General features: G+C 50.4%; 1 protein-coding gene across 5 annotated transcripts; it reads right to left on the reverse strand.

Annotated features, from left to right (window-relative positions):
• Positions 1-8,450: 8,450 nt before the first annotated feature.
• DLGAP4 (DLG associated protein 4) lies at positions 8,451-93,094 on the reverse strand. Of its 5 annotated transcripts, XM_068565452.1 has the most exons (12): positions 92,096-93,094; positions 88,969-89,210; positions 86,119-86,233; positions 83,429-83,479; positions 81,195-81,260; positions 80,125-80,365; positions 38,121-38,482; positions 35,557-35,645; positions 34,618-35,030; positions 12,227-12,318; positions 11,122-11,277; positions 8,451-10,274 (listed from the first exon to the last, which is right to left on the reverse strand). In XM_068565452.1, exons 1-12 carry the CDS (start codon positions 93,092-93,094, stop codon positions 10,056-10,058), a joined length of 3,045 nt encoding a protein of 1,014 aa, XP_068421553.1. In that variant the 3' UTR covers positions 8,451-10,055. The 5 variants fall into 5 exon arrangements, with proteins under 5 accessions (XP_068421553.1, XP_068421554.1, XP_068421556.1 ...); XM_068565453.1 differs by lacking the exon at positions 81,195-81,260; XM_068565455.1 differs by lacking the exons at positions 35,557-35,645; positions 81,195-81,260 and adding an exon at positions 35,900-35,979.
• Between the last annotated feature and the right edge of the window lie 50,634 nt (positions 93,095-143,728).

Here is a 143,728-nt window from a genome sequence, read left to right on the forward strand (position 1 = left end):
TTTGTGACCGGCTTATTTCACTTAGCATAATTTCTTCAAGGTTCATCCATTTTTTAGCATATGTCAGAATTGTTTTCCTTTTTAAGGCTAAATAATATTCCATTGTGTGGAGAGACCACATTTTGCTTATCCATTCATGTGGTTCTTTCCACCTTTTGGCTGTTGTGAATAATGCTGCTATTAACATGGGTGTAGTACAAATATCTTTTCATGTCCCTGCTTTTGATTCTTTGGGGTTATATATCCAGAAGCAAAATTGCAGGATTATATGGTAATTCTGTTTTTAATTTTTTTGAGGAACCACCATACCGTTTTCCACAGAAGCTGTACCATTTTACATTCCCACCAACAGTGCACAAGGGTTATAATTTCTCTACATCCTCGCCAACACTTGTTATTTTCTGTTCTTCTTTCTTCCTTCCTCCCTTCCTTCCTTCCATCCTTCTTTCCTTCCTTCCTTTCTTTCTTTCTTTTTAATAATAGTCATCCTAATGGGTGTGAAGTGATATCTCATTGTGGTTTTGATTTGTATTTCCATAATAACTAATGTTAAGTGTCTTTTCATGTGTTTATTGACCATTTGTGTATCTTCTTTGGAGAAATGTCTATTCAAATTCTTTGCCCATTTAAAAAATCAGGTTGTTGGACTTCCCTGATCCCTGGTCAGGGAACTAGGATCCCACATGCCACATGACATGACCACCCACCCTCCCCCAAAAAAATCAGGTTGTTTTTTTGTTGTTGAGTTGTAAGAGTTTTTTTATATATTCTGGATATTAATCCCTTATCAGATAATATGATTTGCAAAAATTTTCTTCCATTCTGTGGACTTCTCTGTTTAAAATATTTTTTTAAATTTATATAATTTTTATATACCATAAAATTCACCCTTTTCAAGTGTACAATTCAGTGGTTTTAGAATACTCACAGAGTTATACAACCATCACCACCATGTAATTCCAGAACATTTTATCATCCCCCAAGAATCAACATACTCATTAGCAGTCACTCCCCACTTCCCCTTCCCCTCATCCCCTGGCAAACACTAATCTACCTTCTGTCTCCGGATTTGTTTACTCTCGAAATTTAATGTAAATGGAATCATATAATATGTGGCCTTTTGTGACTGCCTTCTTTCACTTAGCATAATGTTTTCAAGGTCCATCTATGTTATAACATGTATCAGTACTTCATTCTTTTTATTGCTGAATAGTATTCCATTCTATTGCTATACCACATTTTGTTTACATATATATCAGTTGATTGATATTTGGGTTATTTCCACTTTTTGGCTATTATAAATAATGCTACTATGAATATTGGTGTATAAGTTTATGTGTGAATGTATATATTCACTTTTTTGGATATATATCTAAGAGTGGAATTGCTGGGTCATCTGTTAACTCTACGTTTAAACTTTTGAGGGACTTCCAAACTGTTTTCCTCAGTGCTGCATTCTTTTACATTACCACCAAAAATGTGTGAGGGTTCCAGTTTCTCCACATGCTCACCAACACTAGTCTTCTAGTCATCCTATTGGGTGTGAAGTGGTATCTCATTGTGGTTTTGATTAGCATTGCCCTGAAGACTTGTTATCTTGAACATCTCTTTACGTGCTGATTGGACATTTGTATATCTTCTTTGAAGAAATGATGATTCAGATGTTTTGCCCATTTTAAAATTTGATTCTTTTTTTGTTGTTGGGTTGCAAAGGTGCTGTGTATAGTCTAGCTATTACACCCTTACCAGGTATATGATTTTCAAATCTTCTCTCCCATTCTGTGGGTTATCTTTTCATTTTTTGGTTTGTTTAAAGATGCATAAATGTTTTTAACTTTGATGAAGTTTATTTTTTCTTTGGTTTCTTGTGCCTTTTTTTATCATATCCATGAAACCATTGCCTAATCCAAGGTTGTAAATATTTATACCTATGTTTTATCCTAAGAGTTTTGTAGTTTTAGCTCTTCAATTTAGGTCTCTAGTCCACTTTAAGTTAATTTTGTCTATGGTGTGAGGTAAGGGTCTAACTTCCTTCTTTTGCATGTGGATATCCAGTTGTCGCAGCACCATTTGCTGAAAAGACTATTCTTTCTCCATTGAATTTTCTTGGCTCTCTTGTTGAAAATCAGTTGTCCATAAATGTATGGGTTATTTCTGGACTCTCAGTTCTGCTTCATTGATATATACGTCTACCCTTATGGCAGTACCACACAATCTTGATTACTTTAGTTTTGTAATCAGGAATTGTTTCATCCAACTTTGTTCTTCTTTTTCACGATGGCTTGGCTATTCAGAGTCTCTTGCACTTCCATATCAATTAAGATCAGCTTGTCAATTTCTACAGAAAAGGCAGCTGGGATTTTGACAGAGATTGTGCTGAACCTGTAGGTTAATTTGGGGGAGTATTGCCGTCTTAACAATATTAAGTCTTCTGATCCATGAACATGAAGTGCCTTTCCTTTTACTTAGATCTTTTAAAATTTCTCTTAATGATGTTTTGTAGTTTTCAGTTTACAAGTCTTGTACTTCTTTTGTTAAACGTATTCCTAAGTGTTTTAATCTTTTTGATGCTACTGTAAATGGAATTGTTTTCTTAAACTCATTTTCAGTGTGTTCACTGGTAGTTGAACTGTTTTTACTCACGATACTTCTGACACCAAATATGTGGGTATTTTCCTCACACCAGTCAATTCTCCAACTCTCTGGACACCAATTGGATGTCCTACTATTTGGTTCAATTCTAACCCTAATTACCTGGAGTTAGTGTCAGACTCCACAGGTTTAAGGGCTCAGTCCCACAAGATTTCCCTCACATCAGACCCAGGATACCCCCACTTTTGTCCAACTTGACTACAAATTGCGGATTACTACACATCCCTCCCCGCCACTGTTAGGGAACTGTTGACCAAAACCACCAGTCTTAGCCAGGCTCGCTTGCCTGAGTTGTCTCACAACAGGAAGTCCCGATAAGGACTGGAATCCACCTTGGCTGAGAGATGAGCATGCCACCAGGAAGGATCCCGAGTGAGACTATAGGCCAAGCAAGATTGGCCAGAGACCACCCGGAAACTAATCCCATTACCGTAAACCCTGAGACTTTGAGCCACGTGGCAGAGCAGTTCTCCTGGGTTCCCTTACCCTACCGCTCTCTGCCTGGGCGCCCCTTCCCGATAAATTCTTTTGCTTTGTCAGCACGTGTGTCTCCTCGGACAGTTCATCTCTGAGTGTTAGACAAGAGCCCACTCTCGAGCCCTGGAAGGGGTCCCCCTTCCTGCAACACCAGGATAAATAATTTCTTAGAACTGCTCATAGAACTCAGGAAAGCAGTTGAATTACTATTATCAGTTTACTATAAAGGATACAACTCAGGAACAGCCAAATGGAAGAGATGCAAAGGACAAAGTGGGGGCAGGGGTAGGGGGGAGCTTCCATGCCCTCTCCAGGGATGCCATCTTCTTAGCACCTTGAAGTGTTCACCAGCCTGGAAGCACTCCAAACTCTGTTGTGTAGGGGTTTTTATGGAGGTTTCATTACAGAGGCATGATTAAATCTTTGGCCATTAGGACTGACTTAATCTCCAGCCCCTCTTCCCTCCCTGGAAGTTGGGGAATGAGGCTGAACTTTCTAACCCTCTAACCATGCCTTGGTCTTTCTAGCAACCAGCCCCCATCCTGAAGCTATCTAGGGGCCCCCAGCCACCAGTCCTGCCATTAGCATACAAAAGATTCTCATCACTTCAGAGAGTCCAAGGGTTTCAGGAGCTGGGTACCAGGAACTAGGGACGAAGACCAAATATTTATTATTTATTATATCACAGTAGAGATACTATTGGTTTTTGTATATTGATCTTGCTTCCAGGAACACTGCTGAACTAATTTATTAGCTCTGATAATTTTTTTGTGGGTACCTTAGGGTTTTCTATATGAAAGATCATGTTATCTGCAAATAGAGGTAGTTTAACTTCTTTCTTTCCAATTTAGATGCCATCCATTCATTCATTTATTCATTCTTGCCTAAAGGCCCTGGCTGGAACCTACAGTACAATATTGAATAGAAGTGGCAAGAGTGAACCTCTTCGTCTTGTTCCTTATCTTGAGGGGAAGGCTTTCAGTCTTTCACCATTAAACACGTTAGCTGTGGATTTTTTTTTTTTTTTTTTGGATGTCCATTATCAGCTTGAGGATGTTCTAATTTGTTGAGCATTTTTATCATGAAAGGGTGTTGGGTTTTATCAAATGTTTATTCTGCATCTATTGAAATGTCTTTAATCTCTGTCCCTTAGAACTGTCCTTTAGCTTTTCTATGTCTTTCATGCACTGACATTTTTGGAGAGTCCCGGCCAGTTACTTGGTGCTCCCTCATGATTAGCTTCAGGTTATGGATTTTTGACAGGAATATCACAGAAGTGATGCTGTACTCTTCCCAGTGCATCTTATCAGGAAACACGTATGATGTTATTATTACCAGTGATGGGAAAAATTAAGTGTCTGCCAGATTTATTCATCAGAAAATTACTATTTTTCCCCTTTATAATTAATATGTTCATTAATAGGTAATTTGTGGGGTGCGCTCCTTTGAGACTAAATATTCTGTTCCTCATCAAACTTTTACCCATGGCTTTTAACACGTACTGATGATCCAGTTGTTACTCTGATGGTTGTCAAATGGTGATTTTTCTAACCCTTCTCACTTCCTTTTACTGGTTGGTGAATGTGTTAACTTTGAGATTACCTGTTAGACGTCTAAGTGGAGGTGGTGAGTGGGAAGTGCAAAGTTCAAGGAAAGGTACAGGTTGTAGATTTAGATGTAGGAGTTGTCAGTCTGTAGAAGGTTAAAGCCATTAGCAGTTGAGGGTCTCCAAGGGCCCATGTCCCCTGTTGGTCACAGGGCTTCACCAGGCCTGGGGTCCGCTGACGTGTTTTAGAGACAAACCCTGGTGCTGACTGGGTCACAGAGTACCATGGCTCCATGGAGGCTGGGACTGGGGGCTCCTGTCTTATGGGAAGCTGGGTTCTGTGGAAGGAAGTGTCCTTGCTCTGTTCAAAGCTGGTAAAAGCCCTTACTACTAAACCTGGCATTCTAGGCTTGTCCAGCACCACCCCTTCCCTGAGCAGCAGCACAGTCTTACACTTCTGCCTCTGCTTGCTGTGCCCTTCACTGCCACAGCTTGGGGAACTCCTGCTCATCCTTCAAAGCCCAGCTCAAATATTACCTTCTCTGTGAAGTCCCACCTCTACTCCCCACAACAAGGTCATTCATTTAGAAAACAGTTCTTGAGGCTCTCCTCTGTGCTAGGCACTGAGACTAGTGAAAAAAACTCTATTCCTGCCCTCAGGAAGCCCATGTTTCCTGATGGAGACAGATATTCATAAGTAATCTCACAGATCTAAGCATCAGTGACAGCAACAAAGCAAGATAAGTGAAGTGACTGTCCAGCTCCAATAGTTAGAGCAGGGGGTTTGCACCAACCTGGCCTGGCTGAGGTGCTTTGGGAAGGTTTCACTGCAGAAATGGCAGCTGGCCTGAGAGCTGAGGAAAGAATAGGTGCATTGGTGGGGGAGCCATGGCTCCCTGTGCAAGGCCTGAGGTGAGGCTGGAAGGCAGAGAGCAGGGGATGGGCTCCCATGGGAGATGTACCTAGAAAGGTGGGCATAGGCCTCCAAGGCCAAGGTGAGGAGGCTAGATTTTCTCTTGCTGGTACTGGGAAGGCTTCAAAGGGTCCTGAGCAGAGGGGGATTTTCGAGGAGTCCCTCTGGCTGCCATAAGGAAGAGACAGTGGGGACCACATTGATTTTTCAGATCAGCCAGATTCATATCGGTAGGAGACACAACTTCATTTTTTTGTTTAGATTTGTTTTTATTTATTTATTTAGTGCCAGGTCTTAGGTGTGGCATGGCATCTCTTAGTTGTGGCATGCAGACTTCTTAGTTGCGACATGCGTGTGGCACCTAGTTCCCCAACCAGGGATCGAACCTGGGTCCCCTGCGTTGGGAGTGCAGAGCCTTACCCACTGGACCACCAGAGAAGTCCTGATACAGCTTCATTTTAAGTTTCTTTTATAAACCCCATTCCAGTGCTGGTGGTAGGAACTTCATCTCAGTTGGTCTGGGGGTCCTCATGGTCTCTGGATCTCAGGCCACTGGTGACAATGGCTTTGTCCTGCTGGCCTGGCCACAAGGCCCCTGAGCCCTGTGCTGCTCCTGGCTACGGCCGAGCCTTCTTCCTCTGCTCTCAGGCTATGGGGTGGGGACTCCGAAAGGCTTGGGGACCCACAAACTTTGGGGGAGCAGGAGGTTTACAGGGGAACCTGGGCCTCCCTGCTCTCTGACCTGCAGCCTCTGGGTGGTTCTCAGGGACCCACGGACGGTGAACAGTCTCCTGCTCTGCTCCCTTTCCTCTTCCCGAGCACCCTGCAGCCTTCAGGAGGGTGCTTTCTGTCTCTGTTTGGCCCTGTTCCCTCAAGGATTGTGCTTTGGAAATGCAGAAACCGAGGACTCACTCCCAGCTTCTCTGGGAAGCTGCTGTCGGCCTTTCCCTGAAATGACAAATGCCTCCCTGATAGAACAGAGTACAGGAGATGGGACATCATCTAAGCCATGTTCTTGTTCAGACTGTTTAATCTGAGTCATGAGAAAACAGAAATCCAAATTATGTAACATTCTCTAAGATGCTTGGATACTTAAAAAATGTCAATGTCATGGAAAAAAAAGTGGGGAAACTGTTTCTGATTCAACGAGACTAAAGAGACATGATAACTGAAAGCAGCGAATGATCCTTCACTGGATCCTGGATGGATACAAAGGAAAAGCCATGGAGGACATTGCTGGGGCACTTGGAGTATGGCCCTGCTTTAGCTGGTATTAATGTCTGGGCACCAAGTGCCCTCCTGGGTAAGGGAGGTGCTCGAGGGTCACTCGTTTGTTAAATTAGAGAGTAAGATGGTATTGTGCTCACGTAGGAATGTCCTTATTCTTAGGTGTCGCCTGGTGTATTTGGGGTGAAGCAGCGTGGTATGTGCAGCTTATTGTTAAATGGCTCAAGGTGAGGGGATGTTTGTGTACGTCCTTGAGAGGAACAATGCAAATATGGCAAAATCTTGAGTGGGTGATTCTGGGTAAAGGACATTAAACTATTCTTTCAACTTGGGGAGGGTGGGCCTCTCGTCTGCTGCACCAGCAGGGCTGGCAGAGGGGGCCCAGGTACTCTGATTCAGGGAGTGCAGGACCCTCCCTGAGACCCTGATCTAACCCTCAAGGCCCCTCCCCTGCTGCCGCGGAAACACTCAGGCTCTGAAGGGGTAAGGGTCCACCCAGTTCCCCGAGGCCCGTCAGGAGTAGAGCTGGGTGCTCGCTGGTCAAGTGCAGCGTGACCGCCTCCTGTGTTCACTCACACCTCTGAGTATCTGGCTCAGTGCCCAGGCAACCTGAAACCCGTTCACTTACCTTCGAGTCCCCCTCAGCCATGTCTCAGGGCAGGGGTAGGTCCAGGAAGGTGCCAGCCCCAGGAGTTAATCTGAGCCATCCATGGTCACTGGACACTCAGCCACCACTACCAGGATCTAGACGTGAGGGCACAGCACTCCTAGCGCAGGGGGTCTGGCCCACAGGCTTCAGATGACCTCACGAGCGGCCCCTCTGGGGAAGGCAGTGCAGCCCGAACAAAGTTCCTGGGAAGGTAGTTCCCCTGGGCTTGAGGTCAGCAGCATCTCCGCTGCGTTGGGCCAAGGGAGGAGACCAGGTGCCTGCAGCTCGGCCGGGCCCAAGAACTTTCTAAAACGCACGTTCTTACCACCAGACATGGGCACTACTGTTCCTCCTGCTCTCCCCTGCATCCCATCCCCCTCTCCCGAAGCTGGTTAATACCCACTGTCCTTCAGCCTTGACCCGGGTTTGGCGGAGCTGTCATGGGTTCCCATAGCCTCACTGTGCTGCATCTCCTTTCCTACCATCTGCTGTAGACTGGAACTCACCTATGGCATGTTCCGTGTCTCCCCCACCGGGGCTTGAGCTCTACGAGCAGGGTAGGTGCTCAGGAAGTGCATCCAATGCATGTAACTGTCAGGGTGCAGGCAGCTGCTGGGGTACCGAGTGCCCCGTCCTGGGTGAAGCGCACGCAGAGTCGGGGTCTACAGAGGGGGCGTGAGTTGTCAGCGTGGGCAGCCCATCTCAGCTCCCATATAGCAACGATAAAGCATTTATTTCTCTGGAGGAAGCTGGTCAGGCAGATGTTACACACTCATCTTTTAGAGAAGGGAACCGAGAGCTTAGTTTTCTTGCCCGGGATCACAGAGCTGGTGCATGAGAGAGCTGGCGTTACAGTTTGCACTCCGGTCAGCCTGTCTCCAAGGAGCTGCCGTTTGGAAGGGGTCTGGCTGTCTCCTGGGGCGTCCACTCCACCCACCTCATCCCAGCCTGGCCCGTCCCGCTGCAATAACACCATGAGCCCGTGGTACACGTTACCTCATTTATTCTCACAACATGCCTGTGAGGTAGGGAGGGGCGGGGACTGTCCCCATTTTACAGAGGAGAAAGTTGAGGCACACAGAGGTCAAGTGACTTGCCCAAGGTCACAGACGGCGGCCAAGCTGGAATGGGCCCTAGAGCAGGCCCACAGTTCACCTGGGGCCCCTGTGGCAGGTGCTGGACACGAGGACGTCTCCAGTGCCACAGCCGTGGCCACAGGAGAGCAGCCCTCGTGCACGGAGCTTGCTGCGGGCCTGGCCTCGCCCTCTCCCTCCCTGCCCCCCACCTCACCCTGCAGGCCTGGGCCATTGCAGCTCAGGGCTCATGACACCCTGGGAGTGGGGCTGGGGGGCAGGGGAGAGAGAAGGATGACTGGGGTAAAAAAATAGAAAACTCAGAGGCCGGGCAGATGGGCCCATGGCCGGGGAGTGGGGGGCAGGTGAGAGACAAAAAAAAGGGGGGGGGCTGCTTACACACAAGGTATATATTTTTACACACACTTGTACACACACCTAGATATAGTACATGTAAAAATATATGCTATTCACACACCCGCCTCCTGCCAGGTGCCCCCGAGAGCCAGCGGTGGCGCTGGTGGGCATGGGTGAGCAGAGGGGCGTTTGTTAAATATACACTCTAAGGTCTATGTGCATATGTACACATACGTACAGACACAGCCGCCCGCCCCTCGGGTACTGTACACAGGCTCGGCCAGGGACACATGACCCCTGGAAAATGGGGTCCCTCTCTTGAGTGGCCCCTGCAAGTCACTCTGAGTCATACATTTTGCTGAAGGAAGAAGGGGCTGGAGAGAAGAAAAAGGCGGGAGTCTGGAGTGTGGTAAGCTGTGGTTTTTATCTCATTCCCCCCCCCCCCCCAAAGACTTCAGCCCTCCTCATGGTCTCAGAGAGGCGAGTCACCCGCCTGACGCTGCCTAGGGCTGGCAGATCACAGTGGGAGGGCTGCTTCTGCTGAGAGGAACCTATATCTGCGTGTGTGAGCACTTGGTGGGGGAGGGGACGCGTGTCCATCTCTCTGTCCTCTGGGCTCACCCACAAAAAGGGCTGAGAACCAGAAAGCCGATAGTCAGGATGGTGACCCCTGTGTGAGCTCTTAAGGGAAAAGAGAAAAATGTAAGAATGAAAACTCCAAGGTCAGAGCTGGGGTAGCCAGGAAAAGGAGGAAGGACATGGCAGGTGCCCAAAGCTGCCCTTGGGCTGTCGTCATCTTGTAAACAAGCTAGTTTAAGTTCTCATTAGATAGAGCAAGTAAAAAGACCGTAGTCTGGAGGCTGGGCCGGGGCGTTGCCGAAGTCCATCTATCTAGTCCACCACGGCCAGCAAGAGGAAAAAAAAGTTTTATAGTTTTGTGTTTCTGTTGATTTTTTTGTGTGAAGTCTTCATAACCTAAAGCTGGGAGGGACCCAAAAAAGCCAAATTGTGAGCCCTTGTATGCGTCAATTTGAAAGTTGGCTCAGGGTCTCTAGACAGAATAACCATACTAAAGGTTGAGAAAATTTTGTTCCTTTCACATTTAGTTTGTAGGTTTCTTTTTTTAATGACTTAAAATTGTTTGCTTCCTGCTTCCTGGTCTCAGAGCCGGGTCTGGGCCTCAGGGACATAAATCTCGATGCTGTCCGCGCTCTCCGTGGCTGAGTTCTGCCGCACGGAAGCCGCCCGCTTGGCCGCCAGGAGTCTCTTGCGGGCCTCCTGACGCTGCTTGTCTCCAGCGTCAGAGGCCTTGTCGCGGCTCACTGCCGGCTTGGATTTGGCTGGCTTCTTTGGGACCGGAGGGGGTGGTTTCTTCTCTTCCTTTAGTGAGACAGTGAGGAGAGAAGAAAAATAAAATAAAGGTGCCACCTTTTGTGTGGCGCTACCACCCACTGTATGCTGGCAGCTGGAGCCTCCACCCCAGCTTCCTCGCATCGGGCACAAGCAACACACATTTGGAAGCAGGAAGCCACAAGAAGCGATGATGGTGGGAATAGCACAAGGCATAGGAGCAAAAAGCAAGCTTACAATCCTAGAATGTTCTAGTAGGAAGGGACAGACAGATCACCTCTTCCCACCCCTGCTTTGAACCCCTGAGAGCCTGAAATTCACGCAGGAATCATAGGGCCAGAGATGGGATTTAAGTTCAGGGCCTCCGACTCCCAGGTCACATTTCACATGCTGTTCTAGGCGATCAAAACTCACAAGGGCCACAGTCCAGTAACCAATAACCAAAGGGGTCATTGGGTGCCACTGTTTTACAGATGGAAGCCTGAGCCTCAGGGAAGAGGCTGGCCCAGGAGGCAGAATCGGGTCCAGACCCCTGTAACTCCTGGGCAGCGTGGTCCTAGCAGAAGGACCATTTTTCTACCTCCAGGGTTCCAACGGCTGTGTCTACGCTAGTGCTCTGGGCTGTGGGCACGTGTCTCCCACTTTCTGAACATGCAGGGCAGGAAGGCATGCTTCGCGGGGGCAGCCTCAACTACACAGAGCGAGTGGCATGCTGGACGAGCGCCGAGCATGGACCCCGCACACTGATGGACGTGAGCCCCCAGCTCAAAGACGACACACAGAGAAGGGAGCCAAGCAGCACTGACCGATGTGGCCAGCGTTATTGCCGACCAGGAATTTGTCCCTGGACTTCCCCTCCGCACTGCTCCATGCTCACCTTCCTCTTCTCGGGGGTCTCCACCAGCTGCCAGCTGTTGGCCTTGAGGTGGTAGAGTTCATCAAACTTCATGCTGATGTCCTCGATGGACAGCTGCAGCAGGTCCCAGAACCCTGCCAGGTCCTGGGCTGTTGGACGTGGGTTGGCATCAGGGTTCTGTGGGACAGATGGGGTTCAGTGGGGCAAGCAGGGCAGAGGCTGGTCCTGCACCCCATCCCAAGTACTGTCTCCTAGCTCTGCCAGCCCTGGTTGGGTTCTCTTGAGGCCTGGTCTTACTCTCCTGTTCCCTGGGTCGGGTCAGTATCTGTATGAGCGAATGAACCCAATTCCTGATTACTGCTGGCCCTGATGGTGGAGAGCTTTGGGAGAGAGAGACAGTCCTATCATGAGAGTGGGTCCTGCACACACATGGGGACTGAGGCCTTCGCCACCACTGTAGGGCTACAGTGAGGAAAGCCCTCATGGCCTCAGCGTGTATGCCAGGCAGGCAACTCGTCTCATTTCACAGGGAGGAGGCAGGATCACTCCCCGGTGGGTGTGATTACAGAATCCGTGTGGTTTCTAGCCCATCACTCTGTTCTCTGAGAGCACATTCCTTATCAGGACTTCCCCAGTGAACGCCCAAACCCCTACCGGTCCTAGAGACAAACACTCGCCACTGTCCTCCACCCCTGGGAGTACACCACCCCTGCCAGATGGAAAGAGGCTTCCACAGGAAAAGCTGCTGCCTAGCGGCGAGGGTGAAGGAGAGGGAAACCCACCAAGCCTCATGGTGGTTATTTCTTTAGTTCTTACCTTGACTGTCTTCTTAGATATAGAGTATGTTGTATATAAATAAATCAGTGCTAACTGATTTTTAACTTTCATGTGGCTGTTTTGACACAGAGTTCACTTTTCTATTTCAGAAGGTAGTAGAGATCTGAAAGGACCATTCCTGGCCCTTTTCCTGTGCTAGGCACTGACATGCACCACTGTCATCTTTCCAATGCCATGAGGAAGCAGCACCTTCTCCATGTTAGAGAGGAGGTCACAGAGGCTTAGAGGCTAATCCAGCTGGGGGCTCTGGCTAGAAGACCCACTGTGGAGGAAGAAGAATCACACTCACCAAGTTTTGCTCACAGAGGCCCCGGAACTGCTGGAATTTCTGTGACATCAGTAGCTGGGCACTGCCCACAGCACTGAGGACTTTCCCTAAGACTGAGAAAGAGAAGGTAGAAAAAGACTGAGCAGTGCACAAGGTCTGCTGGGGTGGAAGGCAGGATCAGGGTCATGGCTTTCACCTCCCCTCCCCGCCTTAGGATGCCAATCATTATTTGGTGATGGCAGTCAGTCTTCATTTTATTTACACATTAACCCACTGTCACTGTGAAAAATGCAAACCACACATAATAAAGTGAGCCCCATCCCCTAGTTGCTAAGGACATTTTATGGCAATAAATTTGAAAACTAAGTTTAAATGGAAAAAATTTTCAGGAAAACATAAATTACTATCATAGACTCAAGAAGAAATAGAGAATCTGATTAGGCCAATAACTGTTTTAAAAAACTGAAGCAGGAGTTAAAAATCTTCCCCAGAAAAAGGAACCAGGCCTATGTCGTTTTACAGGTGAGGTTTTACAAAACCTTCCAGGAATAGATAATCCCTGTTTTATACATTCAAATTCTTCCTGAGAGTAAATAAACAGAAAATGACACCGCTAATTTCAGGAGCCCTGAGAGAACATAGGACATGCCAAGAATAGGGCACTTTCATTATGAACATAAAAGTCTTAAAGCAAAGAGAATCCAACAGAAGAGTTCACCATGAAGTGTTTAGCCCAGGAATACAAGGTTGAAATCTTTTAGTGTGATTTCCAGTTTTAAAGTGGTGGCAGGAAGATGGTACTACCTCCTAACCCCCTTAGAAATCACTGAAAAGCAAAACAGAGTAAACAAGAAATCAAAATGCAAACTGTCTCCTGACAGAACTCTGGAATGTAGTATAGGAAGGCTGCCACATGCACTGATAGCCACACGAGGAGGATTCTTGGGGTTGAAAGGCTCAGATAAAAGTGGCAGTTCTGAGTTCTCAAAAGCAGCATAACTTGAGAGGAGAAGCCAATAATCTCTTATTTGAAATAAAAAGGGGGTGTGGACTGCAGCAGGAGCGTTCCTGAACCTGGTTCAGCACCAAAGGTGGGGGGCAGGGGGACGAGGACAACACTGTATGGTAACCGCCCTCTCATCGCCTGGGGAGAAGACCAGGCTGAAGAACGCACCCTGCACCCATCACCATGCCTGAGGAATTCCTGCCAGCCTGGGACACAGTCCTGGCTCCCACAGTGGTCTACTTAACAGCAGCTCATGAAGGAAGAATTTCACCTCATTCAGAAATTAGTTATTAAAAAGAAACCAACACAGGAGCTAAACATGTTATAGGAGCAGTAAATGGCAGATGAACATTCACCAGAAAGTTGTTGCCAGAGAACAGATGAAAAGTGTTGACATTTAGCCACAAATATTTAAACAGTAGTTCAAAGCAGAGATAAGGTGCTCTGAAAAGAGATGCAAGACAATGGAAGGGGATAAAACATGAGCTCTGGAACTAGTGCAAGAGAAAAATCAGGCATCACAGAAACAAGGGCCATGATGGACACAGCACAAAGAATAAACCCTGATGAAAACCAATAAGGACAAGGAGGACAGGAGTGAAAAAGCTCCTCGCTCAAAACACTTACACTGCTAGATTAACAAGACAAGATTTCTTAAATGAATAGCTAAGCTGCTGGGGATAAAATGACCACCCCCACCCCCAGAAGGTAGTGGGTATATGTGCCTGGCTTGGTCTAAAGTAGGATGGGAGGGCTTCCCTGGTGGCTCAGTGGTTAAGTATCCACCTGCCAATGCAGGGGACACGGGTTCGAGCCCTGGTCCGGGAAGATCCCACATGCCGCGGAGCAACTAGGCCCGTGTGCCACAACTACTGAGCCTGTGCTCTAGAGCCCGTGAGCCACAACTACTGAAGCCCGTGTGCCACAACTACTGGAACCTGCGCACCTAGAGGCTGTGCTCTGCAACAAGAGAAGCCACAGCAATGAGAAGCCTGCGCACGGCAATGAAGACTAGCCTCTGCTCGCTGCAATTAGAGAAAAGCCCGCACACAGCAACAAAGACCCAACGCAGCCAAAAATAAAATAATTAAAAGAAAAAAAAAAAAAAAAGGATGGGAATAAAAGGAAAAGTTTCTCCTGAGAATTCCTAACCATAAGACTGCACTTAGGTACCTTATTTTTTAAGAAATAAAAGAAGCAACTAGATGTATTAAAAAGATGAGACTATTTTTAAAAAAGTGACTGAGAGACATGGAGGAGACAGGGAGACTTAAAATACATCTATCAGAGTTCTAAAAGGACAGAGAGAATGGAAGAAAAGAAATTTATTCAGAGAGATGATTTAGAATATGAATAAAGGAACCATCCCAAACTCATTTTATGAAGCTAGATAACCTTGATACTAAAACAGGACAAGGATGAGAAAGGAAAATTACCAGCCAAGTAATGCTGCCTTTGAAGAAAGGCAAAATTATTAAATCAGATATTAACAAAAGTACAACAATGTACTAAAATAACTCAGCTGGGTTTATTCTGGTAATACAAGACTGATTCAACATTAGAAAATTCTAATGACTTCTGATTCTGGCTATGAAAAACCAGTTACTATCAGACAAACTGAACCCTCCCACCAAGAAAAATAAAAAAAAAAAAAACTAAATAAAATACCAAAAACAACAACAAAAAAAATCTTTCAAGGCATTAAAAAATTACCAAAGCAACCAGAATTTGAGAGGCTAAGATGTCAGTGAGAACGGAAACTATATTCAGCCAAGTCTGATATTCTGTACTGCCTTCTACCCCAAGGCATCTCCCAGCTTATAAGCAGCACAAGGCTGAGGTGCTAAGAAGCCAAGAAGAAAGTGGTGGTTCAGAGTCTGAGAAGCTAAGCAGAACTTGTGGCAGTTCCATGGGGAAAGGGAGACCAAAACTGGAATTCGGAGCTACCAGAGCAGACAGGACTTGGGGGAAAGCGCATCAAGCTGAGCAAAGCTTCCAGCAGTCTTAAGATGGGGGAGAAACAAAAATTGGAGCTCAGTGTCTGCCAAGGAGGAAGGGCTTGGAAATACCCCAGGCTGTCACAAAACCCAGCTCTGAATCAGCTCAATCCCATATTAGATTAAGTTGGTCTGGCCCTACTCTAATTGTCTACAAGAAGCAAAAGTAAATTCGTTCTCAAAGAATAGAAAATCGTCTTGAAAAAAAAAAAAGAAGAAAAGAAAATCATCCTGAGCTTCAAGTTATCTCTGTAGTTTTCGTATACAGTTTCTGGCATTGAATAAAAATTACCAAGCATGCCACGAGGTAGGACCAAATGACTGCACACCAAAAGAGAAAAATCAGCAAAAAGTAAAAGAACTATAGGGGATGTAGGTACTAGAGGTATTGGACCAGGGCTTTAAAATGACTGTGAATATGTCCCAGAAAATATATGACATGATGAGGAATTTCAGCAAAGAACCAGAAATCTATCAAAAAGAATCAAATGGAAATTCTAGAACTAAAAAATAGGGTAACTGAAATTAAGACTGCAATAGATAGGTTTAATAGATTGGTTACAGCTGAACTATAAAATAATCCAGTAGAAAATATCCAGACTGAGGTCCAGAGGAAGAAAAAAAAAAAAGGGAAAATACAGAAGAATGAAGAAACATAAGATGTGGCAGTCTAAAATATGTGTAATTGGAGTCCACAAGTAGAGAAGAAATAACATGGAGCAGAAATTTGAGGAAATGATGGCCAAGACTTTTCTGAAACTGATGAGAGTTATTAAGGCCGCAGATTCAAGAAACCCTGTGAGCATCAAGCTGGAAAAGTACAAAGAAAACCATACCTAGGTATCACAGTAAGATGGATAAAACTCAAACACAGGAGAAAAAGTCTTAAAAGCAGACAAAGGGGAGAAAACAAATTATTCTTCAAAGAAGCAGCAGGAAGACTGACAGTTGACTTTTCAATAGAAAGGCTGGAAACCAGGACATAAAAACATATTTATAAAGTGTTGAAAGAAGATCAATACGTACCTATAATTCTATACTTAGCAAAAATACTGTTCAGGGACTTCCCTGGCAGTCCAGTGGTTAAAGACTCCACACTTCCACTGCAGGGGGCACACGGGTTTGATCCCTGGTCGGGGAACTAAGATCCCGCATGCCGCGTGGCGCGGCCAAAAGAATAAATAAAATAAATTAAAAAATAATAACAAACAGAAGCCTGCCTCCTGGAGGACAGTTTTAAAAAAATACTGTTCAAAAAAAGAGGGAAAAATACAGACATTTTGAGACAAATACTGCATTAAAATAAATACTAAAGGGAGTTCTTCAGGCAGAAGGAAAATGATCCTAACTAGAAGCAAAGAAATAAAGGAGTGAAGAGTACGAGAAAGAGTAAATACATGGGTAAGTAAATACTGATTGTATAAAACAAAAATAATGTCTTGTGGCATTTAGAACATATATATAGAACTGAAATACTTAACAGCAATAGTACACAGGTTAGGAGGGGGATAAAAGTGATCTAAGGTCCTTGCGTCATCTGTGAAGTGGTAAAGGTACTAATTTAGTCTTTACAAAGTCAGGGATGCAACTTCCTTATCGCAGTGGCAATGCCATCCTTTCCGTCACTCAGACTCCAAACCATTTTGGACTCCTTTCACTCTTACTCCATATCCAATCCATCAGGAAATCCTGCTCTGCCTTCCAAGTATACCCAGAATCTGACCCCTCCCTTAAATGCTCCATGGCCACCACCATCTCCTCTTCCCCAGATTATGTTACTTCCTCCTAACTCATTTCCCAGCTTCCACTTGTGCCCCTCCGCCCACTCTCTTCTGAACAGAGAAACTAGATTAATCCTGTAAAAAAGAATGTCACATTGCACTCTCCAACACATTCTCTTTTGGGAGTCAAAGCCAAGCCTCTGACACCTCTGAGGCCCCACCACACGGACTCCACCCCCCACCTCTCTGCTCACTCCTGCAGCTACACTGGCCGCCTTCCCCAGCCCTAGAACACGTCAAGCGCTTGCCCACCACTGGAGTTCTCTGATCTCCAGAGCTCTGAGACTTCTTCTCTCTTCCTTCCTTCAGCTTTCTGCTCCAAGGTCACCTTATCTGGGAGGCCTTCGCTGACCACACTATGTGGGACAGCAACACTACCCCCAGCCAGGCAGCTCTCTTCATCCTGCTCTTACTGTGCTTTGTTTTCTCTGTTGCATGTCTAACCATCTTGCATATTATATGTTTAGTTGGTTATTTTCTGTCTCTCCCCATGAGAATGTAAGCTCCACGAGGGCAGGGACCTTGTGTTGTTCTGCTACCTCCCCAGAAGCTAGAATAGTGCCTGTATACGGTAGGAACTCAGTAAATACTCACTGAGTGAATGAAGGTCAGGACCAAGGGAGGGATGCTGCTTTCTTCCCACTGTCGCACAATGTCCTGACACTCTTGCAGTTAGACAAGATATGCATGAGACACAGTAAGATTAGAAAGAGAAACACAGGGCTTCCCTGGTGGCGCAGTGTTAAGAATCCACCTGCTAATGCAGGGGACATGGGTTCGAGCCCTGGTCCGGGAAGATCCCACATGCCGCGGAGCAACTAAGCCTGTGTGCCACAAGTACTGAGCCTGTGCTCTAAAGCCCGCAAGCTACAACTGCTGAGCCCATGCACCACAACTACTGAAGCCCACGCGCCTAGAGCCCATGCTCTGCAACAAGAGAGGCCACCGCAATGAGAAGCCCACGCACCGCAATGAAGAGCAGCCCCCGTTCGCCGCAACTAGACAAAGCCTGCGCGCAGCAACAAAGACCCAATGCAGCCAAAAAGAAAATAAATAGAAATAAATCTTTTAAAAAAGACATAAAATTGCCACTAGAGCAAATAATATGATCATTTATGATGCGAATCTAAGAGGACTGAGAGTTGTACAAGGTTGCTGGATACAAGATCAATGTAGAAGTCTCAACATAACTTACTAGAGTATGCAAATATAAAAATTCATTTTACTATCAAAACAAAAACTAGAAAGTACCAAGGAATAAATCTAATAAAAATACATAAGGCCTTCCTAGATATATTAATCAAACTTGAATAGAAGGATATAAAATGGAGATCTGAATAAATGGAGAGATAAACTTCATTCATAGCTAAGAAGACTCAATATTTCTCAGGTATCAGTTTTTCCCAAAGTAATCTATAACTCTATTTCTAGTCAGCGACCCAGGAAAATTTTTCTGAGGAACTTGATATACTAATTCTAAAATTGGTATTGGAAGAATGAAGATATAAATAGACTTTTTCTTTCTGAACAAAAAGAATAAGGAAGGGGATTCACCCTATCAGATGCCAAGGCATGTTAAAAAGCTATGGCAATTAAAAGCTGTATTAACACAGAAACAGACAAAAGGGCAGCAGAACAGAATAGAACTGAGAAACACACCCCTGTGTGTGTAGCAATCTGGCCGTGGTTATGACTGACTGGCATCACTAATCAGTGAGGAAAGCAGAGACTTCAAAATGTCTCTCCAGTGAGCCCTGGTCCGGGAGGATCCCACATGCCGCGGAGCAACTAGGTCCGTGCGCCACAACTACTGATCCTGCGCTCTAGAGCCCGCAAGCTACTACTACTGAGCCTGTGTGCCACAACTACTGAAGCCCGCGTGTCTAGAGCCTGTGCTCAACAAAGAGAAGCCACCGCAATGAGAAGCCCGCACACCACAACAAAGAGTAGCCCCTGCTAGCTGTAACTAGAGAAAGCCTGTGTGCAGCAATGAAGACCCAATGCAGCAAAAACAAACAAAAAAAAAAGTCAGCACTATGTACCCTTAAAAAAAAAACAACTTAGGAAAGATCTCAGATCAACAACCTAACTTTATAACCTAAGAAACTAGAAAAAGAACAAACTATCCCAAAGCTAGCAGAAGGAAGGAAATAATAAAGATTAGAACAGAGCTAAATGAAACAGAGAATAGGGAAACAACAGAGAAAAATCAAAAAACCAAAAGTTGGTTCTTCAAAAAGATCAACAAAACTGACAAAACTTTAACTAGATAGACTAAGAAAAGAAGAAAAGACTCAAATACTAAAATAAAAAATGAAAGTGGGGACATTACTACCAATTCTACAGAAATAAAAAAGATTATAAGAGAATACTAGAACAACTGTACACCAACAAACTGGATAACCTAGATGAAATGGACAAATTCACAGAAACACAAAACCTACCAAGACTAAATCATGAAAAGATAGAAAATCTGAATAGTTTTGAATCAGTAATCAAAAATTTCCCAACAAAGAAAAGCTCTGGACCCAGTGGTTCCACTGCTGAATTCTACCAAACATTTAAAGATGACTAACACCACTCCTTCTCAAATTTTTCCAAAAAACTGAAGAGGAGGAAACACTTCCTAACTCATTCTATGAATCCAGCATTACCTTGATACCAAAGCCAGACAGAAACACTACAAGAAAACTAGAGACCATTATCCCTTATGTACACTGATGCAAAAATCCTCAACAAAATATTAGCAAACAAGATTCAGCAGTATATTAAAAGGATTATACATATGACCAAGTGGGATTTATTGCAAGGATGGTTCAACATATGAAAGCTGATCAGTGTAATATGCCACATCAACAAAATGAAGGGGAAAAGCCACACAATCATCTCAATTGATGCAGGAAAAGTCTGACAAAATTCAACACTCTTTCATGAGAAAAACACTCAACAAACTAGGAACAGAATGAAACTACCTCAACAAAATAAAAGCCATACATGAAAAACCCACAGTGAACATCATACTCCAGGGTGTTTTCTCTAAGATCAAGGATAAGGCAAGGATGCCCACATTCATCACTTCACCTCAACATAGGACTGGAAGTTCTAGCCAGAGCAGTTAGTCAAGAAAAAGAAATAAAAGGCATCCAAATTGGAAAGGAAGAAGTAAAATTATCTCTGTTTGCAGATGATACGATCTTATACGTAGGAAACCCAGAAGATTCCACCAAAAAAACCCCGATAAAACTAATAAATGAATTCAGCAAAGTAGGCAGAATACAAAGTCAACACACAAAAATCAGTTGCATTTCTAATACTAACAATAAACAACCTGAAAAGGAAATTACAAAAACGATTCCATTTACAATAGCATCAGAAAGAATAAAATATTTAGGAATTAACTAATTAAGGTGACAGACTTACACAATGAAAATTACAAAACACTGCTGTTTTGTAGTTATTAAGAAGATATGATAAATGGAAACAAGTCCCATGTTCATGAACTGTAAGACTTAATACTGTTAAAAAGTCAATACTACCCAAAGCAATCTTCAGATTCAATACAATTCCTATCAAAATTCCAATAATGTTTTTTGCAGAAATAGAAAAATCCATCTTAAAATTCATATGGAATCTCAGGGCATCCCAAACATTAAAAACAATCTTAAAAAAGAATAAAACAGGAGGATTCACACATCCTGATTTCAGAACTTACTACAAACCCACAATAATCAAATCAGTGTGGTACTGGCCTAAAGACAGACATATAGATCAATGGAATAAAATAGCAGCCCTGAAATAAACCTTTGCAAACATGATCAAATGATTTTTGACAAGGGTACCAAGCCCATTCAATGGGGAAAGAACAATATTTTCAACAAATGGTGTGGAGAAAACTGGATATCCACATGCAAAAAAGTGAAGTTACATTGTTATGTGATACCATAACTCAAAATGGATCAAGAACCTAAATTTAAAACCTAAAACAACAAAATTCTTATAAGAAAATATAGGCCAAAAGCTTCAGGACATTGGATTTGGCAACGATTTCTTAGCTCTAACACCAAAGGCACAGGGAAACAACGAAAAAATAGAAAAACCGGACCTCGTGAAAATTTTAAAATTTTGTTCATTTAAAGTCATTACGTACAGAGTAAAAGGGTAACTCACAGAACGGAAGAAGATATTTGCAAATCATGTATCTGGATGAGAGATTAATATTCAGAATATATAGAGAACTCCTAAAACTTAAACAACCAAAAAAACCCCAACCTGATTCAAAAATGGGCAAATGACGTCAACACACATTTCTCCAAAAAAAAAATCAAATGGCCAACAAACATATGACAAGATGCTCAACATGACTAATTATTAGAGAAATGCAAATCAAAACTACAATGAGGTATCACTTCACACCGGTCAGAATGGCTATCATCAAAAAATCTACAAACAATAAACGCTGGAGAGGGTGTGGACAAAAGGCAACCCTCCTACACTGTTGGTGGGAATGTAAATTTTTTCCTTAAAAAACTATAAATAGAGTTGCCCTTTGATTCAGCAATCCCACTCCTTGGGCATATATCTGGAGAAAACCATAATGCAGAAAGATACATGCACCCCAATGTTCATTACAGTGCTATTTACAATAGTCAAGATATGGAAACAACATAAATGTCCATTGACAGAGGAGTGGATAAAGAAGATGTGGTACATATATACAATGGAATATTACTCAGCCATAAAGAAGAATGAAATAATGCCATTTGCAGCAACATGGATGGACCTAGAGATTGTCACACTGAGTGAAGTAACTCAGACAGAGAAAGACAAATACCATATGTTATCACTTATATGTGGAATCTAAAAAAATGGTACAAATGAACTTATTTACGAAACAGAAATAGAGTCACAGATGTAGAAAACAAACCTATGGTTACCAGGGGGGAAAGGGGGGAAGGGATAAATTGGGAGATTGGGATTGACATACACACACTACTGTATATAAAATAGATAACTAATAAGGACCTACTGTATAGCACAGGGAACTCTACCCAATACTCTGTAATGACCTATATGGGAAAAGAATCTAAAAAAAAGTGGATATATGTATATGTATAACTGATTCACATTGCTGTACACCTGAAACACAACATTGTAAATCAACTATACTCCAATAAAAATTAAAAATAAAATAAAACTACAATGAGATACTACCTCATATGCATTAGGAAGGCCACTATCAAAAAAAAACAAAACAGCAAGTGTTGGCAGGGACGTGGAGAAACTGGAATTCTTGTGCACTGTTGGCAGGAATGTAAAATAGCACAGCTGCTGTGGAAAACAGTATGGTGGTTCCTCAAAAAACTAAGAATAGAATTACCATATGATCCAGCAATTCCACTTCTGGGTACATACCCAAAAGAATTAAAAGCAGGGACTCGAAGAGATATTTGTGGACCATGTTCATTATTCACAGTAGTAGCTGAAATGTGGAAGCAACCCAAATGCCCACTGAAGGATGAAGGATAAGCAAAATGTGGTATATACATGCAATGGAATATTATTCAGCCATAAAAAGGAATAAAGTTCTGATACATGGTATAACATGGAATAACCTTGAGGACATTATGCCAAGTAAAATAAACCAATCACAAAAAGACAAATATACTATTTTTATAAGTCAAAATCATAAAGACAAAGTATAATGGTGGTTGCCGGGGGTGGAGGGGAGAATAGGGAGTTATAGTGTAGTGGGTATAGAGTTTCAGTTTTACAAGATGAAAGGAGTTATGGAGATGGATGGTGGTGATGGCTGCACAGCAATGTGAATGCACTTAATACCACTGAACTGGACACTTAAAAATGGTTAAGATGATAAATTTTACCACAATAAAAAAATCAAAGGTGCAGAAGATTAAAAGATATGAACTTAAAATTAAAAATAATAGTGATTAAAAACCATTAATTTTGGGAATTCCCTGGTGGTCCACTGCAGGGGGCCAGGTTTTGATCCCTGGTCAGGGAACTAAGATCCCGCAAGCTGCGTGGCATGGCCCAAAAAACAAGCAAAAAAAAGTGATAAAGACATCATTAATTTTAGGAATTCCCTGATGGTCCAGTGGTTAGGACTCAGTGCTTTCACTGCAGGGGGCCCAGGTTCAATCCACGGTTGGGGAACTAAGATTCCACAAGCATGCATGTGTGTGTGTGTGTGTGTGTGTGTGTGTATATATATAAAATAAAATACAATATATATATGACATAGTATTAAGTATCCACATATATAAAGAACTACAAATCAATTTTAAAAACACTGACAATGCAATAGAAAAATGAACTATCTGAGCAATTCACAGGAGAAAAAGTTGAAAGAGCCAATAAATTAATGAAAATATGCATAGCTTCTCTAATAACAAAGTAAATACAAAATAAATCAACCAGATATACTTTTCCACTTACCAAATAATTAATTTAAAGTCTGACAGGATCAAGCATCAGTGAGGATATCAGAGAAATGGAAATTTTCCAACACTGTTGGTGTAAGGAGACATTGGTATAACCTCTTTGGAGAGCAATCAGGCAGAACTGATTAAAATATAAAATGTGTTTCCATCCATCCAGCAATTCTGTCCAAGGTAAATATCCTAGAGAGATTCTCTCACATGTGATGCCAAGAAAGACGTGTGCCAAGATGCTGATAAAACCCTGAAAACACCTAAACACCCATCATCAGGAACGTGGGCAAAGAAAATGCAGTACTTCATGTATCTCACTGAACACTTCACAGAATTTAACCAAACTGAAGCAGATCTGTATGTGTCAAACTAGACAGAACTTCACAACATACTGTTCAGTAGTAAAAGCGCTCTTTGTAACTGTACCATATTAGATTGAACTGGTTCTGTGTTGTGGCAGACTGTACTTTCCAAAGATGACCCCAGCAGTATCTCCTGTCTCTCGAGTTCTTCTAGAACCCTGACACTCCCCTATCAAGAGGCGGGGTCTAATTCTCCCCGTCCTTGAATCTGGGTGGGCTTGTAACTTCTTGTAGCCAGTAAAATACAGTGGTAGAGATCCCAGGTGACTTCTGAGGCGAGGTCATCAAAGGCAAGGCAGCCTTGTTAGCCTGGAGCCCGGAGCCAACAGGTAAGAAGTCCGACTGCCCCGAGGCTGCCTGTGAGGAAGCAAAGTCACGTGGAGAAGACATACACAGGGGCCCCGGCAAGCAGTCCCGGTCTTTAGGTCATTCTGGTCTAGGCACCAGGCATGTGAGTGAACTACCTTCAGGTAATTCGTTCCCTCAGATATCAGGCCCTGAGTCATCCCAGCTGAGGCCCCGGACATCTAGGAGTAGAGATGAGATGTGCTTGCCATGCTCCTGCTGAATTGCTGACCTACTGTTATAGCCGTAACCATAATAAAATGCTGGTTGTTTTATGTCACTAAGTTTGAGATCACTTTTTATGCAACAAAGGTAACTGAACACAGTGATAGGCAGTGAGGGGCCTGCTTTATTACAAATAATACAGCAAAGACATCCTTGTATACACCTCTACACACAAACCAGTTCTTTAGGGGAGGTCCTAAAAAGGAGACCTGCACTCAGAACTGCCCACTGGTGAAAGTGGAGGAGGCTACACTGCCTGTTTCTAGTAATATTAATATCAACATTAACAACGACAATTGTAATAAGTGCTACCACCTCTTGGGTTCTTGCCAAGGGCTTTGTGTTTCTAATCTTACATTAATACACAGCCCTGTGGGGTTGGTATTGGTCCACCCAATTCACAGGTGAGGAAGTGGAGGCCTGGAGAACTGAGGTGACTCGCCCAAGGTCTCTTAGTTTCCTTCCTCGCCAGAGCTGGGGAAATGGGATGGCAGGCCCCTTCCCTCAGGCTGCTAGCTCTATGTCTACCCTTGTTCACCTCTCATCTCCCAGCACTGAGGCTAGAGGTGTGGCCTCCTTTTCAGCTCCTGGCCTGGGCTGCGTCTATCCACAAGTTAGGGTGATGGTGACAGCAGCTGCAGCAGGCATGGCTGCTGCCATTCACCATCAAGCACTCCGCATACACAGGGTCTCATCTTACCCCCACCATAGGCTGAGGGTGGGGTCATTATCGCCACTGAACAATGGGGCGAAGCAGGCTCAGATGTGCCCAAGGTCACACAGCTGTTGAGTGGCAGAGCACTTCACCTCCATGTTTGTTTCTTCTTCAAGACACGATTTTAATAGCTCCAACCTCACTGGATAGCCGGGAGTAAACAAGATGATGAATGCCGAGTGCTGGCTCATGGTAGGCCGCCCAGCGTTCAAGGCTCTCTGATTCTCCACTCACTCTGGAACGATCCTGATCAACCCCCTGGCCACAGGAGTTCCCACAGACTACGTTGAAGCGTTCATTTCATCCGCATCTCCTTCAACAGCAAGAAAGACATCTGCACAACTTGACCTCTGTAATCTTGCTTCCCCAAGAGCCCCTCCTTATCCAGCCAAGCACGCCCTGCCTCCGACTCCCTCTTTCAAGTTAATGACCTCTTCATCCACCTGTGGCCCAAACCAGGGAAGCTGGAGGGATCCACCTGACTCCAACCCTGTGCCCCTTTAGTCGGTCCATTCAGAACGTTCAGAAAATTTCTTCTGTTTATCCATTCCTTCCTCTTCCACCCCACCGCCCTGGTCTCCCTGTTTCCAAAGCTTTATCCACACAGCAATCAAGGGTGATCTTTCTAAAAAGAAAATCTGACCATCTCACTGTTGCTTCAGATCCCCCAGCTGCTTTCCCCTGCCTGGAGGGTAATGCCCAATACTTTGATCTGACATTTGAGGCCCTTCTCAGTCAGCTTCCTACTCTTGTGACCCACCATCCCCCTCTTCCCACCCCTTTCTTTTCAGTTGTGATTCCTGGACCTGCCCTGCCCTTCCTGCTTCTGTGCCTTTGCACGTGCTACTCCCTCCATCTGGAATCCCTGTCCTCTCCCCCTGCCTGTAAATACCCTCCAAGCTTCTGCACAATATGAAGGTATCATGGTTTCCTTGAGGCACCTCCTTGGTGAAGCTCTTCCACATATGTAAGAACAGTGACATTAAAACTTGTGGCCATAAGTCAGACAGGGCCTTGGGTGGACGTACACAATTTGATCAGAAAGCATGGTGGTGTCAACGAAGAATTGTGGTCCTAAGAGATAGGAAATGTCATTATTCACAACAGACAAAAGATGGAAGCAACCCAAGGATCCACGGACACATGAACGGATAAGCAAAATGTGGTCTCTCCATACAACAGAATATTACTCAGCCTTAAAAAGGAACAAAATTCTGATATAAGCTGTAACATGAATGAATCTTGAGGACATTATGCTAAGTGAACTAAACCAGTCACAAAAGGACAAAGACCGTATGATTCCACTTATATGAGGTACCCAGAGTAGTCAAATTCAGAGACAGAAAGTAGAATGGTGGTTGCCAGGGGCTGGGAGAGGGAGAATGGGGAGTTAGCATTTAACAGGTACAGAGTGTCAGTTTGGGAAGTTGAAAAGTTCTGGAGATGGATGGTGGTATAACACAAAATCCACCCAAGAGAGGCAGCCACCTGCATGGGCATTACTGATTTACCTGAGCAGTCAGAATATTTATCTTGTATCTAAGGGACAGAGCAACGTGACTACATCTATCTTTAAGTTATAGTCACTGATGTAGGGCTGTGAAAAGGGCTCCATCCAGAGGTTGGGTTCAACAGCAGGGGTTGAGGACTGCTTATTAAGAAATGTCATCATGTTGAAAGAGCACCCCTCCCCCCATAATATTACGGGAAGGTAACACCAATACTGTTTGGCGTGACATATGCTTAGCAAGTAAGCATCTTCTCAATCCAGAAAGAATTAGAATTAAGTGCAGTACAGAAAAGTTTAACCTGCTGCACCAACACTGAGTCACTAAGGTATCCGCGCACGCCCACCTAGGCTTATTCTCCTCATCTGCGCCGTCCAATACAACGGCCCCCGGCCATTTGCAGCAAGCGAGCACCGGCAATGTGGTTTGTCTGGATTGAGATGTACGATAAAGTAAAATATGCACTGGATTTTAAGTACTTAGTATGAAAAGGAATGTAACACCTCAATAATTCTGTATGTTGAAACACTACTATTTTGGACATACTGTGTAAGATAACTTACAAAAATTAATTTCACCTATTTCTTTTTGCTTTTTAAATGCAGCTCCTAGAACATTTAAAGCACATGGCTCACATTATATTTTTACCAAACAGCGCTGCTCTAGATGCTCTGACCCTAGGCCACCAGGCAGGGTCAATGGCAGATGGCACGGAGTGAGTGATAGTCTGCGAGCTCCCTCCCTCTACCCTGCACCTGGAATGCCAGCAACCAGACACATGCCCCCAAAGAAACTAGAGGATTCTTTTCTGAAGAAGATTCTGAAGGATTCTAGAGAAAAGATACTGACATTTCAAGATCTTCTAAGGCAAAGGCCAGTTTGTCACCCAATCACCCTAAAGCAGGACACCCTTAAACTTAAATGGGCAACAAACCACTTTAGTTCAATGTCAGCAGAACCTGTCACATTGTCACCAATAGAAATCAAAGATAATTTCATATCACATTACAGTGGTCACAGTTATCTTGAAATAATGTTTTCTATCATCATTACTTTAAAATTATAGTAGTTTTAGACTGACTGCTAGACTATTAATGCCTTAACAAAGAAGTATATATAGTATTATCGTATCACAAATTTATTCGCTATTTTAGAAACTGTATGTTAACGTAATTGGTTTCCTTTGTTATCTTGATATAATTTTTTTTTTTTATTATTTTACATTTTTATTTATTTATTATTTATTTCTGGCTGTGTTGGGTCTTCGTTTCTGTGAGAGGGCTTTCTCCAGTTGTGGCAAGCGGGGGCCACTCTTCATCGCGGTGCGCGGGCCTCTAACTATCGTGGCCTCTCTTGTTGCGGGGCACAGGCTCCAGACACGCAGGCTCAGTAGTTGTGGCTCACGGGCCCAGTTGCTCCGCGGCATGTGGGATCCTCCCAGACCAGGGCTCGAACCCGTGTCCCCTGCATCGGCAGGCAGACTCTCAACCACTGCGCCACCAGGGAAGCCCTTGATATAATTTTTTAAATTAATTAATTTATTTATTTTTGGCTGCGTTGGGTCTTCGTTGTGGTGCGCGGGCTTCTTATTGTGGTGGCTTCTCTTGTTGCGCAGCACAGGGCTCTAGGTGCGCGGGCTTCAGCAGTTGTGGCACGTGGGTTCTAGAGCTCAGGTTCAGTAGTTGTGGTACATGGGCTTAGTTGCTCCGTGGCATGTGGGATCCTCCTGCCCCAGGGCTCGAACCCATGTCCCCTGCATTGGCAGGCGGATTCTTAACCACTGCGCCACCAGAGAAGCCCTGGATATAATTTTTACTGTATGTTATTTAAAACCAGTATTCTGAGAAGGTGTCTACAGAAGCCTACCTTTCAACGGGCCCTGCCCACAGAGCTGCCAGTTAGTCTCTCATTGCTTCAATTGTTTTTTTGTCCTAATTTTAATTTTTATTAAATTAATATATACTCATAGTTTTAAAAATAAATGGAAGCACAGCAATAAATGAAAAACAGATTAAATTGGACTTTATCGAAATTAAAGACTTGCGCATCAAAGGACACTATGAAGAAAGTGAAAAGACAACCTACAGAATGGGAGAAAATATTTACAAATCATATATCTGACAAGGGCCTATTATCCAGAATATGTAAAGAACTCCTAAACTCTACAACAAAAAGACAAACAACCCAATTAAATAGACTGAATAGATATTTCTCTGAAGATATACAAATGACCAATAAGAACATGAAAAGAGGCTCAGCATCAGTCATTAGGGAAATGCAAATCAAAATGACAATGGGGACTTCCCTGGTGGTCCAGTGGTTAAGAATCCACCTTCCAATGCAGGGGATGTGGGTTCAATCCCTGGTCGGGGAACTAAGATCCCACATGCTGCAGGGCAACTAATCCCGTGCCACAACTACTGAGCTCCAGCACCTCAACTAGAGGCCACGTGCCGCCAACTACAGAGCCCACACATTACAACTAGAGAAGAGAAAACCCGCAAGCCACAACTAGAGAGAAGCCCGCACACTGCAATGAAGAGCCCATGCGCTGCAATGAAAGATCCCGCATGCCACAACTAAGACCCGACGCAGCCATAAAAAAATAATTAAAAAATAAATAAAATATTTTTTAAAAAGGACAAAAAAAAAAAAAAAGGACAATGAGATACCATTTTATACCTACTAGGATGGCTATAATTTTTTTAAAAGATGGAAAATAACAAGTGTTAGCAAAGATAGATATAGAGAAATGGGAACCCTTATGCATTGCTGGTGGGAATGTAAAATGGTGCAACTGCTGTGGAAAACATTGGCGATTCCTCAAAAAGCTAGACACAGAATTAATTACCATGTGACCCAGCAATTCCACTCTTAGGTTTAAACCCAAAAGAACTGAAAATAGGACTGAAACAGATTCTCATATCGTGTTCACTGTAGTAGTCACAGTAGCTGAAAGGTGGAAATAACCCAAGTGTCCATCAACAGATGAATGGACCAAACAAATGTGGTATTTACATACAACAGAATATTATTCAGCTATCAAAAGGAATAAAGCTCTGATATGCTACAACATGGATGAACCTTGAAAACATGCCAGACACAAAAGGACAAACACTGTATCTTCCCACTTACACGAAAGATCTAGAATAGGGAAATTCATAGAGACAGAAAGTAGATTCGAGGTTACCAGGGACTGGGTGGAGAAGGGAATGGGGAATTATTGCTTAACGGGTACAGAATCTCTATTTGGGGTGATAAAAAAGTTTTGGAAATAGATGTTGGTAATATAGAACATTGTAAATATAAGTAATGCCACTGAATTATGCACTTAAAAGTGGTTAGAATGGCAAATTTTATGTTATATATATTTTACCACAATAAAAAAATGGAAAAAAGTTAAACATAGAATTACCACATGATCCAGCAATTCCACTCCTACGTATATACTCAAAAGACTTGAACAGAGGTATTCAAACAAAATCTTGTACATTACGAGTTTTATTCTGCTATTAAAGAGTTTTTTTTTTTTTAAATAATGCTGTTCTTTTTTTTCCCTTATAAATTTTATTTATTTATTTATTTATTTTTGGCTGTGTTGGGTCTTCGTTGCTCCGCGCAGGCTTCCTCTAGTTGCGGTGAGTGGGGGCTGCTCTTCGTTGCGGTGCGTGGACTTCTCATTGTGGTGGCTTCTCTTGTTGCGGAGCACAGACTCTAGGCGTGTGGACTTCAGTAGTTGTGGCTCATGGGCTCTACAGCGCAGGCTCAGTAGTTGTGGCGCACGGGCTTAGTTGCTCTGCGGCACGTGGGACCTTCCCGGACCAGGGCTCGAACCCGTGTCCCCTGCATTAGCAGGCGGATTCTTAACCACTGCGCCACCAGGGAAGTCCCAAAGAGTTTTTATCCTGATAGTTATGTAATTATTTCTTCATCTTTGATGTTATTACCATATATTATCAACATACCAGTATATTACCATGACTTTCGCTATTTTTATATTATATAGTTTGCTTTTGCTAACTCTAAAATTGTTTTATTTTATTATATTTAATTTTTTTTTAAAGAACATAACATGCAATTTATAAATTTATTTTATTTATTTATTTTTGGCTGCTTTGGGTCTTCGTTGCTGCACGTGGGCTTTCTCTAGTTGCGGTGAGTGGGGGTTACTCTTCGTTGCGGTGCATGGGCTTCTCATTGCAGTGGCTTCTCTTGTTGCAGAGCACGGGCTCCAGTAGTTGCGGCATGTGGGCTCAGTAGTTGTGGCGCACGGGCTTAGCTGCTCCACAGCATGTGGGATCTTCCCAGACTAAGGCTTGAACCCGTGTCCCCTGCATCGGCAGGCGGATTCTTAGCCACTGCGCCACCAGGGAAGCCCTTTATTTAATTTTAATTTTAATTTTTTGGCTGCGCCGCACGGCTTGCGGGATCTTAGTTCCCCAACCAGGGATTGAACCTGGGCCACAGCAGCGAAAGGGCCGAGTCCTAACCACTGGACTGCCAGGGAATTCCGAAGTTTTATTTTAAATTAAATCATAAAATTAAAAAACAGCAAGTGGAACTACTAGGCTTGCAACAAAAACAGAAATCTTCTACTCCATCCCTTCCTACCCCTGAGTTAGTTCCTCACTTTTAATATGAATAAACAACTAAAGATCACTGGACATTCCAGGAAAGACTCCAACCCAAAAAGACACATAGAAAAAAGGAGCCTAAAGGAAATAGAGACAACACAGAGACATGAAAACTTAAATATATATGTAAATCTTAGAAAGGTAGGAGAAGATACTCTATCCATAAAACAAGGACAAAATATTATGAAAAAAGGAACAGAGTAAGAAAGAGCTCTTATACGAATGGCTGTAGTAAACATTTGATGTACAGAGTTTAGAGATAAAGTCAAGAAAACCTCCCAAACTCAGCAGATTTCGCCAAAAAAAGATACACAAAGAGCACTTGCAAAGATGCTATACTTTATTAGCCACCATGGAAACTCAAATCAAAACCACAGTGAGGTACTACTATACCCACCATGATGGCTATAATCAAAAAGAGCAATAGTTACAAGTGTTGGTGAGGATGTGGAGAAATGAGAACCCTCGTGTGCGGCTGGTGGGAATGTTAAATGGTGCAGCCACTGTGGAAAAGTTTAGCAGGTTCCTCAGAAAGTTAAACACAGAATTATCATATGACCCAGCAATTCCACTCCTACTTATATACCCAAAGGAAATGAACACAGATCCACACAAAAACTTGTACACAAATGTGCACAGCAGCATTATTCATACTAGCCCAAAAGTGGAAACAATTCAAATGTCCATCAACAGATAAATGTATAAATAAAATGTAGTATTATCCATAAAATGGAGTATTATTCCACAATAAGGAATAAAGAACTGATACATGCTACAACATGGATGAACCTTAAAAACATGCAGCAAAAGAAGCCAGACACAAAAGACCTGTCATACAACCATACTATATGACTCCATTTACATAAGTGTCCAGAATAGGCAAATCCACAGAAACAGAATTAGTGGTTGCTAAGAGCTAGTGGGGAGGAGGGGATGAGGAGTGACTGCTTATGGTCATGGGGTTTCTTTTTGGAGTGATGAAAATGTTCTGAATTTAGATAACAGTGATGGTTGCACAACATTATGAGTGTACTAACTGCCACTGAACTGTACACTTTAAAAGGGTAAATTTTATGGCATGTGAATTATATCTCAATAAAGCTGTTATAGCGTGCAAAAAAAAGAAAAGAAAAAAAAAAGAAAGCCTTCCAGAAAGAGAGACAACAAAAAGATAAGAGAAAGGAGATCAGAGACAGGATCAATTCAGCAGATCCAACATGTGAGTGACAGGAATTTCAGAGAGAGAAAACAGAACAAGTGGAAGTGAGGAAATTATTTTAAAAAATTAGTACAAGACTATTTCTGCAAGAGACAAAAGACCTGAGTCCCACATAAAAGTGGCCTATTAACTACTGGCACAAAGACCCATTCCAGGGCACATCATTGAGAAATTTCATAAGAGAGGTAAAGTGAAGATCCTAACAGATCCTAACAGCTTCCAGAGATAAAATAATACAAAGGACTGAGAACTGGAATGGCCTCACACTTTTCAGCACAAGTAATGGAAGCTAAACATAATACGGCCTCTTTAAGATTCTGAGGGAAAGTTACTTTCAACTTTATTTTAATATTTATATATAAATTATATCTACATTTATATACAAAAATAATTTGTATTTACTATTTTCAACTTTACACCCAGCCAAACTATATGAGGTCTGAATAAAGACATACAGTTTCCAAAAATTTATCTCCAACTGAAGGTGTGCTCCCGTAAAGTGAGGGGCTAAAACCAGGAAAGCGGAAGACCATGTTGTCCAAAAAAGCAGGGTGTCCATCACAGTAAAGTAGCCAAGGGCAGTCCCAGGTGACGAAAAGGGAAGTCTCTGGACAGCAGCCTGGCAGCAGGCCCAGAAAGCAAGCTGGCCAGATCAGGGCAGAGGACAGAGGGCAGCGGAAAAATAGGAGATCATGAGATTATCTGATACGTTTGCACACCTGGAAAATAATATTGATGAGGGGCTGGCCGATCTGGTGGAGCATGCGAAAAAAATGACAAATAAGAGCTTAGAAAATAAAGTGTATAAAAAAAATGAGGCAACCATTCATTCTAGGAAAAACAAAATGTATAAGAAAATGAAATCATAATATACCACAAGGCTCTGCAGTGAACATCATTTACATGCTCATAAGCAAACAGAAATATTGGTTGTTTTTTAACCCCAAACTGATGTAATATATGGAGGGTGGGGCATAGGAAGTGGAGGTGACAGAGCTAAATACTGAGCTATTACAGTAGAGATCAATACATAATGACGATTAATTTGAGAGGAAATAAAAGGTAATCCCATTTAAAAAGAAATATGAAGGTAAATACCAGAATACACAGTTGACGAGAGCTGAAAGTGGGGAAGGCTGAGGAAGGGCAGAGGGCTGGATGGTTTCTGTTAGAAGCCATTTAGTGCTCTCTCTGATCCTTGCCTCTGTTCTGATTGTGTAAACACTAGTATTATAAAAGGTTATTAGGTATATACCTCACAACAGTTCCCTGCACACCAGTGGGTGTGACATCAAAGCTGGGGACTGGCCTAGAGAGAGTGAAAACAGGGCCTCTGAGTCATCAAGGGGTGGTTTCCTCAGGCCCTGCCCCACCAGGGGTCGGTGGGATGCTGGCTCCATCCCTTCTGGATACTCCGGAGAACTGTCCTTCCTGCACGGTCTGTGAAGGGGAGCCATCTAGGGGCTGGAGCTTCCCAGGGGCCTGCCTCCAAACCACCCCTCCCCTGTATCAAACACCTGTGAATCTAGGCTCCCTACATATTTCTAGCTCTTTCTAGAACTATTTTCTAATTTCTTGGGGGAATTTTTGGAAACAGGCATGGTATAGACAGAAGCCTAAGTGGGAAAGTAGATGACTTCTGTCTAACCCATTCATAGTTCTTCACACCCTGCTGAGGTTCACAGTTAGATCCCTGGTGCTGAGGTCCAGTTAGATCCCTGGTGCTTGGCACGCAGTAGGCGCTCAATAAGGAGCCACCAAAGGCATAATTATGGTGCCAACTTTCTGTGTCCGGCACTTCGTCGGGCCCTGAACATGCACTGCCGCATCAGAGGGTAGGATTATCTCCATGTTATAGGTAAGGAAACTGAGGCTCAAGGAACCTGCCCAAGGTCACTTCACTAGTAAGGGAAGAGCTGGGATTCAAACCCGGGGGCTGCTGACCCCACAGCCGGTGCAACTAGCAGCTGCTGCCGTAAATCCTTTCTGGAAAAAGGTTTGGTTAGGTCGGTGGATGGATGGAAGAAAGGAAAGAATGAGAGTAAGGGGTGGAATCACAACCGACCCAGGAAGAGAACCTAAGAACCCCCCACCCCCACCTCGAAGGCTGGGGCTGGCACCCGCACCCCTCCCGCCCTGCCCCCCCGGGCCGGCCTCACAGCGCCCACCTTCTTCAGAGAGGCTGTTCTCTTTGGTCTCCTTGTCCATCTGGCAGCACCAGCCTTCCAGCCGCTCCGTTTCTGCCTGAAGCAGCTTCAAGAACCAGTAGCCGTCCCGGCGGCAGGCCCCTGGCTGTGCTGGCTCCGCGGGGGAGCTGGAGGACGTCTCCAGCCAGGGGTCGGGCGGGGGCAGCGAGGATGCCTCTAAGGCAGGGTCGCTGTCGTCTCCATAGGAGAGGTTGCGCTTGATCTGGGCAATCCTGGGGGTCTGCCTGGGGCCGGCATCGATACTGATGGAGTCGGGGTGTGGGGTGCAGTCCGGGAGGCTCCTCTCAGATGACTTACAGCTCGAGTCGTTGGCATCCTGGGTATCCGAGTCGGTGTCCCGTCGGGAGGACATGCTGTGAGAGGGGGCGCTGCTTCTGTGGGTGCGGGGTGGAGTGGGGTGGGGACAGGAAGGGGTGAGTCACCCAGAGGGCCAGAGACCAGAGGCCACCCCGACCCGGACACACGGGAGACAGAGAAACGGATGCATCGTCTGCTCACCATGCGCCTGAAGCGGGTCCCACAGCCCCCGTCTCATTCTCTGCTCAGCCCCCGCCCCGCCCACACGCACACACACACGCACACACAGACAAGGTCATAAGGTTGCCTGTTCACTGCACTGGGGCCAGGACGCCCACCAACGCCGGGGTGCCGGGCCACGTCTCCGCCCGGCCTCGGCCCCCGTGGCTGATTAATCTCACAGAGCAAGCGCTCGTTGAGCACACCCGCCCGCCCAGCCTCCCACACCTGGGCCACCGCCCGCACCCCAAACCCAGCTCGGTTACTAGAAATCCAGCAAGGAGAAGTGGGTTAGGGAGAGCAGGAGGAGAAGGCGCAGGAGAGGGGAGAGCAGAGGGAGGGAGAGGAGAGGGGAGAGGCAGCCAACACCTCGGTGCCACTTACCGCCAGTCGTCCTCTACCTGAACCCCGATGGACTGGAATTTGGTAGCGGGACTGGGCTCCTCTTTTGGCACTGGCTGAATGCAGTCAACCTTATTGAAGGACAACGACAGCAACGGCACAGAGACAAAGACAAAAATAAAGAACAAACACCACACTTGCTGCTGAAATTCACATTAGTGGGACGACGCAAACGGACGTGTGGACAGACAGACACGAGGCATGCGGACACTGCACGTGGGCCTGAGGCCGGACCAGGTTAAGCCGGGCACTGCTCATTCGCGCGGAGGCGGGCGGGCAGGTGGGTGGGAGGTGGGATGGGGTGGAGATGACTGGCTTTCCCTACTCTGAGGAGGGTGCCATCACATCGATCGCTTTGGGTCCGTTGTCCTCCGAGAGGTGGGAATCGTTCCTTCTAGTCCTCTCCTTCACACGCATCAGAGAGAAGAAAAAAAAAAAGGACAACGAAAGAGAAAGAAAACACACACACACAAAGCCACAGCCGTTATCTGGTGTAGTTGAAGCGGGGCTGTCTCGAGGCAAAGATCACTCCCCCAACCCTGCAGCTGAAGGGCAGGCTGGAGGCGCCTGCACTAGGGGCAAACCTTGGACAGCAGTTCTGGATTTGAAAGCTGCCACCAAGGCAAGAGCCGGCCAAGTCGCTGGGCCCTATGGGATGCCAGCCCTGGGCCTCGATCACACTTCGCTGAGGTTACCTTCAGCACTGGGTGGGCCAGGGTAGCCACGTGCAAAGCTGGCACTCTTTCTCTATACCAGTGATGCCCTGGGCCTACCTTTTTTTCCAGGACAGAGGTACGTGGCCACGGAGCAGCCAGGTCAGCCCCTCCACCACCACTCATGAATGAAGGAGAACACACACTTGACCCAGGGCTCGAGGCGCCAAGGGGTGGGACGAGAGTTGTAGGGGTGTCCTTGGAAATTGGAGACTCTCGTCTCCTGGCTTCACAGAGGCCAGGGAGGCTTTCCCGGGCAGGGGCTGAGCACCAGGCTTCTCCTTGCCATGGGGGTGCAGCTGCACTTCTCCTTCAGCCAGAGCCAGCTCAGAGGATGCAGCATCACCGGGTCTCAAGAAGCTGCCTGGAGAGCATGGAGTGGGGGTGGGGTGAGCCCGGGGGAGAAGCCTGGATGGGCCCAAGAGCCAGAATACTCAGCCCTGCGTGAACTTCTGAGTGAAAGGATCAGGGTGAGTCTAACTCTCTCTCAGGTCTTCTGGAAAGATAAGAACATCCGGTTTGGCCAAGGAGAGGGTGGGGCTGCCCAAACAAAGACCCTGAGACTAGACTATTTTCTGTATTCCTTAGAATCTCTCCTGAGAGCTGTACAGGACAGGGGCTGGACCCCTTATGAAGGAGCCCAGAAAACAGGATAGTCTCCTGGCTGACTTTCTTCTTGTATATGTGCCAAAATTTTTCCTCTCCAAGAGGCAAGTGCAAGAAATCGGCCAGTGAGCCGTCTCTGGTCCATTCTGCCCCCCTTTGAGTCCCATGTTCCTTCTGTAATTTTGGTGCTTTGTCATCTACTTGGCCATGCCCAACTGCGCAGGGGTGGCTGGGGAAACGGAGATCCTGTCCAATCTAAGCCACAATGCTCACCACCTGGACCTCCTTGATCGCCCTCTGGGTTTGGAGGGGCTCTGCCTCCCCCAAGCTCTTAGCTCACTGTCGCTGTCCTCCCTCCCTGCCCTGAATGTGCTCCACTGTAGTCTGGATTTAGAGCAACTCTTGAAAGCTGCAAGGCAGGGCCCAAGTTTCCCCCGCTCAGCTAACAGCAGACAGATTACTGATGTCAGGTGCATGCAGGAGGTGCAATGAAGCAGTGGAGGGGAAGCTGGCGCACCCTGCCCTGCTGTGTGCCCTGGCCATGGGCGCACAGTGAGCCTGGCTTCCTGAAGGGTCTGCTGGCTTTGGCCACTTGGTCCCAGGGAATTATCTGCCTGGATCCTTTCTCACAGGGGAATGCACTGGGACCGACATCCCACTTCTCAATCTGACATGGGCCTGGCACCTCAAGCAACCTACCTGTCCCCAAGGCCCGAGAGGGCTCTGGGCAAAGTTCCCCTTGAGCAACCCCCAAGGCTCCAGGGCCCTGAGTCCTGGGCCCCTGGCCCTCGGCGTCTACGCTCCACGCTGCTCCCACCGCCAGGCGGGGCTGTGGCCTCCACACCAGAGCTGACCTTGGATCAGAGAACTGTTAGGCCAGTCCCGCCTCCCACGCTCGGCTGCCAGGGCAGAGGGTGGAGTGAACAGACAGACAGTGGACAGGCAAACAGTGGACAGGAGATGGCTGGCTGAGTGTAACTACATTCACTGGGACAACCCATCGCTGGAGCAGGGACACCTGCCCACAGCTGCAGAGCCTGCAGCATGTTTGGGCGAACGTGAGGAAGACGTGGCTATGGGTGGAATTTGGTCTGGCCACTTGGGGCCGACCCCCCAAAATAGACAAACCACCTTTGCCAGGAGACCTAGTGGGCCTCCACCAGATGTAATTACACGCAGGCAGGTGCACGGCGTGGGCCGAGGACAGAGTGCGAAAGGGGCCCCTACTTGTATTCCTATAGATGACAGTTTCCTTTTGGGAATGGCCTCAGGGTGGGATTCGGAGCTGGTCAGCGTCCCTTGTTCGCTCTTCAAAGCTGCATGTTTTGGGGGTGGCTCAGGGGCCTCGGGGGCTGGGGTGACTCCGCCCCGTGTCACACTGGGCGGTCGGGTACTGCTGTCCAGGCTGTCCGACGAGTTGCTCAGGCCGGACTGGCTCGTCACTTCGCTCTTGTGGTCCTGGCTGTCCAGGTAGGTGTCCTGGGCAGACTCGGTGCTGCTCTGGACCGTGACGGAGATGAACGGCTTCGATGTGGTGCGTGGAGGGACCGGTGGAGGGGTCTTCTTATACGCCACTAAGCATGATGAACCTGCAGATGGGTGAGAGGAGGGCAGGGGAGAAGGTGAGGCCCCAGCCCTCTCGAGCCCCTTTCAGGGCTGAGGCCCTACCTGACCCGACCCTAGCTCTGGCCTCGGTGAGGATTTCTGGAGCAGGAGAATGGGGGTCAGACACAGCAATGACCAAGACAGACACAGGCCCTGCCCACCTTCATGCTGAGCCAAGGCCAAGTCTAGTGGGGGAGGCCCACATGGACCAAACACACCCTCCACCTGAGTCCCACACAAAGGTCTTATCCATCCGGGGCATGGGCTGGATGGTGACAGCAGAGTGACAGTCAGGACAGCTAAGGAATGGTTAACCTCACTTGTCCTCAAGCTCACCGAGAGACCTACCACTCCCACTCCCCTGCCCAGGTCTTTTCCTCCTACCCTACCTTCCCTCCACCCCTGTTTCCTCTGCCTGGATGCCCTCTCCCTGTCTGGTCAGAGACCAACACATCTTTCAGGGCTCAGATGTCCTTCCCCACATCTTGCCATTCCCACCCCACCCCTCACCTTGTTATGTGAAAACCCCACACACCAGTCTACCTCCCCTAAGACTCCATCACGCCCGGTCAGACTCTCTGTTCTCCACCAAGATTCAGGGAACCAGGACCCGCCACGGGTGGGAGTTGGTGTCTCAGAGTCCCGTTCTGAATCTGGCCCAGGGCTGGCCCACAGCTGGCTTCATAAACGCTGAACTTTTTGTTCTGAAACAGGAGGTGCTTTTCAAACAGCAGTAGCTACTTGCTGTGAGGGGCTGGGTCACATCCAGCGGCTTTTCTCAGCATCTTAACTCCAACTGCCCTTTCCCCAGTGAGGACTGAAACGAGCCTCTCCCCAGGTGAGGCCCGGGCCGGAAGAGGAGCCAGAGGAGTGGCTTTAAGCCTTGCCTTCAAGGGTCTGCCAATCACGGTGATGGTGATGGCTTAATGGAAACCCTCAAAATGAGGCCCAGTGCCACAGGGGCAGTGACAAGGCACAGCAGAATCCATTCATCTGCTCCCGTGAGATATCACTACACAAACATCAGAATGACCAAAATAAAAACTGGTGACAACACCAAATGTTGGCGAGGCTATGGAAAAATGGAATCACTCATTCACAGCTGGTGGGAATATACGATGATACAACCATGGAAAACTAAACGTGCAATTACCATACAACCCAACAAGTGCACCTTGGGCATTTATCCCACAGAAATGATAACACATTCACAAAAAACTTATACAGGAATGTTCATGGCAGCTTTATTTGATATAGGCCAAAAGTGGAAACAAGCTCACCGAGAGACCTACCACTCAATGGGTGAATGGCTGTGGTGCACCCAGACCACGGAACCCCACTCAGAAACAAAAAGAAATGAACCACTGATACAAGCAACTACTTGGATGAATCTCAAGTGAATTACGCCGAGGGAAAAAGCAATCTCAAAAAGTTACAAACCACATGATTCTACTTATAAAGCATTCTTGAAATGACCTAATTATAGAGATGGGAACAGATTAGTGGTTGGTGGGGAGACCAGGGGGAGAGAGTGATGGGGAGGCTGGAGGGACTTGGTTATACAAGGGCGACAGGGAGGACCCCAGTGTGTACAAAGTGATGGGAGTTCTGTATCTTGACTGTGGTGGTGGATTCATGAACCTACACATGCAATGAAACTGCATCAAACTAAATACACCACAGGTGATACAAGTGAAAATGGTGAAATCTGAGTAAGATTGGTGGGTTGTACCTATGTCAATATTCGGGTTATGATAATTATACTACAGTTTTGCAAGATTTTACCATTGAGGGAAACTGGATAAAGGGTACACAGGATCCCTCTGTATTATTTCCTACAACTGTATGTAAATTATATACAATTACCTAACAATAAAAAATGTAATATAAAAAGCCCATCCATCTGTCTGTTCACCTGATAGACGTGTATTAAGCCAGGCCCTGTACTGGGGTCCAGGAAAGCTGGAGCCCCCATCAGCAGAGAAACAGCCGTGACACAAGTGCTTCAACAGCAATAGAGGCCACAGCAGAAAAGCCCAGGAGCTGGGAGCCGTGTCTTGTGCTTGACCTAGTCTAGGTGACTAAGTGCTCTGGGAGCTCAGAGCCAAGAGCACTGTTCCTCCTCTGTTCAAAATTTCCCAGTTCTGCTCAGGGATCCCCCCAGACAGACACACCCACAGTCTCTGACTCCCCAACCCAAGAAGGGTGGTGCAGGGGCAGGAGGGGGGGGGCTTCAGTCTGCGGGAGGACCCTCCAGGGCCCTGCCCTGTGGAAGGGGACAGGCCTACTCTGGAAGATGAGCTCCTGTGTTCAGCTGGTTGTGAGGCACAGGCTGACAGCCGGAAGCTGGGCCGCTTACTGAGCTGTGCTCAGCAGCTTTATGACTTTGTAATTTACACTCACGGTGACTCTGTGAGGTGGGGATATGATTATGCCCACTTTACAGATGTGGCACGCGAGGCTCAGAAAGTTAGATAACTTGCCCAGAGTTGCCAGCAGCAAGTGGCAACCACACCTGCACTGCTGCACAGCCCACCACACTCCACTCCCCGGGCCTCAGGCCCCCCCCACCGCTTGCTGGGCTGGGGCTGCAAGTGCCTGAGGCTTTCACTGACCACTGTGCCCCTCAGCATCCTGCTGGACTCTGGAGCCAGTGTGCAGGGGCACACCCAAGCTGAGACCTGACTGCTGGAGGAGGAGGGGCCTAGACTAAAGGCAGAGGCCTGGCTTCCGGGCCCCGACAATGCCTCACCGAAGTCCCTGTCCCCCAGTGAACTTTTTAGTACCTTTATCTGTTCAGTGGGGGTGGAGGAGTTCTAGCAGCACACCGTATTCACATAGCTCTTGACTAACTCAAAGCATTTTCCCATTTATGCTCTCATTTAAGGGTAAGTATGGAGGCTGCCCTCACTGTGACTGAAAGGGAGACTCCTGCTAGGAATCCCTCCATCCCCATTGCCTGAAATTCTACCATTTGAGAGTCATTCCTTTGGTAGTGAGGATCCAAAAGCCAGAAGGCAGCAGAGAACCAGACAAACCTGAGTTCAGACCCCAGCTCTGTCATATACCAGTTGTGTGCCCACAGGGAGTGATTACATAGGCTACATCACAGAGGTCAAGGCTCAGACAGCCCAGTGCTGGCATGGCTCTGACTAGTTTCTGGTACAGAGGGAGACAGGCCTGGAGGACAGGGGGTGAGCCAAAATTTTACCACTCCCCAGCCACTGGTGGGGAGGCTGGACTGATTCTCTGACCAGCCAGGGGCAGTCTCCCCCAAGAGCTGGACACATAGAGCAGCCCATTGAAGGCCATGACCACCAGAGCCCAGCAGAGACACAACTCATTGGGGATTTCAGGATTTGTTTGTTTGGTTGGCCTAAATATCCCAAGGAAGCTTCAGTGGAGTCTTCTGCCCCAGATTAGAAAAGTGAAGCCCTAATCTCAAAATGTTTAAGGGAGGGAATATGCCCCTAACGGGGGTGGCAGTGAGCAGGAGGACCCGGAACTGGGCTCTAAGCCTGGCGCAGGCCGTGTGACCCCAGTCAGGGTCCTTGTCCCCACCTGTGGTGGGGCTAACCCTGGCCTGGAGGAGTCAGTCTGTGCAGGGACCTGCCCCACCCAGGAGATAATGGGACTGTCCAAGGGCCTGGACAGAGGACTGACCCTCCAGCCTCTCTCTCAGGGTTGTGTAGGCCAGAGTCCTGCTGACGCAGCCACTCATTAGAGAGAAAGTGAACTAGAGGGAGGCCAGGCCAGATGGCCTGTGAAAGAAGAAAAAGTGAACTCATCTTGGATTCTCTATGTCTCCTGGGGCACAGGTGACAGCCAGACAAGTGGTGTGACTAATGGAGAGGATCTCAGGGCATCTCTCAGCTGTGAGCACTGTCCCCCCCAGGGCAGGGGGATGGGGCCCGACTCTACAGGACAGCTCTCATTTCACAGGCGTGAAATGCCAAGAAATATAGGCCAACAACCCACCCCCAGCCCCTTCCAACACAGCGATCCAGCCAGTCTGTGTTCCTCACGCCCACCACACTTCCTCCCACCTCGGGGCCTTTACATAAGCTGTTCTTTCTGCCTGGAAGGCTTCTCTCAGCACCTCACATGTTTCAAGTGTCATTTCCTCTAGGAGGCCTTCCCTGAATGCTCCCTACTCTCCCATCACCCAGGATCTCCATCAGAGCGCCCATCACATTTGTCATCAGCTCAGCGAGGCATTTACTTGCTGATGGTTACAGGCCTGAGGCGGCTGGGGGCTCTGTCTGTCTTGGCACAGCAGGTCGTGTCCCGGGCCCAGGGTAATATCTCAAGCATAGAAAGCTCTCCATAAATATTTGTTGAATAAGAAGAAGAACCTCATCATCGCTACAAAAACCCCTCGGTTGCCAAAAATCAAGATTTAGCCATAGTGAAGGCTCCCAGCACTTCAGAACCCAAGGTTCTAGTCCCATCTCAAATCTGGAGCCCTTCCTGCTTGGTCCCACCCACCCATCCCTACAGCCTCACCTCCCACCCTCCCACCCGCTCAGCATGCCCCTTCCAGCTTCACAGAACCCACACACCCTTCCCAAACACACCACACTCTTCAGGCGCCAAAGCCTTTGCACATGCACCGTTCCTGCCAGAACCCCTCTGCGCATCCTTCATGCCTCCCGTCCTCCGGCCAGTCCCTCCACTCTCAGCCCTTCCTGGCCCAGGCAGAGTCTGACCCTCTCCTCTGGAGCACTCAGGGCTGTGGCCAGGTCTCCGACTGAGCATGTGTCCCATGCGGGTCAGCAGCCGGTCCCCAGTCCAGAGGGTGCACAACCATCATTTGCCAACTAAACCTTAGAAGGAAGCAAGTGCCCCCGAGACCCAAGATGTTGGCCCGGCCAGGATGTAACTGTGGTCCTCCCTGCCCTGGGGAGACATTCTATGTGCCACAATTTACACCAAAATGGCATATGGGTCCAACTCTTTGTCCATTCACTCTTGGAAAACTTCAGATTTGCCCAGGAAGCTTGGGGGTGAACATCACTCCAGGGTGACTGTCTCCTCCAGCTGGTCCTTGTGCATATTTTTAAAGATCCTGAGTGAAACATCGCTGAGACACAGCATCGTCTGCACACTGCACAGCTGTGCCCAGGGGCCGCGTGCTTCCCTGCCCTCACCTTGGCCATGCCGGCCCCTCACACCAAGGCTCAGACAGAAGCTGGCTGTGTGATGCCACCTGCCCCCGGGCCCAGACATCCAGCCCAGCCTCCCTGCCCCACTGTGCACAAGTCCTTGCTTCTTCTAAGTAGAAGCTCCCTTTGTCTCATTTCCGCCTTCTGCCCTAGATTTTATCCTGCAAACTCTATTTTTCAGGTCAGAATGAATTTGTTTCCACATCTTGTTTTTTTAATGTCAAGGTGTACAAGATGGCCAATCAGAGCTTCAAGTGCTCAGAGTACTGGCTGTGGCTCCATTTCCCCAGCAGCCCCAGCATGCTAGCCTCCTGCAAGTGCCTTGGAGGCCCAGCCCAGTCCTCACGTCTGCTGGCTCCCAAGGGCCCGAGCTTGGCAGGGGTGCTGAAGGAGAAGTGGCCTAAATAGTGTAGGAGCCATGGCCGTAGGCTTTACATAAGAGGCAGCGGACCCATGCAAGACCCCACGTGAATGGAGCTGGCCTCAGAGCCAGAACCCCCTAAAGTCCTCTCCTGGCTCTGCCCGGCTTGTCGGAGGAAGGGCTGAGAGCCTATAAGATCCCTCCTTCTCTCACCCGACAAGTAACCTGTCAAACCACGCAGCTAAATTGGGGAGCTAACTTGTGTGCTACGGTTAAAGCAGAACTCACAGCTCCCGCCCACCTAGCCTCAAATTCCTCCCTCCTTCCCTGTTTCTTCCCCCAAAGCAGGGGAAGCTGGGAGAGAATTCCAAGCAGCTAAGTCAGGATCGGGGACAGAATGACCTCTTAGAGCCACTTTCCTGCTGACGGCCCATGTGCCCTCTACTTTCCCCCTATGCCAGCCTGGAAGCCACCTCCCTCACTGTACCTTAAGAATAACAACATCAAACTTCAATTTCAAATGCCAGCAAGACAGACTGGCAGCACCTCTTACCCCAGCATCCTCCTGGGGCTCCTCCCCACTGCCCACAACCAGGGGCTCCCTACCTGCCTCCCCATCCTTCCCTTCTCCCCCCACCTTGAGCCAGCCTCCCCTAGACGCCACACACCGCTGCTCCCTGGCCCCTCACCCTCCTATCTTGCCTTTCCTGTCCCTCTTCCACCCTGGCCAATGGGCCACTTGAGGAATCCAATCACGCCACTGCTTTGAAACCTTCCAATGGTGCCACCACCCACCCAGTGGAAGTAGAACAAGCCCTTCAGTGGGGGCACTCAGGGCTTCCAGAATCTGTACCTGCCTCGGACCCCAAAGTCCATAGGAGCCAAGAGGTTACAAAGATGTCTGGGAAAGACAAAGCCACAAAGCTCAGGGAGTCCGGCCACACCCTTGGAGCCCTGCCCAGAAGGGGTGCACTCAGGATGCCCTCCTGTTGGTATCAGTGCCAAAGTTAACAGTGCTACTGAGCAAGCACTCCATCTACACTCAGTCCTCATTCTTCATGATTCTGTATCTGCGAATTTGCCTACTTGCTAAGACTCATACTCGTGGGGCTTTTTTTGCGGCCACTTGCAGACATGAGCAGAACCTGAAAATCTGAGTTTCCCAACACACAGGTTCCCAGCTGAGGCTGAACAAAGCAACACTGCCTTCTTGTTTCAGCTCATACTGTAAACAAGCACCCTTTTCCTGGTCTATTTAGTGCTGTGCTTTCACATTTTTGTGTGTTTTTTTGTTGGTGGTGATTTCTCTGCTTGAAATGGCCCCCAAGTATAGTGCTGAAATGTTGTCCAGTGTTCCTAAGTGCAAGAAGGTTGTGATGTGCCTTATGGAGAAAACACGTGTGTCAGATAAGCTTTGCTCAGGCTTGAGTTACGGTGTTGTCGGCCTAGATCAGTGTTAATAAATCAACAATATTAAATAAGGTATCTTTAACAGAAACCTTGGTGGTTTGTGCTGGTAGCGGGTGGAAACGCAGGGACTCTGCATTTCCCATAGGAGCAATGGTTCAGTATTCGATAATTCAGTGTTTGTGAGACATTATGGATGTAAGCACCGTGAATAACGAGAATGGATTGTACTTTGGCCAAATGAACCCTCAGAACAGATATGTGAGGTAGGTTTGTCATTGCCCTGTTTTCCAGGTGAGACTCAGAGAGGTGGGGAGACTCGCCCAAGCTCACCTTCTAGCCAGGCAGTGTTGGGGCCAGGGCTTGAACCCAGGCTGCCTGAAGCCTGACCCCTACCCTATGCCCCGCCCACTGTGCCAACTCCGTAAGGGTCATGTAGAGGCAACAGCCTTGAACATGTCAACTGTTTCACCCAGAAAATGGGGTGTGACTCCCAATGTGCTCTGAGTAGAATTCAAAGACATGGCAGACATGAAGACGTCTGTAATCCTGGGGTGGCCCCTATGATTCCAGTTACCACAGTTTCTCAATGAAGGAGAGAGTGATCACCTTCTGGGGGACAGCTGGGGACCTTTCTGGAAGACATGAAGGTTGACTGGGTCTGGAAGGATGGGCCCGAGTCACTGAGGGGCAAGGAAATGCAGGGCTTTCAGGTGGAGGGATGCTCCGAGCAAAGGAGCGGGGCAGCACAGCCCAAGGCATGGGAAGACACATTTGAGCAGGGCATGGCTCGGCAAAGCGGCATTTAGATAATTTAGCTGGTGAAGGGAAGCCAGGGAGGCCTGAGAGAGAGCTGCCTCCTCTCGGACAGGGTCCGTGGCTTCCTGGGGCTGCTTGGACACTGGGAACGGTGGTATCTTCTTCCTGCCCACAGCATCCCTCACAAAGTCCCTCCAAACTGGCCTGCAGTCAGAGGATTTACAGCACGCAGATCTGACTGCAGCTGGAAGGGCATATCGCCTCCTATCTCAATAGCCCGGCACACCAGGCAGCTCTGCGTGAGATGCCAAGGCCATCTCAAGCTGAGTGTGTCCAGAATGAATCTGAGCCTCTCCTCCCCGCCGTCGGCCTTGCTCTCCTAGAGAGGGGACCCCCATGCACTCCATTACACACTCCAGAAGCCTGGGGAGTCCTGCCCCCTGCTTCCCAGGCCTCCCCCATCTATAAGGCTTTGCCCCTCCCCCACAAAAGCGCATGTCACAGAGCTGGGCTTCTCTCTCTACCCCACCACCCTGGTCTAGGTTTCCACTTTCTACCCTCTGGCCTCCCTGCTTTGTCGGTGACCCAACTCACCCACAATCACTCTCCAGAAAGCAGCCTGAGGAGTTTTTTGAAAGTACAAATTGGATTAATGCTTCCCTTTTCTAAAGCTTTTCAAAGGCTCCCCACTCCATGAAGTTGCCCACCTTGGCCTACTACAGGCACTGTCCCCTTCTCCAGCCTCAGTTCCTGCACTTTCCCCTTGTTGATTCCATTCCAGTCACACTGCTATTCCTCAAACACTCCAAGCATGCGCCGACCTCAGGGCCTGTGAACCTGCTGTTCCCTGTCTGAGATGATCCCCACCCCCACCTCTGCACACCTACTCCTTCCCATCCTGCTCTCATCTCTGCTTCCCACGCAGGTCTCGGCTCAGGGGTCATGTCCTCAATGAGGGCCTCCCAGACCACCCTGTCTAAAGTTGCTGTTCTTCCTTTGAGGATCCTATTTCATCGAGCACTGATCAACTTACTGGTTCACTTGTCTTTTGTCTCTCTCCCCTACCAGACAGAGATCCTGAGTATCTAATATAGATTCCTGAGGGTGGGGACCCTGAATACCTTATAGAATTAAGATGCTTTTCCAGCACCAGGCCTGATACATGGCTGGGCTCAGTAAGTATTTATTGAATGAATGAACAACCCCCTATTTGACAGTTGGGTAGACTGAAGCTCAGGGAAGACTGATTTACTCCTGACTCTGAGTCGGAATCTAACGGCCAGTGCGAGTGCTTTGAAAAGCTCCCTTCAGGTCAGCCCCCAACACACACACACACACACACACACACACACACACACACACACACACACACACACACACACACACACACACACACACACTATAGGAGCACAATCTGGTGGGAGGTAAAGCTTGGAGCAGCTCTGCTTGAAGTTCGGCAATGAAGCTGTGGGAACGAGAGCTCAATAAACCCTAAGCACTGGGCATCAGAAACAGTTTGAAAAATAACCATTTCTGAAAGGTGGCAGAGAAAGAAAGTAAGCAGTGCTTCCGGCAACATCTTCCAGGCAAGGCATATCATATGTACAGATTTAAAAGAATCATGACTGAGTGAGTCCTGGGCCAGGTACTACTTTATTCCAGACACAGGCCTGGGAGGGGAGATAATCATCACTGATGTTTTATAGATGAGAGAACAGGCTTTTAGCTTTTAACAGTGGCCGTGCTCTGTGAGGCTGTGGTCGACTGTGTACCTTGCACAGGGTCTAATCCTTTCTGGGCCTTAGTTTCCCCAGCTAAGTGGGTTGGCCTTGAATGGGCGTCACGAGTTTAAACGTCTACAGGAGACCATGCATTTAACCCCTCTGGCCCACAGCTGTCATGTGGAGACCTGGGTGAGAGAAGCCAGAAATCTGGACTTAAAAATAAGTAAATAAAACCTCTAAATTTAAAAGTGGAGTTAGTTAATTCTTTTAAAAATGGAGTTAGTTAATTCTAAGTTTTAAAGAACACTGGGCAGGTACATGCCTGCCTGCTAACGTGGCCCATGGCACACAGGTTTGTGACTGCTGGAACAGCTGTCCTCAGACCTCCTTGCTCCTTCTGGAGCTCCAGCCCCTCTCCCCCTGCTCCCCAGGAAGCCGGTCCACAAGAACCTCCCCCTTGGAAAGGCAGGAGACCCTTGGGAACCTTGAAATCGAGGCAGCAGGAGGCCCTTCTGGGGGTGTCTCAGGTCTGTTGGGCAAAAGCAGAGAAGCCCCTTCTGGTCGGCAGGGCAGTTCTGCTTGCAGGCTCTTGGCACCAGGGCGCAGGTGGCAGGAGAGCCCCATCCAGAGCACAGACGGCCGCCCCCCTTCACGGGCCTGGAGCAGCTGCCTGAGAGGGACCAGCTTGGTTGCTGGGACAACACCCTTCGCCCCCTCCAGAGAAAGCTGCTCCTTAGAAGCCCTGTCCACACACCAGTTGGGATCAAAGGTATGAGGTGGTTCTGTCCTGACACGTTCCGGCCAGAGGTGCTGGAGGACGGGGTTAAGCAATGCCCTCCAGATGGACCCACAGTTCAGGTCAGCTGATTCTCTGAGGACGGGAAGCTGCCGGTCAGGAGACTTCACAAGCTCCCGGGCATCTCCCCTGACTGAGGGCTGGCCGTGAACTGGCCTAGCATGAAAAGCTCTAACTGTATTGGCTCATCAACTCTTCACCAGGCCTATCGCTCCCACTTCAAAGAGGAAAAAAGTGAGGCCCAGAGAGAAGTAAACAGCCCCAGGTCACACAGCCAGGATTTGAGCCCAGGCTTTCTGATTCCAGAGCCAGCACTTGTAGCTGCTGCTTCACCACGCTGACCAGGGCTGGAGTTGGGTGCACTTAGCAGGGCCTGGCTGAGATTCTGGCCAGGCCAGTTCCCCAGTCAGGACCCTAATCTTGGGTCCTCACACAGGGTTTGGCGATATCCTCTGAGTGGGTTAGATGGTGGCTGCCTCTGGCTCTGCTGGCCATGGGGTCAGAGGCCTGGTGCCCCTGGACCAGAACCCCAGCACGTGGAAGAAAAAGGCGGCCCGCCCTGCCTGTGATCACTGCCACCCACCGCCCTCCCTCAGGCCCTTCTCTTCTGGATGTGCAGTCCTGGACACTCTGACCCTCCACCAGAAACACCAGAACCCCTGACGTGGTTTCCCAGTCACTCAGGACTTCCCCAGCTTGGCTAAATCTCACTACAGCCTCAAGGCAGAGCCCAAAGAGGTGAGGCCACTTGTCCCAGGTCACACAGCTGGCTGATGGGGTACTGGGACTCGAATGAGGATGTGAAACCTCCAAATTCTAGGGTCCGAGGAGATAGTAATTCCAGTGACTTTCAAACCAGGTTCTGGGGGCCCTCAAGAGGGCTTTTGGACTCCCACCCCCTGCCAGGGCCGTCAGAGCACCTCCATTTTCTTTTTTTCCTCCACATGGTATTTTGGGATCCACCAGACTAATTCAACCCCCTCATAGTACAAATGAGGAAACTGAGGATCAGAAAGGCAAATGTACTCCCTGAGGATCAGGTGGCAGAGCAGGGACCTTGCCTGGGGCTCTGAGTGTGGGTGTGTTCCCTCTGCCCCCCTGACTCCCAGCCTGAAGATCCAGGCATTCAGGGAGGCACCCACCTGTGGCTGAGCCCCACCTCCTCCAGCCCCTGACCAGGGGACCCCAGACGGCATGCTGTTTCTCAAAAAACATTTCCACGAATACTGTGACCGTATCCAGTAAGCAACCTGTCAGGCAACATTCACCCCTCGCCGCCCGTTCTGTGCTGGAATCTGCTGCAAATGTCCTTTTATTTATCCCCAGAGACCTGCTGGCAGAGTTGGCTCTGCCGGCAGCTCTGCTGAGGCCCCTGCCCCACCCCTCAGGATACCTGATTACCACCACCCCTGGGAGTCCAAGCTTGAAAGAGACGCCAGCTTCCAAGCAGCAGTTACTGAATCATGATTTTCTCGTACATTAAAGCTATAAACACTAGTAGGGAGTGCTGACGAGGAGAAGATGGCCAGAGTTACAGGGCTGCTATGGTGGTTCCAATCCAACACAAAAACTTGACGTGTACAGCCCCTGTCTGGCCTGGTGGAGGAGTCGGGGGGGTGGAGAATCCAAGATTTGGCTTTTCAAATACTATTTGACTTTTCAAATACTGGCTCTAGCACGTGGACCTTGTTGTGGTCTTTCCAAAGCCCTAAGGTCCCAGGAGCCCAGCCTGGGAAGTACTACTTAGAAGAGCGAGCCTCAAAAACCACCCTCACTTCTGGAGGACTGATGTCAAACCCTAGTAATGGGTCACAAAAGCCTGGCTTTTTACAAGCTGTCACAGGGGCCCACATCCAGTGTGCAAAGCCAGACACTGCCAGGCCCCGTGCACCTCGATTGCTGGCCTCTTTCATTGTTCTGAATGACCAAGCGGATCCCAGAATAGAAAGACGGTGTTAACAGGCTCATTCACTGTGCCTGCAGTGACAGGTGGCATATCGGGTGTCAGAACCCGGAGCCAAGAACCCTGGGCGGCCAAGAGATGGTTTGAAATGAACAGAGCAGAAGTGAATGGGGAAAACCGTGAGTTCAGCTCAGGTCAGCCCAGGCCAGGCCGCCTTCCCTAGTGCCAGGCCTGGGGACAGGGACAAGGGCCCAGTCCTCAGAGCTTATATTAAGATTTTGAGTTCAGGATCCCAACTTGGACAATTACACAAGAAAACAGACATGTGGGAAAATGTCTTAGCGACTCTAGTTGATCACAGACACGGTCTGAGGCTACGCTGACAGAGGAGGTGCAGGACCAGGGAGGGGGCAGCCCCACTGAACTCTGGATAATGTTGTGGGTACTGTTGGCGATTCTGGACAAGGGACACTGCCAAACTGGAGCCCGATGAGAAGGGGGCAATGGCACAGGGAGAAGTCTCTAATCCATCCTCCCATTATGACAAGTAGGCCACGCACTGGGCTCTGGGTGGGCACTAGGGACCCAGTGTTAGTAGTCCTCAGACCTCAAGAAACTCACAATAAAGTAAAACTCCACCGCCTGGGCGTAGCCGCACGGACTACTGCAGGAGAAAGCCTGGGGCTGACTGAACAAGAGTGCTGCGACTGATTGGTGACGTCTGTCACAGATTTGCCACAGAAGGGGTGTGACACACGTGCGCCACGAGCCGTGCCTAGTCTAACACAAGGGAGGAGGTGCTTAGAGAGACTGGAGTAGTAGCCTGGAGAAGAGGGGATTCAGAAGGGCGTGGCTACTGTCTTCAAATACCTACGAGACTGTCACATACATTGTCCATGTGGTCCAGGTCATTACAGCACAACCAGAGGGGGGACAGGAAGGTGGCGGTTAAGGGGGAGGTTTTGCCTCATTATAAGGAGGCAGTTTCTAAGGGGCAGAGCTGCCTAGGAGGAGATCAGCCAGGCTAGACACGGGCACGATGGATGCAGGGAGGGACTCAAGCCCCCGCAGGGGACCTTTAAGATTCCTTCTAGGCCTGAGATGTTTGCTCTTTCTTTGCCTTCCTACTTCACGCTCAGTAATGGAGGTGACATCAGACATCATTTATGTGTGTGTGACATTCACAGTTCAATTTCTTTTTTTTTTTTTGCCTCCAGAGAATTGTTACCAACTAGCAGAGGAGAGGGAGGAGAAGGTTCAGACAGCCTAGCTACAGGGGAAACGACGGGAGGACTAACTCTAAGGTCTAAGGCAGCACAGTCAGGGCTTAACACACCTTCCTCTGGACAGTCGGGCAGCACAGAGCTCCTACCTGAGATGATAAACCCATCCTCCGAACAAAAGACCAGCCGACACTGGCTGGCTACCCTTGCCCCCCGCCCCCCGCCCCCGCCATACCTGCTGCTGAGTTACAGAAGTGGCCTGTAGGTCAGGAGGCCCTGAGTGTGAGCACTGTTCCTGCTCTCACTCACTGTATGACTAAGGCTCCCCGGGCCTCACTCTCACCCATCTGTAAGATGGGAACAATACTGGCTCGCCCTGTTCACTGCCCTAGGGCTGCTGTGAGACTCTCTTGGGAAGACAGGCGGGAAAGGGCTTGGCAGGTGAGGAACTATCATTACAATCACTTGAGGGGCCCAAATATCTGAGCAACGGGTCCACAGAGCGGCTGCCTGATTCTAGGCCTTCCAAGGACTCCACGTGCCAGAAGCTGGGGGTTTCTGGCCTGGGGCAGGTCAGGAAAGTTCAGTGCCCTGAGGACCGCAGCCGACCCCCACCCCATGCCACATCTGTATCACTATTCTAATATTTTAGGGTAGTGACCTCTGGTGTCCCTGCCTTGCCTAGCACCCCTCTAACTTCTCTCTGCCACCCTCTTCACGCCAACGCCCCATGTTCCCAGCGTCCGGGGTCTTTGCAAGGCTGCTCCCTGCCTGCAATGCCCCTCCTCCTCCCTAATCCCACCGCCTCTTCCGGGTCTCCGTTCCAGCATCACTCCCTCCAAGCCTTCCCTGACTGTCCTTCCGCACCCGCCAGGCACCCCTCACTGGGTCACGCCCCAGGTTTAGAGGTGCCACAGGCCCCTGCCGTCACACTGTTTTACAGGCCTGTTTACTTTTCTCCTTCTCCGTTTAGACCCTGAGTCCCCTGAAGGCAGGGACTGCAAGGTTCCCATGCCTGTGGCACCCAGAAGGGGTGCCCAGGCAAATGCCTGCTGCCACTTACGAGGTGGGATCCTGTCTCTGACTTCACCCCAAAAGTGAGACAGGCCTGCAGGGCCTTCCCCCGAAAGACTTGAGAATGCAGCAGTAGGGAAGTCTATGAGTGGCGACTTGGCGAGCAAAAGACAGAGGTGCTGGGACAAGCTGGGACTGCAGGCCTCCCCCTCACGCCTCCATACCCTCCGTACTCGAGGTTTCTCCCAACCACCTCTAAAAGCACAACATGGTGACATTTGGGAAGATCTTTTTAAATGAAAACCTCCCCAAGGGAAAGTCACCAGCACCCCGCAACTGTAAGGACTCGCTGAGTATTAGCGACTAATCGTCATAGTTACCGGCGTTTATTGCCTGCTCAGGCATCGCTGGCTACTGCCCTGGCCCAGTCACTGTCGAGGTCCTTATATTTGATCCCCACAAGGAGATGTTTTCACCATCGCCCCTTGTGCTGCTGAGGAAATGGAGGCTCAGAGAGTTTGAGGGATTTGTTCAGCGTCACACGGCAAGTGTTCTATCTGCTAAGTGAGTGCAAACCTTCCCGGTTTCAGTCTCCAGAACCCAACCTGCACAGCATCTGGTCTCACAACAAAAATACAAGTTGGCTGACAAGGAGGCTGACACACACATTCCTACAAAGCTTAGAAATCACTGTAGAAAGACAAATTTGGTCTCTCCCTTCTGCTGGCAGACTCTGACTAGAATACACTTTTACAAAGACCTCAAGCCCAAGCCAGCATCCCAAAGAGCATCTGAAGAAAGCGGACTTTACCTTGACAACTTCTAACCCTCTGGGAGCTGCTCTGCCCTGATGTTTTTACAAGCATACTAATCACTTCCCCAGGCTTCGGGCTGTCCTACCAGGCCCTTTTCCTCTCTCACAAAGAGACCTGTGACATCACTTGCCCCTCAAATGGTCCCTTCCCCTCCTAGGACTGACACCCATCTGTAAAAGTTGGGCACTGCACTAGGTTGTGGATGGCACAGGTTCCAACAGGTGTGCTACTTCTGGTTAATTGGTAGTACCTGCCCGTGTTAAGAAGGATCCTGAAGCTGTGTCCAGGCTCCACGCAGCCACCACGGGCGCTGGAACCAATGCTGCCTCTGTGGGAAAAGCCCTCCTGGGAGACGAGCAGCCTTTTAAAAACTCTGCTGGAACACAGCCACATAAAGCTGAGAGTTGCAGTGTGCATTAACTTGGAGAGTTAACCAAGAGTTCATTATTTACAGATGAAACCTACTCTCCCTTTCAAATATACTTCCTTAAAATGGACTAATGAATGAGTTACCTGGAGTAGTGAAATTCATATAGACAGAAAGTAGAAGGGTGGTTTCCAGGGGGTGGGGGAGGAGGGAATGGGAAGTTGTTTAATAGGTACAGAGTTTCAGTTTTGCAAGATGAAAAGAGTTCTGGAGATGGAGGGTGGTGATAGTTGTAAAACAATGTGAGTGTACTTAATACCACTGAACTGCACACTTAAAAATAGTATAAGTGGTAATTTTTTTTTTGGCCGTGCCATGCAACGCACGGGATCTTACTTCCCCAACCAGGGATTGAACCCTGCAGTGGAAAGCGGATTCTTTACTACTGGACAACCAGGGAAGTCCATGTGGTAAATTTTTATGTGCACTTTAACACAGTTTTTTAAAAAATGGGCTAGTGCGGAGTCTACTGCGGAACTCTCTACAAACGAGCCCCAGCTATCAAACTGATTTTTCACCCCAAATCCAGGAGTCACAAAATAAAATATTGAAAGCTACTTTAAGCATGAATTTTTTGATTTCTGGTTTGACTTAAATCTATTTGTGAGCAGGGGCTGATTTATAATCTGCTACAATCTCTTTCCTGAGATTCAGGGAATAGAAATAAAAGAAAAAGAAAGAATTCAAATAGAAAATCAAAAAGACTGGAGGTCTACAAGAGTAGAAATAGATGTGTTAGTATCAGAACCTTGGAAAGGAGTTGGATGGGAGATTGTGTGGAGGTTAAAAAAATTACAACTTAAAAAAGAACTATAAATATATTGTATAACATTATAGAAAACAGTTAAAAAGTGATTTTAATCCCACTGCCCTAACACAATTACTGTTACATCATTCTATACCCAAACTTTTAAACTGTGATCATTTTGGAATGGCAATTTGACTAAAAAGAAATAGCAACTTCTGCTTTGGCCTTCTTAAACAAAAGCAGTTGGTAGAACAGAAAGAGTAGTGAATCAGGACTTCAAATCTTGATTAAGCTGTGTGACTCTGGACAAGTCACTTTACCTCTCTGTTTCATCATTTCTAAAAACAGCAATAATAACTGCAACCCGCCTCCCTCAGCAACAGAAGCAACAGGGCTTTGTGAATTGTGAAGTAGTATGTGAAAGGGCATTAGCAATAAGTAGGGAGTGCTGAAGAAGCCTTTTCTTGATGACTAATGATCAGTATGAAAACCTGATAATGACGATGATAATAACAATAATGATGACGATGTAAGTATTCAGAAGCTCTGATGTTAATTTTAAAACAAAAATCACTTGTAATACTTTCGTCATCACACCTCTGGGTGAGCAAAGCTGTTGGCCTCAGACCTACCCAGGCTCGCCAAGCCCAGCCAGGCCCTGCCTGACCTTGCAGACCCTTCCAGACATAACCCAAACCTCTCCCAGTTCCCTAAATACACCAAACACTTCATACCCCAGGGTCTTGCCCCCTGCTGTTCCCAGTCTGCCTTAACTGCCTCCTTCCCATCCCCCACCCCACCTTCCCTGAGATGCCTTCCCCATCTTCTCTGAATAAGTCCCTCTCGGCAACTATGTTTCCTTCAGGACTCATCCCAATTAGACAGTATGCTGTGTGTCTGCACCTACTTGAATGGGGTCTCCAAGCTGGATGAGGTCTCCAAGCTCCACGAGGAAAGAGACCAGGTTTGTCTTGTTCCCTCTCCTTCCCCTGGCTCAGCACCTGGGATGAATGGCTGATTGTTTGGGAAGAGAAGTGGAGGTGGGGTGGGGAGGAGCTGGCTGGGATGAAACCAAGTCCTCTTCCCCTGGACCGTTCCCACACACTGCTGCGTGCACCCCCTTTGAGAAGACTGCTGGGGCAGCAGCAGCAGTGGCAGCCCTGCCTTTATAGGTGCTGTCAGACAAGCCCCGCTCCCCCTACCCCACAGGCAAACACCTCCTGACTGCTACCATGCTCTGTGCAGGGCCAACAGGCACGTCATGAAGCGTGGGAAGCTTGGGAAGGCAAGAAAGTTCCAGGAGAGCCTTGAACTATTACTGTATTCACAACACACTCAAGAGCGGACCCTTCATTGCAGTCCCCAGAAGGATACTGCCCAACGGAGTGATGACCCTGCCGAGATAAACCCTGACTCTGAGTGCCTGGTGGACTCTGACGGCCCTGGGCAGGCTTCTCTAGCCTGATCTCAGCTCCCCAGGCCCCGGGACAACCAGCCCCTGCCTCCCCTCCCCTCCCCAGGGAAGCCTCCCCTAAAAACCTCCATCCACTTGGAGCCTACCCAGCTTTTGAGGTCCTGAAGGTCACCTCCTCTCTAAAGCCTGCTTGATTCGCTGCATCTTCCCCATCAGAGCCCCACACTCAACAAAGAGCCATCGAATGATTAACTCCTCTCCAAATACCAAGTGCACCTGCATCTTTCCAGACATGGGACATGCACAGTCTTTAAATATTTCAAGTCTTCTGTCTCCCCTTGGATATCAAGAAGAGCAGGGGCGAACATTTCTTAAGTGCTTCCTCTGTGCCCGGCACTGTCCTAAGTGCTTTACACACACACATTCTCTCTCTTGTCCTCGCGCAGTGACTCAGGTAATATCATCACCTCTATTTTGCAGGTGAAGAAACGGAGGCCCAGAGAGGTTAAGCAACTTGCCAAAGCCTCACAGCTCCAGGTGGCAGCTCAGGATCTGAACCCCAGCAGCATGACTCCAGGGCTATGCTCTTAACTACAGGGCTGCCCGACCATTGGTGTGTGGGCTTCCGTACACAGTCGGGCTTTCTAAGTGCCAGGTTCTGCCACCCAGGGGAGCAGCGTGGCTAGGTGTGGGTCATCAGTGCAGTCACTCAGCCACAACTTCCAGATCACCTACTGTGTGTTCAGCGTGTGCCGTCAGGGAGTGGACTTGAAAGAACACAGCTCTGTGCCTGGGGACCTTGGGATTATGCAGAGCAGAGGAGAGGTAGACGAAAATCCTATTCGTTGAAGCAACAAAATTGCTACCATTATCTGCTTTGGAAAGGCTGAGAATTTCCTTAGAAAAAGCACAGAGAATCAGGAACTTGAGACCCCAGCTAGTTAGGCAACGGCTAATCTTTGAAGTACAAAGGCGAACCAAACGTGTGTTATGATTTTGGTCTCACCGGGGGACCAAAATCTATTTGGCTGAACAGCAGAGCTAGAAGGAGCTAGAGCTCCTGCCAAGAAACAAATAGGGATTGAGATCCAGAGCCGGGAAGGGGCTTGTCGGAGGCCACCTATCAACTGGAGAAGCACGGCTCCGGTTCCCCTACGCCCTGTGCTCTCCAAGTCCCTGGGACTGCAACCAGGACAGAAGGCTTTCAGGCCATCTGCGTCCTTAAGAAGAAACCGCCGGGGGTGAGGTAAGTGCCTACATGACCGAAAGTTTAAAAGTTTTCTCAGTGGAGACAGGACATTAGCTCTTACCTTCAGGGACAGTGGAACTGTTCTGTGAAAGCTGGATTCGGGAAGCCAGGGTTGATGTCCCAGGCCAACACAGGCCCACCTCCAGCCCAGCCCTGCCCCAGAAGGACGGGAGTTTCAGAGGCAGTAGCTCCCCACCTGGGGCCACACCCAGGTGAGGCTGACTTTACCGGGGAACCCGTGGAACTGGCTGTCTCCCACACAGGGGCAGGCCGGGCCAGAAGGCCACCGCCTGTCTGCAGCCTGGCGCCTCTCCCCGCGGGATCCCACCTGGCCCCCACCCCAGCCAGGCCTCCAGAACAAGGGTGGGAGCCGGTGGGGAAGAGGCCTGCTCCTCTCCTAGTGAGGCCTAGTGAGGTCCCCCGGGGCCCACCCCAGCCTGGGCTGGGTCTGAAGCGGCTGCTTCCTGCTTTACCTTTTTCTTTCACTTTGGTTTTTAACCCCAAAGTGAAACTAAAGACTGGGACGATGTGGGAAAGATGGTGAGAGTTAAGGCCTGAACCCCTGGCTTCTCATCCCAGTGAGGCTGCTGACTCGCTGGGAAACGTGGGAGGAGGCCCTCAACCCCCTGCCTCAGTCTCTCCGTTGATAAAACAGGAGGGAGGAACTCAGCTAGTGCTTTAAAGTGTCATTTTAAATTAGAAAAATGACGGAACGTCCCCTTCCTCATCCCTGCCGCCACTGAGGACTAAAAAGGAGCCGCAGAAAGGACCAGAGGGGGACCCAAAAGGGCCTTCCTGTTGGCTTGGAGGAGGAGGCAAACTCTGGCTGCTGTGTGGAGACCTTCCTGGTCTCTCTGACTACCTCTCCCCAACCTGTCAACAACTCCTTTATCCTGAGCAGCCCCTGGGGCAGAGCAAATTCAGGAAGACCCCAGGGACGAGCTTGACCTGGTCTTAGCACAGCAAGAGGAGCCACCAACAGCTGCCTGAAAACTCCCCGCCTGAGGGCCGACCAGGCCATCTGCTAAGACCCAGGACTAAGACAGCATCCCACCCGGGACTGGTCCAAACTTCACTCTCTGCTGACCCCAGGGTGCCTGGCACAGTCTAGCTAAGACCACTGTAATCTGTTTTACGGTGTTTTCCCACTGGCTGGTTTACCATATCTCCCCTCTAGGCTGGTGACATGAGAGAGGCAGGGATGAGCCTCCCCACCTCTCAGATGAGGAAAACTGAGGCTCGGAAAGGCACAGGGACATTGTGGCCAAGCCAGCACTGGATTCAGGAGCTCAGTAAATATTTGCTGGATGAATGAGCTCAATGGCCCAGCCGTTGCCAAGCAGGTGCAGCACACACCAAAGAAGCACAGGAAGGAGGACACAGTGTATGTGTGTGTGGGGGGGGGAGGCATCCCTCCCTGGAGACCAAGTCACAAACAGGTCCCCAGGTACCTGTAACAGAATCCCCTCCCCCCAGTCCTGGCTCCACTCCTGATGTCCCTCCAGCCCATTTCTTCCCTTCATTCCTCACTTCCTCCCATCTGCACCCTACTCTGGAGTGATCTCATTGGCTGAGGGCTTCTGAGTGAAGACCGGCCAGCCTCCTTCCCCTCTCTCAGCTGGATTAGAACCGTTAGTACTTAACCAAGGAAAGGAACTTGAATCCAGGGGTGGGGGCAAGGTGCTTTTAAAAATATATACACCTTGGGCTTCCCTGGTGGCACAGTGGTTAAGAATCCGCCTGCCGGGCTTCCCTGGTGGCGCAGTGGTTGAGAGTCTGCCTGCCAGTGCACGGGACGCGGGTTCGAGCCCTGGTCTGGGAGGATCCCACATGCCGCGGAGCAACTAAGCCCGTGCGCCACAACTACTGAGCCTTCGCTCTAGAGCCCGTGAGCCAAAACTACTGAGCCCGTGTGCCACAACTACTAAAGCCCGTGCGCCTAGAGCCAGTGCTCTGCAACAAGAGAAGCCACTGCAATGAGAAGCCCACGCACTGCAACGAAGAGTAGTCCCCGCTCGCCACAACTAGAGAAAAGCCCTTGTGCAGCAATGAAGACCCAACGCAGCCAAAAATAAATAAATACAATTTTTTAAAAATTAAAAAAAAAAATTCAGTAGCCCTGAAAAAAAAAATATACACCTCATTTTTGACAAAGGAGGCAAGAATATACAATGGAGAAAACACAGCCTCTTCAATAAGTGGTGCTGGGAAAACTGGACAGCTACATGTAAAAGAATGAAATTAGAACACTCCCTAACACCATACACAAAAATAAACTCAAAATGGATTAAAGACCTAAATGTAAGGCCAGACACTATTAAATTCTTAGAGGAAAACATAGGCAGAACACTCCATGACATAAATCACAGCAAGATCCTTTTTGACCCACCTCCTAGAGAAATGGAAATAAAAACAAAAATAAACAAATGGGACCTAATGAAACATAAAAGCTTTTGCACAGCAAAGGAAACCACAAACAAGACAAAACGACAGCCCTCAGAATGGGAGAAAATATTTGCAAATGAAGCAACTGACAAAGGATTAATCTCCAAAATTTACAAGCAGCTCATGCAGCTCAATATCAAAAGAACAACCCAATCCAAAAATGGGCAGAAGACCTAAATAGACATTTCTCCAAAGAAGATATACAGATTGCCAAGAAACACATGAAAGGATGCTCAATGTCACTAATCATTAGAGAAATGCAAATCAAAACTACAATGAGGTATCACCTCACACCAGTCAGAATGGCCATCATCAAAAAATCTACAAACAATAAATGCTGGAGAGGGTGTGGAGAAAAGGGAACCCTCTTGCACTGTTGGTGGGAATGTAAACTGATACAGCCACTATGGAGAACAGTATGGAGGTTCCTTAAAAAACTAAAAATACAACTACCATACGACCCAGCAATCCCACTACTGGGCATATACCCTGAGAAAACCATAATTCAAAAAGAGTCATGTACCACAATGTTCACTGCAGCTCTATTTACAATAGCCAGGACATGGAAGCAACCTAAGTGTCCATTGACAGATGAATGGATAAAGAAGATGTGGCACATATATACAATGGAATATTACTCAGCCATAAAAAGAAACGAAATTGAGTTATTTGTAGTGAGGTGGATGGACCTAGAATCTGTCATACAGAGTGAAGTCAGAAAGAGAAAAACAAATACCGTATGCTAACACATATATATGGAAACTAAAAAAAAAAAAAAAAAAAAAATGGTTCTTCAGAACCTAGGGGCAGGACAGGAATAAAGATGCAGACGTAGAGAATGGACTTGAGGACACAGGGAGGGGGAAGGGTAAGCTGGGACAAAGTGAGAGAGTGGCGTGGACACATATACACTACCAAATGTAAAATAGCTAGCTAGTGGGAAGCAGCTGCATAGCACAGGGAGATCAGCTCCGTGCTTTGTGACCACCTAGAGGGGTGGGGTAAGGAGGGTGGGAGGGAGGGAGATGCAAGAGGGAAGAGATATGGGGATATATGTATATGTATAGCTGATTCACTTTGTTATAAAGCAGAAACTAACACACCATTGTAAAGCAATTATACTCCAATAAAGATGTTAAAAATATATATATAGATTTTCAGAATGCAAAAGAAGGTAACAAACTTTTAGGTGCACAGATTCTTCAAAAGAGCAATTTCACTTGCAGGAAGGAATGGCTCCCACAGTGATGCTTGCCCACATGTATACAGCCAGGTGGGGAAGGGTGCTGGCTGCAGCGCTGCTCGTAGCAGCAAGGCTGGGAACGACCTAAATATCCCTGAGCAGAGGACTGGACAAACAATGGGTGGTCCATCCGTCAATGGACTGCTCACACAGCCATGCGTGTGCCCATAGGGAATACCGACAACAGAGACAGCCTTGTGTGAAGAAGACAAGGTACAGAACAGCAGGCAGTAGGTAATAAAAAGGGATGTACTGACACAGCTGCCTGTGTATGCAGAGTATTTCTGGAAGGAAACATCAAGACTGTTCACAGTCATTATCTAGGAGCCTAGGTGGGAGAGAGACTAATTTTTCACTGGACCCTTTTTTTCCCTACAAAGTTTGAAATGTTTAACCACATACATGTATTGCTTTCTCAATAAAAGCATAATTTTTGCACATAAAAAAATAACTCCAGCAAAATGTACCCAAAGAAGCTTCCCTCTGGGTCTCAGGCATTGGACTCTCTGGAGGCAGGGCCCAGACACCTGGATTTTGAAGTCTCCTCAAGGGCTGCTGGTCTAGCCTTGCAGAACAGGTGGTCAGCCTCTGACAGTAGATGGAGGCAGCCTGGACACCACAGGCCTCTGGGTAGGGCAGAAAGTAGCAGGGAAGACTCAGGAAAACCTGGCCTTACGGCATAAGAAGGATTTCAAGAGGGCTTTGAATGCTCAGTAGGTACAGCTGAGAGGAGAGGGTTCCTACAGGAAGGACTGGGGAAATTAAGTCAGGCTGGTAAGACAGGGGAAGGGGAAGAATAATGTCTCTCTCAATATGGGATCCTGTCCCCCCCAATACTTGGTTCCCACTCATGGGAATTGAGGGGGCTGGGAGAGTCCTTTCCAGACTGATAACCTAAGATATGCCTTTATTTCATCTCATTTAATATTAAAGGAGGCAAGGAGGGTCCCCAGCTTAGCACATGCCCACAGGGCTCCACACCTGTGCAGACTGTAATCAAATATTTGGAGGCTGCAGAAAATTCAGGCCAGGATCTTAGGTACAGCAGCCCTTGGGCGACTTCCTCCCCCCTGGGGAGGAGCAGATGGCCTTCTGTAGAGATGCCCTTCCTCACCTTCTCGTTAATAATTAAGTCATTACCGAAGACCTCTTCTGTCACTTCTGAAGTTCAGTTTGCAGAGACTTGTTGCCTTGGCTTGCTTTACCATGATGCTCCAGGCTGAAGGCTCACAGGCTACAACAGTCTAGATCTAAGCCTCAGGCCCAAACTCCAGGGGTCTGCAGTGGAAAGAGCCCAGGGGTGGTGGTGTCAGGAGCGCTAGGGTGGATCCTGGCTAGACCCTGATGATTCTGTGGACTCCGGGAGGTCAGAAGCTAAGTCTCTAAGACGGCTCCGCTTGCCACTGTATCCTCAGGGCCAGCTCATCGCCTGGCACACAGCAGGCACTTAATAAATATTTGTTGAATAAGTGAACAACAGCTCAGCCAGTGAAGCCCAGAGTGACCGTGGGCAAGTCACTTTCTGGAAAATGACGATGACAAGAATAGCAATGACCTCTTAGGGTTGTATAAGAACCTACCGAGATAAAGTAGATGTAAGTGCTTTGAAATTAAAAAACAGGCTACACAAACATTAAGGATCCAGAAACAATGTGCTAAAAACGAAATGAAAAGCATGAATACATATGAGAATGATCACATTTACAAGAAAGCACCTGGCAAATGGTAACGTATTAATCAAGTGAATAACTACAATTGAAAGGGACAGCACAGGTCAGTCTAGTTCACTGTTCCAACATCCGAACATTTCTCAGGCTGTGTCTGTTACAAAGGAGCACAAAAGTCCCCATCAAAACCTTTGTCCTGATTTTGGTATGAATTTGCCAAAGCAGACTGGCAGAAGGATCCTGGGGGTGTTTATTGGAGACAAGGGAGGAGTGGGGTGAGCGGAACACAGAGGCTGTGCCTGCCACGTGGCCTCACAACCCCAGGACAAGGCCCTGCTCAGGGCGGCACACGGAGAATGACTGGCCACCAGTTTCCTAGCTGCACACCGCCGCCAACCATTGCTGCCTCCCCTGCTAGCCGCTCTTAAGCACCAGTCCCCTTCCCCTTCCCTCTGCCCAGTGGCCATCCCTGGCTGCAGCCTGGGAAATAGGCTTCATCACCTTCATCACCTGGCTCTCCTGTGCCGCGAGCACCTCGGACAAGTCCCTCCCTGCCTCTGTGGCTGGGCCAGGGCCCACCCTCTCCGGTGGGGGCGGGCTGAGAATCCCAGTGGGCCCCGTCATGGACATGCCCACTGTTGCAACAGACACACACGAGGCCCAGCTCTGGAGGCTGCTCACAGCCTGGCGAGTAAAACTGCTGATGTGAAGGCCCCTCAATTCCCTGACTCCCCCACCTTGAAGAAATTCTGAGCTGGTACCCAGCCCCAATCTTCCAGGTCTTTAGAAAGTAGGGGGTTCTGGCCTTTAGCGGATGTATTAGGTGCCCCCAATTCAAGGGGCAAGAAGGCTCAGATTCCTGGGATCCTAACAGTAGGAGGTTCCTTTCCAAGAAGCAGAGCTGAACTGTGGGAAGAGCCAGCATTTGCAGTCAGCTTTGGGTCTGAGCCACATGTTCCTTATCTGTAAAATGGGGATGGTTAAGTCCGCCTGCCTTGAGCTTGCTGTAAGGATTTCATGAGAGCATCTGTGGAGGCCCTGGCACAGAGCCTGGCATAGAGCAGGTGTGCGAGCAACGTGCTCAGACTGTTACTTCCTGCTCCAAGTAGCAACACCCAACATCTTTCCCGCTGGCCCATCAGGCCCCCCGGTCAGGCTCTCCTCAGGGAACACAACATCCTCTGCTACCCCAACTGGCCCTTCCCACTCGCACGGGCTCCACCCGAACCCTGCCCTCTCCCTTCTCCGAGTTGCCTGCAAAGCTCCTCCCTGTTGTCACTTTCATTCATTCCAATTCACCCAGCCTGACTCATCTTGAAAAAATCCTCCAGCTGTGCCATCCCGGCTCTAAAACCTTCCATGGCTCTCCAAAGCCTCTGCTCTTCAGCTCATGTTCAATGCTGCCTACAATCTCCTGGCGCCTCCCAGAGCCCTGATGCATCAGCAAAACTAGTCTACTCACTGTTTCCATAATACGCACTTACGCTGTCTAGCCCCCACACCTGTGCCTCTGCAGAAACCATTCCCAGGAACGTCAGCCCCAATGTCGGTCTCTGCGAATCCAGCCCCCTTCACGAGGGCTCTTGTTTCCTCTGGCTCATGCTCACTTCTTCCTTCTCAGACGATGCTTTCCTTCAGCAGATGCTTAATTACAGACTGTCACACAGTCTCCCATAATTGTAGGCCTTGTCTCCCTTGTCAGATCCTAAGTTCCCAGGGGCAGAGGCCCTGTCTGTCTGGTCTCTCCCATCCTCTCGGAGCCTGGCCCAGGACTGGGAGGGCAGGCCCCTGGTCAGAAAGTGTTTTCCAAGCCCAATTCAGCTCCAGGCTGAGCCAAGTCCAGCTCCAACCACTTGGGACCACTTTTCTTGCTTTTGTCCTATTCACTGGCCAAACCAGACCTCCATGCACCAGCTCTCCCCAGGGTGACCCAGGCCAGGGACAGAGAAATGAGGGAGACCTGGGTGGGGAGACAGTGCTATGGCTCTCACCTGGCCCTGACATGGTCTCGTTCTGGGATCCGAGGCACATTCCTGTCCCTTTTCCTCCCTTAGCACGCTTCTTATAGTGAGACAAGAAACAATAATCTTTTAGCTCTAGAATATGGATTTCATTTGTCTTTAAGGTAGCCCTGATTCCCAAGAGTGGGTGGGTGAGGAACCAGCTGATTCCAACACAGGCTGAGGGAGGCGAGGCAGCCACAGCCAGGACTGGGAAACCTGGGAACCTGAGAGGCACTCACACCGCACACCTCGATAACCTCATTAAATTCCTGCTGACGACTGGATTGCATTCCTGCCCAGATGTTCAATTCCACAGTCCTCACCCTGGCCAGGTCTGACAGTGTCTGCTGCCGGGACTGAGCAGGGGAAGGGTAATCTGCTTCTGGAAACAACCAATCCTGCCTGAAACAAAGACCATGATGAGGGGCCAGTCTCCTCACCTGGAAAATGGGGATAATATTGGGACCTGTATCACAGGATTGTTGCAATAATGCACTGGGATAATGCCAGAAAGTGCTTAGCACAGTCCCCGACACCCTGTGAACGGCAGTGTAGCCGACAAGTTCCCATTTCTTGAGGAGCATTTACGACACGAGTTTGCACCCTCAGAGCAACCTGTGAGGAAGGCATTTCCATCCCAGTCTGACACGGAAGAAAACTGAGGCGCAGAAAGTCAATCAATCCAAGGTCACACAGTAGGGACAAGCCAAACTGTGACACCAACCCGAGAAACTCTCAGTTCAGCTTTACCCAGAGTGCGGCCCACAGGCTTTCAGCATCAGACTCCTCCAGAGGGCTGGTTTAAAAAGCTGATTCCTGCCCCCAGACCTGCCAAATGAGAATCTTCGGGGATAGAGCTCAGGAACCTGAACTTTGTAAAGATGAGGAGCCTAATTTTTATATATGAGGAAACTGAGGCACAGAGAGGTAAAGTGATCTCCAAGGTCACACTTTCAGCAAGTATGGACCTGGGACCGAATTCACAGTCTGACTCCAGAGGCAGCAATCAGAGACTTCCTGGAAGAGGTGGCATTTGACAATGTGGGCCTCAAAGGGAAGAGACAGCACCACGGGGGAGGGCACAGCACAAATAAAGGCTTGGAGCAGGAGAGGCCAGGCAACAACAGCTCAGTGTGGCTTGTGCTTTCAGATCCCTGAGGTGAGGAAATACATATGGAGCCACCACTGCCGCCTTCCCCTGAGAGCCCAGAGAGAGACATTCCTGAGCCATCCGAGCTTCTGGGAGGAGAGCCTGCTGTGTGCAGGGTCTACAACCAGCAGGTCTACGGCAGTAGCCCCCTGGGTGTGTCTGGCTGCTGCTCAGGACGAGAAAGCCAGGGAAGGTGGTGACTCAGTCCCCATCCAACCTCAAGCTAGTCCCATTTAAATCTGAGATGAGCTCAGAGGCTGGGGAAATGCCAAACAAACCCTCCTTGCAGAACAGACGCCAGATCCAGAGAAGGCAGCCCGAGCGGTAGGCTACCGGGCAGCAGCAATAAATTTGGAGCAACGCTGTGGGTTGCAGGGGGGAGACAAGTCAAGCAAGCCCTCCCTGGGCCCCTCTTCTTCATTCACCCGTGAAACAGGGAGAACTCCACTGGCTTCTGACTTCCTCCCAGGACTGTTGTGAGGAACAATGGAAAGGAAAGAGCCTGGCAGATTACACAATGTCCCACACAGCAAGCGAGAGGTTAGAGGATCACTGCGGTTACATATTAGAACAGCCAGGCGGTGCTTTCCTTGCTACCTGAACCCCAGCCACTGTGGGTAGAGGGAGAGGCTGGGCCTCTGTCTTGTTCCCACAAAGCAAAAAGGGATCCAGATATTATCTGGAGGTGAAAGTTCACATTTATTAAACGCCTACTGTGTACTAGGTATTTTTTAATGTAGAATCTCACTTAATCCTCACCACAACCCTGCAGTGTAAATATGATTACCTTGCGTGCAGAGGAGGAAACTGAAGCTCATAGAAAGTAACTAGCCCAAGATTACACAGGCAGCGAGTGATGCGGACCAACTAAGACCAGGTGTCTGCCGCCCGAAAACCCGCACTCCTTCTCTGGAACAGTCTGTATAAGAGGCAGAACATGTCTGGTATAGGGGCCCACCTCAAGCACTGCCTCCTTCTGGAAGCCTTTTTGATCCCTTTGCCCAGACAAGATCTCTCTCCGATGAAACCCCACAGCACATTATCAGCACACATCTGGCAGCGCTCAACACATTCTGCCTCTTATTTTGTGATCAAGCACACTTTTAACAGGTAAGATGAGATGTAGGTGCAAATAGGTGGCGTTTCAGTTACCTTAAAATCCTCAAATGTCAGGGCTGGAAGCACCTAAGAGAGCACAACAACCAGCTTCCTCATTTTTTCAAAGGAAAAATACAGACAGAGGAAGACACTTGTCTGAAGTCACACAGCATCTTAGCATCAGAGCCGAGAATAGAACCTTGGCATTCTGCCTCACAGAATTTCTTTAGGGATTCCATGATTTCAGAATCAGCCTTAGGACAAGGATTATCATTCCCACTTTACAGATAAGGAAGCTGAAGCCCAGGCGAAAGCAGCCTCCCTGAGAGGTGAGATGTGGGGACCACAACCCTGATTCCCTCCACTTTCAGGCCAGAGACCAAACCCTTTCTCCTCCCCGCTGCAAGTAGTCTGTGTAGCGTGTCAAGCTCAGGGCCCACAGTAAAAGGTCAACGGATGTTGGAAATTGTCATTATACACCAGTGGGCAGGTGACACCAGCCAGACAGCGACCTCCTCAGAGGCAGTGCTATGGCAGAGGACACAGGAGTCCTGGCTGAAATCCTCTGTGGGTCCCTGGTCTCTCTAGACCCCGTCTGTAAGACGAGGGGGCTACAGTAGCTGATCTTATCTCCTGCTCCAAAGTTCTGGGACATCGGAGGCTCCTTGACAGCAGACCCCAGCTGTCTGTGGAGCATCTCTCAGCTGGGGCCTTTGTTCCCCCACTCTACGGGAAGCTGGAAAAGCAGGTGGGGCTCACAGCCACAAACTGACAGACTTTATTCCTAAGTGCCACTGGCCAAGCAGGGCCCACCCTTAAACAACAATGGGATAGAACACGGAAAATCCAACTGTCTCCAGCACAGACATCCAGCTGGGCACACCCACCTATCTTTACTACCTGGCAAAGAGCAACCAGGAATGGGGGCATAAAAAGGGGCAGCCTGCCCCCTGCCCTATTGGAAGGGCAGGTGCATTTCTGAACAACCAGGTGGCAATGGAGTGGGAGGGGGGGTAAAGAACTCTGGGCTGGGGAGTCCCAGGCCTGGATCCCTGTCCCAACTCTGCCATGAACTAGCCTGTGTGCCCCGGGCAAGCTGCTTTCCCTCTGTGGGGCTCAGTTTAAAGACAGGCTGACAGTTCCCGAAGTGTCTTTACAGATGTTTCATTTGATTGTCATGACAACCCTGTGAGGCTGGCATAATTATTCCCTTTTTACAGATGGAGAAACTGAGACTTGGAAAGGTTGAAGGTCTCATTCAAGGTCACACAGCTTGAGGCTGGCCGCAGAGGTCTTAGACCACCAAACCTAATCCTCAAGGGTGGTCAGGTTAAGAACAACCCCTCTCTCCCCTCACCCTGATTGACAGTCTCAGCAAGACCAAGGCAGCACAGACCCTGGTTCTTGCAAAGTTCTGGCCACACACCACACAGCCCAGCTGCCTAGGAGGCCGCACCCCCCCTGCAAAATTTGATTACTCAAGTTGGCAAGAACGCAGTCCCCACCCCCAATCGCGTCTAAATAAACGCCCAAGTGATATCACATCCTGCTGGCTCCAAAATAGCCCAGGCCTGCCCACAAGCAATCACAAAATGCCAGGCCATGCAGGGCCAAGCGGGCAGGGATGCCCAGCCCGTGGCACCGTCCACACACACAAGCAACTAAAGCAGAAGCCTCAGAGCAGGAAGGCTCCCCACTCCCACCTCTGCCAGACAGTCTGGCCCCTCCCTCCTTGCCCCCTTTGTGGGGAGGCCCCAGAGCCTCCTGCCCCAGCGCCAGCCCTCGCCCCAGCGCCAGCCCTCGCCCCAGCGCCAACCCCATGGAGCCTCGGCCGCGGCCAGCCTGCGGGCGGACTCCAGCCAGACCCGGACACCCCACCACTCACATTGCTTCAAGAGCTCCAGACACAAAGCCATGAGGGCCGGATGGGGGTCAGAGACCCAGAGACCGGCAAAGACAGAAAAGGGGAGAGGGAGAGACACAGGAGCAGAGAGAAGGGGAGACAGGGGACCGGGGCAGAGAAAGCAAGGGGGCGCGGCAAGAGCCCTGGCAAAGGAGTAGCCTTAAAAGGGGGTCTGCATCGCAAGAGACATCGAGTGGTGACACCAGCAAGACAGATACGGGGGCAGAGAGAGGCAGGGAGAGCAAAGCAGGGGGCCCCGACCCAGAGGAATGAGGAGCGCGGAGGCCCGAGAGAGAACAAGGAGAGACAGCGACAGCGGACAAACCAAGGGAAGGCAGGGAGGGGCGCTGAAGTCTGGGAGCTGGGGAGCTTTGGGGGTCCCAAGGAGAGACCCCAAGGGATCTAGAAGGTATCAGCGTATACGGGGGACATCAAAAGAGGGAAAACCCTGAAGAAGTGAGGGCTAAGAGGAGGCAAGACCCCCGGGATTTGGGGGGACAGATGGAAGGGAGGACCCTCAAGGGATGTGCGGGAAGCTCAGAGGAGAGCCTTGGGGGAGTGTGGAAGGTGTTCTGAAAAAAGGACCCCCAAAGATGAGGGGCGCTCAGAGGGGGGAGGCTCTGAGGGATGAGACGAGCGCCTTGAGGGGGACCCGAGATCGGGGAGCGAGGGAGGGGCTGGGAGGCAGCGCGAGGGCAGAGACAAAGAGACAGCGAGCCAGGGAGAGACAAAGCAGGCGGAACGGGGCTACGGGCCCGAGGGCTGGTGGCCGGACAGAAGGACGGAAGCGCGAGCGGGCGGGGGGACGGACGGACGGACGGACAGAAGGGGAGGAGGGCGGGGGCAGGGCAGGGCAGGGCCGGGCGGGGGCGGCGCCCGTCTCCTCGCGGGGCCGCGGCTGCTCCGGGCGGCGCTGGGCGGGCCCCAGGCGTCCGGGCTGAGGAGGCGGCGACGACGACGTGGACCGGACAGACCGACGAAGTGACGGACGGGCTGGCGGCAGCTGCGGCCAGCGGCGGGCACTCACCCTCCTCCCTCACGCGGCCCGGCCCGAGGCTCCGGTTTTGTACGCCCGAGAGGCGGGGCCTCTGGGTTAAAGCCCCGCGCCGGCCCCGCCCCGCCCCGCCCCCCGCGTCACGCGCGCGCGCGTCGCTCGGGACTCCCGGGACGGGCGGGGGCGCGCGCAGCCCTCTCGGCACGTGGCCGTAGCGCGCGCGCGGAGGGGCGGGTGCGCAAGCGCGCAGGGCGCTCAGTCCAGCCCACGCCCAGGCCGCCCGACCCCGAGAGGGAGCGCGTGCCCACGTCAGCACGCGCATGCCTAAGCACGGGGGACTCCGCCCCTCCAGCCGCCCCCACCAAACCGGTTCCAGCTGGAACCAGACGCTTGCTCCCTGACGAGAGAGGGGCCAGGAGACTGTGCACTAGTTTATCGTGGCGACACCTCGCTGTTCCCGGGGGAAACTGAGGCTCAGAGCAAGCAGTCTGAGGTGGTCTTCTCATCTCTGTGTGGTCAAATTAGCCCCCCAGGTGCTATCGACTGTACGTCCTAAGTGTTTCTAGTTGTCCCCTCTACTCCATCCTCGCTTTGCTGTGCTCATCTGAGGTCCTCCAGGTTGGGTTAGAATCCCTGCTCAGCCTCCCGAGGGCTGTGTGACCTTGGACAAGATACTCATTCAACCTCCTAAGCCTTCGTTTCCTCCAGTAAAAACCATCACATCCAGGATGGCTTGGAGAGCCAAGTGCAGTAGGAGCTGCCTAAATTCATAAGTCACTCCCTTGACGGCTCATGGCCTTCCCAGTTCCCCACTTCTCCCCTGCGAGTCCCCCTACTCACAGTCCTGGTCCTTGGGGTCTCATCCCTCATCCGCACCTACCTGCAGATCCAGCTTCTGCTCCCCTACCTGCCTTGCTGGGTGACCTAGGCAAGTCCCTTCCCTTCTCTGTGCATCTCTTTTCCAAATGTAAAGTGGAGAAAAGAATCTTACTCAAGGGACTTCCCCGGTGGCGCAGTGGTTAACGCTCTGCCTGCCAATGCAGGGGACACGGGTTCAATCCCTGGTTGGGGAAGATCCCACATGCCGCGGAGCAACTACGCCCATGTGCAACAACTACTGAGCCCACGTGCCACATCTACTGAAGCCCATGCTCCTAGAGCCCATGCTCCACAACAAGAGAAGCCACCACAATGAGAAGCCCGCACACCGCAACAAAGAGTAGACCCCGCTCCCCACAACTGGTTTCTCTAGCCCACGCGTGGCAACGAAGACCCAACGCAACCAAAAATATAAATAAATTAATTAATTAAAAAAAAAAGCATCTTATTCAAGAAGATGATACAGTCTTTCCAATACCACTGTCTTGCATAAAGGTATAATAGTAACAAAAGCAACTGAGGGCTATTGAGCCTTTTTTGATGCCAGGCACTGTACTAAGCACTTCGAAAATATTAGCTTACTTTGCCTTTCTCACAGTCACTATGCTACACCTATACCATTCACTTAGTCTTTATCTTTAGATTGATTACTTAGGAAAATTCAGGAAGCCCCAAAGCACATGCCTGACTCTATCTTGCTCCGTCCCAACCACACCAGTCCTGCTCCCCCTCCAATGCACTAGGCACCCTCCTGCCTCAGGGCCTTTGTACCACTCTTCTCCCTGCCTGGAGTACCTCCCCAGCACTACTCCTTCCCTCACTTCCTTCAAGTGCTTGCTCAAACATCTGTCTCAATGAGTCCTATCCTGGTACCCTGTTTATGCTGCAATACCCCTCTCCTCCTGCTGCCGGCACTCCCAGTACTCCTTGCCCTACACTACTTGCCAATAAACCATATACTTATTTGAGTTATTTATGCTTATTGTTGTGTCTGCCTCCCCCTATCTGCCCCCCCCCCCAAAAGTATGTAGTCTCTATGAAGGCAGAGGTTTCCCTTTTGTTCACTGATGTGTCCCTGGTGCCTAGAGCAGAGCCTGGCCCATTGAGGTGATCAGTAAGCATCTATTCAATGAAAGGGCTGCCTCATTGCAAGGCTCTTGCCCTTAACCATGGCCTCAGGGCCTCCGAGGTTCAACTTAAAGCCATTTAGTCTCTCCTCCTTTGGCCTGACCTCTCTACCCCTGAGGGAGTAAGGAATTATTCTTGTTCAAGAATCTCAAAGCTGGGACTTCCCTGGTGGCGCAGTGGTTAAGAATCCGCTTGACAATGCAGGAGACATGGGTTCGATCCCTGGTCCGGGAAGATCCCACATGCGGAGCAACTAAGCCCGTGCGCCACAACTACTGAAGCCTGCGCGCCTATAGCCTGTGCTCCACAACAAAAGAAGCCACTTCGATGAGAAGCCTGCGCACCGCAACGAAGAGTAACCCCCACTCGCCGCAACTAGAGAAAGCCCGTGTGCAGCAACGAAGACCCAACGCAGCCAAAAATAAAAAAATAAAAAATAAAAATAATCCACAAAAATAAAAAAAAGTTTGTTAAAAAAAAACCAGAATCTCAAAGCTGTGGTTCCCAGCCTGCCCACCAGTCCTTAAGCCCAATCACTATTTCCCCCAGAAGGCTCAATGGATCTGTCTAAAAATGGGACTTAGGAGAGTGACTCAGTTAACCAGGAACTTCCTGGTCCAAGGCTGGGTGGGACTGTGGGAGGAAGCCCACCTTCTGCCCAGTGCCCTCTGTGGAGAGGTGCCTATTTCGGGAGGTGGGAATTCTGGCTCCTCATCACTCACTCTAGGAAGGCCTCCTGGACCCTCCCGTTACTCTCTGACTCTATGGCCCCTGCCCAGGCCTCACTGTGCCTTGCCTGGACCACTGCACAGCTTCCAATCCATCCTGCCCATGTGGCCAGATAATTCTCCCTGAAACTCCTGTGACCACACTGCATCTCTTTACCAGGACCTCGGATGGCCCCCCCCAACACAGGATAATGGGGAACTCAAGTCAGGCAGACCGAGGTGGGAAACAGCTCCTTGACCTTCTAACTGGGTGACCCTGACTTGACACTCACCTCCTCTAGGCTACAGTTTCTTTGTAAAATATCTGTAAACAGGCTTCCCTGGTGGTGCAGTGGTTGAGAGTCCGCCTGCCAATGCAGGGGACACGGGTTCGAGCCCTGGTCTGGGAAGATCCCACATGCCACGGAGCAACTGGGCCCGTGAGCCACAACTACTGAGCCTGCGTGCCTGGAGCCCGTGCTCCGCAACAAGAGAGGCCGCGATAGTGAGAGGCCCCGCGCACCACGATGAAGAGTGGCCCCCGCTTGCCGCAACTAGAGAAAGCCCTCGCACAGAAACGAAGACCCAACACAGCCAAAAATAAATAAATAAATAAATTAATTAAAAAAAAAAATCTGTAAACGTGTATGTGCGTGTGCGTGTGCGTGTGTGTGTGTGGTTAACTGGGCTAAACAAGGAATGTCAGATAAATGCAACATTCCTGGACAAAGCAGCCATCACTAATCGATGGTGGCACATTTCTCTGCTTAACCCAATCTCAGTCCTGAGCTCCAGGGATCAGAGATGACATGTGAGTTGAAGTCTATTTGCGTCTCTGGACATGATGGTCTTTCAGGTTCCTCTCAGCCCTGATATTCTGGGGATTGGAGTGTCCAACCTGATAGGAGCCTGTAGTGTAATAACCGGAGACTGTTAGGGTTAGGCCTGGGAGAGGGCTTGGGGGACAAGGCTGCCTGGAAGGTTGGCTGCTTACTGGAATTTTGTCAGCCTCCCTTCCTGTGTCTATGGAGGACAGAGTAAATCAGAGAAGAAACTGGGAGAGTTCTGGGGGAGGGGAGAGGGGACAAAGAAGGGAGGACAGAGCATTCTGTGACTCAGATAGGAGGTGTTTGTGGGTCCCCAAACCCAAGCCTCACAACATAGATGGAGAACTTGAAGGCACAGGGAGGGGTCAGGACCCACCCAGAGTGACACAGCACAGCTGAAACTAGAACTCAGGTCCCCTGAGCAAGGAGCAAGGGTGTTTCCCAGTCCAGGAACCTATCCCAAGCACTGTCAGAGAGTGACTCCACGTGTGTGCACATGTGCACGTGTACACACGTGTACCCATGTGCAGGTGCGGGGAATGCGGTAGGTGCGGGGCAGGGGCAGGTGGCAGGTACCACCCAGCAGCCACCGCTCCTAGGTGTTGTCACAGCCTCCCCTGTGATTCAGAGGGAGTGGGAGAGACACAGAAAGGGAGGCTGGGGAGGGAGAAGGGCCAGAAATTGAGAAGAAAGAAAGGGAGAAAGGCTGGTGGGGAGAAACAGGGCTGAGGGAGACAGGCAGACAGAAGGCGAAGATGATGGAGGGGAGGGGAAGCTGAAAGAAAGGGATGGAGGAAGGGAGGGAGAAGAGGAGAATGAGCGCTAATGGGGGATGGGCAGCGTCAGAGAAGGGAGGAGTGGCACAGAGCGCGTTCTCTGTTCTTTCTTTTCTTTCTCAGAAGTGGAGAGAGAGGGGGCAGGATGGGGCAGACTGAGGGGGTAATGGCACACCCGTGGGCCCTCCCAGGTAGGTCCTTTGGCTGGGGAGGGGCATGTGTATGTAGCGAAGCTTCTGTTTCCCCCACCATCCCGGCTGGGGCCGACCCTGCCTGCCAGTCACCTGCCAGAGCTATTTCTGGAATGTGGAATCTGGGTCAGAGAAGGGGAGGGACAGAGGGGGTGCCGGCAGCTGGGAAGCTGGCCAGCCCCCAGCCAGCAGGTGGGGGGTGGTGGGCAGCTCCATGCCCTGCCCAGGGCCACTCCAGAGGGGCCCGCCCCTCCCAGGCTCTCACCATCTCAGTAAGTGGCCTCCCCATCCACCCACCTGCCGGCATATGGCCTGAGAGCATATGTGCCCATGTGAGGGTGACAAAGAGCTTTCATGCCCCTCAGCGACTGGGGGCTCAGAACAGCCCTAGGTGGGGGACAGGCCCCAGACTGCTCACTTCTTGGAGACATATGCTGAGGACAGGGGGCAGCCTTCTGAGTAGGGGTGACCCCTGCAGGGAGACAGTGTCTGAGGGAGGGTGTACCTGTGGGTGGTGGGGTGTGTCTGTGAGGAGGGAGGTGGTTACAGGCCAGAATGCCATGGATGGTGGTGCAAGTTTTACACTGATGAAGGGTGCCACGTATAAGGGGGGTGCTGTTCACAACACAGACATAATCGAATTATATATTTATTATGACACATCTGCGGCAGATGGCAGTAAAGGACCTTATTCTAATAAAAATTGTGCATCATGATAATTTTCCAATAGATGACAGTTAAGTGTCTTTCTTAACCCAGCACTAAGCTACTGTAGGGACCAACTGCAGCTCTGGGCACAGGTCTGAAAAATCTGGTGGCTTTGGTTTTCCCTGCAAGGCAGGTGAGTTTACCTGCCGAGCATGAGGGGATCAGGGGTTGGAGGAGAGAGGAGCAAGTATGTAGTGGTCACTATGGAGACCTGGAGGGAGGGCTGAGTGGGGAAACACGGGGTAGGGGGGATTTTTTTGGTGGCTCCAATCTGTTAGGGGCATGATCTCCTCACAGGTGTGGAGGTGGCATGAGCCTTGAAGGAGACACACACATATGTGAGAGCATGTGCAACTGTATGTAGAGATTAGGTGTATGTTTGTGCATGTGAGAATATCAGTGTGCATGTGTTTTTATATGTTTTCAGAGAGAGAGGTCTAAGGGTACAGAACCTTATATATATCCATAAGTAGGTGTATATGTGCACGCATGTCTGGGTAGGTGTCAGATGTTGCTACCAGTACTTTCTTGAGTATCTTGGTTTGGGCTTAAGCCCCCAAACTGAGAATAACTGGAGCCCCACATCCCTACATTTAAAGCCAGAAATGCTGGATTATTCATACGGGATGTGCTGAAGGGGCCGTGATTGAATTTTTGGCCTCAATTCTCAACCCTTCCCTGTGTTCATGCCCTTTGCAATGTAACTGCAGTTTCTCCCACAAAAGGTTGAGTGTATTTCCCTGGACCTTGGCTTTGGGCTCATGTGACTTGCTTTGACCAACCAGATGTTCATAGGTGTGACACAGAGACTTGAAATGAGCTTGTACCGTGGGATTTGCCCTCTTATACTTCTGCCACCACCATGAGAAGTACATGCCTTGGCTAGGGCACTGATTCCAGGAGTGTGCTTTGGTTCCAGGAGGAGAATATAGGACACGCAGAGCAGAACCAGCCAACCAAAAAACTCATGAATGAGAACAAATGCGCATTATTGTGTGCCTCTGAAATTAGATGTGCTTGTTTGTTACACGGCATTATTGTGATAATAGTTGATAGATACAGAAATTGGTACCAAGAGTGGGGTGTATAAGCAACAAAAACAAAAATCTGTAGCATTGGCTCTGGGACCAAGTGGTGAGCAGTGAGCAAACTGTTAGAGGAGGCTTGAAAAAAGGTTACCCATACTCTGCAGAGACAAAATGCTTGGTAAAACTGTCAATCTACAGTAACTTGAAGAGAACCAATGGATTTGGGCAAGAGAGTTTCCAGGTAAAATGTTGAAAGCAAGAGCTGGCTCCTTTGGGCTGAATTTGATAAGGACTTAGAAGAAAGAGGAATTCATAAAAGAAACAGGGAGTGTCACAGGGAGTGTTTAGAGGGAATACAGAGAGCCCAGAACTTGCTGAGTTGGACAAGAGATCAGTCAACTCCAGCTTCTCCAGCCAGTAAATCAGTTTCAAATTAATATACAGCCTGGGGACAAAGATCAGACCAAGGTCATGGCCTTAAGATACAGCATGTGGGCCAGATCAAATCGAGGATGTGGTTACAACATCTTTTATTAATACTCTAAAATAATAAGGTACCATTCAGTAGATGCTCTCAGCTGCTCAAAAGAGCTTCTAGAAAGCTTAAGAGCATGGCCCCACAGAAGCCTGATGCACCCAAAGTCATCATAATTGAGTTGAGAGAGACTGACATGACTCAAAAATAATTGTGGGTGTGCTTTTTGGTACATGGGGTTAAGTGGAATCAAATACATAGAAAACCCATAAAGTGTTTGAGGGAGGTGTGTGGCCAAAACTATGATCAGATTAGGCTCAAAGGACGGAGACCACTCAAGATGTAAAAAGACATCTGGGTCCCTAACTTTCTTCAGGCAGGAAGCAGACAAAGAAGGCTCTTTGGTTGCCCAAAGGCCTATTCTCCAATGCTTTCTTTAGACATGGCCAACAAGGCTAATGGAAAAGGAAGGGCTTTCAGAGAGCAGAGCCAAGAGCTACGGAAAACCATGGCTTAGGGAATCAACCCCAGGGCATAGAGCTTGGGCCCAGTCAAGAGACATTCCCTTTCCCAGAGTGTTTGCCCAACATCTGCCCAGAAGGACTTCAGAATGGCCATGGATCAGTAAGTCTCTGAACCCCTTCTCCCTCTTTCTGAACAGGAGTGGGGACTGCAGTCATCCTGCCCCTATTTTACCAGTGTATGCTGGGTGTGTGTGGGGGGGTTGGGAGGTGGGAGGTAGATATCTATTTTTTTTTAATTTTAGATTTTAGGTTGCTTGATCAAGAGGAGCCACATCCAGATCTGACACAGATCATGAGATGTTTTTTCCTTTTTAAAAAATTTATGTATGTATGTATGCATGTATTTATGTATTTATTTATTACTCAAGGAGAGTTGATTTATAATATTATATTAGTTTCAGGTGTACCATGAGATCCTGATGTTATGATTGGATGAGACTTTTCAGGATCTTTGGGATAAGGGTATTTTCTGTGAGAGGGACACAAATAAATGTGGCCAAGAAAGTGGGCCACAGTAAATTGAATTACTGACCCTGGTTCTTCACCCCTTCCTCTGTCCACACAGTGGGAGGATAGTTCTCCATCCCTTGTTTTTGAGCTATGACTTCCTCTAACTAATAAGATTTTAGCAGATATTATGCAAGCAGGGACCTTGAAATGTGCCTGTGTAGTTAGGCTTGCTCTCTGTGCTTCTGCCATCAACATGAGAACATGCCCTGCTAAAGCCACTGTTCCCAGGAGGACCCTTTGGTCCCAGGAAGAGAGTGAGAAACATGTGGAGCAGAGCCATTCCAGCTGACCCACAAACTTGGGAGCAAGAAATAAATGTTACTTGTTGTATTACACTGATTTTGTAGTTGTTTGCTTTGCAGCACTATTGTAGCAATAGCTGACCAATACAGGGACCCAGACAGCTCTGGGACATGTAGCCCATCACCCATCTTCAGTCCATTCATGAATGATTGGGGTCGGGGGAGATTGGTGAGTGAAGGTTTATTTGAAGAAAATTGTTGACATGCTATCTGATTCCCCAGGCCCACCTCCTGCTTAGAGAACTTTCCTTGGGCCTGATGATGTGGGGAATCTGATCCTTTACCTGAGACTCCTATAAGACTGTAACAGAGTGCCTGGGAGAGCCTGGCAGGGATACCCTGGATTTGGAGGCCAAAGAAACTGGACCCCGACACCTGCTTTGGAGACTTCTAACGTGGAGAGGCTGGCAGGCTTAGCTGTGACAGCAGGTCTAGAAGGAAGGCTGTAGCAGACAAGCCTATACTTTCAGAGTTCTGCAAGGCACAGGCCTCATTTTCACATGGGTTAAGTGGGAGCTGAGGGAGACAGTAGGGCTGGAGTTGTCATCAGAGGAGTCTGCCCAAGATGCCTGCCTGGCAGGGCCAGGTCCCTTGGCAAAAAGAGGCTGAGTATGGAGGAGGGGGACCACTGGTTGGAGAAACTGAGGCAGAATAAGCAGCAGTGGCCTGGAGGGGGGTTGCCCATGCTAGGAAAGAAGACACCACAAGGGCCCTGCAGGATAGGAGAAACTCTGAAAGCACCACCTAAGAGAAAGAGCTAGCAAGTGGCATCTGTCACACAGATACTCCTGATGCCAGACAACATCTGCACTAGCGACCTTCCCCTCCCACTGGAGGAACCAGAAATTGCCACTGATGAACAAGGAACAGAGAAGACACTGACAACCACGCCCAGCTCCCCACTGTGGGCTTCTGAGCCCAGTCAGGCCCTAGCTGCAGGTGCATGAGGTCTGAAGTAGATGAGACTGATGTTTTGAAATGAGACCAGACTCTCAATACCTGAAAATGAGACTGTTCCTTAAGGTCTAAAAATGACTGGAAAAGCTCGGGGATCTGCCCAGATATCAGCCACGATTTGAAAGGCAATAGTGAAACAAAGTGGTTTCTTGCTCTGCCCCCTGCCTTTGCAGTTCATTCAGTCAATAAGCTGGTTTCTTGTGTATAGAATATCCATAAGATTCAGGCTCATTTATTTATATCAAACACCAACTGAGCACTTGAAACATGTGTCTTTTCCTACAATAATCCAGCCCCAATGCCTTTGATTGTCAGGAGGCTCAGAGTCAAGTCTGAGAACCAGTAATAAGAGCTACACTTGTCAGCTCCTACCATGTGCAAGGGCCCACCTAAACCTCTCCAGGCACAGCCTTATTTCATCTCCCCTGAGAGCTCTCTGGGGTCTGGCTTATGCCTCAGTTTATACCTGGGGAAACTGAGGCTCAGGGAGGAAAACTCTCTAGTCAGAGTGAGATCAAAGTTCTCTCTACTAAGCCAGAAATTGTGCTATGATCTTCCTGGGTCTTGATGGTCATGGCTTGCTCTGGGACACAGGGTCCCCGTTCTCTCTGATCGTGCCTGGGTTATTGTCAGAGAACTTAGAACAAGTATCAGGAAGGATAGGTTGTCTCTGACTGTGAATATGAGAGAAACCTGCAAACCCACCCCTTTGAGAAGGCTCAATGCAGATCCCATCCTCTTCCCTGCAGGGGCCCACCCTCCCCACAGGTTTGCCTACCTGAACTAATCCAAACAGGTAAGTAGGGCTTCAGTAAGAGCCAGGGTCTAGAGAGCCAGGGGCAACCAAGTATCTCACAATCTCCAGCCCTCACGACCCCCTCACCCCACCCCCAGTGTTGACATCTGCCTCTGTGACAGCACCCCCCGCCCCACCCCCACCCCGCTGCTGCCATTTGAGCTCCAGTTCACCAGTCGGTGGGAAGTTCGGCCCCAAGGCCTCCTGCTTTTGCTAGCCATCCCTCCAATCCTGGCTCACCAAGCATGGATTCCTCCCCACCTCTGGTCCACCAGGAACGGTCCCAGGGGTCCCCCGTCTCGGTACTCACTCGGAAGCGTGCGACTATTGCTGAGGCTGCCGGTGCTGGGAGGGGGGGAAAGGGACTGCAGGGAAACACTGTCCTCCTCCTGCGAGCAGCCCGCCTGGATGGCGCGCAGGTAGCTGTGGCTGCGGGAGCGGAAGTAGCTGGGCAGCGGCAAGTCTAGAGCCTCCGCCGTGGTCGACTCTGCTTCACTGCAGGCCGACTCGCAGGCTGCCTCATACTGGTCGCTCAGATCTGCCTCCCGTACCTGTCAGGGCAAAAGCAGGCATCAGGGGCCGGCTGTGCCCACTGGGGAGGGATGGGGTGCTTGGCGGTCGGCTCAGTTGCAGAGCTGGAGTCTGTGGGGCCTCAGCTCGGCCCACCCTCCTGCTCCCGTCTCACTCAGGACACGGGATGGGCAGATGGAGCCCTTAAGAAATATACAGACTCTCTCACCTCTTTGGGCCTCAATTTTCCCATCTCTACAATGGAGGAGAAACTATTAAACATACTTTCTAGGATGTTAGCTAGGTTATATCTTGTGTGTCCAGACTGATTAATTAATAGATTTTGAGGTCATATCTGAATTCAGCCAGAAGGAAGGCTATAATCAGTAATGTCTGCCCTGAATGTTGGAATGGGGAGGTGGCAGTAGGTGTGCTAGATAATTACCATCTTATGGTCCAATTCCTTCATTTTTATAAGCAAAGAAACTGAGGGCTACTGAGGGGAAGATACTTGCCAGTTGTACCCAGTGAGGAAGTAGCAGAATCAATACTCCAAATGTATATTTAAGGAAGATTAATCTAGCCCTGGTGTACAGAATGGATGTTGGATATAGGGTCTGGAATGGAGGCAGAGGCCAGAGATGAAGCTGATGCAACAGTCTGGTGAGAGAAAATAATACTGGAATGAGGGTAGTGGCAGCGAGGATTGATTAGTCACATCTGCCATGGGCAGTATGGAGAATGGAGGTATATGTGCTATTTGCCAACTCACATCTAGTTCAACCTCATCTGGATGGTTTCTAAGTGTCCCTCTAGAGACAAGATCCTACAAATCTGCAGCTGGGGGTGTGAGCATAGAGGGGGGCTCACCATACATACACTCTCCAAGGGTTCTGGAAGGGTCTGTCTGACCCATGTCTCAGGCCATCTTGGTACCTGGGGATCACAGAATATAAGCTGAGGAGTCAGCTGGCTAAAGATGGACACTGGGTGGGGGTCTGGGAAGACACCTGGGCTACACGGGAGGGGGCAAAAGTTGACTGAGCACCATGTGGAGGAAAAGATGAAGCTGGATATGGGGCCACTGTGCCTGGGACCTGGCTGTGTGACCTCAGGCAGGCCAGCACTATCCTCTGGATCAGAGTTTCCCTATCTAAATGGAATAGAATGCCTGTGGACTCGTCTGGCACTGCGTCAGGTAAAACGACTGGATGGACCATCACCCAGTTGTTTTTTTTTTTTTTTTTTGGCTGCACCGAGCGGCTTGTGGTATCTCAGTTCCCCGACCAGGGATTGAACCCGGGCCCTCGGCAGTGAGAGTGCGGAGTCCTGAACACTGGACTGCCAGGGAATTCCTGATCATCACCCAGTTTGGAGTATATGTTTGGAAAGGTCTAAATTTGCTCTGTTCAATATGGTAGCAACTAACCATGCATGGCTATTTAGGTTTAAATTGATTAAAATAAACAAAATTCGGTTCCTTAGTCACACTAGCCACATTTCACTTGCTCATGTTACCTTATTGGACAGCATGGATTATAGAACACTTCCAATCATCACAGAAAATTCTATCAGACAGCACTGATAAATTAAAATGTAGGCCATGTGACACACCCAAAATTCACTTGGAGAGGGTATTAAAGAGATAGGTGTTTATCCTCCAAAGCTGCAACCTGAGGTATACTGAGAGGCCCCTGTGATTGCCAAGGGTGATGAGGTCTTGATTAGGGATTGCACGGTAATGGCCCACCTCTGGAGCTAGACTGCCAGAGTTTCATTCCTGGCTCCATCATTTTCTCACAAGAGGAATATGGGCAAGTCACTTAACTGCTCTGTGCCTCAGTTTCCCCATCTATAAAATGGGGGCTAATTAGAGACCAGATTTCACAGGATTGTGGTCAAGATGAAATGAGATCATTCATAATCACATGCTTTGAATAGAGTTGGGAAAACTAAGCACCTGATAACCTGTACCTGTTATTACAGGCAACTTTGTGGGGCGAGGGCAAAGATTTGTCAGTGTCGGTTAAGATGCTCCCAAGCTCCCAGGGAGAGGCCAGCTGGTTAGTGCTGTTGGTATGTATATCACTGAGGACGTACTATGTGCAGGGAACTGCCCTGGGGGTTTTATATGTGAACACATCACACCCTTTTCATGAGGTTGTTGAAGGAAGGAAGAGGTCACCTGGCCCGCTGTGGGCTCCCCAAAGACCCTCTGCAACAATGTGCTCAAGAAGAATTATGATATGAAGGTGGGAGGCACATGAGGCATTCGTGGCTGGAATGAGGAGATGTGGGGCCAGTCACAGTTCTGCCCTGTAGGCCGTGTGGCCTTGGATCAGTCCCTTGCCACTCCTGGCCACGATGAGGACTTGGGCCCAGAGCACCTTCCCTGCCTCTCTATCTGGCCTTGGGGCTGAGGCCTGGGAGGGAGGAGAGGACCACCTCCAGGGGCAGGATGGGTGTGCGTGGGATGGGGCACCCTTAGGACAGGCGGACAGTGCCAGGACTGGCGTCGTCTTCACCACCTTTGGTAAGCTTGAAAAGTCTCTGCATTCATTTCAGAACCCTAACATCCTGAAAGGTCTTGTTGGAACCCAAGAAAGGAGATAAGTCAGGGGATCTGGGGCTGGTATGTGAAGGCCAATGCCCCCAGCCCCTGATCTGTCCAAATGGAACAGTCTCCCCAGGCCTTTCCCAGGCTTTGGGGGATGAGAGGAAGGAGGGAGCTAGAAGCTCTCAGGGTACACCTTCCTTTATCTTGGGGTTACTATTTAAAAAAACATTTTTTTAATTCAAGTATAGTTGATTTACAATGTTATGCCAATATCCTGGGGTTATTCTTGCCCCATCCATAGATCCTAGCCCATTCTTTTCCATTTCTGAGAAGAGGAAACTGAGGCACAGAGAAGTGAAGCGATAGGGCCAAAGAGTGGAAGGTCCAGGCACCAACGTGATCCCTGACACCATCTTCACTGGAGGGGGCTTTCCTGGTGCTGGCTCTGCTTGCACCTGCCCGGCTCAGGGGCCAGGACCACTGAGGTGCCTGAGACCCAGCCCTGGCCTCTGGGATTGGGGGACGAGAGAATGGCAAACATACTGACCTGCTGCTCGTGGCCAAACAACTGGGGGATCAGGGAGGCCTGTCCAAAAATCTGCAGGAAAGAGACGGGGAGGGTTATGGGGAGACCGAGGCTGGGGGCTAGGGTGGGGTATTCAGGCCCGGCTGCAAGAGAACTTGTGGCTGGCTGGTCTAACCTCCCCAGACTGGCTGAGGTGCAGCTGCTGGGAGGTCTTGGCTTCCTCCAGGGATGGGAGGCTCACTCCTTCTGGGGCTGGGTGTTGTTGAAGACTTGTAATCTGCTGTTTATAAGTCTTTCTCCTGGGTTGGCTTCTGGGACCATGGATGTCCTGTCTGCTGTCTCTCACCTGGGCAGGCAGCCCCCAGGATGTACAGATTAGGGACAGAGCCCAGAGACTTCTCTTCCCTGGTCAGGGCTTACACAGTCCAGTGCCTGGTGGGAGCGGGGCTTCTTCTGGCAGGAGTTGAGGCCTCAGAGACACAGACAGAAATGGACATCTCTGACTTTGGGGCGACATATGTGGCTCAGGTCACTCAAGCTTCATGGGATGAGGGTTTGGGGGTTCAGAGGACCCTGGGCTAGGGGAGAGCTGGAGCTGGGCAGGGGGTAGTGGGAGAGACCTGCTGGGGTCCCCAGCCTGGCTGATTCTGTGTACCTTTTCGTGTAGCCAAAGGACAAAATTGTTCCAGGTGCCAGGGCCAGGCAGGGGATGGAGACGGTGGGTGTGAGAGAGACAGACAGACCCAGAGAGAAACATGGAAATGAGACACACTGGAGAGAATCAGAGAAAAATGTGAACGAGGGGAGAGAAAAACAGAGGGAGACAGACACAGACCGACAGGGAGACTGAGGGATGAGAGAACAGGCAGGATGGGAGAGACAAGGAGGGACGCCGTCCATTCAGCAAACCTACGTGCCCTGTGCCATGTGCTGGGGACTCTGTGGGGACAAGACAGCAAGGTCCCCGTCTGTAGGGAACTCCCAGTCTTAAGAGTGAGACAGACATCAACTAACAAGTATAATTCCAGATAGTGAGAAGTGCTGTCAAGAAAATTAAGCAGAGTAAGGAAACAGGGCCCCGGGGACCCCCTGAGGCAAGTGATAGGGCAGGTCCCTCTGAGGTGACATTTGAGCCAAGACCTGGGACACGGAGAAGAACCAGCTGTGCAAAGATCTGAGAGAAGATGCTCCTGGGAGAGGGATGAGCGAATGCAGGGGGCCTGGGGCAGGAATGGGGTGTGTGAGGAGCAAAAGGAGGCCAGAATGGCTGGAGCAGAGGGAGTGACAGAGCAAGTCGGGGATCACATCTGAGAGGGAGGCCGGGCTTCACAGGTCTGGCTTTCACTAGGGTGAGGCGGGAGCCATGGGAGGCTTCGGAGCAGGTGACGTGATTTGACTTCTGTCTTTTACAAGCTCCCTCTGGCCGCTGGGAATAGATTGGGGGTGGCAGGCACAGAGGCCAGGACAACGGTGCAGGTGAGACTTGGTGGCGCCTGGATGAGGATGGTGGGGCGGAGGGTACCCTGGCCGGGGGTGGGGGGCTCTCCCTCTCCCCACATCTTATGTCAGTCTCCTTGGAGCGTGGGAACGACAGTGCTGAGGATGGGGGCTGGGGTGGGCTTGGCCGGGCCAGGAATATGGGGTGGTGAGGAGCTGGGATCCGAAAGTTTTAAGCAGTCCGTTAGCCCAGGCCGTGGGGCTGCACATGGTGGGACCTGGGGCCTGTTCCTGCCCAGAGAGGTGGCTGGGTCTGCACCTGGCTGCCTCTACTGCCTCACTGTGCTACTACTGGCAGATGTCTGCCCTCTCTGGGCCTCGTCTCCCCATCCACACCATGGGGGGAGCCCTCAAGCCTTGACTGGTCGTCCCTTTGCAAACTGTAAAGTACTGTGCACAACACGGTAGGGGCTGAGGTCCAGGTCTGGGTCTGACAGCCCTAGATCTCTGCCCAGCTTTGCCTCTTCCTAGCTGTTGTGACCCCACCTATCTGGGCCTCAGTTTCCTCATCTATGAAATGGGGATATGGATGATAAGGCCCCCTCTGGGGGTGGCTGTGAGGGATCAAGGAGCTAGCTGATGGTTGAGAGAATTAATAGTATAGCACAGCATGTTTACCACTGTTAGTGGCAGAGCTGGCTGGACCCTGGAAGTCCAACTATCCACTGATCAGGTGGGACATGGAGGTCCAGAGTGGAGAAGCAACTTGCCCGAAGTCACACAGCAAGATGACAACGCTAACCATCAAGGGAGCCACCCTTTGCTGAGCACATTATGTTTGTTATCTCATTGATTCCTCACAACCCTTTGAAATAGGAATTATCACCCTCTGGTGGTAAATCAGGAAACTGAGGCTCAGGGAGGGGGTGCTTTGTCCTGGGTTCATACTGTCAGTGACAAGACTGGGACTCAAACCCAGGTCTCCAGTACCCTATCCTCGGGGCTCCTGGGTCTAAGGCAGTGGTACGGCCCCTTCCTCTGGGCCCACAGCTTAGGCCATCAATGTGAGGCCCTGTGACTGCTCTCCAGCCACAGGACAGTCAGTGGGGAAGAGACACACACAGGCAGCTTCAGGAACAAAGACTGAACAGAAGCACAGGGCAGACATTCAGGGACCACTCAACAGAGGCTGGACCTGGACGTCTGTCCTTTTCCTGGGTGGGAGTTGGGGCTCTCCCAAGCCCACTGACCTTCTGGCTGCCTGCCACCCTCACCTGGCTGATGCAACTGGAGTCGTTGAGGCTGTCGCTGACGGCGTTGTAGTCCTCCTCCCAGCTCGGACACTTGGAGGGCAGCAGCATGTCCACTGAATCCAGGCGGTCCAGACTCCTGGTGGGGATGGGGAGCAGATGGGGCTCAGCCCACCCTTTGTTCAGCATGGGAAACTGAGGCCCAGAGGGGGAAAAACGGGCCAAGGTTATCCAGTGGCAGAGGGTAAAATGGAAGTCACTGCCATCCCGGGTAGTATGGGGGGTGATGAGCAAGGGGAGAGCTGCTCCCAGCTTTTGGAGGCCTTGTGAGTCTGGAGGGTGCAGGTGGCCCTCACCTGTTATGTCCACTGCAACCGCGAGGTGGCAGCACAAGCTTGCTCTTGACTGTTTCAAACCAGGGGTGGGCCACACCAGCTCAATTCTACAGCCCCCTCCTCTGCAGGCCTGGGGCAATTCCAGGGGCTGGACAGAGGAGATGGGTCAAGGCCCACAGCCTTGACCTCCGGCCAGGGCTGCCCAAAGGTCATCAGTTTTGACACAATGTCCAGGTAGCCTCCACCAGGCTCCCTGAAGACTCACCACTTCTCCCCATAGCCCTGGCTCTTCAATCTTTCTCACATCTGCCTGACCCTGGGCCTCCCCCTCCCCCCCCCCCTCCCCCCTCCCCCCCCCCCACCCCCCCGCTCTGGAAATAAGGTCCAGGCCGCCAACAGCTCAGGGCCTTGACATAGACAAACTTGGATTGGAATCCAGCTTCTTCACTGGGTGACCCTGGGCAAGTCGTCACCCCTTAAGTCTCAGTTTCCTCACCTATAAAGTGGGGGATGTCATTGTGCCTGCCTGCTGGGGCTGTAAGGAGGTTTCAGTGATGCAGATTAAAGGGCACTGGGGCAGGCATAGAGCCCAGAGCGCAGCAAGTGCTAACAGATGGCCCCCGTTACTGTTACTACAGGAATACTCCTTTTATTGCACTTCACTTTACTGCCTTCTGCAGATATTCTTTTTTTTGTTTTTCTTTTCTCTTCTTTTCTTTTTAACAAATTGAAGGTTTGTGGCAACCCTGAGTTGTCAGGTGATGGTTAGCATTTTTCAGCAATAAAGCATTTTAAAATTAAGGTATGTACTTTTTAAAAGACATCATGTTATTGCACACTTAGACTATAGTGTAAACATAACTTTTACATGCACTGGAAAACAAAAAAATTTCGTGTGACTCACTTTATTGCCATATCCACTTTATTGCGGTGGTCTGAGGTATGCCTGTACTACTATTATCAATTCCCTCTCATTCAAGGCCTGGGCCCTGGTCCTGCCCACCTCTCCCACCTCCATGCCCACAGGTCATTCAAGGAATTGCAGGATCTCAGGAGTAGAAGGGGTCTTAGAGATCATCTAGCTCAGCCCCGTTCACTTACATCTAGGGAAACTGAGGCTCAGAGAGGGTGAGACCTAGGAATGGCTGGTGGTGTCCATTCCCTGCCTCTGGAGGCCATTCCCTGCCTCTGTCCCAGCCAATGAGACTCCCTGCTTCAGTCTACTGTCACCTGCCCTGCTCTATTCCCTCTGCTGCAGTCCTCCCAGGCTACCTCCTCCAGTGAAGCTTTGGCTCTTGCCCCCAGGAGTAGAAGAACTAGGACTAAGCTTGTTTCCTTTAACTCTTCCAAGTCCTTTGTCTGTTTCTGACTTGCTTTTGTTTCTCTTCCTCAGTGGGTTCTGAATCACCTATACCGACTTTCACCTGTTTTGCACTCATTCTTTTCTGTTCTAATCCCCACGGTGACTTCTGCATGTGAAAGGCTCACTCTCTCTCTAACATGTTAATTGTTGCTTCCTGTGTGCACGTGTTTCATTTTCCACACTTTCACTAACTCTTCCCAGTCCTAAAGCAATGGGATGGGGCTCCGTTGGTGGAATGCCAGGCCGGGTGATGGGACAGGTGAAGGCTGTCTATCTCCCTTTGACTTCTGGATCCTCCCTCATCCCCAATCTCGGAGCTCAACTCAGGGGTCAATTACAGGGGCACTGGCAGAGGGGGCTCTGGCCTTCCCTGGTCAGTGCTGGCACAAGGGGTGGGCTCACTAAGGGCAGGTTCTCTAACCTGAAGAAGAGGGTCTCCTGGGGCAGTTCCCCTGTACGAGTGGAAATCATCTGGGGATGTAGCTCCCGGGGGCAGGGTTTACCTGGGCCAATCACTCTGGAGAGACTCCCCTTATGATTTACCAAAGGATAAAGCTCACCTGTGGCCAGGACTTAACTGTGGGGGGCTTATGGGGTGGTTCACCAAATGGCGGGGCTCTCCGGAGTCAACTCATCAAAGTGCAGGGGCCAACCTAAGGACGAAGATCTCAGGAAGGGGGCTAACTGGAAGGAGGGTTCACCTAGGGGGCCTGGCTCATTGGGGGCGGGGCTTCACCTGGGTCTGAGGCTGGAGGGCAGGATTCATCTGTGGGGCTGGGATCTCCGGGCGGGGCGGCTGAAGAGGAGGAAGGCGAGGTTCCCAGGGGTGGGGCATACCTGTGAGGGGCTCACCTAGAGGGCAAAGCTTGCCTGTGAGCCAGGGTTGTACAAGTGTAAAGAGGCTTTCCCAGAGGAGCGCTCACAGGTGGGCGGGGCCCCAGTGGAGCAGGGTAAGCCTGCGGGCGTGGCTCGCTTTAAGGGAGTGGTCCCCTTAGGGAGCAGAACTCACAGGTGGCCAGGGCTTCTGGTGCGGGGTTCCCAGGGGGCCGGACTCGCTGGTGAACAGAGGCTTCCTGGGGCGGGACTTGGACTTGGGAGAGGCTCTCCCACGGTGGGGCTTCTGGGGGCAGGGCTGGCCTGCGGGCGCGACCCTAGGGGGCGGGACTGTGCGCTCACCTGCGGGGATTGCTCTGCTCTCCCAGCGACTGCTGCGTGGCCCTCAGGTAGCTCTGGCGCCGCGCCGCCGTCTTGGGGGAGGGCTTGGGGCTGCCGCCGGACTCGTCACTGTCCTCGTCGCCCATGGCCTTGATGTAGCTGCCGCTGCGCATTCGCCGGCACGGGATGGGGCCCTCGCCCGTGGAGTCCGCCTCGCGCGGGGACAGAAGCGAGGTGGTCCATTCGCCGCCGCCTCCGGGCACCTGGGGATGGGCGGGCAGCCCTCAGCAAGGGTGGCTGGGGGGCGGGCAGCGCACACCCCCAGCGCGCCGCCGGCCACCCAGCCTCGGGCTCATCACCTGGGGAGTGAGCTGCACGCTAGAACCCCCATCTCCAGGACCTTGAAGCTCCCTCGCTGCCCACCTCGGGGAATTCGGCCTTCGGTGCTGGGTACTGCCACTAAAGGCACCCATGAGCAGGGCAGAGCCGGGGCTCGGAAGGATACCTGGGTTCCAGAGCCAGTTCTGCCGCAGCTTCACTATGTGGCCTTCTCCAGCCCCAGATCTCCGTGGATCCCAGGCTGAGTGTGCCCCAGCAAAACCGCCCAGACAGAATGATCACAATGGCTTCCACTGCAGCCACCCTTCTGAGCAACCCCTGTGTTCCCATTACTTCCCCTGCTATCTCAGTGGATGGCTTATGATCCCACTGCCCAGATAAGAACAGCAGGCTTGAGAGAGGTCCCTGCACCCTAGGATGGTGGGGGAGGATGAGTCAGGGGACCCTAGCACATCAGTTCGGGGGTGAGGTCTTTGGGGCCAAACAACATTCCTCATCCTATAGGTGGGTAAACTGAGGTACAGAGAGCACAAGGGCTTTGTGGGGTCTGGCAGCCATGTGGTGAGCTGGAAAAAGGGCCCAGTGTTCCCATCTGAACTCCAGGGACCCCATCTGTGGAAGGGGGCTGTGATAAGGGTAAGTAAGGTCACAGCTGTGAGGGCAGCCCTGGTCCTCAGTGGTTACAGTGGCAGAAACCAACTGAGGGGACCTCCCCTGCCCTTCTGAGGCCAGGCTCTGCCAGCTGCTCTGGGGCAGCACACACTGTCTACACCCTTGTTCACTTGATACCCACCGATGTGTCCACACAGTGGACGTTCACCTCGTCATGGAGTACGCTCATCTCAGCACTCATACGTACCTCAGCCCGAGCACAGGGTGAGCACGCCGTGCCATGTACATGCACCTCAGAGAGCAAGCATGCCCCTTCCCCGCACACTCCTCTCCCCAAGGACGCGCCCCTCTCCCCAAGGACGCACCCCAGCCACTTCATCATGTGCCCGCCCCTCAGTGAGCGCACGATGTGGACACAGAGCTTACACACCTCCTCACGTGCACACCAGCCACCACTGCGCCGCAGACACATCTCAACTTGCCCCTCCTCACCGTGTCCCCGCCTCAACACATACAGAGCACACACCTTCCCTGGGTCTATATGTCACCACGGACACCCAGGCACACATGTTTCTCAGTGTACACAGCACACCCATTCTTCGCCATGCCCACAAGTGCACACCACACTCCCCACATCACCATGCCTGCACAGAGACCATGTTCTTCTCAGTTCCCACATTGCCAGTGGCTGATTCTTGGCTGAGGGAGGGTCCCTGCCTGGGATTCCCATCCCAGGTCCCCCCCACCCTGCAGCTTTCCCATTAACAACTTCCTCCCCAACTGACTGCCCAGCCAGTCACCAGGACCTGCACATTCCACCCCAAACCATTTGCTAGTCCATCCTTCCTACCTCCACCTGTCCCCTGGGAAGGTGGCTTTGTATATCCCTGCTCCACACCTGTGGCTTCCCCAGCCCTTACCCACCTACTTCCTGTTGAGCAAGCAGGCAGCACCACTCCAGGGCCTGCAGGGCCACTGTTTCACGGTGTTTCTGAAGCATTTTCACGTGATCAGACCAAACCATATCATTTGAGAGGGAGCTAGGTCACACACCACCCCCTCTGATGTTTCTAAGCTAAGGAAGTAGATTGAGAGCCACAAAAGCCTTAAATATATAAAATACTGCCTAGATTTCATTTCCCTCCTATTGAAAAAAATAGCCTCCTCCCCCCATAGTCTCACTGTCTTTGGAATTTTATACGGAATGACAAGAACTCAGGTCAGACTTTGATGTTCATCCGGTTCAAAATGCATCTAATGTGTTCCCAAAGGCTGGCCAGGCCTGTGCTGACACGCCCTCCAGGATGAGGTACTCACTACCTACTGAAGCAGCCCCTTCCATCTGCAGGTGAACCGAAATCTACTTCCTGTAACTTTCACCCACAGCTTGGGCTCTGGTCCTGGGAGCCACCCAGTTCTCAGCCACTCACGCTGCCCTTGAGAGACCCAGCACGAGTGTAGCAGCAGAGATGTCTCTGAGCCTTCTGCCACTTTCCAGGAGTGCAGCCTTGGTGCATAAGTGCCTCAATAAACATTAGTGTTTGAAAGAAAAAAGCTAGTCCCCCAAACTGATTTAGGGCCTCGGGGCTCCTGCAGTCGCCCTGCTCATCTCCATCACATTCTGCTCATGCTGACAGGAATGTCTGTTCATGTGTCTTTCTCTCCCAGCATCCTGATAATCGGGACTATGTCTTATTTATTTCTCACTCTATTCATTCAAGTGTCCATCTGTTCATCTACCCCTCTCTCCTCTCATGTTTCTTGAGCACTTCCTGTATGACAGACCCTGTCTTGGGCCCTGGGGACACAGAGCTGCACCAGATATGGTCCCTGTCCTCAAGGAGCCCCCAGTCTGGGGGCAGTACCAGGCAGGAGGCTGGCAAGCAGAATGCCATGCAATTGGTCCTAGGAGGGGATAGAAGGCACAGCTTCCATATTTTTCTTCTAAAGGGAAGGGACATGTTTTGGTCCCTACTCAGGGCCGGTCTCAAAAGGGTCCTAATCAATGTCTGCTGAGGGCATGACCAGTGGAAGGAATCCTCTTACTAGCAAGATACCACCAGCCACCCATTTCCTAGGTGAGTCAACAGAGGCCTGAGTGAAACAACTTTCCAAGTCAATCTGTAACAGAGCTGGGCCTCAAACTGGTGCCTTCCCCACAATCCTTCACACTACCCTGACCCTGGCAGGGACCCACCTGCAGGTAATGGTAGGCAAGACCTTGGTGGCAGGATTTGGACTTTAGCAGGCTCTTATCCAAGGTGGCTGAGGTCTTCTGGCAGACCTCATGGGCATGGCTGAGGGTCAGGGTGGACCAGGAGCCCCGCTTGACATAGTTGGTGTCAGCGCCCACCCCAAGGCTGGGGCAGGTGGCCGGGGGTGCCGGCGGAGGTGGCGGGGCGGTCAGCTCGGCGGTGTTGTTCTTGGCGGCTCTGAGCATGTGCCCACTGATGGTGTTGTAGGCGTGCGTGAAGTAGCGTGGCTGGCTGCGTTCTGCCTGGCGGCCTAGTGTCATCAGTCCAGAGGCTGGGCCACTGCTGCGGAAGGCGCCAGCCTCACCATCCAAGTTGTCGTCGGAGCTCCACCAGCCCGAGATGTTGGAACGGCTGCGCCGCTTGGGCTCCCCAGCCTTGGCCCGCTCCTTGCTCTTGGCCCTCCGGCCCTTGCCGTCCTCCAGGCCACCTTTCTTGCCGCCATTGCCGCCGACCTTGCCTGCCGTGCCCTCCAGGGAGGGCGCCTTGGTGAAGAAGAGCCGCTGGACTGAGTGGACCAGGTGGCGGATGCGGCCAGGACTCTCGCCCCGGGCCTTGGCCTCCCCGCGGGGGAATTGGAGAGTGCTGAAGCCATCGCGGTGGATAGGCAGCTGCTTCTCAAACTGGTCCAGGAGGTTGGCGGGAAGCCGGTTGATCTTGGTGGCCTGGGCGTGGCTGGGGAAGGGGCTCTCCTCTGGCACCTCGAAGTGGGAGTTGTAGTGGATGCGGGGGAAGGTGCTGCTTGGTGGTGGCAGCTGGTTGTTGAGCGGGAAGAGCCCGTCCCCCGGCAGAGCATTCTGCCCGGGGAAGCGCGCCTCGCGGGCAAAGGCCTCCGTGGGCGATAGCAGGTAGGGGTTGCGATCAGGCCCTGCGAACAGGGGCTCGTGTGGTGGGTCCAGGCTGTCGGACAGGTGGCGGGGGCGGCTGTCACCGAGGCCTTTCATGATCCCGGCCCTCGGGGCAGGGGCCGTCGCCCTAGCGGGTTGCCCGGGTCTTCTCTCCCGGGCAGCAGCTAATCTGGGGAGAGAAGACAGACAGGTGTCAGCTGGATTTGGAGGGGATACGATGCAGGGAAGGTCAGCCAGACCCCTGCAGATCTCAAGGTTGGAAGGATTTCTGAAGACTCCTGACCTGCCCTTAACATTGTGGGTCGGGAATCACAAGTACAAATGGAGACCCACATACCATACGGATAAATAAAAGCGACATCTCAGGCTAGCAAAACGTTAAACAATATATGTTCTACTCTCCTACCTTGACGAACATATTTTCACAATAACTTGGAAAGCCAGGTTCGAACTCAGACTTCTTGGTCTTCTCCGAATTCCATGGCAGCATGTGGTCAGGAGGAAGCTGCCTGCCCTCCATTTTCCTCCGGTCTCTGACTCTGTTCCTCACCACGAGGAGCCCCCCACATGCGTGCACCCCCAGCTCACTCCACATGCCCCCCAAACAGCCACCACTCAGCCCTAGGGCTGGTCCCACTGGCAGTGTAGGCCACCATGGGAGGATCTGTGCTGGCCCTGGAAGCAGGCCTGGGGTCTTTGGGGCAGGGAATTCCAGGCTGGGGTCTGCCCAGGGTGCAGAGTGTGGTCGAAAGGGGGATGTAGGCTCTGGGTGGGCATGTTCCCTTGGCCTCTGAACATTCCTTGCCTCGTGGGGAACAACAAGGTTGAGAGAGGGCCAGAGAGGCCTTCTAAAGAGTGGGGCCTGGGGCCGGGGCCCCTCTTACCCAGGTCTGAGGGCAGTACTGTCCAACTCTATTTTAGCAGAAGAATCCTTACGTCAAATGTAAACCCTCTGTAAAAACCCACTCTGTCCTCAACAAAAGTCTACTGAGTGTGACCCCTGGGCTAGAGGCTGGGGATTGCAGCCATCAGAGAGGCCAACAAGCCCATCAGCCCATCCTTTCCTACTGGGATGAATCAATGACACTTGGCCTGGGACAGAGTTCCCAGCAAGTCAATAGCAGGAGCATATCCTCAGGGTGGCGTGTAGGTGGAGCCATTGTGCCTCAGTTTCTCTATTGTAAAATGGGCCTTCCAGCCAGAATCATCCTGGAAATGCCAGTCTCAAACTTAGGCAAGTCCCTTTCCTTTCTGGGCCTCAGTCTTCCCATCTGTACCATGGGGCAGAGGGGGTGGTCAGCAAGCTTTCTTAGCCCTGGACCCCACTAGCCATGCTTGGAGGAGTCCCAAGGCTTGGTCTGGCCTGTGTGCCCAGTGTGCTGAGGATCTGCAAGGAGTTGGTACGGCTGGAACAGAGCAAGTGAGGCCAAGGGCACTGGGGACAGAGGATATCTCAGAGGGGCTGGGCCAGAGTGGACAAGCTCTGGCTGAAGCCAGGTACGGGAGGCAGAATGATGGCTCCCAAGATGCCCAGTCCTAATCCTCAGAACCTGTGATTATGATACTTTACATGTTAAACGGGACATTGCAGATATGGTTAAGGATCTTGAGATGGGGAGATTTCCTGGATTATCTGGAGGGGTACAACCTAATCACATGGGTCCTCATCAGAGGGAGGCATGAGGGTCAGAGTCAAAAAGGGAGATGTGATGACGGAAGCAGAGGTCAGAGTGATGTGGGGTCATGAGCCGAGGAATGCGGGCAGCCTTTAGAAGCTGGAAGAGGCAAGGAGTCAGATTCTCCCCTAAAGCCTCCAGAAGGAATGCAGCCCTGCGACCCATTTTAGACTTCTGATCTCTAGAACTGTAAAATAATAAATCTGTGTGTTTTAAGCCACTAAGTTTGTGGTAATTTGTTACAGCAGCAATAGGAAACTCATACACCAAGCATAAGTTTAGGTGTCCGAGACACCCTCCCACCCCGCAGGGCAGCTCTTAAGGCAAAGCCCAGACCCCACCAAACACTGCATGAAAAACACTGGCCTAGGTGAAACCCCCATCTTATAGATGGGAAAACTGAGGCCCTCTGAGGGGAAGAACTTACCCAAGATCACATAGTGGGTTCAGTAGCTCAGACAGGGCTGAGACCCACAGCTCTTCCTATCCCTCTGCACAGCTGCCTTGCAACTGTCACCTGGAGCTTGCTGGCCCTAAGACCCTCAGGGATCTGAGAATTACTTCCTTGGACCTAGCCATTTTCATGACCAAATGTGCCCCAAGGCTTCCTAAGCCCTGAGACTTCTGCAGAGTCCACTGGCTGGAATTCTACCCCTTCTCTGCCAGAGCCTCTCCCTGCCCCTGGGAGCCTGATGGACCCCACTCCTGAAGTCCAGAGCATTTTAGCAATGGTCCTTGTGGCTAAACAGCCACCTCGGAAGCATCTCTGCTTCCACCAGGCGACTTGTCAGAGCATTTATCCCCAGCCTGGAGAGGGAGTCTGCCGACTCACATTTTTATCTTCATTACAACAGCCACACGTGGTGGGGGACCATTATCTCCATTTTACAGATGGGGAAACTGAGGCTGAGAGAAGCAGTTCTAGCCAAGGTGAAATAGGTAACTCAGACTTCAGCCACCCGGTCAGTGTCCCAGACTGTCAAGTATCCTCCTCCACTCCAGCCCGCAGCAGCTCCCTCTGGGCAAACCTCTTCTTGAAGACAATTTCAGGCAAATGCAAAACCACCCTCATATCCCTACTGCTCCTGGCCTTTTCTTGGCCTCCTTGCATCCCCTCAGGGCTGCAGTGTCCCTGGACTCAGAGGCCAGCCTCCTTGGCTCTCCAGCTGGAGAACTGTGTGCGCAGCAATATGTCCTTGATGCCCACTCAAGTAAGGCCAATGATACTGAAAACTCAGAAGAGTTTGCAAACACAGCCCTCTGGCTCGCTGGCTTGGCAGGGGCCTGACTCCCTAGAAATACCAGAGATGGAGAGGGCTGGTCGCCAGGAGCAGAAGATAGCTGCAGAGCCCTGCCCCAGAATTGCACACAACACTTCTCCTCCAAGTCCAGGGCACCTTCTCCAGCCCTCCCAGGGAGAAGCTGGCTTCAATTTCATATGCCAGGCACTCCCGACCCCAGGAATCCAGAGTTGCCCCAGGAGGACCATGGGAACCTGGGCCCTGAGCCTCAGACTATGCATCTGGGGCCAAACGGGGGCCAAAGGAGGAAGCGAGGGAGGGTGTAGGAAAGTGCTTGGTGAACTGTGAAGTGCTGGCACATCCTCATTCCCTGGGGGACAAACCCTGCCCTCAGTCCTGGTGGTCTTGATGATGAGGTCCCTTGCCTGGCTTGTGGGGAGAGGAGTTAGACAGGTCCCTGTCTTGGAGGTGCCTCTGGGATTAAAGGAGGGCGAGTGGGGACTGCCAGCCTCAGGGAGACCTCTAGATACCAGCTAGAAACTTTAATGACCACAAGTGACCTCCCAACTGCTTTTCTTCCTGGGACTGGATCCTCATTGTTAAAATAGTCTCTGACTTCTGGGGCCCTGCGTGTCTATCCTTCTACCCCACCTTAAATGCCGGTGCATCCCAGGGCTCTGGGAAGGCCCATAGTATTCCCCCTATCAGTAAAATCCTTCAATGTCACCCAGTAGGGGCTCAAGCCAGACACCTTGGCACCTCCATGAATTCTTCCCTCTCCTGACCTTCCTTGTCTTTCCCCTTGTACCAGCTCCCACTGTGCCTGGAAAATGATTCAGGCTCAGTTCCTGTGGTCCAGGTGGAGCCAGTCCTATGCCAGAGCCCCAGGGGTAGACATATGACCCAGGCCTGGCCAATCAGAGCCCTGCATCCCTGAGTACTGACTGGCTCAGAGATGGGAACAGGATCCTTGTTAGCCAATGAGAGTCGGCCCTGGGATTATGGCTGAACTCTTGGGAAAGAAGTGCCCTCCTTCCTGTTAGGGCTGCTATCTTTGTCTGAGTGTCAGCCTTGAGTCCTTTGTCAAGATCTTGCCTGACGTCTCCGACATGAGAGTTAAGAGACTTTTTGCTTAAGTCTGAGTTCGGTTTCTGTGTCTTTCAACAAGAGCCTGATACAGACCTCATGTCCAATTGGTCACCACAGCAGTGGCTGTGGGTACCCCACCCATATCTCCTGTGGCCTCATCACTGCTGTGCCCAACAGGCTGACCTCCAACTGTCAGCATCTGCATCCCTGCCGGAGGGAGGGGGTGCTTTCTGTAGCAGCTGGAGTGTGCTCTGCTCACACGTGGCTGGCAGGAACCGCCAGAGAATTACCCACCCTACCCACCTGCCCCATGCCATCAGGCTGCAGCTCTCAGCCGCTGACTGTTGGGGAGTTTGTGTATAAATACCCCAGGTCTTCCCTCCTTGGGTGGAACAACTGAGGAGTGGGCTCCACAGTCCTCAGTGGGATGGAGCTCCAGTTGTGCACAGAGATCACTTGCCTGATAATGTTCCCTTCATTGGCCGCCTCCCTTCTCTGCCTTATCTCCCCCCTCCCACACTGTGCTGCCTGGTCCCAAATAAAGTACTTGCACTTGAATCTTTATCTTGGTCATGCTTCTGAGGAACCCCAACTATGACAGCCAAAGCGATTCTGCCTCAGTTAATATTTTCTGATGCCATCCCCTCTCTGTATCCTCTACCTATGTCACTCCCACCGCTCACCTGGAAAATCACACCAGCCTTCTCCCTGGTCTCTCTGCATCCACTCTAAGACCCTTACAATCCAGGCTGCAAATTGCAGCTGGAGTGATATTTCTAAAATGCCAAAGCAATAGTGTTCTTTCCCTTCAGTGGCTTTCCATGGCTCTTGGGACGAACGCTCGACTCTGAGCCTGGCATTCAAGGCCATTGGGGAGCTAGTCTCTGCAGACCTCTAAACTTCAGCTCCAGCCACGTGGCCTACTGGAGCTAAAGGAACTGTGAGACAAAGAGTGTCATCCTGGGGAAGGGACAGGATGAGGCCTCACAGCAAGGTCGCTCCAGCCTGGAACCCAGGGCTCTTTACTCTGAACCCCACTGGCCCTCCTGAACTAGAGGGTGTGCAAAGGAAGGGGACCATGTTGGGGCTGCATTGCCAGCTGAGGAGTAGAGGGTGAGGAGGGTGGGGCAGCATGAGGAGGTGCCTCAGTGAAGAGTGGAGGTCCAAAAGACCCAGCGTGCTCTGGTTTCTGCCAGCTTCTCCAGCCTCAGCCTCGCTTCAGGCCTGAGACACTCACGTCTCCAGCTGCCAAGGGCACTGGCTGCTGGCAGTTCACAGCCGGGTACCTGTTAAGACTTGCTCTCAGCCAAAGGGAGATGCCTCACCCAAGGTGACGCTTCTTCCCAGGGGCAGCCTGTGTCTAGGAATTGATTGATGTGCAGCCCCAAGGTCTGGCCTCCTTGTCCAATTCAGGACAAATGGGCCATCCCAGCTCCAGAGCTTCCCCTGGGGTTAACTGAGGCCTTTGTTGCAACTGCATCTCCGTTCAGCTCCTCCCCCTGCCCGATCCTGCGCTCCTCGCCTGTCACAGGTGTTCCCAAGAGACTTCCCATGCAAACCTCAGAGTCTGTTTCCTGGGGAATCTGACCCTAAGACAGGGTGTAACTGGGTTCTACTTCTTTCTCTCCTTACTGCGGGACATTCAGTGATTTAATTACTCCTCCTAAGCCTCAGTTTCTTCTTCTGTAACATGGGTATGAGGATCTTTACTTTTCAAGATTATGATGAGGATTAATTGTGACGTCATACAGAAAGCCTCTAGGTGCTTCATAAATATCAGTCCTGCTTCAGTCTTCACCTCACTGTGCTTCTTGGGGGCAGGCCAAGGTGTCCAGCGCAGGATGCTGCACAGCTTAGTGGAAAGTGAATGCAACTGCACCCGGATTCAAACTCTGGCTCTGCTCTGTACTTGCTGTGACCTTGGACTGGTCCCTCTCTCTGGTCCCTCTCAGTTTCCACCTCTAGGTGGGAGAGGGTCTGCATGAGGGTGGTCTGGGCATCTGGCTATACAGATTCCCTCTGAGGTCTCTTGGTCAGGATTCCTGGAACCCTGGGTGCCAACCCCTCAGTCACCCGACACCCAGCGGTGGCAGGAGCCTCACCTTGGGGAAGTCTTAAAATAGGCAGGCCTCAGCCTTGCAGGGGAAGCAGCTGGCTGCCTTGCACTGCCTTTGTCTCTGAGCTATACTTAGGCCCATCCGGGTGCCCATAATTACCTCTCATTAATATAAGCCTCATTGCCCTCATGGAAACGTGGAGGAACCAGCAGAGCAGCTGCCTCCCCAGGAGCCCTCCCAGCTCCACGGAGCCTCTGTGTCTGCAGCCGCTACCCCCATCTGCACAGAGCGGGGCCTCCCTGCCCTACGCCAGCTCACCCTGGAGCCAGAGTTGGCCAGTGAGCATGGGAGAGCTAATCAGGGACAAGGTCAAGAACACAACCCAGCATGGCCCTTCGTGAAGCAAAACTCACTTGATTGAGCCATTTCCCTAATCTAGAACTTTCTCTGGATCCTCTTCCCTCCTCAGTCCAAACTCCTTGGTGTGGCAAACAAGACCCTTGCTGATCTAACCCAAAACCCCTTTTCAGACATGACCAATCCCATTTCCCTTCTTCACAGCCCCTCCCTTTAACCAGCCCAGATCTCTTACTATTTCCTACCTATATCTGAATTTGGTGCTACCCAAAAGGCTGGTTTTGTCTAAGGTCACATTAACAGAGAAAGAGTCTAAATGAAGGGAGGGGATAGTCCTGTTCAATGCTGAGCCCTGCTGTTAAGAGAGAGAGAGACAGCTAGAGTGGGACATGGGAGAGTGAGTGGAGTGATGAAAGGCTGGCAATGATGTGGGTGGTATGGCTGAACATTCTGGCCAAACAGAAGTCTGTGGAGGATAGAGGCACTGCCTTAGGCCTCTGAAGGGATGACGTGTGGAAGGGAAGGATGGGCTCTGTGGGGCCTCCAGGACCTTGATGCTACCTGGGGTAGGGGTGGAGGTAGAGAGAGGCAGGCTGTGTTACACTGTGACTTCATCTCTGGGTACCCCTCCCATTCTCTTCCCACCTCTCTTGCCACACATGCTCTGTCTCTTGCTGGCTTCCCTTCCCCTGACCTCTTAATGCTAGAGGAGCTGGGTGCTCCTTGCTTCTCTCTACACACCCTCTCCTGCTGATCACATCCAGACTCGTGGCTTTAAACACCACCTATATCTGACAACTCCAAAATTTACATCTTCTGCCCAATCTCTCTCTCAAACACCAGACTCATATCTCTAACTGCCTCCTTGACATCTCGCCCTGTATGTCTGATGGGTCCAAAATCGAATGTCTAATCTCCCACCCACGCTGATCCATTCCTCTGACAGTCTGGCCCACTTCAGCTTGTGACAACTCCATCCTCCTGCTTGCTCAGGTCAGAAACATTGGAATCGGGACTTCCCTGGTGGACCAGTGGTTGAGACCCCGCGCTTCCACTGCAGGGGGTACAGGTTCAATCCCAGGTCGGGGAACTAGGATCCCACATGCTGTGTGGCACGGCCAAAAAAAAAAAAAAAAAGAGAGAAACCTTGGAATCATACTTGACTCCTCTTTCTCTCACCCCACCCCCTCATCCCATTCAACAGCAAATCCTTCAAAAACAACTCCACCTTCAAGATATCCCGCAATCCCACCACTTCTCCCCACCTCCACTGCCCTGCCCGGGGCCAGGCCCCCATTGGATCTCACCTAGATGATTTAAACTCCCATGGCCCTTAGACTCAAAGCCAATCTTTTTACGCTTCTTACTTCTTGCTTTCCCGACCTCATTTCCTGCCCCTACTCCCTTGGGCCTCCCTTCTGTTCCTTGAACACGGATCATTAACTCCCATCTTGGGGCTTTTGCCCTTACTGGTGCATCTGCCTGAAATGTTCTGCCCGCCTCTGACCACGTGTCTCCTCCTTCACTTCATCCAGATCTCAGCAACACAGGCTGCCTCCGCAGAGAAGCCGGCCCTGACCGCCGTCCAAAGCAGCCCCTTACCTGCCAGCCCTTTCTTCTGTATCACCCGGATTTATGTCCAGTGGAACCTGGGATAGCAGGGACAGGATCTGTCTTTGTCACTGCTGTGTCAGTAGCACCCAGCAGAGGGCCTGGACTCAGTAGAGACTCATCAAGCTTTTGCTAAATGAAAGAGTGGCAGAAGGTCTTGGGGATGCCCAGAAACGATGAAGAAAGTGAGGCAGCGACGGGGTGGTTAGTTTTCAGCTCACGCTAATCAAAGTGACCCTTTCTTGAGTGCTTACTGGATACCAGGCACTTCCCACTTGTGAGCTCATTTAATCCTCACTGCAGCTCTTCCTGGTGGAGATGATGAGCCCACTGTGGTAGCCAGCCTCCAACATACACCCCAGTGATCCCACCTCCTGATATTCATGTTCTTATGTAGAGCCACCCCAGCATGAACAGGGTTGACTGTATAACCAACAGGATATTGTGGAAATGACCGAGTATGACTTGAGGTAGGTCAGAACAGACGCTGCAGCTTCCTTCTTGCTCTCTTGGATCATCGGCCCTGGGGGCAGTCAGCCGCCATGTTGTGAGGACACTCAAGCAGCCCTAAGGAGAGGTCCATGTGGGGAGGAACTGAGGCAGTCTGCTGACAGCCAGCATTCATTCACCAGCTGCATGAGTGAGCCACTTGGAAGTGGATCCTCCAGCCCCAGTTAGGACTTCAGATGGCTGCAGCCCCAGCTGACAACTTGACTGCAACCTCATGAGAGCCCCTGGGCCAGAACCACACACTGCGGCTGTTCCTGGGTTCCTGACTCTCAGAAACTGTGTGAGATAATACATGTTTGTTGTTTTAAGCCACTGCTAAGTTTCAGTATAATTTTTTTTATGCAGAAATAGGTAACGGATACATCCATGTTAGAGAGAAGCTCAAATGGCTAAAGTCACACGCTCTAGGCCTCACAGCTGGTAGGGGTCAGAGCCTGGTGCAAACCAATCTAACTCCTGAGCCCACATTCCAGGCTGAGGTTCCAGGATCCTTCCCATCTATGACACCTCCATTATCCTGATGGATTCAAGGTCTGAATTGTCTCCAGCCTAAGTCTGTGTCCATAGCAACTGTTTGAAAAGCATGACATTCAATCAACTGGTTGTTTGGTCAACAGGAGAGCAGGCAAGGGCTCCAGCAGACACCCCTGGATCAGGCTGCTCAGGACACGTGGCTGACACTGTCCCTACCTTGGGCCCCCTCCTCTGCTCAACGCCGAATTCCTGGGCTGCCCATGCTGTTGGTGAACTCTGGACACGGGGCCCAGGGTGCGGGTGCTGCAGCTCCTCTGGGGTAAGGGGCACAGATTTCGGGCTGAGGGGCTCTGTGCGGACTGGGCTGCTTACCGGGCCTCTCTGAGACCACACCCCATTTAAACTGCCCGTCCTCAGCAGGGGCTTCGGAGGTCACAGGCACACCCTCCACTCAGCACGCACCTTTGTGTGGCAGACACAGAAAAGGTAGAAGGAAACAGACCCAGACCCTCAGAACAAAGGGACTACAGGGGCAGAAGCACAGAGTCATCCTTTCAAAAACCCAACTAGAATAGAATCGCTTCACCCAGTTCCCTTAAACCCCTTCAAGGTCTCCCCTCGCCCTCAGGCAAAACCCCAGCCTCTCACCCTGACTCAGCCACACTGGCCCCCTCATTCATCTTTTCTCCGGCACCCCCAGCTCTTTCTTGCCACAGGGCGTGACACATGCTGTTCCCTCTGACTGAACATGTTTCCTTTCAATTTTTCACATATCTGGCTACTTCTGTTGATTCGAATCTCTGCTCAGACATCACCTCCTCAGAGGCCTTCCCTGACCCCTGTGTCCAAGACGGTTCCTCTGTCCCACCCTCCTCTCTCTTGACCCTCTTCTTGATTTCCTTCAAAGCACTCACAGGGTTTCCGGTTATCCTGCTTGATTCCTTGTGCACTTGATTCATATCTGTCTCTCCATTCTCTCTGGGCTCTGAGACGTGGGTGGGCGACCACGCTTGTTTCATTTTCAACTGTATCCCCAGTACTAAGGGCAGAGTCATCACATAGCAGGTGCACAATAAGCAGTTGCTAAACGAATGAGGTAGCCGGACAGACAGAGCCTCAGAGGGAGAGCAGCTGGAGAGAGCTGGAGCTGCCCAATGGGAGAGAAGGGAGTTGATTATTGGGCTAACTCACTCCCCTTTCTTGCTTCTTCTCCATGTCTGGGTCCCAGATGGGCTGGTTTATTTCTATTCCCTAGAACCTTCCTGAAAAATGCTCTGTCCCTAGCCTCCTTCCCTAGTTAATATCCTCAAAGCTCAGAAGAGACACCTCCTCCTCCAGGAAGTCCTCCCTGACCTTGCAGGTGGGAGGTAAGGCCTCCTCTGGGTTCCCCAGTGATGGGAGCCACCACCCGAAGGAACCACAGGCCGTCCTGAGTGTTCCTCTCTACCAGAAGCAGGACCCCGCACAGAGCTGGCACTCATAAATGTTCATGCATGAACAGGGTGACATACAACATGGTTTACTCGGATTCTAGCTGTTATTCTAAATCCCTGATGGCCAGTCCCTGTTTCATTCTCTTAAGTGTCACGGTTTAAAGGATGAATCATATGCTTACCCCATGCAAGAGGGAACATGGGGACACAGGCGAAGGAAGAGGTGTCTGTGGCTGAGATGGAGTAAATGAGGTCTGATCTGAGCTTCTGCCCCAAATTTCCAAGCCAGGACCCCCTCAATCCTAGGGGAATTAATAGGTCAGCCCACCCTCACCTAGGAAAATCCTGAGTTGGGGAGAGGAGAGGGTGATGATCATGACTATCCCCTCCCCTCCACCTCCAGGCCTCACCGGGGGCTGCCACTTGGCACTCCAAGCCTTGTTGCCTTGCTCCAGCCACTCCCTGCAGTGGCCCTAGGGAGGACTGAGTACAGCCCTCCCCCTGCATGCAGTGCAATATGGAGGCTGAGAATGTGGGCTCTGGAGGCAAGCTCCTTAAGTTTGAATCTTGGTGCTGTGTGACCTTGAGCTGGTTCCTGAACCTCCCTGAGTCCAGCATCCTAAAAGCATTGTTGGGAGAGATAAGTGAGTTAATATAGTCAGATGGCTTGGCACTACACCTGGCACGGTGAGTGTCCTACATGTATTCACTATTGCTATCCTTATCAACAGGACATACCCACAGGCAGACGGGCTGGACACCATCCATGTTTAGCTACTTAGAAGCTCAGAGAGGGAATGAGATTTGGCCTGGACCACACAGCATGTTGGTGGCAGCTGTGATTTGAACCCAGGCCTCTGGACTCCTAGGCCAGTGCACTCTGGAGGTCGAGAACCAACAAGGGCTGGGTGTGTTCTGGGCTGTGGGCACTTTCTGAGTGGCCCTCTCCCTTCCTCGTGTCCCCAGAGCCCAACTGTCTAGACCAGCTCTAGTCGTTTAATTAAACTTAAATAGAATTAAATAAAAACGAAAGCTCAGCTTCTCAGTCTCACTAGCTACATTTCCACTGCTCAATGGCCACATTTCGCTAGTGGCTACCATATGCACAGTGCAGACAGAGACCACTTCCAGCAGCACAAACAGCTGGGACAGCACTGCCTGGAACTGGATCACTGCATGTGGTTGTTGCCCATGATGCTTACATGGGACGAGAGGGGGATAGGGATGGGGTCCCGCCCTCCGCAGTGCCCATGGAAGCCTCTCTAAAGCCTACTAATCGTGGGGTGTTCAGCACTGAATCTGTCATATCTCGTCCAACCTCATCATGATACACTTTGCTGACTGGGTTCAGGCAGGGGCTGGGACTCACCCCAGGTCACACAGCAGGTGGGAGCTTCGAGGGGCTCAGGTCTCCTGACTCTGTACTTGCTGTGCCCCAGCACCCTGTTGCTCAGGCTGGACAGTCAGCAGTCTGACTGAGGTGCTGGTCAACAGAAATGATTTTTTTGCTGATGAACAAAAGCCGAAAAACCACTCAGGGATGGATGGTGGGGGACAGCTGGCCACAGCTGCAGAGAGGGTGCCCATCAGCACCACGGACAGCCCCCAAGGTCACACTGGGATGTCTATAGGGCTAAGAAGGGGGCAAAGGCAGGACTTCTCCCCTTCCCATTCCATCAGAGTCTGGAGGGACCTCAATAACCCCCTTGGCTGTCATGTCAAAGTATTACTTGTGCTCGTGGGGGCCGGGAACCTCAGTCCTGGCTGACTCACTGTGTGACCTCAGGCAAGTCACCTTCCTTCCCCACCTCGGTTTTCTCATTTGGAAAATGGAGAGGATTATCCCAACTGTGCGGGGCTCTTGTGAAGGGCCAAATGGGACTAGTTGGATAGGAGAGCGTTTGTCCACCAGGAGGTGCTAAGAGAGGAAGAAAGCAAGTGTCAGATCCCATCTGACTTGAGTTTGAATCTGGCTCCACCTCTTCCCAGCAGTGTGACCTTATGCAGGTCAGCTGGCCTCTCCAAGCTTCAGTTTCTTCAGCTGGGAAGCATGGATAAGATACCTTACTTGCGGGACTTCCCTGGTGGTCCAGTGGTAAATCCGCCTTCCAATGCAGGGGATGCAGGTTCAGTCCCTGGTCAGGGAACTAAGATCCCACATGCCGCGGGGCAACATGCCACAACGTGCCCGTGTGCCACAACTACTGAGCTCATGCGCCTCAACTAGAGCCTGCGTGCTGCAAACTACAGAGCCCACGCACTCTGGAACCTGCGCGCCACAACTACAGAGCCCACGCGTCCTGGAGCCTGCAAGCCACAACTAGAGAAGAGAAAACCCGCCGCCACAACTAGAGAGAGGCCTGTGCACAACAACAAAGAGCCCACACGCCACAATGAAAGATCCCACATGCCTCAACGAAGATCCTGCGTGCCACAACTAAGACCTGACGCAGCCAAAAATAAATTAAATAAATAATTAATTAATTTTAAAAAAAAAGATACTTCACTTGCTATCCAATGGAATATTATTCAGCCATAAAAAGAACAAAGTACTGATACACGTTCCAGCACAGATGAACCTTGAAAACATTACACCAAATGAAAGGAGCAAGACACAAAAGCCCACATACTGTATGAATCCATTTATATGAAATATCCAGAATAGGTAAATTAATAGAGACAGAAAGTAGACTAGTGGTTGTCAGTGGCTAGGAAGAGGGGGGAGTGAGGAGTGACTGTTAAATAGTTGCAAGATGTTTCTTAGAGGTGATGAAAGAGTTTTAGAAATAGATAGTGGTGATGGCTGTACAACATGGTGGATGTACTTAATGTCACTGAATTGCACACTCTTAAATGGTTAAAATGGTAAATTTTATGTATATCCTACCACAATTCAAAACATTAAGATACTTCACTTGTAGGGTATGTGTGAGCTTCAGCAAGAGTGTGCCGCAGAGCACCCAGGAAAGTTTTTGGTAGGTGCTTGTTAGGACCACCCCCCCCAACCCCGCCCTGCCAAAGCCTTTCAAAACCTTTCTGAAGCTTATTTATCAAGTGCTTCCTACATATGCATAAGCACTTTATATGAATTGTCTCATTGGATCCTCAAGTAAGCCCTAGGAAGGGCATCCCATTGTTAGTCCCACTTCACAAAGGGCACGGAAAGAAGTGACTTGTCCAAGGTCACATAGGTAGGATGTGATGGAGCTGGGATCTGAACCCAGGCAGTTTAGCTCCAGAGCCTGTGCCTCCAGTCACCTCCCTGGGCTACCTCTCAGCTTTCAGGTGACAACGTCCTGTCTGCCACCAGCTCACAGAGCCCCAAGCTTGGATCAGGGGACACAACCTCTAATTGCCTGCTCACCATGGCCCTCCTGGGAGAGGTCTATCAGGGGAAGGTCATCCAAGGGACACACTGCCCTGTTCTCCAGCCTCAGAGGTCTGACTGTGGGCAGGTGGGCCCCAGAGATCACCTGCCTCAGCCTGTTTCATTTTGGGCCCTGCTGAGCGACCTTCCTTCAACATTTATGAAGCCTGCTCTGTGACTCAGACGGTTCCAGCCCTTACAGAGCATGTGGCCAAGTGCAGGAGGCATAAGTACACACGGCAATCAGACAACACAAAAATAAATTCCAAGAAGCGTCAAAGCCAGAGTGTGCGGCCCAGTGAAAGGAGGGATTCATACTCACCGGGGCACCAGAAGGCTCCCTGGAAGAGGTGGCATTTCAGCCAGATCTCTGAGGACCAGAAAGATTTCAACGGATGAAAGTGTAGGAAAGAGCATTTCATAGAAGGGAAAAGCGTAGGCAAATCTTGCAAACAGCAAGTTGTCGGTGTGGTGGTGAGGCAGATGTCTGGCGCCAGATCATGGGGGGCCTTGGTGAACCCCAGGGACTCTAGATTTAGACTGTAGACCATCCGCCATCAAAACAGAGCAGGTGTGGCACATATATACAATGGAATATTATTCAGCCATAAAAAGGAACGAAACTGAGTTATTTGTAGTGATGTGGATGGACCTAGAGACTGTCATACAGAGTGAGGTAAGTCAGAAAGAGAAAAACAAATACTGTATGCTAACACATATATATGGAATCGAAAAAGAAAAGAAAAAAAAAGAAAAAAAATGGTCAGAAGAACCTAGGGGCAAGACAGGAATAAAGATGCAGACCTACTAGAGAATGGACTTGAGGATACGGGGAGGGGGAAGGGTAAGCTGGGACAAAGTGAGAGAGTGGCATGGACATATATACACTACCAAATGTAAAATCGATAGCTAGTGGGAAGCAGCCGCATAGCACAGGGAGATCAGCTCGGTGCTTTGTGACCACCTAGAGGGGTGGGATAGGGAGGGTGGGAGGGAGGGAGATGCAAGAGGGAAGAGATATGGGGACATATGTATATGTATAACTGATTCACTTTGTTATAAAGCAGAAACTCACACACCATTGTAAAGCAATTATACTCCAATAAAGATGTTAAAAATAATAATAATAAAATTAAATTAAATTAAATTTTAAAAAAAACAAACAGAGCAGGGCCCCAAAGGCCACTGCCACCAGCAATTCCACTTCTAGGAATTATCCAGCAGCCTAGCCTTAGGCACAGGAAATGAGGGTGGTGCACAGGGTTCTTCTTCTTCTTTTATTTTTTTTTGGCCGCACCATGAGGCTTGCAGGATCTTAGTTCCCTGACCCGGGATCAAACCCAGGTCCTTGGCAGTGAAAGAGTGGAGCCTTAACCACTGGACCAACAGGGAATTCCCCACAGGGTTCTTCTTGAAACGTTGTTTGTACTAGCAAAAGCCTGAAGACAACTCAAATGTCCATTAGGAGACTGGATAAGCAAATTATGATCTAGCACACTATGTAATACTATGCAGAATGAGGCAGCTCTAAGTACTGACATGAAAATCTCTCTGAAATGCACCAGTAAGTGGAAACAGCAAGGGCCTGTCTCAGTTTGAGTTCTCTCAGAAGAAGACCCCTAGCCAAGGATTTGGGTCTATTTGGGAGGTGATTCTAGGAAGCACAGTGAAGGAGTGGGAAGCAAGGAAAGGCAATAAAGGATGCGTTCCTGAGCTGTGGGCAACTGAGCTCAGGCCCACGGGGGAACTCTGCGCGGCAGGGAGAACTCACATCTCAGAGTCTTCCCTCCAAGGGCCAAGGGAGCAGGGGTGTTTACTTTCCACCTCCTCCTGCACAGGCTGAGGGCTGCCTGGGGGCATGAACTCTCAGCACCTCCGCCCTCCCTGTGCAAGCTGAAAGAAATCCCTCAGCTGGAGAGGTGCAGGTGTTTCCAGGAGGAAGCAGTTGACTGAACAAGACAGTGAGGTGAGGGAAGGGCCCCTATGGCACCTGCCACAGAAGGGTACCAATCATCTGAAAAAGGGGCAAAAGAATATTATTCATCTTTGCTTATCTGTGGAAGGGTAACCAAAACTCTAGGAATGAGGTGGATGGAAGAAGGGGTAGGAGGGGGACCTTTCTACTATGTTTTTTTAGAATTAAGAAAAAATAAGCCTGTTATTTTGGAATAATTTTAGATTATTCCAGGTTGCAAAGAGAGTACAGAGAGTTCCTGTACAACCTTCACCCAGTTTTCCCTAACGTTAGCATTTTACATAACAATAGTACATTTGTCAAAACTAAGAAATCAGCGTAGGTACATTACTAGTAATGAAACTCCAGACTTCTTTATTTGTAGTTCACCAACTCCATTAATGTCCTTTCTCTGTTTCAGGATCCAATCCAGGATATCACATTGCATTTAGTCTTTAGAATTTTGATCCAGGCGAGTATATTATCTATTCCAAAATTTTATAAAGCAATAATAAACTGCAGCTCCTAGGAGTCATCTGAAAGCTTCTGAGCTGGCACGACCTGACCCGGGGTAAGCGGACAGAGCCTCAGCACTGGATGCCTGTGGGAAGGTGAGCTGGGGCTGTACAAGCAGCACACAGGGGCTGGGTTTCCCGGCACAGGGATCTGCTGGTCCCTTTTCCACAAAAGACAACGGAAGGATGAAACCTGTAGCAGATGCTGGCAGAGCCCTGCCCATATCCCCTGGACACTCACCTCCACCCACCAAAGGCTGCCTCCTGCAAAGACTGTGACTCTGTCTATAGGAGCAAGCTCAGCCCGGGCGCAAGGCAAGCAGGAAATATCTGGGAGCTGATGCCCCCAGAAGTAGCCCTCAACCCATGATGGACGGGGAGCTAGTGGATAAACCCCCCAACCTCCTTAGCCCTTGGGTGCTGGTAACTGTGACTTGTGTGTTCTACTCCATCTCCCAGGCTCCCCCGTTGTCCACAGCGGTACCTGCCTAGATAGCAATCCTTTACCGACTCCCTTTTCTTCCCTTCTCCACTCCCCAGTGAGGCTTTCCTGGGATCACCCCCCAAAAGATCTCCCTGCAATCCCTGTCTCTAGATCTCCAGGAAAACACCAACTGAGATAAAACCCAAGCCCCTCGGCCTGATTCCTAGGCTGTCCGTGCCCCAATCCGTGCCTCCCGCCCGGAAGCCACACACAAAGGGTCCTTTGGGGCTCCCCGAAGACGAGAGGTTCAGATGTCCATGACTTTGCACCTGCTGTTTCCTCTGCCTGGAGTGTCCCTCCGCTGCCCCTCATTGCCCAGGAAACTCCTGCTCATGCTAATGGCCCAGCCCGAATGCCATCTCCTCTGGGAGTATTTCTCTGACCCTCAGGGGGCACATGCTTTAGTCACCCCTCCAGCAAATCTGGACTCCTCTCTCCTACACCCTGTGAGCTCCTTGAGGGCAAAGATGCTCTTGAGTCTGACCTACCTCCCAGAGCCTGGTATACAGCAGGTGCGTAATAAACTGATACATTCAGGAAGAAGTGCACAACCACTTAGGACCACATGTTAAGCGGGAACAGCGCTCACTGGGGGTCTGCTGTGCACCAGCCTCTTTAAAAAATTTTTTTTAAATATATGTATTTTTTATTGAAGTATAGTTGATTTACAGTGTTGTGTTAGTTTCTGGTGTACAGCAGACTGATTCAGTTATGTGTGTGTGTGTGTGTGTGTGTGTGTGTATTCTTTTTCATATTATTTGCCACTATAGTTTATTATAAGATATTGAATATAGTTCCATGTACTATACTGTAGGACCTTGCTGTTATCACCAGCCTCTTTAAGACATGGTATCCTCGGGCCTCCCACAACCCTAAGGCTGAGGCATCATTAATTCTGATTGAAAGAGGACGACACTGGGGCTCAGAGGTGAGGGGCTTGTCTGGCATGTAGCAGAGCTAGGATTCAAACTGGGGTCTACTTGACTCCTGAAGGCTTTCCACTGTCCCCACCCCCTGCACTCCCCCCACCCCCCAACTCCAGCAAGCTGGAGCACGGAGCCTGCCACCTGGTCCTGGCTGGGCCCTTAACCCACGATGTGAGCTCAGGCTGGCCCTTGCTGGCCTCTGGGCCTCAGTTTTTCCATCTGCACAACACAGGGGTTGGCTGGAATAGGAAGTCTTCAAGGTCTCTACAGCTCACAGTCTGAGATTCTAGTGTCTGCCAGCTGACTGCCCTGGGTGAAGGGGACTCAGCCCTGTTCCCTCCTCTTGGAGGGATGGGAAGGGAGGGTCAGGTACAGGACTTGGTAATTACAAAGCTGTGTTCCAGGGTCAAGAACCAGCTGGGGTATCCGAACATCCTGCAATGAGCCATACTCCCCCCATAGGTGCCCCGTCACCCCTTCCAGCTCTGAGACCAAGACAAACAGGGCATGTGCACCCTGTAGAGCAGAGGTGACTCATCCAACATGACTTCAGTGGTGAACCTTTCACCCCCACCCAGTACCTCGCCAAGGTGAGGGGTGAACAGGTAGGACGAGGGGTGAGCTCCTCACTGTGGTTCCAGCTCCCAGCAGTGACCTCCGTGACCTGGGCCAGCAGCCCCAGCCTCCCCATGGACACCCATAATTTGCTTTGGTCGTTTTCTCAGCACCTTCGAGGAAGTACCCCTGGGCCCCATGGACTGTTCTTACCTTGGGCTCTTCTCTCAGGGACCAGCCTGGCATGGTTTCTTGGTCTCCCCTCCATGGAGGCCCCTGGTCTGGTGTCCCTTTGGGTCTGGATGTTCCAACATGGCTGTGCCAACTTTGAGGTGCCCTCACTCTACCCTCTCCCTGTCTTCCACGTTTAACAGGTCATCAGGCCGTGCTAGGGTGGCAGCATCCAACGCCCTAGTCTAGCCCTTGCATCCCTCCTCACATCCTCGGCATGACTAGACACTCATCAGCTCTGGTCCAACAACTCCCCAGCCCCCTCCAGCCTCCCTGGCCCATCCACCATCATTATTAAAATAGCACATGCCCAGGATGTGTTCAAAAGTTAGGAAGTCTCCCTCCCACCTGAGCCCCCAAGGAATTTCTCATGCGGTCTTTCAGAAATGGCTTGCGTCTCTCTCCCATGTGTATACAACACTTACAGTAATGAGCCCTTAAACAGCCCCATCATGTGTTAAGACTCTGTTTCAAGCACTTTAAGCACATATACTAACTCATTTTAACCTCTGACAGCCCCACGTGGCACTTAAGCTCTATCAGCATCTCTACTTTACAGATGAGAAGTTGCCCAAGGTCACAGAGCCTGTCTGTGGTAGGGCTGGGATTTGAACCCAGGCCATCTAAGTCCAGAATCCTTGCTCTTAATGACTCTACATGTCTTCCTGACTCCAATCACATCCTCCTTTACCAAAGAAAGACCCTTCCCTGCCTGCTCCCCTGGCATTCAAGGCCCTCTGCAATCCTGTCCCTGCCCACTTTTGAGGCAGTACCTCCATCCCACGCCATCCACACTTCCCAAGACACACTCCTTCCAGGCTGTTGTGTGTGCTGTTCCCTCAGCCTTGAATGCCCTTCCCTTTCCCTGGACCCGGAGCAAGGCCTGGCTCACACATCACCTCCTCCAGAGGCACTCCCTGATCTGCTCACCCACCGCTCCTCTCGCCTGCAGCCCGGTCAGCTGTCTCTCCCTCCAGGACCTCCTGCTCCAGGCTGCTGGAGCATCTTGCATGTGCTGGAATGAGCTGTCAGGGTCCTCACTGGACCAGGGGCTCCCCACAAGTTGGGGTGGCAGCGTACTCATTTTTGTATCTCATTCATTCATTCAACAAACATTTGTAAACACCTCCTATGAGCTAGGCCAGTGCTTACCAGCAGAGCTGTCTCGTGGGGAGGCCAACGTCACACACAGAGCTCCATCTGTGTATGTCCATCCCCTCTGCACCCCTCACTCCACTCCACCCCCTCATATACCATCTCTCTGGAGAAGCTTTCAGAAAAAGAGCACTGGAAGAGGAGACGGATGATATAGGATCTGATCTATGAGGGGTGCGCCAGTTGCAGCCTACCTGTCCCTAGGACTCCCGCTGTGCCTCATAAGATGTGGCCTGATGCTTAGGGATGACGCCTTCTGGGGGAACATCTTGCAGCCTACCTTGGTGCCCCTCGGGGACTCTGGGGTAACCATGGGTCAGTAGGAGCAGTATGTGAATTAATGTAATGATGATGACAGCATAATAACACCAACTATTTCATTCACTGGGCACATATGATCCACCAGACCCTTGACACATATCAGCCCATTCAACAGTCCTGCAGGGGAGGTGAGATCATGCCTCCTTTTTCAGAGGAAACTAAGCCCAGAGAAGTGAAGTAACTTGCCTAGCTGATGAGTGGTGGAGCTGAGATTTGAACCCCAAACAACTGTCCAGGTTGAGAAATATCCTGGGTAAGGGACAGTTTCTTTCTGCCAGCCTGTTCTCATCAGCAGAGCTCCAGCAGGGAACCTGGATCCAAACCGCACTGACTCAGAGCTCTTCCCACTGGGGTGATGCGTGTCTTCCTGGCCCTGCTCATTCACAGTTGTGAACGGTTTCACAGTTCATCTGTTGAACAGAGATGTAGCATGACCCTGATACCTCTCTCCCCATTGCTCACTTGGCTCCAGCCACACTGGTTTTCCTGATCCTCAAACTCACCAAGGAGAGTTTCCCACCTCAGGGCCTTTGCACTTGCGGAGCCCTCTGTTGGGAATACTTTTCCCAATTCAGATCTTGGCCTCCAGGAGACCTGCCCTGACCCTTCAGTCTACAGTATGTGCTCCCTGTTTTTCTCCAACATAGCAGACTATGTTCTTTGCAAAACTCATCTCCTTCAAAAGCGGTCTTTGTTTACGTGTTGATTTCCTCCCTGATCGTGAGCTCTGCAAAGGGTGAGGACTGGCCTGTCTTGTGTGTCCCTACACCAACCACGATGCTGGCCACAGCAGCTACTTAGTGACTATTTGATGATGAACATGAACTTCCAGTGTGCCTAGCACCTTGGTCAGCACTGCGTGGAGAGGAGAGAAGCAGGACAGGAGTTTTTGCAAACCCATTTTGCAAGTGAGGCTGTGCAATTCCCAGGAAGGAAAAGCAACCTGCTCAAGGTCACTTGAGGGCTAAAGCAGCAGCACACGGCACAGACTGAGGGCTCCGTCTCTCTGCTCAGAACCACCTCCTTGGCCAGGACTGTCTGGACCCACCAGGGAGGTGGCTAGATGCTGCTTGATATTCTGCCTGGGACCGCTAGGAATGGAATAAAATATTTATCTGTGGCTGGAGGTTTGCAGAGGCCATTTGAGATGGATCGCGTTTTCATGTGCCTGTGAAATCTAATTGAATTCACTGTAGGATATTTTATTTCTTGGAACAGACATCATTTTCCCAGGGAACGGAAGCCTCTGCCACCCAGGATTGGGTGCGAGCTGGTTTGGCCTCAGGCTGCCTGACTGGCTGGACCCAGTTTGAGTCTCAGGTTGTTGTGGGCGTGGATGGCAGGAGATCTGTCTTGCCTCTCTGTGGGGTGGCCTGATTTCCTCTGATGTTCCCAGCCAGAGATGGCCAGCTTTTCCAGCAAAGGGAGGAATTCCTCAAGAAAGAACTAAAGGCACATGCCCCCTCCACCCCCCACCCCCGCCCCCGCCCAGTGCCATATGTCATAGGGCCTATGACACATGCCTGCCTGGCCTCCAAATCATCTCCCAACTCTGCACCGTCTTTTCATCCCCACTGCCCTAGCCAACCCCTCCTCTCACCCCCATTCTTCTGCCTCAGGCACTTCATTGATTTCCTGCCTCCATGCTCCCCCCATCGTAAAATGAGACAAATCTTCCTAAAACATAAGCTTCAAGTTCTGCCTCCCACTTGCCATATGAACAAAGGTGAGCCTTTTCCCTCCCTGGACCTCAGTTTCCCCATGAAAGGAAGGGGTTGGGCTCCAGCAGTAGTTCTCAACCCCGTCCAAACCCATCAGACCCCAATTCCCATTTTTTTGGCCACACCACGCGGCTGGTGGGATCTTAGTTCCCCGACCAGGGATTGAACCTGCGCCCTCAGCAGTGAATGCGCCGAGCCCTAGCCACTGGACTGCCAGGGAATTCCCTCCAATTCCCATTTTTATAGCAAATATTTAGTAATGTCCCCTTTTACTATCCCGAAATGAAATTCATAGATAATATTACCTACCTACACATAATTCTAAAAAAATACAATGCCCTAACTGAAATATAATGGAGAAGTGAAAGGCAAGTAATTTATAATAGAGTATATTATAAAGCATAAATGCTGGGCCACAACTCCACTAGAAAGCATAATGAAGGAATCGGATGCTGGCCCCTACACACACATAGTCAGTGCCAGCTATGAATGCAGACAGCGATGTGCTGTTGAATCAGTTACTCAAATACCACAAGAAGCAAAAGTTAGAAGAGGGTGCGATTTTTCCAAAACGGCAACCAACACTTGGTAAAGTTCTGAACGAACAAGCAAAACATATCATTTCCTTTGTATATGTGATAGATATGCTCCTGGACAATTCAGGGTATGCTACAACTGTGCAGAAAATACTTCATGCATGTATATGAAATATACTGAGGGGACAGGCTCAGGGAGTTAGAAACAGATTTTTTTGTCTGCTAGAATGACTGGTAGGACATTTGAAAGTCATGTGCGAAGCACGTGGGACAATTCTTCACTGTGAGGGGCTCGCCACAGCATTCCCAGTTCTTTGCCCTCTATGTGCTTAGTAGTGTCTGCCCAATTACTGTGGTAACAAAAAAATGGTCCCTGAAGGGCAGTGCCATCCCGTTGAGAACCTCTGGACTACAGCCTGAATGGCAGATATAAAGCTTTGCCACCACTGCTGTTTCTCGCACCCGTGGCAGACGTGGCTAATCAAAAGCTCACTTCCTCACCGAAACCTCAGATTGGCACTCTGTGCAACCCACTGGAACTTGCTCATGAGCTGAAACTTGGCTCAGCGTAGAAATACCTTCAGCTCTTACAAATATTTACTGAATTGACAGAGCCGGATAGAGGATCTGAGAGGTTCTTTTCAGCTTCAGGCTCAGGATTCCCTGCCCATCCCCAGCTCCAAGCCCACCCAAGGCTTCCCACCACTGACAGAAGACAGCCCTGCTCCCTTGGCCTGACATTCCAAGCTCTCCCTGAGTTGGTTCAACAATGACACCCATGTGCAGAGCACTTTAGAGATTACAAAGCACACAGGATCTTATTTGATCCTTACACATCACTGTGAGGCAGGCAGGGCAGGAGGGCAGGCCCATTTTATAGATAAGGAAACCAAGGCTCCTTGAGTGGAAGTGACTTGCCCAAGATCACAGAGCTGGGAAGTAGTCAGCAATGGAACCCCATTCTCACGAGTGTAAAACCCTCACCTTGTCCAGCCTGTGCTTTTCTCTCCGTCCTGTCTCAGGTAATCCAAGCCCAGTGACAGTGGGCCACAGGTCATTCCGCAACAGCCCCATCATACCTGGGAAACAGCAGTGTAGTGGCTAACAGCATGGGAGCTAGAGTCAGACTGTATCTGGCTGGCTTCAAATCCTGGCTCTACCACTTGGAGCTGAGGGATCTGGGGCAAGTTACTTAACCTCTCTGGCCTCTGTTTTCTTATCTGTAAAATGGAGATGATAATGGTGTCTATTTCACAGAGCTATTGAGAGGATTAAATGAGTGAATTTATATAGAACTTTTAGCATGGTGCTGGGCAAGTAGTAAGAGCTCAACAGATGTCAACTGGAATTAGTATTATTACTCTCACAGTTCCTGCCACCGGACATGCCCTTCTGCATGTCTATGTTAGTTAAAGCTGGACTCATCCCACCATCCTAGGATAAATATGTCCTCCAATAGACATCACTACCTGACCCTGCCACCTCAACCACATTCATCTTATCTCCCCTGGATTCCTAGCAAGTTCTATCAGTGTTTCCATGTTTTTCTGCAGGTTACTCCCTACCTCCATTCCTTTGCCCACGCTGTTCCCTCTAGGTGGAATGTAACGTCAGGTAACGATACCTTCTTGGAAGCAGATTAGAGCAGGTGAAGAAGAACGGGTGTGATGGGTGGTCAGGACAGGCTTTCTGGAAAAGCAATGTTTGGGCAGCAGTGAGGGGTGAGCCCTGTGGATACTTGGGGAAAGAATATTCCAGGTAGAGGAATGGCAGGTGCCTAAGCGGGTATGCAGCTGGTGCTGTGAGTGTGAGAGAGTGTGTGAGCGTGTGCGAGACCATGAGTACTTGGGAGCGTGTCAGAACGTGAGTGTGTAAGAGAGTGGGTGTCAGAGTGCGTGAGTGTGTATTGGGTGAGGGGCTTACTGTGAGGCAGCCAGCGTGGCTGGAGCAGGAGCGAGGCGGAGCGTGCAGAGGAGGGCAGAGCCTGCAGGGTCCCGTGACTGGATCCTCCAGATGAGCCGTCATTATCTTCCAGCCGCACACCAGGGTGGAGGAAGCGGGTTCCGGCCCAGGCAGTCACAGGCCAGCGCCCACTCTCCAAGTGGCCTCCACGAGTGTGGCTGGTCCTGAATGAGAGGCGTGTCTGGGGAAAGGTCCCTGAACCCCAAGCTCTCAGAAGCCAGAGCCCTGCGGATGTGGGAGGGTCGAATCTGGGTCATGGAGAAGCCAGGAGGGGAGCCGGCAGGGGTGGAGAGGCAACCCACCCTGGGCTGGGGTGGTGGCGGAGGCCTCTCCATGGAGACAGCATTTGGAAGCACCACTGGAATTACTCACGGAGGCCCATGTGCACACGTATGTGTACCCAGGGCCACGTGCACACACGCGTACCCCGGAACCCACACAATCCCAGCACATCTCAGAAGCAATTAATGATTGACGTCACGCCCCAGAGGAGATGGGGGCCTGGAGTCTGTCTTAGGAGGAGGATGGGGGACAGGTGTCCAGGAGGACCAGCAGGGCCAGGGCTCCTCTGTATCCCTGCAGCCCTACACCCGCACAGGGCAGAGGTGCTGGGCAACTCCCCCAGTCAGAGCTCCGGTGGCCCTGTTCTGCATTAGGCTCCGTGGAAACCAGGAGAAGCGTGGTCCCTACCCTTAGGGACAACCAGTCTTTCAGGGAAGAGAGGTCATAAACATAACTACACAGATGGGTGATAGTGACGGCAGTGACCAGAGCTTGGGAGAAGGGGCAGGTGGGTCAAGGAGAGCATTTAAAGAGAGAAAGTGAGACAAAGCTTTCTGGAGAAAGTGAGGTTTGATCTGAGGTCTGAAGGGTGAGTAGGAATTGACAGGATAAGGTGTGTGTGTGTGTGTGTGTGTGTGTGTGTGTGTGTGTGTGTGTGTGTGTGTGTGTGTGTGTGTGTGTGTCAGGCAGGGGACAGTGTGTGCAAAGGCCCTGGGGCTGGAAAAAGATTCACAGATTTAGGGAAATAGAGAGAAGGCCAGTGTGGCATAGGGGACAGGGGTGTATGCCACCGAAGTCAACCTTCCCTGTGTGTGCAGTAGGGCCCAGGGCTGGCAGTCTAGGGTTGAAATGCACTCATTCACTGTGTAACTTTGGGCAGGTCACCTCCCTCTCTGAGCCTTGAACAGAGCCTCTAAGCCTCATCCGAACAATGGAGACTCCAACCTGTGCCGAAATTCAAGACAGCAGGTTTAAAGTGCCCCAAAGGATGCAGGCACGTGGTATTATTGGATCCATTATGGGATAAATGGAGCCTCCCTCCTGTTTCCTTCTCTCTCCTGGGCTGGCTTCCACCTTGGTCTCTCACTTTGTTCTCCAGCTCCTTAAAGGGACTGGGGTCCTGTCTGAGGCTGGGGCTGGGACATGCTTAGCCTGGTCAGTGCCCACAGCGCCAGCCCACCCAGACTTGCCCCACCAGTCACACCAAGCTCGGCTCTCTCCCCAGTGCTCTCTGGGGTCGCCACCTCTGGAGACCTGGGAGTGCGGGGACAAGCCTAGAAATCCAGGCTAGCTCTGCCCTCCCCAGCCCAGCCAGAGGGGCTGGACTTCCAGGTCACCACAGCGTCTCCTAAATGCACAGCCCTTCACAGCTCAGCAGCCCCTTTCTCTGGGGACAGGGTTCAGTGCTACCACTTAACAGATAAGGAAGCTCAGCAAAGGGGAGACCCACCGAGGCCAGGGGTCGGCGTTATAACTCCGGCCTCTCTGACCCCAGGGCCTGGGGGCACTTCCAGGCCTCCTCGGGCTGTCAGCCAGGCCAGCGTTCCCCATTCAAGCCCCTCTCTCTGGTGCACCTGGTCCCCCTTGGGATTTTAATCACCCATTCTGCCCTGACTACTCCCAGCTCCCCAGTCCCACCGGACCCACGCCCCTGAGTTCCTGACTCCTCGGGGAGGCCGCACAACTCCTTCCTGCCCATCCCTGCCCCCAGCCCTCTGTACCCTCCATTCCTTCACCAGGAGTGCTCTCACGTGCCTGCTCCCTCCCTTCATTCGGGGCTCAGCCCAAATGTCACCTCCCTGCCTCCCTCCTCCCACTCCCATGTCACCCGGGTTTATTTTCTTCAGAGCATTTGTTCATTTATTTTGCATATTGTCTGTTTCTTCCACTATAGACAACCCCAGGAAAGCTGGGGCTGGGTCCCGTCCAGTGCAATATCCTGGGCCTGATACAGTGCTTAGTAAGTGATAGGAGGTGCTTAAAAAGTGTACGTTGAGTGGATGAATGCATAAATGAATCAGTGAATGAATGAATGAATGACCAGTAACCCTAGGATCCATCACCTCCTGGCCACCTCCCCTTATATGTCAACGAGGCATCTGAGACTCAACACATTTGAACTGAATCCCGGATCTCCTCTGGCAAACCTGTTCCTTCCGTGTCCCCATCCTAGTGCCAGCCTCCAGCACCTGGGCTGGATGCTGCGGTGTCCCTGCTCCCCCTCTCTAACTCCAATAGCCCCCCTTCCCTGTAGCCCACTGGCCATGTCTGGTGGTTCCATCTCTGAGCCAACTATCAAATCTGCCTGTTTCTTTCCATCCCTGCTGCCTCAGCCCTGGACCTGGCCACCATCACCTGTCAGGAGGGTCACAGCAGCCCGGCCCCTTCAATCCATGTCCCCCCTGGCCAGGCCTCCTAACCACCCCACCGCCTCCATGGTGGCCACAGGGTGCAGCCCAAACTCTGTGGCCCAATAACAACACGTGACATGTGCTACATGTGACATGACTCAGGCAGTTTCTCCAGCATCAACTGCCACTACACACCCAGGCTTCTGACACCATGACAGCCTGTGGGCATCAAGCGTCCAGACCTCTACTCAGCAGTGCCCACTGCCAGGAGAGCCTTCCCCTCTGTCTGCCTGGCTGATCACATCCTGGCTTTGCCCCACCTTCTCAGAGCAGTTCTCCTGACCAAGAGTGGTCTGATTCTCCCTTCCCTGGGCCATGCTGCCTTCAGCCTGCTTCCTCCCACCCAACCATTCATCATTTTCCAAATACACGTCAGGCCCTGTCCTCAGAGCCTCACATGTATCACCTCTTATCATCTGCACGGCAACCCAGTTTACAGATGAGGACACAGGTTAAGTGACCTGCCCAAGATCACACAGCAAGTAACAAGTGGAGTTGGGATTAGGATACAAGTCCATCTGGCTCTAAAAGTGGATTGTGAAGACAGCAGAGATCATGTTAGGCTTTCTTCCTCTGGGTCTTTAGAGCCCAGCACACAGGACTGGGCTCAACAATCAATGTTCCAAGTGGAAGCATTGGGATAAGAGGGCAGAAGTTACAAGGAGAAAGATTTGGGCGCAATCTAAGAAAAATCCCAACAGTGCAAGGAGCTGCCCAAGAGATGGTGAACTTGAATGCAAGCAGAGGCCAGAGGAATGCTGGCAGAATTTAAGGAGGGGGTTCTGCCCCAGGAAGAGGTGGCCTGGAAGACCTCTGAGGTCTCTGACCTACTGGTGAAGGTGGTGTTAGTACAGGGGACCGTTCAGGGGTATGACCCCAAGTCACTCCCTGCCCTAAAGTCACTCCCAGGCCCTAAAGCCCACCATGGAGCCTTTGCAACTCATCGGAAGGACAGACTTAAGCTGCCTCCTTCCCGGGGTGATCTGTATTGTAACTGAGATTTCTAGACAACCCAAATGGTGCACCTTCAGGCCCTGTGACAGGCTGGGGGAAAGGGATAGCAGGGCCTGCCCACTTGCTCACGCGGCACTGGTTATGGTGGGAACAGTTCTAACACTGAGCAGACCCCCTCTGTCAGGCCTGTGCCGAGCACTTTGCCCCTCACTGAATCACACTCCCAGCCCACAGACTCCAGGGCCACTGTTCTATTTGCAAGACAAAGAGACTTGCGCTTAGAGATGGGTAGTGACTCACTGGCAGGTGCACCTGGGCCAAAGGGGAGTTGCTGCCCGCCTCCAGCGCCACCCGGCCCCTTCTGCTCTACCAGGGTTGGTTGCTGCTGGGAACAGTCTTCTAAGCCTGGGAGGGCCCTAGAGAGGGGGCAGCTCCGAAATGCAGGAGCTGTGGCCTCAGGTGGACTGGATGAGGGCCCTCGCGGTGCATGTGGTTTGGAGTTTTGGGGGCTTCAGAGAATGAATAGAGTGGCTCTGGCCTTGGTCCCCGGGGCTGGCTTTGTCATGAAGGACACAGATTTTATAAATATCTCAGCCCTCACCATGGGTCACATGGCATGGGGAATTAGCTTGGAGGCAAATTGGGGTGAGGGGGAGGGAGGGTTTCAGCTGTGCTGGCAGCGCATTTGGGGGTGCAGAGTTCACAGTCAGAGCAGGCGGGACTGCATGGCTTGTCCATTACCCATGGATACTGGTGCCCACGCCGCTGAGGCCAAGGCCAGGGAGTGGGAGCCAGGCCTTTGAGACAGAACCCGTAGGGCACGGTCTGAGTCAGGAACCACTAGCCTTCATTGGCGGGGGGGTATCCTCAGCTGAGTTTCTGGCAGTTTCGGGGGGAAGGGCCAACCCCAGCTATTGATGGGCTCAGCCTGGAGAAGGGATCGGGATTCGTCTTGGAGTGAGGTCAGGGCCCAGCGTGGGGCTAGGGTCAGGATATAGACTGGGATCAAAGTTGGGGCTCAGTGTGTACCCAGGACTCCCCAGGTGGGTACTTCACCTCTGATACCTGAGTCTTACTTAGGGACAAGTCAGTTCTCCTGCAATGACACAGAGGCCCAGGAGCCAGGACTCTGCTCTGTCTTAGGGAAGGAGCTGTGACTGTGAGTAATTCAGTTAGACTAGAGGGGAGGGCAGCGGAGGTAGCCCCCCCTCTCTTGGGGCTGCTATTCCAGGCCTCTGTAAGTCACAGCGTGGGAGTTAAGTATAAGGGGACACCACGTGACAGGCAGTAGGTGGTTAATGACCCTGTAGGAGGCGAGCCAGAATCCAGAGAAGGCGCCATGGTGGGTAAGGGTGTGGGGAGGGGGAGAACTAGCCCTGGGCAGGGAGGCAGGACGCTCGGGTTTGAGGCCTGCGATGTCCCTGCCTCTTTGTGTGACTTCAGGCTCATCCCTGCCTTCTCTGGGCCTCAGGTTTCCCTTCGTGGAGAAGACAGTTGAACTCAGGTCTCTAAGTTCCCTTTATCTGTGAAATGCCATGAATAGATGCTCCTTCCCCAGGCAGGACCTGGTGGGGATCTCATGACCTCCACCTTCATCTCCAGTGGTCAAAGTCTGACCTGGCCTCTGAGGCCCCAGGGCAAATACCACTTCCTCCATGAAGTCTTCCCCCACTGAAATTCGCTGCCCCTTGGTCCAGTTTGCACACTTCTGAGCCCCCATTTCAGCCTGGAGCCCACTCTGCCATGCAGTAGGGTCGGAGTGGTCCCAGCTCTCTCCCCCACCAGACTGGGAGGCCAAGAGCTCAGGCTCCACCACCCACCCCTTGGTATCCTGACCTTCAGGGTCCCACAGTCACAGGCCTCACCCTCGGATCCTTCGGAGACTAAAGCTGTAGCAGCTCCCACTGTTACTGTACTTACTGTATGAATGCACTGCAGACTTGGTGATTCTGCACACACCTGAGCAATTAATTGCCTTCTTTCCCTTTCAAGGGCACTGTGAGTCATGCTACTTCTTGTATTTCTCTTTTTTGTCTATTAAGAAGCTCAGAGGCAAATTTATAGTTTTGCTATAAAAATTATCCAAAATTATACTTTGGATATTGCCAAAGTATAACCTGGAATTATCTCATTTCTGTCTCTATTTACTCTTCATCTGATCTCTTATTTATTTCTTTTTCTTACTTATACAAGGGAATTTAAAAAAAAAAAGAAGAAAGGAAGAAAAGGAACAAAGGAATGAATCGGGGAAATCACGGCTTAGACTCATAGCTGTAAATGATAAATACTGAGTTCATACAGTAAGAGTGCTTTGCCCATGACAGGCCTTAGTGAAGCCCATGACCTGGCATTCATTATGTCCTGCAATCCCCACCACTCCCATAAGGAAGAGGTAAAACCAGTCTGCTTAACCACTGTGCTTTCTTATCTCCTCAGCCACAGAACACTGGGATCTCTAGGTTAGAGGGGTCCTCAGGTGTGTCCACAGCTGTGAATTCAGGCCCAGTTCAAGGCCTGACTCAATAAATATTTGCTTTCAAACTTTCCAAAGAAACTTTAAAAATAAACCGTTGGGTAGTGGCCAAATATTAAAAATGGGTAAGCCTGGAGCTGCCATCAGCAGCTCCACAGCCCCGAGGCCAGCCAGAGCAATTCCACCCTTCCTGCACAAAGAGACCTCTGTGAAGTTGCTCACAGTACAGTGAGTGAGAAAAGAAGGCAGAAACATCCAGTGTCCAACAGTAGGAGACTGGGAACATAATTTCCATCAAGCCATACTGTGGAATATTATGCAGCCATGAAAAAGAATAAGGTCCATTTCTATGTGCTGACCTGAGAAGAAATCTCTAAACCATAGGATACCTGAAAAAAGCTGGCTGTAGATCAATTAAAGCATAGTTCCGTTTATGAGAAAAGCACACAAATAAAACATCTATGCAACTGCAGTGAAAAAGACCTAGGAAGGTCTTTTTACATCTCTAGCTTGGATCCCTCCCCTGAACTCTGGACTCATGTATCCAATTGTCCACTCAGCATCTCCACTTGGATGTCTAACTGGCATCTTTAACTTGACATGTCCAAACCTGCACTCCTGACCCCGCAAACCTGCTCTCCTGGCCCCGCAAACCTACTGTCCCCACAGTGTCCCTATCCCAGTTGCTGGTAGCTCCACCCTCCTAACTGATCAGACCCAAACCTTGGATTCAGCCTTGACTCTGCTTTGTTATCCTCACAACGAGCCCAGCAGCAAATCCTGCCATCCCATTTCCCAGACAGAGGAAGCAATGGTGTTCTTTGCCCTGGCCAGAGCCCAGCTAGGTACTCCTTTCAGCTCTGGGCACCTCTCCTGATGGATGGGCATGAGACAGTGACTATCACGAGAGTCACAGAGGAGGAATAATCACAGGAACAATGTTAACAGTTATCACTTCTTGAGCAATCCCACCAGGCCCAGGACCTGTCATGCTTCTAATCATTTATATCTCTCTTGACCCTGTGAAATGGAGGACCTATTATCACCATTTAACAAATGGGGCACAGAGAGGTTAACTGACTTTCCCAGAGTCACACAGCTAATAGGTAGGAGGGCAGGAATTCTAACCCAGTGTGTCCAACAAAAATCCAGAGGTGCCTGACAGAATGTCATGTTATGGATTCCATTCTTGACAGCAAAGCAGAGTGGAAAGAGATCATGAAAAAGAAGAATCAAGAAGTGGGGGAGGGGCTTGTCCTATCAGATATCAAACCACATTAGACAGTTATTTGTGGTGGTTCTCAACAGCGGGTGGAACTGCCCTCTTAGGGCATATTTGGAAACGATCGGGGAACTTTCGGTTGTAACAATGACTGAGGGGGACGAGGGGAAGGTTCTACTGGCATTGAGTACTGAGGATTGGATCAGGGATCCTAAAGAACCTATAATGAGCAGGATAGTCCAGCCCCCAAAAAGAATCGTTCTACCCCCAAATACCAACAAGTCCCTGTTGAAAAAACAAGGAGATACAGTAATTAGTGTAGAATTAAAATAGACAAAGGGGTAGACAAGGAGATCAATGAGACACAGCAGAGCTCCCAGAGATAGATCCATAAATACACGGGCACTTAAACATTAAACAGAGATGGTATTTCAAGTTATCAAGAAAAGGATGGAATATTTCACTAATGCTGCTGGGACAAGCTATCCATATAAACATGAAATTAGATTCTCTACCTCCTACCACATGCAAAGATAAAATTCCAGATAGATGAAAGACCTCAATGTGAAACATGAAAAAAAACCAACTTTAAAATTATTAGAAGGAAATATAGCATATCTTTATGACCTTCGGTGGGGAAGTTGTAAACAAAAGCAAATAAAGGGGAAAATGATGCTTTACTACATCAAAATTTTAAACTTCTGAATGAAAGACACAAAATTAAAAGAAAAGCAACACACTGGGAGAAAATATTTGCAACAAACATAACAAGGACTGAGATTCATATACATAAACCTCTTTAACAAATTAATGAGAAAAAGATAAGTGACGCGTAAAAAACTGGGCAAAGTATATGAAGAGGCATTTTGCAGAAGAGGAAATTCAGATGACCGTTAAACATATAATGAAGCTCAGCCTCTCTGATAGTCGGGTGATGCTAATGAAGATGAGATGTTTCCTCCCAGCAGATTGCAAAATTGAAGAGTGATAAATCAACTGATGGGGAGGTGCTGAGGAAATGGGAACTCAGATACATCACTAGCAGGAGCGCAAAGTGGCATAACCACCTGGGAGGGCAATTTGCAGTGTTTGTTAAAACAGAAAATCCTGCTTCCAGAGAAACATTAACACACATCTACAAGGAAGTTCATGGCAACACTGCTTAAGGTGAAGAACTGGAAACATCGAAATGTCCACCAGAAGGAGGATGGACAAAATGTGGTATCAACATATAATGGAACACTGCTCAGCAGAAGAATGAATGAACTACAGATACACTTGAACTTGGATAGATGTCAAAAACACGGACAGTGAAAAAAGCAAAATGCAAAGATAATTCACTTATTATGACATAATTTATATAAGAAAATCATTCAAATAACACCCATGAGTTTGGGTCCGTGAAAGTTCCCTCTAGTACCTGGAAAGACTTTCAGCATTTTCTCCCTCCCTCCCTCCCTCCCTTCCTTCCTTCCTCCTTCCTTCCTTCGCTCTCTCCCTCCCTCCCTTCTTCCCTTCCTTCCTTCCTTCCCTCCTTCTTTCCTTCTTTTATCCCTCCCTCCCTCCCTTCCCTTGACATGCTTGCCCTGTGCTGACAGGTGCTGGAGATGAGGACAAGGCCCCAGGTTGTATCCTTGCCATGAAAAGCATCCCACCATGACCCCTGAGCCTGGCCCCAGACTAAACCCTCATCTCAGACCCCATGTCACATCATCTCTCGGGGGCTGTGACATGGACATGATCCTGCGTCTTGCTGGTTTCCCAGGCTGTTGACAGCTTCACAGGAGCGTGTGGATGAGGCGGGCTTGTGTCTCATAAAGTGCACCAGCTGACACCAGAGCCACTGAGGAGAGTGGCTGGTGGTGCTAAGTTTCTTGCCTCCCTTCCTCCACCACCTCATCCTCCTCTGTTATCCCTGCATCTTTCCCTTCTTTCCTTCTTCATTTGCTTTAATGCCTTGAAGCCAGGGTAGGGTGTAGTGGGAGGGTGCAGCCAAATCTCTGGGCCCAGGAGCTAATGCCTCTTTGTCTGGGCTGGGGAATTAGATCCCTAAGGCCGTAGGTGGGCATAAGAGCAGGTGGCCACCTCTTCCCAAAAGCCAAACAGGTGCCAAGGACAGCAGCCATGGTCACATCCAGGGCCTCAGATGGCCACAATAGGGCCCTGGAGAGAGGGTGGTGGAGGACGGACTAATTGGGCATGACGGCAGCCCTGTGGGCGTATTAAGCTTGGAGCTGTTAGGGTGGCTGGTGGAGGAACAGCCAGAGCTGGCCCAGCCACGGACCCCCCCAGGGACACTTGGCTCTGGGGCTCAAGTCTGCTTGCCTGAAGGAATGTCCATCAGCTGGGGCTGCCAGGTGCTGCCCCAGCCTGGCTGCCTGTCCCGCTGGGTAGTAGCACTGGTGGTTCAGGGTGGCAGTTCTAGGCCCTTCTCTGTGAGTATCTTCTGATACTTGCTGTGCTGCCTGGAGGGGGGGAGCTTCTCTCCCTTCTCTGGGTCTAAGTTCTACTAACAACTAACCTGTCAGCCCTTTCCTACCCACTGTCTCTTCTGATTCTCAAAACCACCCTGTAGGGCAGTGATTACAGCACTGTTTTGCTCTGCTAAAAATGGAGAAACAGGCCCAGAGAGGGTAAATGACTTATCTGAAGCCACACAGCTCACAGATGGCAGATCCAGGACTTGAGTTCTGGGCCTCTTTGACATCTAGTCCCTGTTTGTGACACAATGCCCTCCCTGGAGCCTAGGCCAGTGGTGAGGGGAGGGTGGTGGTGCCATAGTCCTGGGAAAGGAAAGACACTAAAGGAAGCCAAATATCGTCTGAGTCCTGCTGCCGACCCTATGCCCCCAGCGGGTCACGTCCCTTCTCTGGGCTGGACCAGATGACACCCAGAATCCTTTCCAGCCTTGATGTTCAAGTGTGTGGTTTCTAGTCTTCAAGGCTTTTTTCAGCTCTATCACTTTCTAGCTAAGTAACCTTGGGAAGTCTCTCCTCTCTGCTTATATAGCTGTAAAATAGAAACAGTGTGCTTGTGGGGGTTTGCCAAGTGCCCAGCACAGGGCCTGGCACGTAGTAGGTGCTCAGTAAATGGGCATCCCCTTCTTTTCCATACAATCCCTGAGCCTCACACCCTCTTTCAGACCTGGCTCAAATCTCACACCTTTAAGGAAACCCCATAAGATTTTAAAAGCATATACTTAACAATCCCTTCTTGCCTTCCTCTGTGTGTAAGACTAAGGTCACCCCATCCACTCATCAGTTTACAAAGCCCAACTCCACCCATTAGCTTGTGCAGTGCTACCGACAACCTTCCTATTATGACTGCGGAAACAGAGGCTGGAGACAGACAGAGTCCTCAGTTCACTTAAATTCTCTAGGATGCAGTTAGCTCACATCTAAAATGGGGATACATATTAGTACCTTTCCTGCAGTTTGATGTTTAGAAATAAAACAGCGTAATACATTTAAGTCCTTAAAAGAGTGCTTGGTAGACAATAACGTGGTCCCGAATCCTACCTCAGATATTGCTTGGATTTTATCAATGCCAAGGCCAAAGTCTCTGATGTCCCAACTGGGTTCCCAGAAAACCAGTCCTGGAAATGACTCATGAGAACTCTCTGAAGACAGAACCACGGACAGCATCCCCAAACACTGGGACAGGGCCAAACCCTCTGTCAGCACCACGGACAACACCCTGCCATCCACATCAGGGACAAGGCGACCGTATCGCATAGCGCTCCAAACAGCCCAGTGCCAAGGTCAGTGACAAAATCCCCACCACCCATGCTGGGGTGGCAATGAAAGCCTCTGTTTTCCAGCTAGTTAACTGCTCCGGAATTTGTAAGGCCCAGAACAGGCTACTTCTTTTTCTATTTCCATTTGTAGTCATTTATGCCAATGGCCTGTTTTCCTGTTTCTCACCCAGTGATTGGGGTACCTCAGGAAGGCTTTCTAGGGGTATTCGACTGGGAAAATCCATCTCCCTAGGCCAGGAGAGCCTCCCAAGCCTTTCCTTTTTTTCACTCCTGGCCTCATTTCAGACGCAAGTAGTGATGGCCACCAGGCAGAGTGTCATGGCCAAGGGTGGCAGCAAGGACCAGGCCCATTGCCACCTCATCTCAAGGGCTGGGCTCGTTGCTCTACTCTCAAGATACTGAATAAAGAGGAAAAGCACTTCTGAGTGGAATGGATCTCACTCCATCACTCATCTCTGAGGCCACCTTCTATTGGCTCCTTGTCCATTTGATGAGGGCTAGATTCCTGCCCTACCCGCCTCCACCTATGACCTCACAGGCCACCTGCATGGTCTCAGAGCAAGCATCGTGAGCTGCCTTGGGCCCTTCTTCAAAGATCTGCAGGGTTTCAGTTTAGCAGGGACCCAAGGAGAGCCAGAAACTCAGTCCTTCTGAGAAAGCAGAAGGGGAAGATGAGGCCACAAAAGAATACCAGTAACCTCCTCTGATAAACGGGAAGAAGGCCACCTTCTCAGAGTTGTGATAAAATGAGGTGGTGTGTCCAACACTGAGCCTGGCATACAATAGGGGCTTAGTAAATGTCCATTCCCCCTTCCCAAGAAGGAAAATATAATGATGGTAATGATGATCACTACCAATATTGAGTGCCTACTACATGCCGGGTGCTGGGTCAAGGTCATCAGAGGCAGGAAAGGCAAGGATTATTATATCTATTTTGTTGATAAGGAAACCAAGGCTCAAAGCAGTCAAGAAATCTGCCGAAGGTCACATAACCAACCAAATGACAGAACCAGATCTCTACCCTCAAACTCCAGGCTGCTTCCCCCTACCTCCATGAGATCTCTGATAACTACAGTCATACTTCTCACCTGGGGGACCCAGCACAGCCCATTTGCTACTTGCCCACATACAATGTTGGAAGCTCCATGCCCAGCTACTTGGCTGTTGTCAAGCTGCTGGGCCCAGATACTGGAGCCGGTGAGGATGGAAGCAGAACCCAAACCCCTTGCCCTCTCAGGCCCCCAGCAGATTTCAAGGGGCTCAGATGCAGTTCCCTCCCCACCCCCTCCTAACATGGCAAGCTGGCACTAGCCCACCTGCCTATGTATTGCCTACATACCCAGCATCACTGAGATCCCACATAGGGCCCCTCACACTTGTCATACAGATGAGAACACTGAGGCCCAAGGAGGGGACGGGACTTAACTCCAGGATACATGAACAGATGTGATCTCAGGACTCCAGACTCCTTCTCCAGTGCTCTTGACCCTAGACTGTGGGCTCAGTGGGGGCAGGAGCCACAACACTCTTGTTCACTGCTAGGTCCCCAGCACCCACCTCAAGGCCTGGCCTGCAGCAATTTTCTTTCCCCACTTCTTCTGTGGGGAGGGGCAATGTGTCACCCACTTTCTCTATCCAACCCAAAGAGCCTTGCACACAGTAGGCCCCTAATGAGTATTTCTTAAATTATTTCATTCATTCAGCACTCTTTATTAAGTGCTTAATGTGTGTCAGGCACTGTTCTAGGTGGTGGGACCACAGCAGTAAGAAAAAACAGACATAAGTAAATGGACATTCCTATCCTCCTGTGACACTGATTGGACTGGAGTGAATCTGCCTGTTTCCTTGCCTGTTTTCCCTACTCTTTGTGGAAAGGGCAGACACTGTCCCTGTCATGTCTCCAGGACTGTATACGGTGCCCAGAATAGGATATATGCTTGCTGAATCAATGAATGAGTGAATGAATACAGTAGAGCAGTATAATAAAGAAAGCCACCATATACTGAGAGGGTGCTCTATTCCAGGTGCTAAATATTTTATACACATTAATAATCTCACAGAATCTTCCCAACAGCCTCTGTGAGGTGGGCACATTAAAGTGGATCCTGCTAGCTATCTTGCTAGCCGTTGTTTCTTTTTGCCTAATTAGCAGAAGTCCAGTTAGAAATATTCACTTCACCAGCTGCCCTTGCAGCAAGGATGGCCATGTGACCACATCTGATAAATGAGATGTAGTCAAAAGTCCACTGAGTGGGGCTTCTAGGAAATCTATTGTTTTCCAGATTTTAAGAAGGGCAGATTCAGAAAGCATGCAGTCTTTATTTCCTTTGTTCCACCTGGAATTCAGATGCATCTGGAGATGGAGCAGCCACGAGAACAAAAGACACACACTAAGGATGACAGAGGCCTGGGCCCTTGATCACTTGCTTGACGTGCTGCACTGGCCCTGGCCTGCCTCTGGGATCCTTGTTATATGAGAATAATCTCCTGGGTGTTTGTATCACTGTTATTTTCTTTTTTTCTTCTGTTAAATGCAGCCAAATTCAATTCCAGTTGATTCAGTATTATAACAAGTGAGGCTCAGAGAAGTCAAGGGATTTTCCTAAAGTCACACAGCAGGTAAACAGATCTGGAATTGGCCTCTAGGTCTAGTGCAGGTAAGTGCCTCAGCCTGTGCCCACTCTCTCACCTGTATGCTGTCAGTCCCAGGCCTGATACCCCACACCCAGCACTTGGCTCTCCTCTAAGATTCTTCCCCCATGTCTCCTCTCTCACCTGACTTCACCTCCCAAGTACACCCAGGTGCAGATCCACCCTTGCAAACGTTCCTGTCTCAAGTCCCAGGATTCTGCTCATCTCCTGACCCCAGTGAAGTGCTCTCTCCCTCCTATCTGCTCACCCACCTCTACCTGGCCCAGAACAGTGCGCACAGCGGGCTGTCAATCAATCTTTGCAGACGTGTGTCCTGGTTCCCATCTCTTCCCCACCGGGCTCCTGCACCCGCCACCAGAATGACCGTCCACAAGAGCAGTTCTGACTGGACCTGGTATCCAAGGCCTCCAGGATCTAGCTCCTGCCTCCCTCCCAACACTCCCTCTGCCCCCTGTCCTTTTACCCTGACCAGCATTTGCAGGGTCAGCTCCAACTTCAGATCACAGAGAAGCCCCCTCTGCCCACCCTGCCTCGAGTAGGTACCCACCACCACCAGCCCATGCCACCTCCTCTCTCAGCCCCTTGGTCAATTTGAGCACAACCTACAATCTTGTTAGTTTGCTGTTTGCCATCTACAACCTCCCCCCATCCCCACGAGAACCGGAGCTTCTTGAGGGCAGGAAGCAGGCCCATCTTTTCCACCCGTTTCCCCATGTCTGGCATGAGGCCCAGTATTCAGGCTCAATCAGGAGGTGCTGAATGGAGCTCAGACTTGCTTCCCACGCCTTCCCGCCTCCCCCCTTCTACTCCAGCCGAACAGCACTACTCAGGCTTCCTGAACCCTCCTATTGCTGTCAATGCCCAGAGCTTCCCCCCAACTCCGCCTCCAGCCAGGACTTCCTCTCCCTTCCGTCCATCAAAACCAAGCTGTTCTGTGTCTCATGTCCTCAGGATGTTGCTTATATCTCAGCACCAACAGAATTCAAGCAGATGGGCATTCCAGACTCCAGCGGGGGTGAATGAAGCTTTGGGACAGAGAGCGTGTGTGCGTGCGTGTGTGTTTGTGTGTGTATGTGCATACGTGCTGGAGTGTCTGGCCACCTACACTCTACCCTGGATGTGGCAGCCTCTGTATGTTCCTTTTCTTGCATTTCTGCCTCTGGTCACCACTATTGGAGCTCATTTTGAAACGCTCCGATATCCCCTAGGTAGCTGCCACTGTAAGAAAGAAGAAGAGAAAAACAGCAATATTTACTAAGCCTTTACTATGTGCCAGGCGTTGTTCTAGGCCAAATAATAATGATGACGATGATGATGATGATAATGATGATGAAGACAGCAGTTAGTGTTTGTTGAGCGCTTAGCACGAGTCTGACCCCATCCTAAGGGCATTTACTCAGACAGATGCTATTATTATCCGCATTTTACAGATGAAGAAAAAGAGGTTCAGAGAGGTGGAGCCACCTGTCCAAGGTCACAGACACGTAAGTAGTCTTCTTTTTCTTTCTTTCTTTTTTTTTTGGCCACGCCGCAAGTCATGCGGATCTTAGTTCCCCGATCAGGGATCAAACCCGTGCCCCCTGCAGCAGAAGCACAGAGTCTTAACCACTAGACCGCCAGGGAAGCCCCTAAGTAGTCTTGAGTTCGGTTCTCTCTAAACCAAAACCTGCTCCTCTGCGAGGCTGATCTGGCAACACCCAGGGGCCTTGGCGTAGGGGAGGACGTACTGCTTCCACTTGCAAACTATTGCTGCCTCTGAATGCAAAGCTGGAAGCCACCCTTCCTGACCTGGGGCTCTCCGGGGGGGAGAGCTGGGCTGGTAAGACTTACCCTAATCTGCAAAGCTGTAGAACAGTGCTCTAGCCCCCGCCAACGGCCAGGCCTGAGGAGACGTGGGGTGGACGGAAGTCAGTGAGCCTGGGCTCCACCTCCCCGGTTAAGGCTGAAGATTCTCCCAACAGCCAGGGCCAAATTTATCTGCCAGTCCCCTGAAGAGCTGATTCCAGCGTCTGTCTGGAAATGTCAGCCCGTGTGGTTGCAGGAACGTGGGGAGCGTTTTCCTCTAGATAGCAGGAAGCATATGGGAGGCGGATGGCGCCCGCCGCCCCAACCTGCCAACTCTCGCTCAAGCAGGAACTAAAAGGGGCCCAGAAGGGTCTGGAATTCCTACCATCTCCAGGGGGGTGGGGGGAGGGGAGGAGCTGGAGACAGACAGTGGCAAGGAGAAGGCCAGAGACTGGGTCCTGAAGGGTGGGCGGGCGGGAGCATCTGACCCACATACGGCAAGTTGAGGTCCTCAGAGGGAAGTGACACACCCAGGAATTTAGTAAAACATCAACAATGATGAAAACCACTCACAGAGCACTTGCTCTGCCAAATCTGGGTTAGGCACTCTATTTGGATGATTTCACTTAAACTTTACAATCAACTCGAAGACAGGGGCTGCTATTTTCCCTATATTACAGATGAGAAAACTGAGGCTCAGAGAAGAAAAAACATGATGTCAAAGACTCTCTGGACTAGAAAGGACCTTCCAGATTCTCAGCAGAATTACAAATACTCTATAGACATTTTGGTCAAGTTGTGATACAGCTGATGCTTGAATACTCCCAGTGATGGGGAGTTCATTATTACCAAGTTAGCCCATCTGCAGAGAATTCTTTGTATCCAAATGGTTTTCCTAGCCTTAGCTGGAATCTCCTTCCCTGGAGCTTTTCCCCTGGGTCTGAGTGCCAGACCCTGACCCTGCCTTCCCCCACAGAGAGAGAAAGGCAGGGAGCAAGGCCCCCTCAAAGTCTCTGGTTTCCCCTCTGCAGGTGACACACCCCAGTTCCCTTGCCCACCTCTGCACCCGTGACCATGATAACCAGAGCAGCCCCCAGTCACCAGCACTTAATGTGTGCCAGGTTCTCTGCAAAGCCTGCCCCTCCCACATCCTCCTCTGACCCTCCCCACAATTCCTGGGGAGGTACTATCATCACCCCATTTTACGGAGAAGCAATATGAGGCTCCATGGGGGGAAGGGACTTACCTCAGTCATTCAGCGGGGACATGGGGACCCTGGAGGCCTCACTGGGCTGCTGCTCTAAGTCTCATGAAAGCGGAAGAGGTCCCTGCTGGCCCCACCTGGGGACCCTCTCACTGACACTGAGCCAGCCTTTGCCAGGATTTCCCTCAAAACTGGTCCACAGGGCCCCCAAGCCCACAGCACCCCTCTCCCAGGATCGAACTCAACCTTCCCTCTCCCCTTCTGCAGCACCCACTAAGTCCCCAAGTCCTGTTAAGCCTCCTTGCTAAGCACCCTTCTGAGCCATTCCCATGGTCCTGCCCTGCCTCTTGTCACCCCCAACTGTCACCAGCCCAACGTGCCGGTTTTTCTAACACCCAAACCTGCCCTGCCCTTGGCTCCCTTCTACTCCAAGGATCAAATGCAAACTCCCTGGCCCAACAGTTGAGGCCTTCTAAGCTTTGGCCTGGGCTGACCTCTCCAGCCCTTTCTCCCCCCAACCCCTCATGCCCGGTGGCCTAAACGCTTAGCAGGAAGCAGGCGAGATCTTTGCGTAGCCCAGTTCCTCTACCTGGTGTAACCTTCCCAGTTGTTTCTCATGAAGAACCCCTGTTCATCCTTCAAGACTCTGCTCAGAGGGACAGAATCAATTGCTCTGGCCCCAGAGATCCCCAAGTGATCAGCACCTCCCTCTGATCTGCCATGTGTCACCTGCCATCTGTGATGGAGGCGCCTCTCTCCTCGGCTGAACTGTGAACTCCCCCCAGGCAGGGCTGCTCTAATGCATCTTTGTAGCCTGGTGTCTAGGACAGCGCCTGGCACATGGCAGGTGCTAATAAATATCTGTGGAGTGTGAGAATGAATGATTAAATGGGGACTGTGGGACGCAATGAAGTGTTAGAGACGACCCACAAAACATGGCTCATGTGTATCACAGCTTTGATGTATCAGGAACAACAAATGCTGCTGTCAAAATAAACAGACACAAAAATTTTGGTAAATGAAGATTTTGCTGGCTGCCTCCGAATTTAGAAGGGTATCAGGGGACGATCTGAGGTAGCTGGAGCTTCCAAGAAAAAAGCTGTCCAAGTAGATGAAGTAACCAGGGCTCACCTGAAGGATGGTAGGAGGGCCCTGGAGGGGGCAGGGGTGGAAGAGACTAGGTCCATGTCCCAGACCTGCCTCTAACTTGCTCTGTGTTTCTGTATAAGTGGCTTGGCCTCTCTGAGCCTAGTTTCTTGTTTGTAAAATGCAAAGGGCATTTGGAGAACTGCTGAGGCAGATGTGTGTCCAAAGGCCTAAACACTACTCTGCTGTCGGGCTGATGTGACACTTTCTGCCTGTCCCTCTTCAAGCTCCCAGCAGGCTGTGCAGACACTCAGGGCTCCATGGCTTTGGAACCCTCTGGCCTGAAAATGCAGGCCCCTGGCAGCCCTCCCAGCAGGTCATTCGGGAGAAAGACCTCAGTGGCAGGTGGGTGGGCAGTGTTCCGGGTGTGCCTCAGGCAATGGCAGGATTGTGGACTTCATCCTGTGCAGGGGTTTTCTAACTAGAGGTGGAGGGAACAGAGAGTGAGCTCCCCATCTCTGGGGGTATGCAAGCAGTGGCTGGATACATCGGGACAGGAATTCTGACCCAGGGTGGGTAGGAATTTAGACCAGTAGATATCTAAGGCCCCCTCTTAAGGGGCCACTGGGTCTCTTCTCTCCTTCCCTACATGGAGCCTCAACCTGACCCCTCCATGGTTGTACTCTCAGCACCAGCCATATTGAGCTTGCTGACACTTCCCTCCTTCCACAACATCCTTCAAAGACTCCCCACTGCCTCCAGGATCAAGGCCAAGCTCTTATCCTGGCATTCAAAGCCCCTGTGATCAGGGCCTGCTGCTGCTCATCCACTGGTTGTTCTCCCACCACATGTGCCTCTATGTGCCTCATTGTTTCTTCCACCTACAATGTTCTTCCTGTACTCTTGGCTACTCAGCTTAGGTGTCACCTCCTCCAGGAAGCCTTCTTTGCTCCCATGCTAGCCCTTGTGTTCCCTCAGCCCCGGTATGCACACCCACATTCCAGATGAATCATCCGTGGGCTCCTCCCACTCCTCCAAAGACTACAAGACCTTTGGAGGCCAGGACGGCTCCCCTCTCCCACCTTCCACTGGGCCCAGAGTGGAGTCTGACACAGAGAGAGCCGATGTCTCCTGAGCTGAACTGGCACTTCAGAGATTCTGACATTCTGATTCCAAGAGAGTCTAAAGCTGCCTCAGGGAGCTTCTGATTGTAAGGTCTGGGATCAGGACTCCTTTCAATAGTTGTATTGTTTTTTTCTGATTATGAAAGTTACACATCTTGGGAAATTCAGATAAGTACAGGAGGGGGAATTTGCTGTGTTTGGCTATTGTTGGGTCTACTTTAGGCCACAGCCCTATATTTTCTCTGGGGAAGCTACTCTTCCCCACTCTCCACTGGTAAAGTTCTGGGTGTCAACTCCACCTCCAGCTGTGGGGTGGTACATAGGCCCAGGCTGCCAATCAGAGCACTTGATTAAGGAATGGGCGTGTCCATAAATTTGACCAATCAATGCCAAGACTCTGTTCTGGGACTTGTGTCTGAGCTATCTGGGAAGAAGTCTTGCACATTCCTCTGGACAGGCATCTTATCACCTGTATGAGAAAGCCCTATGAGAACATAGGAACAACCCAGAGAAAGCAGAGTTGAGAAATGGTGACTAAAAATCAGGTCCTGGGGGGACTTCCCTGGTGGTCCGGTGGTTAAGAATCCTCCTTCCAATGCAGGGGACTCGGGTTCGATTCCTGGTCCGGGAACTAAGATCCCACATGCCATGCGTGGGGCAACTAAGCCCGCGCACCACAGCTACTGAGCCCGTGCGCCACAGCTACTGAGCCCGCATGCCTCAACTAGAGAGCCCATGTGCCGCAAACTACAGAACCCATGCACTCTGGAGCCTGCACACCGCAATGAAAGATCCCGCATGCCACAACGAAGATCCCGCGTGCCGCAACTAAGACCCGATGCAGCCAAAAATAAAATAAAATAAATAAATAAAAATAGAAAAAAAATAAAGTGTGTTAAAAAAAATAGTAAAAATCAGGTCCTGGGGACTTCCCTGGCGGTCCAGTGGTTAAGACTCCGTGCTTCCACTGCAGGGGGCATGGGTTTGATCCCTGGTCGGGGAACTAAGATCCTGCATGCCACATGGTGAGGCCAAAATTATAATAATACTAATACTACTACTACTAATAATAAATTTTTTAACAAAACAGTGGTAGAAAAAAAATCAGGTCCTGGTGACAAGGTCTGAGCCCCTGGATCCAGCTGAGCCTAAAGCTGGACTTGCCTCTGGATTTTACATTCACAAGCCAATAAATTCCATTTTTGTTTAAACGAGTCTGGGTTGGGTTTTCTGTCACTTGTACCTGAAAAGTACCTGAATGATACAAGCAAAAATAAAAATAGAGCTTGTCCATATCTCACCATCCAGAAGAAAATGCTATGAACAGTATAATGGGCAGGAGCATGCATGTATTTATATATACATTTCCTAACAAAAATGAGATCATACAACATACACCCTTTTATAACCTCCTGTTTTTCCCTCAACAATGCACCACGGACATGTTTCCATGTCAACAAGAACAGATCTACAGCACTGTCTCCACTGCCGCTGAGAACACCATTGTCTGGCTGGACCGTAATTTATTTAACCATCTCTTGCTGATAGATAATTGGGTAGTTTCTAATTTATCACTGTCTTCAGGAAAGGTGCAGTGAACTTACTTGTAAAACGCGTATGTTTGCTCTTGCTGGATTATTTATGACTAAGATTCCGTGATTGCAAGAGTTTGACTTCACCAGTATAAGTTTCTCTGCTTGAGATTTAAGATTCTCTGAGTGTCTGTAAGGTAGCATCTGTCTTCCCAGGCAGGGTAAATGGTTATCAAAAAAAGCAAATCCAGGGTGTCTCCATAACAGTGTCTCTGGCGAGAGTGCTTATTGGAAGATGCAAGTGAGTTGGTGGGAATGTAGCTGGGGCTTGGGGACGGGGGCAGGGGGTGGTGCTGGCCTGGGGTCCAGCCAGCCATGTGCACCCCGTTAAGCTGCCCACCTCCCTGGGCCTCATCCCCAGCTGGGTCTGATTCTCAGTAACGAGGGGAAAGGCGAGTCTGGGGGACCAGTTGGCACTGAGGGCCCTGGCAGGACGTGACAAGAGCGCAGCAGGTAGGTGTCACCTCTGGAGGTCACAGTGGTGAAAGCAGCCGCCACCAGTGATGCAACAGTGGGACTGTTCCAGCCCTCTACGTGTTTTAACTCAGTAAAGCACCACAACCACCCTCTGATGCTGTTCTGTGTCACTCAGGCCCCCTTCCCCCTTCATCTTTATCACGTCACCACTAATTTCCTTCGAAGCACCGATGAAGTCGCTACGTATTCAGTTTATTTGCTGGGGTGTTTGTATAATATCTGTCCCTCCCTAAGGCTGTGTGCTCTGCAAGGGGCACAGACTAGCAGGGACTAGCATTCAATAAATGTCCCGGGAATGCAGGAATGCCTCTGGGGCTGGTGCCGTCTGCAGAGCAGGCGCCTCTGCTTTGGGGCTTGGAGATACCCTCTGCCGTGTCACCCTCCAGGCCACGTTCCCAGCACCAGTTTGGGGACCCACAGGTCTGCCTTAGAACTTGACTCCAGTCATGGGCTGCTTGGAGCTTCCGTGCCAGGTGTCTGCCGGGCCGGGACCCCAGCCCCGAGCAGTGCTTGCTGCACACACAGGACACAGGGCCCTGGAGACAGCAGAGCTGGTAGAGCAGCTCCACTCCTCACTGGCTGTGTGGACTTGGGCCAGTCATCTCCTCTCTGGAGGCCTCAGTCCCCTCATCTATAAAATGGGGCCAATACCATTGACCTCTCGGGGTTGTTCTAAAGACTAAGGAAGATAATGGACGTACTTAGCACACAGTGGGTCCTCAGGAAATGGCAGTTCGGCCCCACGTGCAGTTAATTCAGAGGTTGGGCCTGACCCTGTCTCACCTGGATGATCTCTTTTTACCTTGAGTGATCCCTGGGTGAGCCCTGGCCTCCTCCCCTGGCCTGTCCCTAGGGAGGTCCCATTCCTATCCGTCAACACATTAGATGGCTAAATGCTCTGCTCTGACCCCTTGCCACACTCTCAGATGCTTCATGTATTGCCTACGGCCACAGATACCTGCCTGGCCTCCCAAGCCTTAAGAACGCAATGGCAGCGACACACATCGGAGGGACAAATGGAGGATCCCCTGCCCTTTGGGGGGAACTTCCTGGCCCCCAATCTCGAACATGGGACAGTGATGCCGGCCTGAGTCAGTCTGTCCTGTTTCTCATCCCATCTCTCCCACCTGAGCACTCTTCGACAACATGATAAATAACTCTACCCCTCTAAGCCTCACTTTCCCCCTCTGTAAAATGGGTAGAATAATAGACTGTGAGAATTCAATGAAATAAGGTAAAATGTTTTGCAAAGAGCCTGGCATTTAGTAAGTGCTCAAGAAGTATTAACTATTACTGTTATCATTGCTCTTTAGCCTTTCTACTGTGAAACCTAATTCATAGAGAAAAGTAGACAAAACAAAAACGTTTACTGCAATAAATGATCACAAAACCACCTGGGTCAATGAATAGAACACCGCTTACCCCTCAGAAACCCCCCCTGCTCCACTCTCAATCCTTATATCCTCTTTTCTTCACAAAGGTAATCCTTTTCCAGACTTTTATGGTGCTGTTACCATTATTAATAATAAAAAGCAAATGAAAAGAAAGAATGTGTGGCTACTCTGTCCCTACCCAGCCAGGCTCCCGGACCCCTGGCTGCCTCTGCCCTGGGCACGGAGACTCCCCATCCAATTTCCCAACTTCGACTTTGGCTGTTCTTTAAATAACCAGCTCGTTAGCAAAATACCAGCAGTAACACCTCCCTCGCTGCCGCCCGGTCCTCCATCTTTGGGCGCAGTGCTGACGGCTGCGCTCCCAGCTTGTGCCAAGGAATCCCGTTCTCCGTCACTGGGCCACACATGCCAGGGGCTGCCAGCTACGCTGTGTTCTTGGAGGCCACGATCCTGTCCCTCCGGCCAGGCCTGGCTGGTGCGGGGCGGGGCAGGGAGGTGGGCAGAGAGTGGCGGTAATTTTCTGGAAGGACTAGAGTGTTGCCGGATGAGCCCTCTCCCCCAGGTCTGTGCCTCGGTCTCCCCATCGACCTCCCACAGGGTCACGAGGAGCTTAACTGAGATGATGAAGAAAATGAAGCATTAGCACAGTGCCAGGCACATAGTAACTGCTCACGAAATGGCCGCTGTCATTCAGGTTGCTCCTGTCACATACTTAGTCCCTAGGGAGGGCATGCAGGGCCTAGGGCACCACCAGGAGTATCTGCATATGATTAAATCCCACAGACACAGCTCTCAGACCTGGTGGCCTTATCACGTCTTTTCCTGCGACAGCTCTTCCGGCAAATGTAACAGCTGTGTGTAGCCACTACAACAGCCCAGGCCAGATCGGGGGAGCTGGGCTGGGGGGCAGCTAATTAATAGGGCCCCTTTCACAGTTATTAGTACTAAGAAGGGGGCACCGGACGAGTGTGCAGCTCTTGCTCCTGAAGAAGCACTTCTATATACATTATCTACAGCGAACTTCCCAGGTTTTTATTATCCTATGATATTGGTATACTATCCATATTTACGAGTCTTTTCCCTTCTCATAACCATCCCATTAGGGAGTTGATCAGTTGTTGGCAGACAAGAGAATGGGGACCAGAGGGGCTGGCCGCCTTGCTGAAGGCTTGAGTGGACTGCCAGCTCTCTGGGGTCAGCAGGGACCAGCGGCTGGCCCAAAGGCCGGCCCAAAAGCCAGTGGGCTCTTGGGTCCTGCTAGTGTCTGGGTGGAGGGAGGTGACAGTGCCTTCCTCCTCTCCCTTTCTCCTTCCTCCCACGTAGATTTACTGTATACCAACTACGTGCCAGGCACAGCTGCTGGCTGTCCGGTAGGGAATGAAGCAGTGTTTCCCGATCCTTGGGTTGCTGAGGCCAGACTAGGAGGTAGATCTTAAACCAACAACCCCATGTAGTGCTGAGTGGTGGCTAGGTAACCTTGGGCGAGCCCCTTGAGCTCCCTTTTTTTTTTTTTTGGCTGTGTCGGGTCCTAGTTGTGGCATGCGGGAACATCGTTGGCGGCGCATGTGCTTCTCTCTAGTTGTGATGTGTGGGTTCCAGAGCGCATGGGTTTTGTACTTTGCGGCACGTGGGCTCTCGAGTTGAGGCGTGCCAGCTCAGTAGTTGTGGTGCGCAGGCTCAGTTGTCCCGCAGCATGTGGGATCTTACTTAGTTCCCCGACCAGGAACCTGCATCCCCTGCATTGGAAGGTGGATTCTTTACCACTGGACTACCAGGGAAGTCCTCCCATGAGCTCCTTTGAGCCTTGGTTTCCTCATCTGTGAACTAGTCACACCTGCACAACCTGGGGAGGTGGTAGGAGAATAAGATGCAGGAAAGTGGTGCCCGGCGCTGTGGCTGGCACTGAGTGGGGGCACCCTGTTGTGATCATTGTTGTGGGAAGGATGATCAGAGATGCTGCAGGGCCGGGCCCCTCATCCATGTTGGGGTCAGGCATGGTGGGGACTGGAGGGTTGCCGGTGGAACAAGCTGGAGGGGCAGGAACAACAGGGCTCCCCAAGATTCAGGAACTCTGATGGCCTCACCTCAGCCCCCACCGCCGGGGTCTCATAGGCTCCATGGCTTCCGGCCCGGCCCAACGTTCCCCTTCCCTTCCTGAGCCCATGTCACCAACCCCCCAGCCCCTTGGGTGTGGTAAGAGCTGGCCTTTGAGATGGATAGAGCTGGGCTTTCTGTGCATCCTCAGGCAGGTGGTTTCTCCTCTCTGAGGCTGTTTCCTCTGTAAAATGGGCGCAATCATTGTGTCCAACTTCTGGGTTGTCAGGAGGACTGGATGAGACAAGTGGTTAAACTATAAATTGAGCCCAGACGTATAAAAGCTCTCACTGAGGTCCCTTCACCAGCATGTGGGTGCCACTGGGTGGGAAGGCTGGACATTTCCCAACTGGGCCGAGCATGGGTCTGCAGATGAGCAGCCCTGATTCCGTGTGCCCAGGCTGTAGACACAGTTACTTACCAACCCCGGAGCTACGTGCGGAGGGGAAATGGGAACCAGTCGGGAAGCAGCAGGCGTCACCTCGGGAGCGGGTGCTGGACCGAGGGCTGGCACACACATCCCTCCGGGCGCTTGATCAGAGGTGCTGGAGGGAAGCAACGTGGGACGGGGCCCTCCAGTACCTGGAATGACCAGGTTCTGGCCACCAGGCCCCTGGCAGTGGGGAGGCACGGGTGCCTGCAAGAATGAAGGAAAACGTCAATTAGGAGGTGGCCGGGGATAATCCCTCCACCCTGAGACCCCTGGACTGGCCCTGGGGACGCTGGGGAGGGGGCCACCACGGAGCAATCATCATAGAAACCCAAGTGTTTGTACAACACTACATTTTCCAAAGCACTCTGGCATCCCGGCTCACGAGGGCCCCTACATTGTTTTTCAGAGGGGTATTTGCATGTCATGCATATTCACAATGATTTCCCCACCACCCACAGAATCCCCACAGCAGCTGGGAAGCTGGGGTTCCAAAGGCTCAGATCCTACTCATCTTGCTTCTCCCTCTTTTTCCCTGGATGGGGGCGGTCAGGAAAGGGGCCAGAGTCACACAGTCCCGAGTTCGAACCCCAGTTGAGCCCTCACTCTCCCGGCGACACTGGGCAGGCAGCTGCCCCTTTCTGAGCCTCAGTTTCCCTGCTTGTCAAATGGAAATAAGAGTACCACCTCTGAGGTCTCCTGTGAGGATTAAGAAGATAATGCAGGTAGAATACCTGGCACAGAGTATGTGCCTGAAAAAGACCCTTCAAAGAGGCTCGGTCCCTGTCCCCTGCACTCAGAGCAGGAGGCACTGCATCACCACCCCCGACCTCCTACATCACAGGTCTCGTCTCGTCCGAGAGGCACACGGAAGCCAGGTGTCCCTCTCCACCCACCTCTGCTGAACAGGTGCTGCTGTTCCTGCTTGGATCTTTAAATCAGCAGGAACCAGGCCCTCCTGGGAGAAGAAAAAGGCCCCCCCATTCCACACCCCCACTCCCAGGAGCCTCTTGGTTGCTTTGGAGGCCTCAGCGGAAGCCCCCACCCTTGCTCTCTCATTCTACAGGTGGAGAAACGGAGACACAGGGGTCATCTAGCTGATTTGGGGACACACAATCCAAGTGGTTGGGCTGGGATCTGAACTCAGGCTTTCCCCCTCAGCCCCGGGAGAAGAAGTCCAGGGGTCAGTTCACAGTAGGAATACGGAGAAAGGGGCAGTGGATGATGGGGGAGGTTCATCTTCTTCTCCTGGTTACACCAGGGCCCTGGAAAGCCCTCATAATCTCTAACTTCTCTATATCTGCACCTCCTTTGACCTCATTGTCTCCTCACAGCGCTACAATGTTATCCGTATTTTTCAAAAGGAGAAACTGAGGCTCAGAGAACTTCAGTAATTAGCCACACCGAGGAAGAGTCAGGGCATCTGATTCCAAGACCTGGTACTTAACCCCAGTGTGGCCCTGCTTCCCCAGATGGGGAAATCTCCAACCCAGAAAAACAGGCATAACCGTCTGGATGAAAAGTGTTTAAATAGAAGGAAAAGAAAACACTGACTTCCAAAACACTCTGAATTAGCAGACACAAATTCTTAAAAGATTCCAAGATGCACCATGGGGCG

The sequence above is a fragment of the Eschrichtius robustus genome, chromosome 16 (genome assembly GCF_028021215.1).
Source record: "Eschrichtius robustus isolate mEscRob2 chromosome 16, mEscRob2.pri, whole genome shotgun sequence".
Taxonomy (NCBI): Eukaryota; Metazoa; Chordata; class Mammalia; order Artiodactyla; family Eschrichtiidae; genus Eschrichtius; species Eschrichtius robustus.

Coding starts and splice junctions, on each gene's coding strand:
- DLGAP4 (XM_068565452.1), bottom strand. CDS start 93,094: ATGAAAGGCCTCGGTGACAGCCGCCCCCGCCACCTGTCCGACAGCCTG. Junction 35,031..35,556: donor CAGGTAGAGGACGACTGGCG/GTAAGTGGCACC, acceptor CCGCACCCACAG/AAGCAGCGCCCCCTCTCACA. Junction 10,275..11,121: donor AGACCCCCGAGAAGAGGAAG/GTGAGCATGGAG, acceptor GTCTCACTAAAG/GAAGAGAAGAAACCACCCCC.